Below are 135,117 nucleotides of genomic sequence, written 5' to 3' on the forward strand. Positions count from 1 at the left end.
ATCATTACTTTAAACTACACGCCAAATATCTCAGAGAAAAGAAATCCTCTAGATATTTATTTATTATATTAATTATCTTTAATTAAATAAACAATACACCTTCCAATTTTAATATTTGTTTATTTAACGATACATTTTAAAATTTTAAAACTTTCAACCTAAAATAGTTCAACTAATTAAAATTTTAAAGATTTCACTAAATGTCCGCCATTTAGCTAAAATTATTTTTAAACCTACCTTAGTTTTGTATTTTCTTTTTTAAATTACATTTTTTTTAATAAAAAAAACCCTGTATGGTTACCTAAAATGTTTCTAAAATAGCATTATAGGCATAAGTGGGCCCCATAAAGCTTTGTAGATCTAACATATAATTGAGATAAAGTATTGCAAAAATATAGCAACTTAATTAAAATAATTACAAATATATACAAAAATTTAGTAAACAAGTCAAATAATAATAATTATAATTATACTCAATCAATATGTAGGTAAGTGAAGGATTATTATTCTATGTAACAAATTAATATACATTTGCTACGTAAAATCAAAACTTATATAGCTCGAGCATAGTGAACAAAAGTCTAATGAGATAAAAACGATATATAACTTTTATCTTGAAGCTTCTTTCGCTAAATCTTAAATCAAGACCGATGAAATTTTAAAAATCCATTGCTCACTAATTTTTCGTCACTATAAACCTAGTAAAAACACAAAAATGTATAAAATAACAAACTGCTGTCATAAAATTCAAAAGTAGCGGTCCTTCTTCTTCCATTAAATCTCAAGTCAAATAATCTTATCACAGTGACGACTCAACTAACAAAATTTTCCCGACTATATATATATTCTTCTCCATCCCACCTTCAATCATTTTTTTTCCTCAAAAAAAAAAAAAATTATGCAATGGATAGAGGATTAGTCGGTGAGAGTAGTGTCAAAATTGGAACTTCCCCCAAACCCAATAATAGAGAGAGTATATAAATAAATATAAATAATTGTAAGAAATTATAAGTTTTTATGTACAAATTTTGCATTATTATTCATCACTCGATTTTGTTTCATTTGAGAGAAGAGACATGATAGTCCAACGTACGTGCACCTCCATGCCTGTGCCTGTTTTTTTTTTTCTTTTAAATATTATTATTATTTTTTAATTTTATTTTCTCTCTCTAGAAAAATGCATGAGAGAGAGAGATAAAGGTTGGTGTGGGAAATGGGAATGACTGAAAAAGTCTAAATCCAAATATGAAACAAACCCACATGGCCAATGCCCATGCAGTTTCTTTTTTGGTTCAACTTTTTTCCAACTAAATAAGCCACAACACTACACAACGATGTGGTCTTTTTTCACACTAGTTTTGTATTTGTAATGCAAAATTTGGTTGGCCTTACCAATCAATCAATGTGTGTGTGTTGCCTTGGGGCCGATCGATTTTCTGGTTTCATTTCTTTCAACTCTATCGGGCTCCACCCGATGATCATCGGGAGAGAAGAGAGAGATAGAAAGAAGAGAGAAGGGATGATAGATTAGTGATGGGCTATATGAGGTAGGTTGTTTCTTGGGTCAATAACTTTTTCTTCGGTTCGTTAGAGGCGAATTATTACCTGCCACGTGTCGACATCGGAGATCCTCAATCACCTTGATGATTAAAAACCCAAATGAATATTTTTATATGGACAAGTTCGAGCAGCTCAACGAGGGGGGTCGAGTCGAACCATATTTCGCATTTCGATCGACCTTTGTCAAGTACGAGCCAACCTTGAAGAGCACCTATAGGCTTAAAGGTAACGAACATGTTCTCTGACATATTGTTGTGTTTCCTGGACGGTCGGAGAGTCGTTGGAGTGCTGTCAAAAGCCTTATCGGGAGCTCTGCTCTATAAATAAAGATCTCCGCCTCTCACGTCGTAAGGTACGTGAAATAATATTCTCTCTCAATTGATCGGATTGTATACTGACTTGAATGTCAAAGTGCTAGCTCTATTTTGCACATCCTTGGTACGTTACTTTGAGCTTCGCGACCGAGCTTGATGATTATTTTCGTAATAAAACATAGTTAAATTACAATTTTAGTCTCTAACTTTTAGAATTGTGTCTATAAAGCCCTTCAAACTTAAAAAAAAAAAAAATTTTCTTACTAAAGACCCTTCCAATTTATTTGTTTACGGAGATATTAAACACAAAATTAAAAGTTGGCTTATAACACTTAACAATTATTAGATACAATAATAAAATATTAGAGATTTAAACGTGTGGTTAAATTTTTTTTCGGGGACCCACGAAGAGAGAGTTGAGTTTTTGTATTTAATTCCATTGCTTTTGCTGTAGCATTTATTGGGGCATTTACACAAATGTTTTGTCCAAATAAAAACTTTGCCCCCATCCATCACGGTTTTGGGTTGTCAAGATCATCCAACACTCACCCCTCTCGAAAGGGTTTCTATATTGACTATGTGTCCACCCACCCCGCCCACCCGTACTGTATTTGAGTTACGTTTAGATTGATTCGTGCTGGACTTCCAAAGGTTTTATATAGATAAAAGTTATTATTTTTTTTCTTTTCTTGGGTTTATGATTGGCGTTGACTCAACTTTTATTCTATAGAGTGAGGATTGAACTCACAACCTCTTAGTTTGAGATATATGTCAATTATCATTGAGTTATGTTTGTTTTGGCTTAAATATGTGTAGCGATTTTTACCTTTAAATTTTGAATAGAGGTCTAGGCATGAGTAATGGTGCAAATAGTGCCATGATTGAATTTTTGTTGACATTGGTGAGTTTTTGAGAGGTTTATTTGAGTCGAGGTCTTTATGCATTAATTTCTTGGAGATGATCTTGGGCATGAAAATTTAAGGCTATTTTTGCAACAAAGTGAGTTGTGTTCAACTCCATCAGGTCGGTGGTCGGCAAGATCTCGAAGATTGGGCAATGTCTTCTGTGAATCGCACGCGTACCAAAATACCTGCACAAAGAAGAGCAGACACTTCGACGCTTAAGTTAGTATTGGGTTCGACCTAGTATGAGAGGTCAAGCTAGAATACGATACCTCATCTGCTGGAGTGCAGTCCGTTATTTATAGGTTTGGGAATATTATTAACATTTCACAAGTAGTTGGGGAGTGGATGTATCGATCCGTACGTGGTTGGAGGTCAATACACCAAATTGTTGGTCGCTCGAACGCGGTCGAAGGGCTTCTAACCACAAGGTCCTTTCAGGTCATCTCTTTTTGGTCGTTCCTTTCCAACCTTCCGAGGCGGAACTGTGGATTCTGGTCACACCTCCACGTGGCACGGTTCCGATCGTCTCTTCCCAACCAAGTGCTAGTTTTTTTTTTTTTTTTTTTTTTTGGGTTAAAATTAGTGGGTTTCGAAAAAATTGGATGATTTTTTTTGTGTTGAAATAAGTGGGGTAAATGAAATGGAAGTAGAAGGTAAAATTTGTAAAGCTTACTTAAATAAAGAGTCCAGGTATGATGAAATTGAATGATTAGGGTAAAATGGGCTCATCTTGCGTAATTCAAGGTAAAAATTGAAGTTTAATTAAACTTAGGTAACTTATTCCAACATAAATTTGGAATTGGAAAAGACATTTTGTGTACAAAGGACAATATCTTATCGTTATTAGGCTTTCAAGATAGAATCTGATTAAGTGTAAAAATATAAATGGCCAATATTCATCGTAAAAATATGTGACGAATTATATACAAAATATAAGGTTAAATATATGTTTTAGTCCCTAATATTTTAAAATTTCAAGATCCTTCATGTATTGAACTTTTTTCAATTAAACCCTTACAATAACCATATGTTAGAAGAACACATTAATACATACATTTTAAAATGGTAACTTTTTATGAGTTTGTCATACCAACATTTTAAGTGGGTCGATTTCCTATAACAACGGTCAATTTCAGGTCCAATAAATTACTACGTACATACTAAATCATATAAAATGGGTAAGTTCTAAAGTTTTTGGACAAATAGTATGTTTATTTCATCCAATTAAACAATTTAGATTTAAATACTATTTTGGTTTTTGTACTTTTTGATTCATTTTGATTACTGTACTTTCAAAATGTCCATTTTTGTTTCTATACTTTCAAGTTTTGTATATTTTAGTCCTTGTATGGCCATTTTGGTCTCTTTGTTCTTATTTTCTTCATTTCTTTTCATAAAAATTTTAGCATGAGATGTAGTCACAAAGGGCTCGTTTGGTAACGTTCCTGTTTCTTGTTTCTGTTTATTTATTTTTAATGAAGAAAAATGTGTTGCATGGTTTCAAACTTAAATAATTCAAGTATGATAAAACAATGTTTTTATTTATGTTTTGGAACAAATTGAAAATGAGAACAAGAAAAGAGAAACTTGTTTTGATCGTTCCAAAAATTTCTATACAATTACGAGAATGTTCCAAAAAAGGAGAAATAAGAAACAAACTTAGATTTCTTAAGAAAATCCAAATCGGACCAAAGTTTTCCAAATAAGAATAAAAATGGTCCGTGAACTAAAATAAAAAAAAAAAATTAAACGTACACCAACCAAAATCAACAAATAAAAAACATAATGACCTAAACGAACCAAAATAAAAAAATTAATAACCAAAATAATATATAAACTTACGGTCAAAGAATCGTCCCTTGGAAATTAAATTGTGATTGACTTTGGGTGAGCTTTTTTTCTAGTCTCTTTCTTCTGCTCTGACTTTGTCCAATTGGTTTTTGGAGTTCGAAAATTTGGCCTATCACATTTTTTTTTTACACAAAAATCCACTTTTTAAGAAGTTGCGTCTGATTTTTTTTTTTCCTCACTACCATACAAAACTTTGTGACACACACTGTTTGTCAACTTGAAAAAGATTTTTCCAATTACTTCTTTGAAGTTCAAATGAGGTTTTTTTTTTTATAATTTTTATTCATTTTACTCTCTATAATTTCTAAACCTACATTTTTCGTTTATTTTTATTTTTAAAATGCAGTTATTTTGATTCTTATGTTTGCAAATTTTATATGCAGCACTGTGTTACGATGACATTGTGATTTCGAAAAAATTAAATGACCAAAAATGTTACTTTTTAGAAGTATAAATATTAAAATAACGTTTTGATAGTAAAATAAACAAAGCTTACTTGGATATCTTGAAAGTAATGTAAATCAAATTAAACAAAAATTGAAAATATAAAAACCCAAATAGGATTTAAAAATTTTAATTATTATTTTATATGATCTCTACCAAAAAAAAAAAAATCTAAATGTTGACGTGACATATTTACTGGACAATTGACGTGATATTATATTGTGAGCATGACTAGCTGATCAAGGCAAAATTATCTATTAGGTTATTAATTTGAATCCCAACAAATATGTTCGACGTGTCGAAATGAACGTAACTCAAACGATTTTAAGTAGTAAGTTTTTTTTTTTTTATATCTGATTATAAGTAGTGAGCTTGAATTTTTCTGTGGTTTAAGTAAAAGAAAAAGAACACTACTTAGGTGCTTTTGCATTTATGACCATACCTTCTCTTTTATTTTATTTTTCTTTTTTGTTAATGGGTTAAGAAAGGCAATAACTGTGATTTTTTTTTTTTTTGAGTACAACGAATAGAGATGGATGATTCGAACTTCAGACCTCTTATTCAAACACAAGTGTTAATTAGCGCTGGACTTATACTGACAATAAATGTGAATTTTTCATCGACTGTTGGCAGAAAGATAGACGATGACCGAAGATATAGTTTTTGAAAGAAAAAAGAGGTAATAAATGTGAAGAGAGTTACATGAGGAGGGCATGAAGTGGGGATGCATAGTTCATAAATGCAAAAGCATAGAGGAAACAGAAATAGAGGTAACGGTTGACATGAACTTCATTAATACAACAAAACACCTTTAGAATGTAAGTCGGCAGTCTTGTGTTGGATCACTCTCTCCTTCATTTATAACTCAAAATTTTCTCTCTTTTTTCACTTTATATTTTGTTGTATTTATACTTGATCTTCAATTCATTTTAATATTATGTGGAAATAATAGGGGAGAAAAAAAAACTTAGCTTTTAAACTTTTTCTTTGACCAATCTTTGAAATTTGGGATCTAAAAACTTTCAACTTTATTTATTTCCCTTCTGAACTTTCGGAATATTGATTTTTAGCTCTGAATTTTAAAAATATAATAATTTTGGTTGATGCTTAAATTTGATTTAGCAGGATTAGTACTATAATTAGCACGATCTTCTAAAATAATGATATTCGACCGAACTTACAAATAAAGATATATTATACATCGATGTGGTATTAGCTACACACTTCGATGGTTAAGTCATAATTGAATTTGTAGGAAGCGTATCAAGAGTTAGAGTTTTGAAGTGTAGCTTGGCTATGAGTGATCTTCTTCCCTTGTTTATTGAGGTGAAAACATAAGGTCACCAGGATATCTTTCCTTATTTTTGAACTCATTAGATCTTGGGATTTTGAATTTGAAAACTTTGGTTAATAGATGATCGAGGAAATTGTCGAACTCGGGACGTACTTGGGCCATCTAGCTAGCCAGACCTTAGTTTGGTCGGCTTAAAGTGGGGCTGGGTCGATTGTGGTCTTCGGTCCTTGGCTGGTCCCATTATAAGGGTGTATTCAATGAGGTTCGATCTATCAATCTGCGTCACTGGTCTTGATTTGTACAGCTTAATTTTCAATTTTGACCGTTACTTTTTTAAACCGTTAAAATTAGCTTACCTAATTTATGTAATTGCACGTACTTTTTCTATATATTAAAAAATTAATGACAAATAAAATAAATAAATGAAATAATTTTTTTTATAAATTTAAAACTAAAATAGATATTTTGAAAATTAAGGGACTAGAGAATATAATTTAAAAATTTAGAGACAAAAATAGACGTTTTCAAAATTTAAAAATTAAAAAAAACCGTGAAAATTTAGAGATTGCAATTAGATTTAAACATAAATTTTATTTTAGTCATACAACTTTTTAAGTTTTTTTTGCAAAGGGATAAACTTTTAAGTGTGGTGTTTTAGTCTCACAACTGTGCATAAAACACTGTTTTTGTCGAGATGCACGCAAGCTCGTCCAGACACACCGATATCAAAAGAAAAAATAAAACAATGTTTTTACCTATTGAATTTTAAGTTATTAAACAGAAATCTAATGTTGAACCCTTTTTGTTCATTTACTTTATGAATTATATGGACAAGTATTTGAAGGCAGTGACATGTGAGATTTCCAAACTATATAAAATTTATTTGTTTGAATAATAAAAGAGACTAAAATAGTTTTTTTTTTTTAATACGAAGTTTGGGGACTATATAATTGAATTTAATGCTCTGAGCTGAAAAATAAAAATAAAAACAAAGGTAAGATAATCAAAAATTGATTTTGTTTTTAAATTTAAGCGCTTTTAAATCAGCTCTCTTTATTCTTTTTGTATTTTGAGGTTAATATCTCAATATGATTGAAAGATTTTATAATTAATGTTTGGATTGTGGAGTATAATAAATTAGAGAATGTCAAATCTCAATCATAGTCCAAATAAATACAAATAAACTCAAAGACACGAGCATGATTATCAATTTACATAAACACACTTTAACATATAATTTATAGCGTCAAAGCGAGCATAACTCAGCGGTAATTGACATATAGCTCAAATAAAAAAAAAGTGTAGATTAAAAATATTTTGTAAATTAAATTTTTAGGATTGTGAGAGAAAATAAGAAAAAATCTTTCCAAACAAATAATGTATTATATATATATATATAATATTTACATTATAAATATGAGATAGAGATTTCGATCAAAAACTAGTAAAATAAATTACTAATATTTTAATTAATTGAGTTAGTAATGTAAATCTATATATATAATATTAACATTATAAATATGAGATAGAAATTTCGAAGACTCGTAAAAAAATTACTAATATTTTAATTGATTGAGCTAGTAATATAAATCTAAACCACATTAAAAGAGATTTTGTGACCATAAGATTCGACTGAAAACAATCAATATATATTAATAATGTATATATTTCCTTAATATTTTAGCACAATTTGATTGAGGCTTTATTTTTTGTGTTTTGTTTTTTAAAATTATATTTACTTCCTTCCAATCTTTTTGGATGTTTTTCACAACTTTCTAAGAACTACTTTATTTTTTAAAACTTGAATTAGATTTTGAAAATATTTTTCTAAAAATAGATAAGAAAAGAAAGTGTATATAAACTATATAAAATTTCAAAAATAGATAAACAAATAACAAAATGATTATCTACAAGTTCTATATTTTGTTTTTATTTATCATTTTTAAAAATAAGATTGTTTGATAATCAATCTTGTTGGTGAAAGACCTTTTTAATACTAAAAGTAAATTTCAAAAAAGAAAATGTAGTTTACAAATTTATATTTTTCAATCTTTTTTTCCTTCTAATACTATTTTTTTCTCTCGTATTCGATATATTTCTCGTTAGCAATTTTTTTTTTCATCTTTTCTTTTATTCTCCAAAACTTTTCTCTCAAACAATTATCCCTCCCTCCTTATAGTTTATCCTTTTTCATCTAATATATATTTTACTATTTTTATGATCGTAATTTCATTAGTCAAGACATTACTTATCTCTTTAAACTAGTATTTTTATAAATTTTTATTCCTTTTTTACTCTTTCCCTCAAAAATAAAATTAAAACACAAAAAAGGTTCAAAACCAAAATTTTTTAATTGAGAAAAAACCCTCGAACATTTAAAAAAAACTAAGATATATTAATAAAACGTAAAAAAAGGGAAAAAAGGGCGATGCAATGGTCCACATCAAATCAATGAAAAAATGAATATTATTATTAAAAAAAAAAAGGAATATGGGTCCCATAAAGTGTGTGATCAAAACAATCAATCAGAGCCGTTGATTGATGGGGATGGTAGGGGTGGGGCCCTCTAGGAGTAGACTTTAGTTTGCCTAGTAGACCCTAAAAAGGTAGGCCCCACCCTACGCTTCCAACACCGAGTTTGCTCATTTATAGCCGCGCCCAAATATTTTGTAGAACACGCGCACCCTCCTCTCAACTTACCCCACTTTATTAAATTTCTCAAAAAAAAAAAAAAAAATAATAATAATAATAATAATAAATAAATAAATAAATAAATTTGCACGAGATATTTTCATGTGTTTATAGGTTAAATCAAAGTGCCAATATAAAATTTTAATTAATATTTGTTGACCTGAATATAATTCAATTGATTAAAACGTGCATTATCACTAAACAATTGTAGGTTTAAATCCCTAACCAACCTATTGTGCTAAAAAAAGTTTAATCAATATTTTTATTATACCGTAAAATAGGTAGAAAATAATAGAGTTGTAATTTTTTTTAGGTGTAAAGTGCTTATTTATTTTGTTTTGCTTTAAATGTTTAAATATTATTTTTGTCCATGGACTTTTAGTTTTGTTTATTTTAGTCTCTATAATTATTCTTGTAATTTTAATTTTTTTTTCATTTTAGTCTATTTACTTTCAAAATTTCCATTCGGTTCCTATAATTTAAAAAAAATGATCTTTCTAGATTTTGTCTCAAAATTTCAACACTATGAAAATTATTTAGCACAAAGTTATTGTTATATTTTAAGAAATTGATTGAATATAGGATTAGTGTTGAAATTGTGACTTTAAAAAATGAAAATGAAAATTATTTAACACAAAATTATTGTTATATCTTAAGAAATTTATTGAATACAGGGTTTAGTGTTGAAATTGTGTGATTTTAAAAAATTAAAAAAAATATTGGGACCAAAATGGCATTAATTTTTTTTTAATATATTTTATAATTTTTTCAAAAGGTTTAATTTGATTTTTATGTTATTTGAAATAATTTATTACCAACCTTAACACAGTTAAACTGGTTTAAAAACCTGTCTCCAATCAAAAGATCATCAATTTAAATCACCGTCCCTACATGTTGTAATTTCTTTCTTTTTTTTTTTCCGTTTTTCTTTTGGATTTGTTAGTTTTTAGGTCAATAAATCTATATTTGATTTCTAATGAGAGAAAAAAACTCATATCAATAAAATATTACCATCATTATTTATATATTCTAAGATATTTCATATTTCTAATTGATGTGGGATTATGTTAGTCGTGCCTCAACAGTCTTTCTCTCGAACAAATGACCATCAGACTTCTTAATGAATAGTTATCAATTCATCCAAACTCAAGTGAAATGGTGAGTTTAATAATTCTCATCTATATCAGTAAAGTCTTTCTCGTAGAACTCAGAATAAATAGTTTTATAGAATAATCCAAATTAATCACTCTTTATTAGCCCTTCGAATTATAAAATCTCAATTACTTCCATTCCTTTTTGTTTGGAGGTGGGAATAAAACAAGAAAGATTTTTTTTTATAACCCTATGGCCTATCATATGATTTGATAGTGAAAATAAAATAAGACAATTATTGTGTGGATAAATATTAGGCATCAAAATCAATAATAAAGACCAAAACGAGGATCTATATATTAGAAGACATTAAAATAAATATATAATATATTTTTTTGAAGAAAGATTAAAATAAATCTTTTGAAAATTTACCTTTCTTTTTTTCCTTTTTAAATCTAGAAACTAAACCGAACATTTTAAAATTCATGTCCCAAAATGGAATAGTTGGAAAAATGAGATTTAAATCTAAATTTATATTAAATTATGATGATATATTTTAGATTCTTAATTTACATTCTCTATAAAAGATATCAGAAAAGCTAGGACATACTAAATGTTATTCAACATGCCCGCTATGATTATACTAAGCATCAGACTATATATATCGTTAAATTAAAATTTTAAATTTCTCTGATATATTCAACACTAGAAAATTGCTAACCACATTGTTCTAACCTTCGTCAGAGTAGAGCATGCACCATGGATCTAAAATCACGTTCAATGTCACTGCAACTTTTCAAAATACTTAAAAGAGAAGTTGCAAGGGATTTGACCGAATATCTTCTCCAGAAAAATTATAAATGAATTCAAATACTAGAAAATAGGAATTTTTACCGTCCGAAACAAAACTAAATTTTATGTCAGCTTGTTTTGATTGACTGAAAATTTTACCTTTATTTGAAGACTTTGTTTCTGAAAATTTAGTTTGTTTTGAAAGTTTTGAAAATTGTATTAAATATTTTAAACGACTTTAAAAGTTTTGATCTGTTCGTATTTTTGTTTACGAATGTTTTGAAAGGAAAATGAATTTTGAAATTCGATATGGAAATTGCTTATTGAGTATTTTTGTACTCATCTTTGTTTTCCTAAATGTTTTTCAGATGAAGGATTGAATGATCGTTCTGGTAGGAGGTGAAGTTTAGCATACTGACATGAGTTTGAAAGTCATCTTCAGACCCTAAACTTTAAAATTTAATATCAACAAGTTAGTGAAATACGAGAAATATCTAGTTGATCAGGAACTCAATAAACACAAAATTGAAAATTCAAACATTTTGTTATATACAAAATTGAAAGTAACTTTTAAAAGTTAGTTTGTTACCTATTCGATATAATAATCTTTAAAAAAGTACTAAACTTGTAATTAAAATGAACACAATTATGAGCAGCGTCCCTAGAGCGTTGTGTCTTGAGCTCCAACAGAAATCGGATAATATTCAATCTTCCTACATTTCAGTGCTTTGTTAAGCATTCAGAAAGCAGGCCCATCTCAACCAGCAGCAACAGCCCAATCCCTTATTTTAGAAAGAAGAGATTAGTATATAGATGGTCTATTTAGAAATCATAACTAAGATCGAAGAGTGTCATCTTAATTAGATGATATCTATAACACAAATTACTAGTATATCCTTAACATTCATCTCAATATTAAATAATTATTAAATATTAGAATTGATAAATTGGGAGGTCAAATGTCTCTGCTAATGATACTTTCCAAAATTAAAAAATCTCAAAACCCAAAATCCCATCCATTTTTGAAACTCACCCATTTCTTCTTCATCGTTTTTCCTCCCTTCGACCCTCCGTTCCTCTTCTCCAACCATCTGTTCCTCTTCTCCGACCGTCTGCCTTCCTCTCCGGCCGACTCCGCTTTTCTCTGTCGCAAGAGCATTTTATCTACGGCCACCTTCGAAAAGATATTTCCGTCGGTTCTTATTGGCGTTTCTGCCTACCTTCGTCTCTGACCGACGTTTGTCTGTCTTCATCTCCGGCCGCCTCCATTTTTCTCAGTCGCCAGAGCAGTTCATCTCCAGATTAAAAGGTTTGCATTCTAATGGATGTTTTCAATTTCTGATTTGGTGTGGAATATTGTATATGTGAGGATTTATAGTATAGTGATTTGATTATGATATATGTTATAACTCAACTTGTATATATGCGGATATATAAGCGAATATATTTTATAACTCAACTTGTATATAGACTTCAAAAGATGTTTTTGTAATTTTGAATTGTCTTTGAAGATTGAGCACCAATGGAGTGAATTAAGGGAAAATCAATCTTATTGAATGAGTAAATTAAGGTTTAGAAGAAGTAAATTAAGAGATTTGTATTGAAAATTGGTACGAGGCTCACAATAATGAAAGGATTATGATAATAATATGTGGAATTAAATCTTTTATATTTTAAAAAAACAAATAACTATAATAAATGTAAATGTAAGGTAATATCAGAATTAAAATAAAATCCTAACTGCAGAAATCTTAAAAGTGTAAAATTAAAAATTTTAGACATTTGTGTGAATAAGTTTCTGAAATATTATCTCTTTAAAAAATAGTAAAGTTTTCTAATTTTACAATTTTAGATTTCTGCAATTTTTTAATAATACCGATTTTACTATTTATATTTATTATTGTTATATTTTTTTTTCTAAATCTAAAAAATTTAAATCCTTATTTGATTTTATAAACATTTAATTATCGTGGGCCCAAACCAATTATTTGCATAATCCCTAATTCACTCATTCATATATTAATTACAAAAAGATTATCATGATTTCAAATTCGAAATTAATTAATGTGTAGATTTACCCATGATTTCAAATTAAAAATATATCTATAATTTTCTCCTAGTTTGATTACTCAAGATTTTCTTATTATGCTCATGTTTTTTCGTTATTTCATTTTTATGTTAATTTTGTATATAGGTTATAACATATGTGCTACTTGTACTTTTGAAATCAACTATTATTAGCCATGTAATTAACATTATATATACACGTCTCTAAAGTATGATATAATTTGCATATCATGTATTATTATAAAATATTAACAATTAATTATTCATATATATATTTTAGGATATAACATATACACCGTGAAGGCTTTTGAAATCAAATACTAATAGGAATATAATGAATATAATATATATATATCTATGTATCTTGTCTCTATTATTCGAACTTATAGAGAATAATTAGATTTAATTAGGTTTCAAAAATTCCCATATTTTGATTCTACGTATTAAATATGATATATTAAAATATTTTATATTTATTCTCACTTGATCTCATTTCATTTTTCTCCCCGATTTTCTCTATTCTCTATATCCATCTAATTATAACATTTTTTCTTTCTATTCTCTTTTTCCATCCTCGCCTTAATCCTAATTTCAAATTTCAAATTTCAAATTTATTCTTGCATAATTTTTTTGGTTCAATGTCTTATTTTTAATAGTATGATAAATATATACTCCTCCAAAATATTATTTCCATATTTTAATTATCTTTTTCTTCTCATTATCTTTTTTAGCGTTTTTTTCTAGGGCGTCATTTTTTTTTTTCAATGGTATGGTATACATATACTCCTCCAACCATTAGATTATATAATATATTCCAATGACCATTTTATAATATATTTATTCATTTTAATATTCTAAAGATATGCAAATGTAATCTTCCATCCTGCCAAGTTCTAAGTAAAACTTGGTAGATTGTATAGGACTTAGTATAAATAGGAGACACCATTGAATATATACAAGAATTCACACAACTATTTAAACAATATAAAATATATTCGACAATTGAGTTCCTATAATTAATTTGGTACTTAGTTCTAGATATATATTACATCATCATATATACAATAATTCACACTTAATTTTTGCATCACTCAAATCATATTTGAATCTTTAAAACTTTATTGTTAAACCGTACAAAAATAGAGGGTTAAACCGTACAAAAAAAAATAGAGGGAAACAAGAATCAGTACCAAAATAGAGAGAATATTGGTCAAGACAACACACAAAATCAGAAATCGAAAACACCCATTAAATATATATGGATATGGAAAATATATCATCGTGAAATCAACTAATACTTATGGGTACCATCATAAAGGGAGTTTCGAAGGGATTAAACAGTACAAAAAATCAAGGGTCTTTAACATTTTTCAAATCAGAAATAAAAAACTTGGAAGATATATTGGTATGCAAAATATATCATGGTGAGACAAAACAAACCTTCCGGCCGACGACTAAACAATGTTCGGGATAAACAGAGTGCTCGAACGGTCCACAGACGACCGGCGACGAAGAAGAAGTTCGAATGGTCTGCTCCGGAATGTTATTGCTAGCTACGTTCTGCTATGACCTTCCGATCGACGACTAAACAAACCTCATGAGTTTCGAGAAATACTCTAATATTTTAACTTTTGAAAACTAATAAATTAACTTATTAGTGAAAACTCTAGAAAAAATGGATAATAATATTTCTAAATAGTTTGTAATTAAGGAAATTGTATTGGGTAGCTAAACTTTTATCCATATTTACAAAAATGTCAATCTTTTTTGTATTTTGTAAATATGATAAAATATTTGAATTTTTATTTTCGAAATTTTTATTATTTCAGTTTTACCCTTATGATATCTGATATACACCCGATATATATCTGATATACGTTTGATGGATGTATATATGATATACGCTCGATAGATGTATATCTGATATACGTTCGATAGATCTCTGATATACTTTTGATCTACATCTGATCTACATACATCAGATGTACGTATTATACATCTAATATAAATCTGACGTATCTCTAATTTATGATATACTAAATATATTTGTAATGATATACCTATGTATATCTTATCTGATATATATCTGATGTATCTCTAATGTACATTTGATGTACATCTGATGTATATCAGTGTCATACTAAATATATTTGTAAGTGATAGCTGGTATATATCAATAGATATCAGTAGATCACAGATACATCAATATTAGATATCAGTAGATATCATGATTATATCAATGGTAAATTAGAGGCATATTAAGTATATATCACAGATGCATCAAAGTTATATTAATGGTAAATCATATAATCACATGAGAAGTTATATTAGTAGATATCATAGTTATATCAGTGGTAAATTAAAGACATATCAAGTATATATCACAGATATATAAATGTTATATCAGCATAGTAAATCAATGGTAAATTATATAATCATAAAATAACTTATATCAATAGAAATCATAGTTATATCATACGTATATTAGTGGTAAACTATATCAATAGTATATCAATGTTAGAAGAGTAAATTTGACATTTTATAATTTTTTTTATATTTACAAATCTAAAATGTAGATGCTAAATTTGGTATTTCCTTAAATTTTTTTACCAATTTGTAACTCCTTGTAATTATTCAAGGATTCAATTAAATAAATTATTAGTGATATACTTTTATATTGACGTATAAATCATTCTATCACATATGATATCTTTTATATTATCCAATGGGACCGACTCTATTTTTAGTGTTAATTTTTAAAAATAGATGGTTGCTGGTGTTTGCTCGATTAAGTCAAAGTAATTAACAATAGTTTTCTATATTTTTGTGTTAAAAAAGAAAAAAAAAAGAAAATCAAGAAGACACTGCAACTTTGCAGGACCTTTTGAGCATTCAATTCATTCATTAAGAAAAATTACGAGTACTGAAGTATGCTTCCAGCAACATAGAGCTAAGATCACGTTCAAGATCACTACAACTTTGCAAGACCTTTTGAAAAATTACATTTCTTCGATCTTTTCGAGCATATAGAACTTTATCGATCGCGTCGATTTTAGCCTGCACGGAAAGATTGTTGAAGATCAGTTCAAGAAGAAGGATGAAAATTTGGAAGGTGAGAGCTTCAAAAGCTAGACCTGGATTTGGTTATTGATTATCAAAGCTTTATGCTCTTTTTCCATAGCTTCAATGTCTGTGCCAAGAATATTTGCCAGTGTCTCTAAATGGACAGTCACAAATGGCTGAATACAGAGGATGAGAGCCTTTTGTCTGATTTGATCATATAAATTCTCAAACTTATCGTGGAAATGTATGTCTAGCAGCAACCATTCTCTGAGGTTATCAAGGTGCTTGAAACATGAAACATAATGGCTACCCAAAGGAAACAAAGTCTAGTTAGGTTCAACCATTAAAAAAAAATTATTAATGATGGACAATGATAAATGTTTGTCAATGATATAATCAATCGAACATCTATTATTGATATAGTCTTATCAAACACTTATCACTGATATGATCTATAAATGACAGTAATAGACGCTTATCACTATGTAAAGCCTCCAATTGTGAATGTATATATTAGGAGGGGTAGAAGAAGAAATATATGTGGGAGTTAGTTTATTTGGGATCCGTCTGTGGGTCCCAAGGGAGGGGCACATTATGTTTAGGGGTATAAAAGGGAGTGTTGCTTAGGGAGGAAGGCAGTTATCATTTTGGTTAATTAGAGGAAGTGGATGTAGGAGGAGAGTTCCCAACCCTCTCGAATAGGTTGGTTGACTGTTAAACTTCTTTACCATTTTAATACCAAGAATCGTAAGGAGTTTCCTTACAAATTGGTATCAGAGCCTTCATCCTGGGGCGAACGAGGAAGATGACACAGAAAAGGTTGGAAGAACGTTGCGAGGCAACGGAGAATGAGATCACGGGTATGAAGGAAATGATGATTGTCATCCGCGAAGATGGAGAACGAACTCGGAAGTTGCTCGAGCAATTCATGATAGAGATCATTGCAGGGCGGGGAGAGCAAACTGTATCTACCGTGGGCGAAGGATCATCCAAGCAATAGAAAACGACGGAAGGAGTAGTTAAAACGGATGATCAACTAGAGAATGGATCTGATCGAAGCAAATTCAAAAAAGTAGAAATGCCGATTTTCGCAGGAGTGGATCCAGATTCCTGGTTTTTTTTGAGCTGAGAGGTTTCTCGAAATTCACAAACTCACTGATTTGGAGAAAATGACTGTAGCAGTTATTAGCTTCGATGGTGTCGCGTTGGCGTGGTACTGGTATATGGAGAATCGAAATAGCTTTGTGGATTGGGACGATTTGAAGAATCGTCTGTTTAAGAGGTTTCAACCGTCTAAAGAGGGGAAGCAATGTGCGAAACTGCTTGCAATCAAACAGGAGACTACAGTTACGGAGTTTCGCGAAAGGTTTGAGGCACTTGCAGCACCTCTACTCAGATCGCTGATGAGGTTTTGGAGGGAGCGTTCTTGAACGAATTGGATCCGATCATTCGGGCCAAGGTTTTGGCTATGGAACCTAAAGGTTTGGATCAAATCATGCGAAAGGCCCAATTGATTGAGGATATCGGTCTGGCAGACCAAGAGGCCGGAGAATTGAACCCGAACCAGGTGACAAAAAAACCGGATACCACCATCGCGAAGACTATGAATAAAGCAGTGGATCCAGTACCCACGCGTACTGTTACGATCGCAAGTAAGGGGACCGACGCATTTCCGGCTACTCGAATAGCGCCAACACAACGACAATTGACGAAGGTGGAATATCAGAAACAGAAGGAGAAAGGATTATGTTTCCGGTGTGACGAGAAATACTCCATCGGCTATAAATGCAAGAATCGAGAGTTGCGAGTCTACGTTGTACACAACGATGAGGAAGTAGACGATTCAGAGGAGAGCGAAACCGTGGAAGTCGTTGAGGACATCAGCAACGACAAAGGGAAGGCGGTGGAATTTGTGGCGTTTAACTCGATAGTCGGATTGACAACGCCTGGGACCATGAAATTGAAGGGTTCGATCCAAGGGAAAGAGGTAATCATTCTAATTGACTGTGGAGCAACGCATAATTTCGTTTCTATGCGCGTGGTTGAAGAACTGAGTATTCCCCGTACGGATACATCCAATTATGGCGTGATCATGGGAACGGGTATCGCGGTGAAGGGGAACGGAATCTGTAGGGATGTAGTCCTCGATTTGCCTAATCTGACTGTGCGTGAGGATTTCTTGCCTCTGGAACTAGGGAGTTTAGATGTAGTCCTAGGTATGCAGTGGTTGAGGCGGATAGGGAAGATGAAGGTGGATTGGCCTGCACTCAGCATGAGTTTCAAACAGGATGGAAAGAAAATACAGCTGCAGGGGGATCCGACATTGACGCAAATAGAAGTGTTCTTCAAACGATTATCACGATCGTGGGATCATCGTGACCAAGGATTTTTAGTGGAGCTTCGTGCCTTATTGACTGCCACTGAGGAGGGTATGGAAGGGAATGGAGTTAATCCGGAACCTTTGCCTGGCCGGGTGACTGATTTGAATGCGGGGTATAGGGCTGTTTTTCAGGTTCCAACAGAATTACTTCCAGAGCGAGCTATTGATCACTGAATTCAGCTGAAGGAAGGTGTTGAACCTGTGAATGTCAGGCCCTATCGGTACGTCCATATACAGAAAACAGAGATTGAACGACTGGTTACTGAGATGTTAGCGGCGGGGGTCATTCGTCCGAGTGTCAGTCCGTATTCCAGCCCGGTCATCTTGGTGAAGAAAAAAGATGGAAGCTGGTGCTTTTGTGTGGATTATAAGGCACTGAATAATGCCACTGTCCCGGATAAGTTTCCTATCCCTGTGATAGAGGAACTTCTCGATGAACTCCATGGGTTGACAGTGTATTCCAAGATAGATTTGAGGTCCGAATACCACCAAATTCGGGTTGCAGCAGAGGATGTCTCAAAAACGAATTTTAGGACTCATGAGGGCCACTATGAGTTTGTGGTGATGCCATTTGGCTTGACCAATGCTCCTTTGACGTTTCAAGCTTTAATGAATCAGGTTTTTAAACCATTCTTACGCAAATTTATATTGGTTTTCTTTTATGACATCCTGATTTATAGTCCGGACATGGACTCTCATGTATCTCATCTTGCGGTAGTATTTGAAATCCTTCGTGAGCATCAACTATATGCCAGTTTAAAGAAGTGTCAATTTGCTCAAAGGAAGATAGAATATTTGGGACATTGGGTATCTGCAGACGGCGTAGAGGCTGACTCAAACAAGGTACACGCAATGTTACAATGGCCACGACCTACGAATCTGAAGGAATTACGTGGTTTCTTGGGGTTGACAGGATATTATCGTCAGTTTGTCCAACATTATGGAACTTTGGCTGCCCCTCTTACTCAGTTGCTCAAGAAAGATGCATTTGTGTGGACTGAACTTGCAACAGAGGCCTTTGAGAGATTGAAGCAAGCTATGGTGACACTCGCAGTTCTCACTTTACCGGTTTTTAATATCCCTTTCATTGTTGAAACTGATGCTTCTGGCACGGGGTTAGAGGCTGTGCTATCCCAGAATCAAAAACCAATTGCTTTTTTCAGCCATACTCTGTCAACTAGAGCTCAATCGAAGTCAGTGTATGAATGAGAACTTATGGCTGTAGTGCTGGCAGTGCAGAGGTAGCATCCTTATTTGCTAGGACAACGGTTTATCGTTAGGACAGATCAACAAGCCCTGAAGTACTTGTTAGATCAACGGGTGGTCCAACCCGAATATCAGAAATGGGTATCTAAATTTTTGGGGTATGATTTCGAAATCCAATACCGTCCTGGTTTGGAGAACAAGGCTGCTGATGCCCTATCTCGGATGCCTTCCAATGGCCAATTTGCTGCGTTGACAGCACCGACGTTGTTGGATGTTGAAGTCATTAAACGAGAGGTGGCAACTGATCCTTATCTAGCTATGATTATTAAAGAGCTTGAGGGAGGGGAGTCGGAGGGATCCAAGTTCAGTTACTCTCACGGGATCCTGAAATATAAAAACCGGTTGGTGTTATCCAAACAATCTTCTCTAATTCCGGCTATACTCCAATTGTATCATGATTCAGTCGTGGGAGGTCATTCAGGGTTCCTTCGGATCTATAAACGGACAGCAGGCGAGCTATATTGGTAAGGGATGAAAGGGGTTATCAAGACATATGTGGCTCAATGTCCAGTATGTCAGCGTAACAAATCCTTGGCCACGACACCTGCGGGGTTGTTACAGCTGTTGCCCATACCTGAGCGGATATGGGAGGATATAGCTATAGACTTCATTGAGGGGCTACTGAAGTCCAATGGGTCGGATACCATTCTAGTAGTTGTGGACCGGTTGAGTAAATATAGCCACTTCATAGCTATGAGTCACCCTTTTACTGCTAAGACTACAACAACGGTTTTCATGAGGGAGATTGTTCGGTTGCATGGTTTTCCTCGAACCATTGTGTCTGACAGAGATAAGATTTTCGTGAGTCGGTTTTGGTCTGAATTGTTCCGGGCCCAGGGGACACAACTGCGGCAGAGTACGGCTTATCATCCTCAAACGGATGGACAGTCTGAACGGGTGAACAAATGCTTGGAGACATATCTTCGGTGCTTTTGTAATGAAATCCCTCGCCTATGGGGACAATGGCTTGCGTGGGCAGAATTTTGGTATAATACACATATCATGCTTCTTTGGGTACCACTCCGTTCCGTCTGGTTTATGGTCGTTCACCGCCACCATTGTTGAGCTATGATAATCAGAAGACTTCGAATGCGACATTAGATGAACAGTTGACAGAACGGGACATTATGATTGACCGTCTACGTGACCATTTGCGTATTGCTCAAGACCGTATGAAGAAATATGCTGACCTTAAGCGACGGGAGGTGGAGTTCGCCGAAGGTGACATGGTCTATCTCAAGATAAGGCCCTACCGCCAAATTACGTTAGCCAAAAGGCGGAATGAAAAGTTGACTCCAAAGTATTTCGGTCCTTATGAAATACTCCAGCGTGTTGGGAAAGTGGCTTGTAAGCTTTGGTTGCCTGACGACACCTCCATCCACCCTGTGTTTCATGTCTCACAACTCAAAAAAGCATTGGGACCAGCCACCCCGTCTCACTCTTTGGTTCCGTGGATCTCTGAGGAACTAGAATGGATAGTGCAACCTGCGAAGGTCGTTGCAACGCAAGTGAATTTGGATACGGGCAAGGAAGAAGCTTTGGTTAGCTGGGTGAATTTACCTGAAGAAGAAGCGACTTGGGAAGTGATAGATGACCTGAAGCTGCAGTTTCCAGACTTTTATGCGACTTTTTTTCCTAATACTCACCTTGGGGACAAGGTGAATGTTGGGAGTTAGTTTGTTTGGGATCCGTCTGTGGGTCCCAAGGGAGGGGTACATGTTTAGGGGTATAAAAGGGAGTGTTGCTTAGGGAGGAAGGCAGCCTATCATTTTGGTTAATTAGAGGAAGTCGATGTAGGAGGAGAGTTCCCAACCCTCTCAAATAGGTTGGTTGACTGTTAAACTTCTTTACCATTTTAATACCAAGCTACTTTAATAATCTTTTTCACGAGTGGGTTCGAAAGCAAGCACCCCTACAAAAATGCATATTATTTGGTTTTGAAAATTATAAAATTATTTAAAAAATAGCCTAAAGTATTGTCGGATGAAGCAAATAATTAATACTTCTAAAAATATTTCGTAAATCCGAGGATAGCAAAGTAGATAAGACATCTATTACCATCTCAAATGTCAATGGTTCGCCGTTGAACTAAAAAAAGAAAAGTCTAAAAACAAAAACCTACCAAACCACTTTTTAAGCATTCAATTCATTCATTGAGTAAAGATGAATAAATAATGTTCACTGCCTTGAATAGAAATCACATATGAGCTCCCTGACTCCAATGGCTGAATCCAAATAGGACTGGAAATCATCACTTTCCATAACTAAACTCTGCCGATGTAAAAAACCTTTACTCAGAAATTTGTACAAGACTATAAATTATTTTTGGAGAATAAGGAAAAGTAGATAGAAAAGAATTGTTGCCTTCAACTCTGTTCGTTCCAAAGTTGCAAGTGCACATAGCCCGCCATAGACTGCAATATCATGAGCACTCATCACTCCAAAAAAAATGGTATGCAAACTCTCTACTTATTCCCAAGAACTGCATAATCCCAATGCGAAGGTGGTTAAAAACTTTAAGAGATAGATAATTACTACTCACTTTCTAAAGTTTACAAACCCAACTCTCCAAAACTCACTTCTCCTTTTATCTCGTTCTTATCAACACGTCACTTAAACATAAATTTAGCTTATTGTCCACATTGGTAGAAAATGTGTCACATAAGAAGTCTATAAACATCATATTAGAATGAATTTAAAATCAAACTCAAACCATAATAGTATGTTTAATAGAGAGACAAAATCATTTTTACCCGTGTATTTGAGCTCTAAATGGTTAGTATAATTAATAACTTCTTAAAATTAAATTAAAAAATTGCATACGAACCAACTAGTAAATTACACAAAATCCAACAACAATGTTAAGATCATATCACCTCAAATCAACACCAACCTAGCCACAAAATCAAGCAAGCAAGAAAATCGTTCAAAGTCAAGAATACCAAATGCCCAAAATTCCATTGAAGAAGAATGTCACAACCAAAGACATCACAGCTAGTTAAAATTAAGAAAATGAAAAGCTAACTAATTCAATGTATCATTATTGGAGTTTAGACTTAAATTAAAAAGAAGAATAGTCAATAAATCAACCTTGCAGGTACAAACTACAGAGTGAATTTTTCTCAATCTATTATCATAGCATAAAAAATCAGGGGTAAGATCATTCAAAGTCCATGAAAGCAATGAGCAAGAAATCAGATATGGCAAACAGACGAACCTGAAGAGCAGCATCTCTAAAGCGTTGGGTCTTCAAGAAAGCCAATCCCCGCAGTGCAGCGCACTTGTGCAATACCGACATTGTCAAGAGACTTACATATTTCTAAAGCCTTTTCAGCGAGTGCTATGACCAGAGATAAGTGGCCCGTCTCAAGCGAGGTGTGAATGATATGCAAAAATGTCTCAGCGTTCGTGTTTGGGCTGGTGCAGAAAAATTGGGATCTCCAATAATATTCAAGAGCTTTTGGAAATTCGCCGTGGGTGAAATAGAAATCTCCAATGGTGATGTATGAATTTCTTACTCTCTTTGTAGAACGCGTATGAATCGGGTGATCTTCCTAATTAGGAACATTTCGATTTCGATTTCGATCAAGAACAGAAAATACTTCGATTAACTGATTCACAAATTCATACCTCCTATTTCTTCGCAAAATTCTCCTTCTCCTCCACAAATTGATTCACCGAACGGCACCAATCTTCATCGATCTCGTAATTAGGGCCCAATCTCCCTGAAATCATCTCAACAATCTTGGTGAACAGCTCCACTTCACGTCCCAATTTAACCTCGTCGTAGGCCAACCGAAGCGCCTCCAGTTGCATCGTCCGCCGCCGTTCATCGTCGCCGCCGCCGCAGCGATCGGCGACAGATAGGAGGTGGCTGACCTTGAATCGGTCATACTAGTTGTTTGAATACGATTCGACGTCGAAATGCTTGCCTCTCAATAACGGATTCCAAGGGTCTTCTTCATCGCCGACGGTACCGTTCACCCATGTCTCTGTTAGGTTTTTGGTTCCGCCGCCTGAGAAATTGCCCCCGCCGCCTTCCATTCCGCCGGAGAGGAGATAGGTTCCGCTGGAGTCTGGAAGTGGAAGGAGAGATTCTTGCAGTAACGGAGTGGAAGTAATTGTTGTGATTTGCGCCGAGAAGATGAACACGCGGGAAAAAAAAAGTGGAAATTGATCCAAATGACCCAGCTGGTTTTCTTTTTGCTCAAATAACCCGTCACTCCAAAATTGTTTTTTCTAATCTATGGATTATTTTAATTAATTTAAAAATAACTAAAATTACATTTGTGCCCCTGAACGCAAAAAAAAATTCCCCCCGCGCTTCCCGCCTCTTTCTCTTCTTCTCTTTTTTGTTTTTCATCCCCATTTTCCACATTTCTCATTTATTTTCTTGAACACTGAAAGCGTTTAACTCTTCTTCTATGTGAAAGTCGCTTTGGCATTCAATTTTGGAAGTACAAAAAACCCTTTATTTTGTTTCTATTTCTATCTCTATTTTTTTTTTATTGCTTTCTTTCAAATTTCTTGAGCTTTTGTTATAACAATGATTCAATGTTAGAAAAAATAGAAACTGGTGTGCTGGTCTACAAACTCAAAAGAGAATTTACTATTTTTTGGGATCAAAACATAAATAAATCTCGGATTTCAATCCATATTGCATAAATTTGGCCTCCTTGATTTTATTCTTTTTAATTTGGGGGTGTTTAAATTAAATTACCATAAATATTAAACTTGAATCTCACCCGGAATTGCATAAATATCACCAAAAATTAATAAATCTCGCTCTAGATTTATGCAAACTCGTCCAAGATTCAAGTAAAACTCGAGTGAATTTGAAGAAAACTTGTCCGAGATTAATGGAAAACTCGGGCAAGTTCGAAGAAAACTCGCCTGAGTTGTAAAATTTGCCCGAAATAATTGATTCACGGGCAAGTTTCTATTTCTTGTAATTCAGATTAAGTCAACTTTTTTAATATATTAATATTCTACATGCTACAAGTAACAAAGATGCTACATTGCTTGATAGCTTCTTAAATGTCCCATTATCTTTAAGGCGATGTGGGTTCGAATCTATTTTGTATCACCAAGACATAGATAAATTTATGCACAATATGACAGTTAGTATGTATTAATAAAAAAATTGTCTATTAACCAACAATTTCAACCGAATTTCACAAAACTCGAGCGAGTTGACTTCAATCTTCGAGATTTAGTCCACTTTTTCTACTTCAAACTTAAGTTTTTCCATCATATTAAGGGCAAACATGTCAGAAAAAATATTTTGGATTAAGAAAACAATTTTAGAGGGGTGGATTATTTGAGTAGAGTAAAAACTTTGCTGGATCATTTGAGTCAATTTCCTAAAAAAAAATCATTTTAATTATTATTATTTAAAAGCCGAATTAAAAAAAAAACTCCTTTTAACTTTGCCATTAAAAAATATATATACACACGTCACTTCTAAAGTTTCAATACATTTTGATTTTTGATAAATATTTTTAAAATAACTTTTGAAAAAAAAACATTTACTAATATTTTGAACTTTAAACTTGTTTGGAACAATTAATTAACACTAAATCTTTGAAGTCACTAGACGAAATTACATGAAGTCGCGTGGTGCGTGGTAGGTTTATTAGGGTTCAGGGTTTAAAGTTGTTATATTTTGTGGGTGTTTTTTTACTGAAAATTGAAGATTTTTGGACTATATTATGAGCTTATGTGGGCTGAAAGTTAAGGGTTATTGGACTATATAAGTGTATGTTTTTTTTTCCCTGAAATTTAGGTATTATTGATAGCTTATGTTATGGTTAAAATTTGAGGATCCTTTTGCTGAAATTTAGAGTTTTTTGTACTATTATGAGTTTATGTTCGTGGAACATTGTGCCTATCAAAGTTTATGATTTTGAAATTTGTGGATATTTTAGATCTGGTAGTTTTAATTGATTGGAATCTACACTAATTATTTATACTTTAATATTATTTTATTTAAATAGGGAAATTTGAATATATGACCCATCCCATAATTGATTTTGGATTTATGACTCTTTTTTTTTTTTAAAACCTAACTTGTGACTCCTGACTTCTTCAAATTTTTATCTTTGGAAAAAGACTAATTTACCTTCCCGGGTTAATAAATATACATTTATGATACATTAAATTTTCACGTACCTGTCCACCAAATTCTAAATTCATATTTCATATGGTTTGAACTCTAAAACAAACAAATTCTTATTTTTTAAATCCTCTCAAACAAATATTGTTGTTCACGTGTTTGATCATATTATCTGGTATGTTACAAATTCAAAATTTTTACTTCAAATTTGTTGAAATTATTTGAAATATTTCTCCATCAATATATTTTGCTGGAATGAAGTTCTTGTAAAAAAAACGTGGTTCACATCGTTGTCTCGGATCAATACTCAATTCGGGATTGAACTATTGCACTGAGATTGAATAATTTTATCCTGCATTCAATCTTGGTGCAATTTGGTTCGGGACATGATCTGAGACACATCCCGGACTGATCTCGAACCAAGATTGGTCCGAGACACTTCCCGGACTAATCTCGAACCAAGATTGGTCCGAGACAGTCCGGGATGAAGCAAAATTTTTATTTTATTTTGTTTTTTTTTGTTAACTCTTTTCTTATCTCACGTAGTTTTATTCGATTTGTTGGATTGAGTCCGTGATTGAGTCTAGGATTGAATACGGGATTGAATCTAGGATTGAGTCCGGGATTGAATCCGGGATCGAATCTGGAAAACGATTATTCTATTTTCGATATCTGGAGCCCTACAATCTACCGTAAAACAAATTGGCTGCTTCAGATAGCGCTGAAAATTGAAACCTAACACTAAGTAACGAAAATTTTTGAAGATTCGAGCCAATAACTTCGCTTCCTCCGAGATCCAAGACAACGATGATGTTGGTTGGTGATGGTGGATGCAAAACGTTGGAACAGATTAAATAGAATGTTCACTGTGGATGGATGAGACGAAGAGTCCGAGAATAGGGAGGGAATGGAGGGAGACAAATGGTTCGAGTATATAGGTTTAAGGTTTTACTTTTGGGAATGTAGGGAGAGGAAGAGTCCGAGAATGAGGATGGGAAGATGTGGAATTTGAAATATGAGGGTAATAGAGTAATTTGACTTCTACAGATTTTGAAAGTGGTCATAAATAAGGGTGGCTGTGTTCACAAATTAAGTTTTTTCAAAAGGGGGTCATAACTCCAATTTCAATTATGGGTGGGGTCATATATTCAAATTTCCCGATTAAATACACATTTCATTAGTAAAATAAAATTTTAATTAAAAATAAATAGAGTTTCATAGTAAAGGAAAACAAAATTGTTAAATCCACTTTTTCTAAAATTTATAAACAAACTAGAAAATAAACTCTATTGAGAACCCTGACAGAGAATGAAAAGTTTTTGTATTGCTCTTTTTTTGCCACTCGTAAGTTTTAATTAAAATATTGAGATATTTAAATCAAAGCAAAAAAAAAATTTAGAATAATAAAAAAATAATATGATAATTTAAGACAAAATATAGTAATCGTTTCAACGGGTGTTCTTGTAGGGTGCTAATACTTTATCAATCACACTTCGTAGAATGGCCGGTAACTTCGATTCACGTCACGATGTCTGTCAATCACTGCATCCAACTACATGGTATTTGTTTCTCTCCTTTTTAATTTGTCCCCTTATCTTCTCTCATTCTCTATTATCTAGCCACTTAGCTCAATCGTTCTATTCATATTTTAGATCTTATTGTCGATTGTGTTGTAGTTTATGTTCTTGTGAATTTTTTACTTAAAATGAAAAAAATTTTGCAACCTTGTGACCCAACCCAACCAGCTCGAGAAATATAGGGTTGGGTTGGGCTGGACCTCTAGCTTCGATTCCGTTGAGTACATGAGCTATTTGGGTTGGTCCATAAAACCCGCTTAACCCTACCCAACCCAATCTGTGAACAGCTACATTTTGCTCAAGCTTCTAAATTATTCTAATAACTAAAGTTGAACACATTTATCTTTAATAATGGAGATTGAATTTAAAATTTTTAAATTATAGTGGCTTAATTAAAATTATATGAAATAAATATTAAAAAAATCTTGCACAATAAAACTTAGTTGAATTACCGATTAGCAAGGTCAATTTTTCGTTATTCAATTAACTGTCAAATTTGGTTAACTTTGCCCAAAAGCCATTTTGAACTATTTTTTAAAAGTTTTTTGGAATTTAGAGTGTATTTTACCAAAAACTTATAACATATCACAACACTTTTCCACCTAAAAAAAATATTAATACATCCACCACAAATATTAAAAAAAAGAGCTCTGAATCTCGAACTCAAGATATTTTGAGAGGCTTAGGCATTGAAAAAATGACATGACCACCGGACCATTAGCCAATTTCTTTATAAACTTCGAAATTTTTTTATCAGGAATGTTCAAATAAACCCAATCCAACCCATTTTGTTTGGGTTAGGTTTAAAATTAATTTGATTTAGTTTGAGTCTATTTTTGTTTAACCCGACTTACTCCGTTCAGTTAGGTTCAGAAGACAAATTTTCGGATTGAATCGAACCAACCCAATTTTCTGTACATAAACCATAAAATACTATTTTTTATTCCTTTTTCTTATCTCAGTTTTTTTTTTTCCAGTAATATAACTTAAACATACAAATTTGCCCTTTTACTCTTCCTCTTCTCTCTCTCAGCACACAGATTCCATCGTACTATTCTCAGAGCTAGTCGTGCTCTCTGTCTAATATTTCAATAATTTTTTTCTTTCACACTCCATATTCTTAATAGAATTGGAATCTAAAATTGGTATTTTTTTCTTTCTCATTTTAATTATGTGGTATTTTACTTTTGAGTTTGCATATGTTGTATTTATTTGCAATTTTGCTCTACTGAAATTTTTTTACAACGAGACCATCCATATTCCAACAATGGGCAAGACTCGCTCGATGTTTTGATCCTTCTTCTCATTCTCGCCGTCCCGACGTGTTTTATACATCCCTTTCCTCTAGCTATGTATTGTGAGATTTTATTTTTTATTTAATGAGAAAGATATAAAAAATGACTATACATATTATGTCGTTAAGTTCTCATTTATCCTTGGAAGATAGCTTTTGCTCGTAAACTTTTTTTGTGTTAGAGTAATAGCAAATATCTCCATAGGTCAAAGCCTATCTCAAAGAACCGATGGAACAAACCAACCAAACTCAATCCAACCAATTTTTTGGGTTGGGTTTGTGATTTAGCAAGGGTTAGTTTGGGTCACAAGAATCTACTACTCGAAGGATAAGGTTGGGCTCAAAATAGCCCTAAACCCAACCCAACCCACAAACACCATAATTTAATATATCTATATCTATACTATATTAAAAAGTAGGAGGTAGGAAAAACATTTTTGGACATTTTTGCCCTTTACTAAATTTACAAATTACAAATTATACCATTAATATATTATTACAAATATTAAATTAATTATTAATTCTTAATTATCCATACTATAAATGCATGGAATATAAAAGGTTAGAATGCAAAAAGTTTTCCAACAACATAAAACTAATTTTTTCTTTAATTAAAATTCATACTTGAATTTCAAGAGTTTTAGAATTTGAAAAGCTTTTGTAACATTTTATCCTCTACTACTCTAAAAATAGGTTTCTTCTACATGTTTTTCACAAGTTTTAATACTTTTTTATTCTTAGTTCTTTCAAACATCTCTCAAAGATGATTCAATCATGAAAACATCTCAAGATATTTGTGACATATTCATCAAGTTGCAACGGAGGCATATGTTGAATCTACATATCTCGAATACTAGGCTTGTGACATTACCATTCCACAATTTTACAAAGTTGAATAATAGTATATGTCAAGCAATCTTCCAGAATGAGCATATTTACTCTAAAAGATGAGTGTGTAGTAAGTATTTGGATTTTTTTTTGTTACTATTGTTATTTTTCTATTTAGTGTGTTTTTTATTTGGAATGTTTCTTTTTTTTAGCAATTTTATTTAGTTTAGGATTTGGATTTTTCTTTTTGTTACTAATGTTTTTTTATTGTTTAGTGTACTTTTTTTTATTTGGAATGTTTCTTTTTTGAACAATTTTATTTAGAATATTTGTTTAAAATATAGATAATTACAAGCTCAAGCTCATGTTCTTATTGTTGAAAAAAAAAACAATCAATACATAAAAAAAATGTTTGATTAATAAATTAATTATAAACAATAATTTGTATAGAATCTGAAAAGGTGGAATATAAAACTTTTGGTCATTTTATTTTCTAATAATATAATTTGAAGAATTTTTCTTTAATAATTTTAATTATAATATAAAATTAAATCAATAAAATAATTTATATTTAGTTAAAAAATTCAACATATATAACAAAATGTCAGCTCTAAATAAATATTTAATAAACAAACAAAATATTAAAAAAATAAAATAAAGGACCCATATTAGGTTGAAATAATTTTAAAATAAAAATATTGAAATATCTATTTACTTTTTTATTAATATATAATTTTTTCCTTTACTTTTAATTTATTTATTTACAAAATATATCATTAACAATTAATTATAAATAGTATATTTAAAGAATAATTATAAATAGTACATTTTATTATTAGTAATTAGCTGTCAATAATAATAAATATATATAAAAATTAATCTGAATTATTTTTAAAAATAATTATACTTAAAATATTTTACGTGAAATTATATAAAATTTAAGTTACCTTATAATTAAAAAAAAATTTACGTGCATTGCACGTGGTAATATACTAGTCCATTGGAAATGCTGATAAAATTTTAATAGAATGTCCTAAGAAGCCAAGACGTACCAAAAATGTTATTTCACGTATATGTATGTTACCATGATGTGGTTCACCCTCTAACCATTAGATGTATCGTCAAATTAAAATTTTAAGTTTCTCTCTGATACATTTGAGAGTATAAAATTTCTGACCCCATTATTCTAATATCCATCATCATGGTCACGAGTGTAGCATGCTATATGCCATACCATGGACCTAACATCACGTTCAACTTCACTCAAGCTTCTCAAAACTCTGAAAAGGTTGTATTTTGTACATATAGAACTTTACCGATTGAGTCAATTTTGGCCTAATTAGGTTAATGAAGATCGATAAATAAATGACAAAATTTTAAAGATTTATGTTAAGCTTCAAAACCCAACACCTAATTTTGATTGATGTTTATGAGATATTTCAAGACCTTCAATGCTTGTATTAGAAGCATCTGCCATGGTCTGCAAATAGACTAGAACCAATGGCAAAATATGAAGTACAAGAGATTTGTTTCTGATTTGATCAAACAGTTTCTCAAATTGATGGTGCATATGGAGTAGTCATTATTTGAAATTATCATGATGCTTCAAACATGAAGAAAAATTGCTGCCCAAAAAGCAAAATGATCTAATAATTATTTTCATGAGTTTAAAATAATGTATATATGCATATGAACTTTAAAATGTTTAACATGCAAATTTAGATATATAGATTAATTAGTGGCTTGTTATGTCAATATAATTGTTAATGAGTTCACAACAGGATTTCTTTAAATATAAAACTTTTTTGTGGAGGTTAGATAGGTAGGGATATTGACTGATTTGATCCAAAATGTTTACGTTTTTCTCCCATGACCTACCGATTCAAATTGTTTTTTCTAACCAAAATCAATTTTTTCTGATATGTCAGCGAAGGTGAAAGTACAAAATTGTCCTTAACTTGATAAAAAAAATTGAGATATGAACCAAGAAAATAGCGCAAAAAAACTCCGGTGAATTCAAAGATAACTTGTCCGAGTTTTATGAAATTTGCTTAAAACTATTAGTTCAGAGACGAGTTTTTATAACTTTGGGAGTTCTCGAATTTACACTTTGCACTATATATTTTAATTGCTAATTTATTCAGTAAACTAGTAATAGGTTTGGTCGTTCATGTATACTTGTGTTTTTCTCTCACACAGCAAGTTTTAAACACAGCCACAGAGCTTAAACGGTTACGCTTGAAGCCAACGAGCAAAGGAAAGCTTTTGGAAGAAGGAAACGAATAAAAAATATATATTAAACTTCAATCTCGGCCTGAAAACATCTCTACTCGTGGAAACTCGCCCGTACCTCTCGTTTCGGACGAATTTCATAATTCAGGCAAGTTATCTCCAAACTCGATCGAGTTTTGGTCTCAAATTTTAGCTGCTACTTTATTTTTATGACAAAATTGGCATAGGTTTTCATAAAAAAAAAAAAAAAATTCTTCATCTCCTTTGCAAATTGAAATCATTTATCTTCATTTTTTTTTCAAAAATTAACATTAAGAACTAAAGTTGTGACATTCATTTTCAAATCTTCAAATTTTGAAAACTTAGGTCATTTCAGTAAATGAAAACTTTATTAGGTTATTTGTGTTAATTTCTCATTTGAATTCAAAACTTCAAAAAAACCATCCCAGAAATTTGCAGCGGGAGAGATGCAGTCGTCTGCACAATCCAAGGCAGCTGCCCGCCGTCAGGCTTTCGAACGTCTACGAGCCATCCGCAGATGCGGTCGTCGATCAGAAGCCGGTGGTTTCCAACTTAAGCTAGAGAATCCTATATATGATACGATTCCTGAGGATGAATATTATGATCTCGTTGCAAAACGTCGCGAGGAAGCCCGAGGGTTTATTGTTGACGACGGCGACGGTCTTGGGTATGGAGACGAAGGCGAGGAAGAGGAATGGTCCGAACTTTTGGTCCATTCCTCCGACAGTGAACTTGAGAAACCTAAAAAGAGGAAAGTAGAGAAGAAGGAAGCGCAATCGAAGAAGCCCTCCTCTGGGAATCAAAAGCTTTCTTCGATGTTCTCCAGGAAAACGAGTGGAGACGTTAAGCCCAAAGGGTCGGCTTGTGACAGCATCGTAGATGATATAATTGCCGAATTTGCGCCAGTTGAGACTGACAGAGAGAGGCGTAGAAAGGGGCGAATCGGAGCTATGCCGATTTCGAGGACTTCTGTGCCTATTCCTGCTGGGAAGTGTGAGGGATTAACTGCCCCGAGTCTTAATTACTGAGAATGGGAACTTTGGAATGACCAGGGTTATTACAGATAGTGATGTTGGGCCCGTGCGAGCTGGTATAGAGGACCAGGGGAATGGTGGAAGTATGGAAATTGGGGAAAAGGAGGATTTAAATTTTCAGACCAGTTTGGATCCGATTGTGCAATCACATAGTTCTTGGATCAAGGAAGATGTAGTTGAAGATAATATGCCTATTATGGTTGAAACAAAGATGGAACCATTATTGAAGAATGAGCCGGTGTGTACTCTGAATGCTAGGATTAATGAAGAAAAATATCCAGCTTTGAGTGCTACTGCTGAGTGGGAAGCAGTGAGGAGCGGAGGGAGCAGAAACGTTGATTCTGCTGCAGCAATTTCTGAAGAGAAATTTGATTTTGATACTGACGCGGACGGCTCTCTGCATTTCTATGTAATTGATGCGCACGAGGAGCTCTTCGGTGCAAATATGGGCACTGTATATCTATTTGGCAAGGTATTACTAATTTATTCCCCCATCAATTGTGCTATAGTTAATTCAACACTTGCATTTCACACAATTTCATGTTGTATGGATCGATGAAAATTAACTGATCATTTTCTTTTTTAAAAAATGCTCTTGTTCTATTTTTCTAGGCTAGTACAACTGCTTAGCAAAGTTTGATCCTTTGGTGTATGCTAAACTTGTTTATACTCTCTGTATTATAATATCCCGATATGAAGGGAAGGTGGCGGAACTTCAATACTTTTAGATTGTCATTCTTAACTATTAAATTGTTACATTTTTGAACATCAAGAACTGAAAACGCCCCTGGTATCCCACATTTGGAAGTATGAGGTCCAAGGAAAGTTAAGGCCTTCTTATGGTCTCTACCACACAAAGCTTGAATACTGATAATAGATTACGAAGGAAGTGTCATAATTGGTCCTTGTCTCTGTCTGCTTGTTTGTTCTGTTTTAGAGAAGAAGTCTTTAGACCACATTTTCATTCACTGTCAGTTTTCTGGTAAGGGCTGACTTTTTTTGTTGCAAATTTTTGGGTTATCTGGTTGTTTGCCTTGGTGCATAGATGATTGGTTGGCTGATGTTTTGCAAGGGTGGCATCTAAGAGGCAAGGCTAATGTTTTAGGAATTTAGTGGCTAGAGTTTCTTTTTTGGAATCTCTAGATTGACAGTTTTTGAAGATAGCTCCTCTTTTTACTTCTTTTTAATAGTGTACAACTCAGTTCTGCTTGATGGTGCCGCAGACAGGAAATAATTACAGTCTCTCTATTGTTATTCGAGATTGGAGGATAACTATTCTTATGTAATGTAGGGAGGGTCCCCTCATCCCCTTCCCTTAGACTGTTTTGTTCCTTTTTTCTCTCTCTCTAAAGGTTTATTATCAAAAGAAAAAGAAAAATGTTGTGAAATACTATTAAAAAAGTTAACTAAAAATAATCCCAAAAAAGTAGGGGATTCGAATTATTAAAAAAAAAATTATTTTAAAAATAAATGATAAAAAATGGGTAATGATGGTTGTAATTACACCCCTCACCTTTCAATGGTAGAAATTAAACCATTAAACTTTTACGAGTGGAAAAATTTTACCCATAAACTTTCAATGGTAAAATCTAAACACTCAAACTTACTTTTGATAATGAAAAAGTTACCCACCTAAATTTTCAATTTTAAACATTGTATACCACTTCATGTTCTCCCTCTCTATATACCTCTGTACACCGGACACCGGAGAGAAGAAACCCAGATGCAAATTCCTGGTCTTGATCCCGAGTTCCACCAGAGATTTGGTTGCCTGGAGAAATGAACGGTGGCAGTAACTGAAATCCCAATAGAACTGGTTGGGTCTCGGTTTTTGTGGGCGTCGAATCCACAATTCCGAGTCCGATCCCGTTCGAATCCCATGGCCATTTGGACTCTGTTACTTGTGTTCTGGGTGAATTCGATTGCGCCGAAAATGAAATTCTCAAACCCAAAGACGGTTCGAGATCACCACCACAGTCTCTGTCCCCTTTGAAGAAAAATTTAGTAAACAATCTGGGAGAACCAAAGGAAGACGAATCCAATTTCCTATTATTGTTTGTCGGAGAAAGCAAACCACCACCGCCCACCTGCCATAGTTTCTCGCTTGCTATACTTCTAGATCTAAGTCCTCAGTATCAATTAGTAGCCGCCTAAAAGAACAAGAAGAAATCAGAAAATAAATTAATTCTACTACCATTATATTGTTAAATGAACTTGAGGGTTGGGACTCACCGAAAAAAGACTACTGGTGTGATCGGTAACCGCCGATGTACAGAGGTAGAGAGAGGGAGAACCATGAAAGAAAAATTACTATGAGAAACGCGGGTGTAATTTAACGATCAAAGGTTTAATTTTTTCCCTAGAAAGATTATGGGTATGAAAGATTATGGGTATAATTTCCACCGGGTATTTTCTCACCTGTGAAAGTTTAAAGATTTAAATTTTACAATTGAAAGTTTAAGGATGTAATTACAATCTCTTAAGAGTGATTTGTGCCATTTATCCTAAAAAATTGTCTAATGCCAAAGATTAGTCCCAATTGGTACATATCCCCGAATTGGTGGTGTATGTGCAAATTGAATGCAGCATCTCTTCTTTACCTGTCCTTATAGTGCTAGTAGCTGGGAGAAGCTTATCAACATTTTCAATCTTAGTTGGGTCTTTCCTAAGAGTGCGAGTGAAGTTTTAAGACATCTCATTTGGGGGGATTTAGTTCAACGGTCAAGCTCTCATCCTATGGTCAAATGCGGTGGTGGGAGATAGCATGAGAGGAATCAACGGGTTTTCCATGATAAAGAAATGAACTTGCATACGTTTTTGGGACCTTGTCGATATTTTTGTCTCTTTGTGGACCTTGTTATCTAAGCTTTTTTGTAATTATGGTGTGACACAAATCTTCGTCAATTGAAAGGTCTTTTTTGTAACTTCCGTTGGCTGGTGGGGATATCTCATCTCCCACTCTTTTTGTGATTCTGATAATGAGAGTTTTGTTTTTTGTTAAAAAAAAAGAAATATATATAATATATAGGAACACAGCTGTAGTTATGGGAAAATAAAAACTACCATGTGGCAGTTTGATGCTTTAATGTTTCTTGAAAATGAGGTCGCTTTATTACTTCTAGAAAATATGAAGGTTTTGTCTTCAAAATTTTTCTTCCCCGACTTTTCTTTTTCTCTTCCTTCGACTACTCTTCTTCTTCCTCCTACTTTTCTTATTCTCAGACGATTCTTCATCTTCTTCATGTTCTGACTTTTTTTCTTTCTTCTTCCTTGCCTCGTACTTTTCTCCTCCTATATTATTCTTCTGAATCTTCCTTCTTCTTTTATTTCTTTTCTTAGGTAAAATAAAATTGAAATTTATTAAATAAAAACCCCATTAATCTCACCTTCAACATGGCGCTCGCGTCGCATTTGGGCGATAGCACACCATGGCGAGCAAATGTGCACCATGGCAAGTGCCATGTTGAAGGTGCTCACGATGGATGACTTCAAGGTGCTAAGGCCAGATATCACCTCGCCTCTTGCCATAGGTGAGTGCCTGGGCACGCCTCGAAATCATTTCACCTAACAAATTACTACATCAGTTCCCCCCTCATAAGGAAACAACTCGTCCTCCAATTTAAACACTATGTTCATCACGAGGATAATACCTTTTTTTAACAAAGATACAACTTCTCATTGAGATAATACAAATGTTTAAAGATAAGTGTGACAAAAGTGTGACAAAAGAGTGAAAAAGACTCTTGAAAGTGTGACAAAAGAGTGAAAAAACATTGAAGGTGCTGGAAATGCCTTCTGAAAGCTCTATCTTATAAGCATCACAGCCGATACGTTTAAGGATCCTACAAGGGCCACTTTTCTTCTTTTGTTACTTCCTGTACGTTCCTTATGGAAATCTCTCATTCCAAAAGATGCACAAGAACCAAATCTCCCTCAGCACACTCTTTGTATCTTCTTTCTTGGTAGGAAGTTGGGAATACTTGGCATTGGATTCCTCGAGATGTTCCTTGACTTTTTTATGAATTTTTTTACCTGATCAGCCTTTAACTCAGCTTCCAAGCTTAAATCTACAGCACAACACTTGACAAACTTATTAAATCAATAGTTAAACAACGAGGGTTAGTATGTACTACCTCAAAAGTACTTTTATCGGTGGATCGATTCTTCATGTGGTTAAAAGCAAATTTTACTTGTGGTAAACAAAGATCTCATTTCTTTGGCTTATCCCCACTTAAACATATAATTAAGTTGACCAACGTTCTATTCATAACCTCAGTTTGACCATCCGTTTGTAGGTGGCAAGTTGTACTATACTTTAATTGAGTATCGAACTTCTGCCAAAGACATTTCCTAAAATTGCTTAAGAACTTTGTATCCGAACTTTCTCCTTTCCTTTATCTAATTTTGCTTTAAGCTTTCTATTCTCCCTCAATAATTCTCTTTAAGTCTCTTTTTATATCTTCGACAACTTCTTCAATCCTTGCCATTCGATTGGTTAAGTCATCCAAGGAAAGGATGCAGTGTTGAATATTGAACATAGTCACATGAAGCTCGTTGGAATAGGTTTCTCCCTTACCCACTTCCGAATTCTTGGTGTTGGTCATCTTTCTTGGCCAGAATTTTACCAAGCTATGATACCAAATATTGGGGGAATAGCATTAGGCTGGTTTATTTTATTAATGATAAAAAATGTATAAAAAAGGGAAGCCTAGCCTTTATATATAAACTTAACTTATGAGCCAATGATCTTTAATTTTATTCTTACTTTTTTGATACATGTGATTGTTTGAGCCTAGCTTGCATGCACATTGACTAATCTCACGAGGCAATCACCTGACCCTACTATATTTGGTTGCCAAAGGTAACTCTAGGATATTAAATTCTTAGTAGGTGGTTATCATGGTCTGAACTCATTCCCTTATAGCCCTTTAATATTTAAATGGACCCTTATTTACCACTAGATCAAACTATGATGGTTAGGCTAATGAGCTTTAATTTTTTATTTTTTCTAACGAGAAGAGAACTTTTCATTGATAAATGAAAAGGAACAAAAATTGTTCAAAGATACAGATCTCCAAAGAGGTGAAATGAAGGAGGAGGAAGAAGAATAAAAATAAAGATAAAATAAAGATACAGCCAAGACAAACTTAGTATAGATTATGCAAGGAAATCTAAACATTACACAAAAAAGCCTCCCAATTAGAACAAATTGTGCTAGGGGAGTAGTTTGCAAGCTTTGAACTTAGCTATATTGAAGCATTCGAAAGTTGAGCGACTTTTCCCTTCGGAAGCCTTTTGATTACGCTCAAACCGTAACTCGGAAATAAGCACTTTAAGACTGTTTACCCAAAGAAGACTTGCTTTAGGCGATAAGGAAGGGCCAAATAGCAGCTCAAAAGTTGACGGAGATATTGAATTGTCCTTTACCCAAGCAAAATTGAACATGTAAAAGAAGAGATCCCAACAAACTGATGCATAAGGACAGAAGAAGAATAAATACACCTGGTCTTCGCAATTGGCAGCACACAAAACACACATAGAAGGATGGAGGAGCATGTTAGACGGCTTCTTTTGGAGAGTTTCTGTGGTATTTACTTTCCCATTAAGGAGAATCCATGATAGAACATTCACCATTTTTAGACTGCACAAATTCCACAATCTTGAAACAAAATCCTTTGTCGAGATGAAGAACCAGCTCTAGGTTTGCAAAGGGAGTTAACTGAGAAGGATTCTGAAGAGTTTAAATTCCATTTCAACTCATCCACATCATCACAAAGCTGAATCGAACTTAAACATGACAACAAAGTTAAATAATCTTCTAGTTCTTCATCCTTCAGTATTCTTCTAACTTCAATTCTCCAAGAGGAAGAATGTGAGTCTGAAGCATCATGGACTGATATAAAAGGAAGAGAAGAGATCCGAAATAAAGTTGGAAATCTATCATTTAAGATAGAATCGAACTTAAACATGATAGCAAAGTTAAATAATCTTCTAGTTCTTCATCCTTCAACATTCTTCTAACTTCAATTCTCCAAGAGGAAGAATGTGAGTCCAAAGCATCATAGATTGATAAGAAGGAAGAGAAGAGATTCGAAATAAAGTTGGAAATCTATCATTTAAGATAGAATCCCCCAACCATAATGGTGCCAAGGACTTGTTTGCCATTCTTAACTCTGAAAAAAGTGAAATTTGCCACCAACGACCACTGTTTCAAAACCATGGGCTACAACGACTACCAATTTGTTTCCTAGAAACATTCCAATTAAAACCGTCAATACCATAAATGCTTGCCACTACTTGCCACCAAAGAGTGAAGTTTCTGTACTAAACTGCGAGCCCCACTTAGCTAGTAAAGCATGGTTTCTATGTAACAATCTCCCAAGACCCAAACGACCTTCTTCCTTGCAACGAGTGGCAATGTCCCACCTAACCAAGTGCTTTAGAGAACTCTTCTGACTCTCCCCAAAAAAATGTTCTCAAACTTTGCTCAATTTGTTTGCTAATAATAACTGGCATTTGGAATATTGATAAGAAGTACAACGGAATGCCAATGAGCTTTAATTACAATAATGGTTAACTAAAGTTAACCACAATAATTAACTAATGACCTAACTAATAACCTAACTAATCTAAAAAATAAAATACTGAAGGTAAATTACAAAGATAATCCTAACATTTAAACAACTAACAAATTACTACATCACTTTTTTCCACCCTCTATTCCAGCTTCCCGTTTTTGAACATCACTGAGATAGGCTTTTCCCCGAACCATTGACTGACCCCTTGATGCGAGAGAGGCATGAGTGCAGTTCGATCTTGTGGTGTATTCGCGCCACCTCCCCCAGATCAGGAGTACAAATTAGCTAAAGTAATCCAGATTAAAAGTGTTCTTTTTGTTTTTGGTTGACTTTGGTCACATATCTTATTGTAATTAGGTAAAAGCTGGAGATCCGTACCATAGTTGTTGTGTGGTGGTAAAGAACATGCAAAGATGCATATATGCTATTCCAAGTGCCTCCTTTCTTCATTCGGATGAGATGTTGAAGCTTCAGAGTGACGCGGAGCAATCTCAGCTTTCTCCCGCAGATATCCGTACAAAGTTGCATGTAAGTTTATCCACTCTTGTAACTGAGTGTGATATGCTTGTCATTCTTTGTTTTCTCTTAAAACATCATTTATCTTGCATGCTTCTATTAAGTATTTTCGTTTACTTTCTACTTTTAGGAAGTGACTGCAGGACTAAAAAACGAAATAGCCAAGCGGTTACTAGATCTCAATGTTTCAACATTTAGCATGACTCCGGTTAAGGTTTGCAAATTACCTTTTTTGTTTATTTTGTATTTGTTTTAATGCAATTGTACCATGTCAAAACATACCTACGGAAACTATTAGTTTTAATTCAGTTGTACACTTTTTAAATTATCATCACAGAAGAAATATGCATCTGAGCGTCATGACATACCTGCGGGGGAAAATTACGTGATTAAGATCAATTACCCATTCAAGGTATAATACTTGACACACGTATGATATTTGCAATTTGAATTAAGATTTTAACTTATAACTTTTAGTACAATGGAATCTTAAACACCAAAAATTTATGATTTTAGGAGGTCAAAGTTCTTAAAGTTGCCTTCCAAAGGCAAAAATCTCCTAGTTCTTGATGTTTAGTTTCTTACAAAAAAATCTTTATTTATATATTTATTATTACCTCCATTTGGAAATTATTGACTATGGTTGGTTAAACATGTGATAGCACCCCCCACTACCTGGTGATCTAAAAGGAGAATCAATCTGTGCCCTCTTAGGAATGCATCGCAGGTATAAATATCTTGGAATGCTCCTTTCGCCTTTCCCGGCATATCACACATCTTTCTTTACATTCTCCTTTTGGATATTTGGCCCAAAATTCAAATATAAAAAATATCAAGGCATTTAAACTGTATGCAAGATGAAAAAAATGCCAAAAAGGAAGATATTTTTGCTTATACATCTTCCCAATCAATGACTCTGGTCAATGATAGATCTCTTTCCATGCTTTCTTAATATTTAGATCTTTACACCTCTTTGACTTCAATGATGGGCTCTAACTTGTTTTTAATAAATAGAATAAAAACTGCCAACAGGAATATCAGCGGTAATTGGCATCTACTCCTCCCCTTGAGGTCGGAGGTTCAAACCCCCATACCCCCAATTTGTTGGACGAAAAAATAAATAGAATGAAAACTTGGAACTGCCAATGCAAAAAGCTAGAGCACTTTGTGTTTTTTGTTTTGGGAATTTTCCCGTTCTTATCCAAACATTTTTGGACATCATTGCATGACATATTCTAAAAGTTATTTTGAAGTTCTTTGGAAGAAGCGTAGGAGTAGGAGTTTAATAAATAAAGATATGAGGTTATTATCCTAATTTATTCCGTTATGTTGCAGTGTTTTTTTAGGTAATATATGTTTTCTATCAATTATATGACCATGTGCATTCCGATTACTTTTTTATTTTTTAATGGAGTGATGATTTAACATGTTAATACTTACAGTGCCTTAGAGCTTTTCCTCATTAAAAGGAAAATAATGGGCCCCTCCTGGCTATCAATTTCAGAATTTTCTTCATGTCCTGGTTCTCGACAAGTAAGATTGCTTAATCCTATAATAGTTTATTTGGTTCATAGAGTGATTTTATTTTCACTGTTATAAATGCTAATACTATGGTCATACTCTTACGAAGGTGAGCTGGTGCAAGTTTGAGGTGACAGTTGACTGTCCAAAAGATGTTCATGTTTCAACTACGTCAAAAACAACTTTGGAAATTCCTCCTGTGATTGTCAGTGCAATAAATGTAAAGACCATCATTAATGAAAAGTTGAATGTGAATGAAATTGTGTCTGCATCTGTTATATGTTGTCAAAGAGCAAAGGTTAGTTGTGAATTTTGTTCGTGTTATTGATTTCTTTTTGCATGTTTCTTTTCTTTTATTTTGATGTGACGATCCGTTTTTGTTTTATTTAAAAACGTGAGTTGGATTTATCAATCACCTTACAAGGATGTTGACCACTGATGGCTAGTTTGCTTGATACTAGTTATAATAACTATGTCTTAGAGGGTAAGGACTATGGCATGAATTTGATACATAGATGCACACAATTGAGTTTTGTAGGTGAAGTCAATTTAAGAATGAACGAGATGAGGTTTCTTTGTATGGTGGATGGATAAGAATCAAGAATCTGCCTCTTGAGAGATGGGATGATGACACTCTGAGCTTAATTGGAAATCAGTGCGGGTGTTACATTGAAACAGCAAAAAAGACCCTCTCACGGCTTGACCTTTTGGAGGCAACTATTTGATTTTGTGTTGAGAAAACTCTTGGGGTTTTATCCCAACAACTATTTCTCTTAGCTTAGATGATAAGGAAGCGATTAAAATTCATATCGACCCTTTCTTCGCCAGCGAATGCTACATTGGTTACTCGGCCTGAATTTATGGAGCTCTACTGTTGGCTAGCCTAGCTCATTGCCCAGAGAAGGAAGGAGAAACCTTCTCTGTCCGTACCCTCGAGACATCCCTCCTGACAACACCAACTGCCGTGTATCAGTGAATGATAAACCTCCAGCAGGCCTATTGTATACACGAGCGTTGACATGAGCTGGCTGAATTGGAGAAAGAGCCTTAAGCTCAGAAGGGAAAGACCCTATTGAGGGGAGTCACGTGGAAGAACCAAGCCCTATATGTTTAACCCTTCTATGTCTCCAACTTTAACCTCACTACAATCGATTTCTGTACCTGACACCTTTGCTTTATCCCTCCTCCAAGCAACCAACTCATTTTCCCCATGACTCCACCCTTGTCAGCTTCACCTAATCCCAAAAAGAGTCGTTGAGATAGAGACAAAAAAAGCCTTCTTTGTGTCTCGCACTAAATTTTCCACAACCCTCCCCCCTCAGAACCAGAAACTGAAAATCATTTTTCTAGTCCTTATGCATCCTCCCATGCATCTCTCTTGCCATCCTCCCTCCTCTCCCACCCATCCATCATCATTCATCTCCTCCAAGCCTCCCCAATAATGAGGACTTTCTGGCGCAAGTGATTAAGGATTTGCAAACGAACTTGCCTCCCCTGAAACCTATCATCTTTGATTCCTCTATCCATCATTCGGTTTACCTTCAACCGGTAATCCTTTGGCTAAAGACGTTGAAAAGTGTTGGCGATTCAAGCTGATCGGGAAAGAGAAATAGCTGAAATTCAAGCCAAATTTTCTCAATATCTCAGTTTCCTTTTTCGAGAAGTCAAAGACGTTGATGAATTTGCTAGCAAGCCCAAAGTTAAAGATTCTTAAAGTTCTGTTATTGTGTCCTTGCATCTTGATGGATCGTTTTGCTAATAGCTAGCCTGGTCTTTTTGGCTTTTATTGTCTCTTTATGATCTGTATTTCTCCTAGTTGGACCTCTTTTTGTTTTATTTCTTTTCACTTTTTCTCTCTCTCCTTCGGGAGTTTGTATCCTGAACTTTTTCTCCTTTTAATATATCAATGAAAAGTTGTTTCTTGTTAAAAAAAAAAAAAATAGTCCCTTGGATGAAGACTATGGATTTGGGCATCCTTTTCTGCTCGCAAAGTCTCCCAAACTAAACAAAAAACAGAGAAAGCATAACAAATATGTTAGAGAAGTATTAGACCTTTACTCGTCCATTAATTATGATGGACTTTCATCCGTTAATCCACCTGATGTTTCATGTCTCATAACTAAAATGGGCAATGGGAGATTTCGTGGGCACAAAATAACTTGGATACAGGGGAATGAGAGGTTCTACTTTGCTGGTAAAATATGGTAGAAAGTGAAGCTACATGCGAACCCGTCGAAACCTTTAAGAGACAGTTCCTTGACATCCATCTTGAGGACAAGGTGGCTTCGCCTGAGGGGGGTGTGAAGCCTCTGGTGGTAATTACTTACTCTAGGAAGGGTAGAATATAGAATGTCCCCACCGACGTCTAGGATCGTGGGGGATTCTCCGTACGACTGTTGGTGCTGTAGGGCTTAATATGTGCAGGGTAGTAGTCGCTAGGAAGGTTTGTGTTTATTTTGTGCAAGTGTGCTAGGAATAGGAAGGAGAGATTCCCAGTCCTCTCTAATTGATTGTCGCTTGTTGTATGGCCTGAGGGCCTTGTTTCTTTCATCGTAAATATCATAATAGTGAGAGATACCTTACAGTTTCCCCCTCAATGGCAAGCAACGGCCTCCTACGTTTTGGAACCCTATTCTGGAAAGAATGAGGAAAATGCTTAGTTCTTGGGAGAACTCCCCTTTTTCTAAGGGTGGTAGGCTCACTCTCATACATGCCACCTTATTCAACCTCTCTATTTATTATCTATCACTTTTTTCCATCCCATCTAAAGTGGCAAACGAGGTTAATGTATGCCATGTGATTCATGTCCATTTCTTATAATTTTTCACTTTGTAGAAAGAATCAGCAATGATGCACATTTTATTTCTACAGTTGCTAAAAAATCTAGTTCAGAGGAGAAGAATGGTAAAGAAATCAATGAAAAATGCATCTGGTATCAAGCTCCAGCAACTTGAAATTCAGCAGCAGGCACTAAAGCTCACTGCAAACAGGCATTTTTCTGCTTATGTCTATTTTTCAATATTTTGCTCCATATATCTCATAAATTAATTGTCAACATGAGCTAGCTAATTGGTATTGTCACCTATCTCCAACCATGAGGTTATGAGTTCGAATGCCCCCACCCCCACTTGTTGTACTAAAAAAAGAATGTCTCATAAACAGAACTAATCATCTTTTTTATTGTGCATTTACATGCTCTGGTGATGGTGATGCAGCATGTATGGATGTCTAGGGTTTTCTAAATCAAGGTTTTACGCAAAACCACTAGCAGAGCTGATTACTTTTCAAGTAAGGGAATTAGGTTGCTTATGTTGCAGTTTCATATGCCAATTATGTAAAAGACTCCCTACGATCTTTAGTCTTCCAACCGAAAGAAAAAAAAAAAGAAAAGAAAAAGAACTTGCATGTACGTCACTTATTTACTTATTTTGCAGGGAAGAGAAGTACTGCAGAGCACTGTTGATTTTGTCCGCAATAATTTAAACCTAGAGGTCTTAGCTGAACGCTGAAATTCATAAATTATATAGATTTCCCAACGTATGTGCATAATTTTAGTGCACTGACAAGTACTTGTCTCATGAATTGATTATTTTCCACACGACAGGTAATTTATGGCGATACTGATTCAATAATGATTCATAGTGGACTTGATGATATTGGCAAAGCGAAAGCAATTGCAGGGAAAGTGATACAGGAGGTGAGGTTGTGTGGTCTGATTGAATTTTCCAAAGTATTTATCGTAGCAATCACGTTAGAAACTCTCATGATTTAAAATCTAAGCCTTATAAACTTCTCTTATGTTTTAGTATCGAATTATAGCGTTATTGAAAATTGTGGAAGTTTCCGTTCTATTCCTTCTCTTTTACTCTTATTAACTGGCTATTGTATAAGAATGGATAGTAATAAAAAAGAAGGTTCAACACCTTGTGGGTCTTGAAAATTCCCTCGCAAAATACTAGAAAATAGATTTTAGGTCCATCTAATTTATTCGTAATATATTGGAATGCTTGTATGACACAACCCAACAAGTTCCCGTGGCGTAGATCAGACAACAGAAGAATTTTTATCCATGTAAAAAATCTAAATCTTTCCGCTCATGGTCTCTAAGTCTCAATGTGAGGTATTCTTTCATGTTTCTCTTTTTCTAGGTCAATAGAAAATACAAGTGTTTAGAAATTGATCTCGATGGTTTGTACAAGAGAATGCTGCTTCTGAAGAAAAAGAAATATGCAGCTGTAAAGTTGCAGTGCAAGGAAGGAATGCCGTATGAGGTAACTATCATATACTTTCATTTGCTCTGTTAGTTCTCGACTGAAATAAATTGGAGCTAGAGCAGTGTCAAAGTTTACTTCGTTTCATATGTACAGGTTATTGAGCGCAAGGGTCTTGATATGGTTCGCCGTGACTGGTGTTTATTATCAAAGGAATTAGGAGATTTCTGCTTGGGTCAAATATTGTCTGGAGGGTATGTAACGTTGCCACCTTGAGAGTTTTATTTACTATTCTACGGAATTTATTTATTTGGAAACTGCATTAATTTTACTCTAACCACCCCCCACCTTTCCCCATGCTTATAGGTCATGTGATGATGTCATTGAGTCAATACATGACTCTCTTAGGAAGGTAAAAGTTGTACCTTTTCATGACTACTTTGTTGATTGTTCTTTGATAATCAATAAAGATAGAGTTTAGGTTGGTGGTCAGAAAGTTCCTACAATTTAAATTGGGGTGTGTGATAAATTGGCAATGATCCTGAAACAACTCTGAAAAATGTGGACACGTAACAAGTGACACCCCCCTCGTGCGCACACTATGAAATTAAAGAAATAAAAGCACCAACACTACTCAGGAAAGGGCGAAATATAATAGAAAAATGAGCCTTTGGATGTCTGTAATTATTGGGAATTCTTTCGGATTAAATATGCAAACTTTACACAGATACAAGATGATATTAGGAGAGGGCAAGTAGCACTTGAGAAATATATCATCAGGAAGACATTGACTAAGCCACCTGAAGCCTATCCTGATGCCAGAAACCAACCACATGTTCAAGTAAGCAAATGCTTAAACCACTGCAAATTATTTTATCTACCATTACTTTTGTTTTGAAGATGACGTCTGTGTAATGTACAGGTTGCGCAAAGGTTAAAACAAATAGGTTATCTTACGGGCTGTTATGTTGGTGATACGATCCCGTATATAATTTGCTGTGAGCAGGTTTGTGCAAGTGGTTTAGTATTTATTTCCTAGATATGATGCTATAACCGTAGCTGTGTTTATAATATAACTATTTTATGGTGAAATCTAAAAGTTGGAAGAACATTGTTACTTTATTATTTTCCTTTCCATTTTTTTCTTTGCTTTGCTTTTTCGGCCAGGGATCTACTTCTGGTGGTTCTACAGGCATTGCTCAGCGGGCTAGACATCCTGAAGAACTTAAAAGAGAAGGTGGAAAGTGGATGATTGATACTGATTACTACTTGTCACAGCAGGTCTTTTTTCTTCATGTTTTTGCTTTTCCACGAATAATCATGATCTGTTGTTACTGTCATTCTATAATGATTTCATGTTGTTGACATATGAACGAATAGATACACCCTGTGGTCTCTCGTCTATGTGCCTCAATTCAGGGCACAAGCCCAGAATGCTTGGCTCACTGTCTGGGGCTTGATCCATCGAAGGTAAAACATGATCCTGCTTACTGGAGGAAAAAAGAAAAGAAAAGAAAAGAAAAAGTTGGGGTTTCCTCACTTTCTAAATATTACATGCACACTTCTGAGGTACTATACTTAATTATGTTCAGTTCAAGATCAAATCATGTGAAGTTTTCAGCAGCGATGTCTCCTCTTCCCTCGTGTCCTGCGTAACTGATGAGCAAAGGTCATGATTCGAATTGTTAAAACTTCACATAACTTCAAACTAATCCTTGAATTTCCCTTGGAAACTTGTTATAAGTTGCGTGGATTCTAAAATAATAACATTGCTTTTGTTTGACCACCTACAGGTACCTGGACTGTAAACCACTGGTATTGACTTGCCCTAGGTGTTATGGTACTTTCGAAGTTCCTACTATCTTCAGTTCTATATACAAATCAACATATGGAAAGCAAGAAAGACCAGTGGTTGATGAACCTACAAAAAAGTTTTGGAGTAATTTCAAATGTCCAAACTGCAAGGATTTGTTATGGGTCCCTGACGAAGCTAATGCTACGGGTAGGGGTAGAATGACGTGTGGAATGATTTCCAACCAGGTAGGTGCCTATGAGACTACTTTTTCCAAATAACAATTAATCATATTGCTCATTCCAGAGAACATAGTACCAAGAGTTGCTTTTGAATCAGCAAATAGTTTTAAACGCTACAAGATCAGGATAGTTTTAAATTCTGGATCAAATTTGGTATAACCCCATAGAGTGTGCTCTCAAAATTTGACTGACTTGTTATTGTTATGCGTCTCTTGAGAGGACATGTTTCAATTTGGCAATTTTGTAACAATATCCAAATGTAACATGTTACAGGTAAAAATGCAAACAGACAGGTTCATTGCAAAGTATTATCATGGCTTAATGATGGTAATTTACCTCTTAGAAATCCTTTTTTTGGGCTGATTATATAGTTATTGAAGTGGTGTAAATCTAAAAAATCTTTTGAATATTATAGTGCGACGAGGAAACATGCAAATACACCACATGTATTGTCAACCTTCAACGTGCGGGTGACTCCAAAAAAGAGATTCTCTGCCCAAAATATCCTCAGTGTGATGGGCGTCTCGTAAGAACGGTATTACATTATCTACTTCAAAAGGAATATGAATATAGTCCTTTTACATATTTTGATTCTTCCTAGAATTATGGCTCTAATTGTGAATGCCCCTGTATATCAGTATACTAAGGCGGACTTGTGGAAGCAGATTTGTTATTTTTGTCACGTGTTGGATACTGAACGCTGTATGGAAAAGGTTATTTGCTTCTCTATATTCACGTCATATTCTTGAGTTGAGACAATGCAATCGCTGTTAATATCTTGTTGGCTTTGTGCAACAGCTGGAGGTTCATAGAAGGGTAGCTTTAGAAAAAGAAATGGCAAAGATTCGAGCATTGGTAAAGTTGGCTGCATCGACGGTTAATAAGGTTCGATATCGCAGCGCATATGGTTCCATTAAGTTGAAGGATATTGCAGTGAGTTTGCATATGGCACCATGTTAGGCAGGCTAGATATCGAACTCATAACTTCTTGGTTGGAGATATATGTCAATTAACGTTAAGCTATACATACTTTGACAGGTTAGATATCTATTTATAATTACCATTCGTTGCATCGTATATGTTTGTCACGTGGATGAATACTGAAATAGGACATTGGGTGGAATTTTTATTCTTGCCTTCGTCTATTGTGAGTTGTTACATTATATGTAACTTTTGTTATTAATACAAGTATTTAATTTACCAATAATTTCAGCTAGATATGTTTCTACAAATTTGTGGGAAAATGATGTAACATTGGATGCATTTAAGGTACTTGTTACTATCTCAGTGTCGATGTTTCAATTCTTCACTCTTCATGCCAAAGGAAAAAAAATGTTTGTAACTAGTGTAGTCTAGTGTTTGAATGTTACCTTTCTGAGAGATGAAAATTTCAAAGTGTAACAAATAACTAATGGTTAAAATATCGTTCGACGCATCGACATGTCAATATGTCAAGGATCCGAAATATTGGACAAGGGGGAATTTTGTTTTCAAGTGCATCACTAGTGGCCATAGCCTCAAGTGCATCTACATCATAGATAAAACGGTAAGTTTCTGTAAAGGTCAGCATAATGTCATTTCCAAAAATTGCAGAGCAAAATTACTTCCTCCAACATCTTCGTTGACATTTGGGCCTTACACCACCCCATGAAGTCATCAAAATGTAAATACCCATTAGTATTAAATTTTGCATAAATGGCTAAATACCTTTGACCATATTTATTTTTTTTCTTTCTTATTTTCAACCGCCTAACAAATTTGATTTTAAATCAATTTTCTTTTCCCACGAAGGATGTTAAAAGTTAGTTTTCTAATCTTTTATTATATTATGAATACCTATTTAGTGACTTTAAAAATATTTAGTGACTTTTGAATAATTTTAAAAATATTTAGTGGAAGGTCAACTCAATTATCATAATTAGAAGGTCAATACATGTATATACAACTTGAAGGTTAAAATAGGAAATTTTCATTTTTTTTTGAGGGGGAGAGAATAAGAGAGTGAGGGAGGGAAAGTTGGAAAAATCCATAGAAATTGAGAAATTTTCATTTTTTTTCTTTCCCTATGTTTAATAGTAGATTTTGCTCTTAAATTTTTACATAATTTGTAAAAAGCTTAAAAAATGAAGAGAAAAAATCGAGGAAGGCTGCATAAATTTTCTATTCATTTTGTGAACGACGAAAGGGTTATAAAAGATGAAAAGCAAGGGTAAAAATATTCAAATTAACTAATGATAATAGGTTCTAAATGGAATAGTTAACATGGTAGTTTAACCTTCCCCGCAAGCTGACTGGATGATGAATAACAATGAGCTTGAGATGTAATTGTTGGTTGGATTTATGTTATAAATTCTTATACATGCAAGTATACACAAGCAAGTAATAAAAAGTTCGAATCACAGGGACTAAGTATCAAACACTCAATAATTACATAAGAAATGCATTAAACTAACTAATTTTCTTTTGCTACACATGCTAAAATAAGCATCAACCCAAGGGTTTTAAAGATATTCATAAACACACTTAATAATCGTCAAAACTATCAAATATGAACAACAAACGAATAACTTCTTCTAAAATGAGGGAGTAAGGGGGAGAGAATCGTGACTTTTTCTGGGCTATTCTAACGATGTTGCAACATTAATGAAGTGAAATAGTGGTCAAACAGACAAGACGCCTTTCCAGACATCCCAAATTTTCTACTATTAGGGTTCTTAGACAAACAATAACAACATATGCGAACAATTTATAACCAAGCTAGGTGGTTCTTATCCCTAAGTTCTCACTCTCTAACTCAAGTAGAATCTAGCTCGAAATGAAGTTTTTCGCTCCCTATTACATTTTTCCAAAAGTTAACAATAAGGTATTTCAACATGGTGATCAAGCCTATTGAAAATTGATTAATAAAACAACTTCAACTCAAAACACACTATCATTAATACAGAACAACAAAGTTACCGCCTTTGAAATGAGTTCACTACATCACCCCCTTACAAAAGGTGATTAGCTACACGAATCCATAAGGGAGTCAAGAAATATAGGAATGAAAACAATATAAAGAGTTTAAAAGATGAAGAGAGGGAGTTGAAGGTCAGCTCCCAACAAGTGTCTTGGTCTCTGTTCAGCAACGATTGTTTGAGTCTTCTTCTCCTCTTGACTTCCTCGAACGGTTGGAGAGGTTTTTTTGAAGTAAGGGTTGAGTGATTGTAAGAATGAATGGGGTTGTGTCTTGTGTGTGTAGAGACTCTTCTTCTTGTTGACATTTATACCTCCCTCCGTTTTTAGGGCAACAAAACAAGTCCTGTGGGGCCCAACTCTCACTTTCAGATGAAACCTCCAGTTACTGTGGTAACTTCCATTGAGAAGTCTTTTTACTGTCAGCTTGCTACTTTCTATCTCTTTTTGAACCTGATGTTGTAGCATCATCAAAACTGGAGCATCATCAAAGCTACAGCAAAATGGTCAAAATTAGATCATTTACATATGGTAGCATTATAAAGGAGAAATTTGATTTTTATGATACTTTAGGAACAACTCAGCGAATATGGGGACTAGATGAGGCTATCTTTAGCTATCTTATATGAATTTTAGACACAAATAACTCTCTTTTGAAGAGTTATCAATAATCCATGGAAATGAGAGATCAGTAAGCCTTTGGTCATGATATTGGCAAGTTGGTTCTCAGATGAAACATGACGAACAATAAGCTAATTAGAGAGAATATGGTCACGAGCAAAATGTTGATCAATCTCAATGTGTTTTGTTCTCTGATGCATGATAGGGTTGGAGGCGACATAGGTTGCACTAATATTATCACAAAGAAGAATGGGTGTAGAGCGTGGTGGAAAACCTCCACCAATTCTGAAAGCACAGAAACTACCCAAACTACTTCAGTTGCGGCACTTGCCAAACCTTGATATTCTGATTCAGCACTAGACCGAGACACGGTTTTATGCTTAGATGAAGACCAAGAGATAATGTTGTTTCCTAGAAACGTACAACAATCACTTGTGCTTTAGCGATCATCTGGACAACTAGCCCAATCCGCATCAGGGTAGCATGTGATAGTAAGGGGCGAAGAGGTAAGATAGAGACCATGACTAGGTGTTCCTTTGAGGTAGCACAATATACACTTTACAACATTCCAATGCACAGATGTTGGAATGTGAAGAAATCTACATGCCTTATTGACTGCAAATGATAAATCAGGTGAGTGATGGTACAGTACTATAAAGCTTTCACAATGCTCCTATATTCACTAAGATTGGGCAAAGGCTCACCATCATAGAGAGACAAAGTTGTTCCAAAAACCATCGGAGTAGTAATTGGCGTATTGTCGTACATCTCAGCTCGTTTCAATGTAAACCATCACGTAATAAGGGGATATAAATGCCAAGAAAGTATGATAAAGCACCAAGATCCTTAAGTAAGAAGCAAGTGTTCAAGCTAGAAATCAAGTAGTTAAGTAAGGAAGTGTCACTACCTGTTACAATGATGTCATCCACATAAACAAGAATGATCAAAACAATAGATGAGGTGCGCAAGAAAAACATGGAGATATCTGACTTAGCTGAAGTAAATCCTCAATCAGCAAGACATGAATTGAATTTTAAGAACCACGCCCTTGAACTTTCTTTTAAAACATAAAATGTCTTGTTGAGACGACAAACATAGTCCAGATGCTTAGAATTAATAGCCAGGATGACCAAACGGTGGAGGATGTAGAACATCTCTGCTGTGAACAATGAAAATCCTAAGTTGGAATGTTCGAGGATTGAAGAATATCTAAACATCAAGAGCACTATGACACCATGTTCAACACCCCAATGGAAACCATATGTAAGAACCATTTGGAGGAGAAAATCAAGAGAAAACTTAACTTGGGCTGCCGTATTTGTGTTTCGAGTAATGGAAATATAGGACTGGTGCTTCCATGAGAAAGTGAAACGAATGTAAGCCTTAGCTCTTTTTCACAAGGTCACATAGATGCAGTCATTACTGACAGGTCGGAGCTTTGGTATTTTACTGCGTTCTATGGGCAGCCAAACTAGCTAGAAGACAAGGAATGAGTCTATACTATTTTCTAGTCAACTATGATCTTCAGCCAAATTTTCCCCGACATCTTGATTTTCTGGCCTATCATCACATACCTATACTTGCAAGTTGCAAGTTGGAATGCAGCTCCTTTGGGTCGAGGATCTCTAGTTTTTTGAGGAAAGTTGGGAACTATCAGAGGACTACTGCAGGGAGATAATATCAAAAAGTTTGGGTAGGAAAGATTGCCTCTTGCCTAAGCTTGCAAAGTAAGATCATAATTCCAAGTTTAAAGGCGTAATTTTAAGAAAACTATACTTATAGCCTCTCAACTTTTACTTTATGTGACTATTTGGTTCTTGAGTTTACAAAAATTATGATCTAGCACTTGAATTACAAGAGAGTTCTTCACTATCATCGTTTGCTTCGGTAATGGTAGCTTAACTTTTCTATGTTGATGTAATAAAAACTAGGGAAAAAAAAACTCTTTTCGTCTCCGAAGTTTGGAGTAGAGGTCTACTTGGTCTCTGAACTTTCAAAATGAACAATTTTGATTAGATTTGGAATAGGTATCTATTTGGTCCCTAAAATTTCAATATAAGCATTTTTAGTTCTTGAAGTTTGATAAATTGTTCTAAAGGGTCCTTGAGCTCTTTGACCATAATGACATGGCACATTTTACTTGCTAATCTCTCTCTCTTCCCACCTTCTCTCCTTATTAGTTATTATCTCTTAGGGACCAAATAGACACTACTCAAACCTTGAGGACCAAAACTGTATTTTTTCCTAAAAACTATATGTTTTAGGTTTCTATTTTAGTCCATGAACTTCCTTTCTTCTATTTTGGTTTTTGAACTTTTCAAATATCTATTTTAATCCTTAAACTTTTATATGTTTATTGGTCCGTGAACTTTCACGATGTCTATTGTCTACTTTAGCCCTTAAACTTTCAAAAAATAACCATTTTGGTCCTCATTAGATTATTTTCCACCTAAACTTATCCAATACTTAAATTTCAACCCATGTGGTTTAAATACATATACCCACGATGGTACACATACTCAAAGTCATGTAATTTGTTAAATCCAAAATAAAAGTAAAGATAAAAAAAAATGTAGATTAAAATATTATACATGTTTTGAAAGCTTACGGACAAAAATAGAACAAATCTAGAAGTTAATTGCCACAATACACGTTTTGAAAGTTGAAAGACTTAAAATTCATCGGTGGTGTTGTTGACGTGTTAAATGTATGTAAAAATTTGAAAACTCAAGCTATTTGTGAAATATAATCTATAAACTAGTCGGAACACTTACGGATATTAAAGAAAAAAAAACATTCTTTTTTAAAAAAGTGATCAATTTGATACTTATTTGTAAAATGCTAACATAAATTTCATGCAAATAGAAACCTTTTAATAAAAGTTTATAATCAAAATCGAATGAGATCCAAACGAAAATGAAGAAAAAGGAGAGAAATTATGGATGAGTTGTTCCACTGCTTTAAAAATCTGGGAACCTTTACGTCGTTTATACGAATCTCCTTTGCCTCTCTCTCATCAAACTCAATACATGTGATTTTAAAATAGAAATTCAAAATCCATAAAATAAATTTGATGACAAAACAAAAATTAAAATAAAAGTTGAGTACCACAATAAATTATATGAAAGAATAAAGCTAAAAGTTACAATAAAATATAGTAAATTAAATCCGTTACTTTTTTTTTCTTTTCTTTTTTGATAACTATAATAATTTTAGTTAACTTGACATTTTCTTTATTAGTTTTAAAATATTTATTGTGCATGGCATAAAATTGTGTTCAATGATTACTGTGGAATATCGCGTAAAAATTGTTTTCAATAAGTTGATTCGATCTATGATTTGATTTATACTCTGGTTGACAACTCTTCAAGTTAGAGTACAATAATGGTTGAAGATTCAAGAGTTTACCCTTAATCATACGAATCTCTAAACTTTCATGATAAATCAATTTATACCCTATTTAAAAATCATAAACAAACAAGTCTAGTAGAGAAAAATGTCGGAATCAAATGGGTCGTAGCGAGTTTCATCGAGAGAAAAATAGAAGGAAAATAAATAGAAGATAAAAAACCGACCATGTTGATCTCGGACATCTAGATATGATGAGACTTTCCCTAAAAAGTCACTTTGTTTAAAGAGAGGGAGGGGGAATAACATCTAAACATATAGTTTTCAATAATCAGAATAGAAATTTAAGGAAGAATAAGAACTAGCCGCACAGACCCACGTGCTCAATGGCAAAAGTTGAAAATTCAAAAATCAAAATGAACCAAGACTGTCCAAATACATGAAACAGAATTGAAATATTTAATTTATTAACTCTAATAGTATCCTTTAAGTTGTGAACATAGCAATCATGTGCAAAAATTAATGAGATTTATTAAAAGAACATTTTAAAACAAATCAAGAAGACATATTCTCCTGCTACTATGAACAGAGGCATGATGACGAAATGCTTTGAACAACACCATGTATCTCTAACTAAGCTACGATCACCTTCAAATTTTGCAAAACCCTTCCAAAAGTTGCATTTCTCTAATCATCTTTTCGAGCATATAGAACTTTATCGGCCGAGTCGATTTTCGCCTGCACAGAAACATTTTTGAAGATCAGAAAAAGAATGACCAAAATTTTCGAGGCAGAGATGAGAGTTTCCCAGAGCCAAGACCTTAATTTGGTTGGTGTTTATAAAGGATATAAGCTTCTTCTCAAGAGCTTCAATGGTGGTGCTGAAGACATTTGCCATCATCTGCAAATCAACCGATGCAAAAGGCTGAACATAGAGTACCACAGCTCGGTTTCTTATTTGATCATATAGTGTCTCAAATTGGTCATACAAAAATCTGTCAAATGGCAGCCATTCTCTGAGATGATTGAGGTGCTCGAAGCATGAACGAAAACGCCTTGCCAAAAAGACAAAAGATCAAATTACAACCATGAACTTTAAAACGTTTCAATTACATCCGTGCGCGAGAAAGGGGAGTTAATGTTCTCTATACCCTGAGTAGAAGTCAGAGATGAGCTCTCTAACTTCAATGACTGAACCCAAATAGGACTGGAAATCATCATTCTCCAAAACTAAAGTCTGCCAGTGGGAAAAACTTTTAATCAGATAAATTTTGTGCAAAGTAAAGTAATTGGAGGATAAGAAAAAGATAGAAAAATTGTTGCCTTCAACTCTGTTCGTTCCATAGTTGCAAGTGCACATAGCCCGCCATAGGTTGCAATATCATGAGGAGCCAACACTACTGAAAACTGGCTTCCCAATTCTCTACTTATTTTCAGAAACTGCATAGATTTCAGTCACATTGATACTCTTTCTAATTTTCACAAACCCGACTCTCCAAACTCGGTTCTTCCTTTACTCGAAACTCTTTAAAAACATAAAGATGAAGTCAAAATACAACCAAATAATAAGAACTAAGAACTAAGACTATAATCTAACCTTTTATCTATGTACTTTGGTTTAGTAGGTCAACTTTAATCGTATGAAAATGAACTTTAAACTTGAATAGGTAGTACAATTAATATCTTCTTGAAATTAAAATGCTCATAAATAAGTTAATAAATTAAATAATGTTTTTCAATAAAAATTGTGTCCAAAAATAATGAGATCTAAATATAAGAATACTCAAATCTAGCCACAAAATTAAGCAACGAACAAAAATGTTCAATCATAACTACAAAATGCTGGAATCGATCCATTTAATGTTGAATTAATTAGCGCAGCTTTGATACCACTTGTTGAATAAATTAGTACAAAAGGAAAGAGATTGTGAGTTGAAAATATACTTTTATTAGGAAAGTAGAAATATGGACACTCTTGATGGAAGACTCTCTCACACTCTCTAATTTTCCTCTCTTTCTTCACTCACTTCACTTAATTCACTCTCTTCACTCTTTCATTTGATTCACATTGACATCTCTCTTATTTATAGGAGAAAGATCCTTTGAGCCCAAGCAAAAGAAACTTTTTAGACTCCTCTCAAATCTTACATATTCTAAATCTTTCTTTATCTATTCTTATCCAAAAGATTTCTAAAATCTTTTGGAACCTAAAGGAAAGTCTAAGATATTTCTAGATCATTTTCTTTAGATATTTATTTACAATCTTCAACAACAATCTAGAAAGACTAACTATTATTCATAGAGAAATGTGTAGAAACTTCCAAGAAGCTTCTAGATAGTTAGTGTTGTATTTCAACATTTAAGAAATAATATCCATACCCATAAAAATCAATACCCACAAGAACAGTCAAGACTCGCCACAAGAACACCATAGCTAGTTACTAATTACAAATCTTTAAGTATATCTATAGAAACAAACTTTAACTATTGGAGGGCATTAATGTTACCATATATGCAAGTTTATAGTTGGAATTGGAAAGAAATTAAGCTCATTAAGGCAATAAGGAATGTAAACTGAAGTTTTCCCTTTTGACTCCTATGGCACACAAATGAGTGATTCAAATTCGAAACTCCATGAAAGCAATGAACAAGAAATCAAACCTTATCAGCAGCATCTCTAAAGCGCTGTGTCTTCAACAAACCCAATCCGAAGGCACAGCGCAGTTTTCCAGCAGTAATCGGGTCACAATGTGTTAGTTCTTTTCCAGCAATAGAGGCGAACAGAGGAAATTTGCCCATCTCAATGAAGACGATAATCACACGCGATCCCAAATCATGGTACGATCTACTGGTCACGTTGTAAAATTGGGTTCTCTTATACCGTAAAATAGCCTCGAGAATCGCACCATGGGCGTAATAGAAATCTCCCGCATAATTATACGCAGTTCTTGCGCCCTCCGCAGAAAGGATGCCTTTCGTGAAATCTTTCTATCAGAAAACGATGAAGATCAAGAACAGAGAAATTCAATCTAGACGGAGAAATTAATTAATTAATTCACACCTCGCATTGATGCAACCGAATGTCTAACCCTTGTTCCATCAGCTGCTTCGTTCGATTCACCGAGCGGCACCAATCTTCATCCATCGCGTAGTTAGGGCCCAATCTCCCGTCAATCTTCTCGACTATTTTGGTGAAGAGCGAGACATCCTTGCCCTCCTTAGCCGCATCATAGGCTATTCGGAGCGCTCCAGTTGCATCGTCCGCCGCCGTTCGTCGCCACCGCAGTGGACGGCGATGGATAGGAGGCGTAGGATCTTGGTTCGACCTTGGTAGTTGCTCGCGTACGCTTCGATGTCGAAATGCTTGCCTATCAAGATCGGCCGTCGGCTCCGATGCTGTTCACCGTCGAAGGCGTTACTGAACTCCCATATCTCCTCGTGGCTGTTGGATTTGCCTGCCGAGAAATTGACCTCGCCGGCTTCCATGGCGCCGGAGATGAGGAAGGTTTCGCCGGAGATTCTTGCGGAAGCAGAGAGGGAAGTTTTTGAAGGCCGCGCGAATGTAGCTGTTCGGTACCGTTGCAAAGTAATCAACGGCCGAAAATAATTAAATAAATAAACAAGAATACATTGTTTGTATTAATATATTTAAAGTTACATTATTAAATTTTTGAAATTAAAAAGTAAAAATTAGGTTAAAAAATATTTTTTGAAACAGTGTTACTTTACTTTAATTGAAGTGAAAATTTAATATTCGAACCTTTTTTTTTAGATATGTGGGCTAACAAAAATTAAGTTTTTTTTATTATTATATAAAATTTTAATATTTGTAATTTATAAATACATTTAATCTCTCCTGAGTTGTTATGGATCTAAGGATTTTTTTTAATAATGTTTTTTTATTTTATTCTAAAATAATACAGATTTAAATAAAAATGTGCTTTTTTCAAATTTATTAAAAAATAATGTATGTGAAATTAGTTGTATCTTGAATAGACTTTTCCCATTTCTTCTCACGAGACAAAATCTCGTTAAAATCTCCACCGATCAACCAAGCCGCCACTATTTGTCGTTATGGAAAACACACCCATCTATATGAAATAAAGAGTAGGAAATGAGGCGAATCTCAAATTTGCGGACCAAAAGCATAGCTAACCCGCCACTCTTTCATTCACTATCAACAGAAAAACACAACTGCCGTTTTGCAAAATCGAAACGCTCTTTTTTGGCTCTAGTTTCAAAGACGAACACAAACTGGGGTTTATTCAACTGTACCACCACCGAAGATAGCTTGCAAAATGCCCTGAGCCTATTTGGTTACAATACGAAAACTTAATTTTTCTTTTTCTTTTTTTCATTTTGTTTTGTCTCTTTTTTTTTCTTTTTATACAATATTCTTTACGTTCTAACCATAAATGAAATAGTTGGATGATATTTGGGAACATTTACTACTCTTGATCGAGATTCCAAATTGACATTGATAACATGAGTCGTTTATTTAACAACCTCAAGATGAATTGTACTGTTATTTGAATTGTTAGGCTTACTCACAATTGGAATATCAATCTTCTACTTTTATATATATATATATATATTATATAAAGGAGATTTTTAGGCCAAACAAATATGCAACGAAACTCTAAAAAATTTCACTTTCTTTCTATTTTTCTCTTCTTAAATTGACAATAGTTGTCTAATTTATAATATTCTAAAAGGGGAAAAAAGAAAAGAAAAAGAAAAAAATATATATTCTCATGTTTGTAAACTTTTTCCATACATTTCAAATTTTAATTTTTTAATTTTAATTTAAGTTTATATAATATTTTAGTCCTTTTACATTTTTAACTTTTGTTCATTTTGATCCTTGTGTACTTTTGGACATTGATTTTGGTTTATGTATTTTCAATTTTGTTTTATTTTAGTTATTCTACTTCCAAAACATTTTTTCCGTTCTCTATACTTTTTTTTCTTAAATGATCAATTCGCCCCTATTTACAAAATGCTAACACAAATTTTATATAATTAAAAACTCTTTAATACAAATTTGTGGCTACATTTCAAGATATTTAGGTAATGAAATATTGTGTTAAAATTATGGTGAAAAAAAATGAGATCAAAATCAAAACGAAAGGACCAAAATTATATCTTTTTTTATTAATACAAAATGTGAGGTGGAAATTCAACTACTTTTCTTTTAATAAGAGTGTCTTAACCAATTGAATTATGAATTGAAAGCGCAGAACTAATTAAAATGAAACCAGTAAAAGTACAGGGAAATCAAAGTCAATACATTTGATTTTAAAATAGAAATTCAAAATCAATACCATATAAGAATAAAAGAAAAAGTTTAAAATAGAAGTTATCCACAATAAAATAATAAAGCTAAAAGTTAAAATAAAATATAGTAAATTACATTAAATAAAATATAGTAAATTACATTCTATTTTTTTAAGTGTTTACCTTTTGTCCATTTCAAAATTGTGATTTAACTTGTGAGTTTTGTAAAATAGTTAAATCCGTTACTCTTTTTTTTTTTATAACTATAATAATTTTAGTTAACTTGACATTTTCTTTATTAATTTTAAAATATTTATTGTGCATGGCATAAAAATTATTTTCAATAATTATTTTGATGCCACATAAAAAATTGTTTTCAACAACTTACCTCAATCTATGATTTGATTTATGAGAACAACAATAGAACTATGCTCATGTCTGCGACCCTTTGCAAGTTATAACAAGAGTTAAGAGTACGATAATCGTAGAAGATTCAAAAGTTTTAAATTATTACGTAAAAATATCTATACAAATCAATTAAGACCCTAAACTTTTATAGATAAATCAATTTATACCCTATTTAAAAATCATTAACAAACAATTCTAGAGAAAAATGTTGGAATCAAATGGGTCATGGAGACAAAAATAGAAAGAGAGAAAAAAAGGATAAAAAAACCGACCATGTCGATCTCGGACGTCCCGACATGATGAGAGACTTTCCCTAAAAGTCACTTTGTTTAAAGAGAGGGAGGGAGAAATAACATCTATGCATATAACTTAAGAATGGAAATTTAAGGAAGCATAAGAGCTAACAGCACATATTATTTTAAAGGAACCGTACAACGTAAGAGACATTTCAAGATCACCCTACCCATTCTAAGGGGACTGGAAACTGCTAAAAACCATATACCAAGACACAAATTCAAGTAGTTATTCTATTTTTTGCAAAGGAATTCAAGTAGTTATTCGTTCAAATGACCTTTCTTTTTCATCCTGTCCTGTGAGATTTGGCTTTACTTCTTCACGACACCTTCGGTTTTGATGCCGGGGGAAGCAACTGCACATAGATTGACAAGTGTTATGCAAAACCGACCCATGGATCTCGAGAGGGTTTATGCCCTTGCATTATCCCTCACCAAACAACTCCAAGATTCTACATATGATTTGTTTATCTTATCGTACATCTTTGTAGTCTAGAGAAAATAGTTCTCGAAAACTTGTTTACGAGCTTATCGATCTTTATCATTTATCAAACAAAACCTAAGAACAAAACAAACTATCAATTAAGCATTACCTGATAGCAAGAGATCAGAGAACTAACGAATCCGAAAGCGCCTGTGACACGTGGCGTAACTTTCTTTGGTGCCAACTGAAGTAGTCCAACAGCAACCACTAAATCCATGGATGCTTTAATCAGGGCCAGGGACCTTTCATTTGATTTTTTAAGATTTTCACGATATTTCTCGTCCTACGCACACAAAATGTATCGAAGTAAATACTACAGAATATAAATAAGGATCAGTGACGAAGTATTCTATTTATTTGAGAACTGGTTACACACTTGGGGGCTACAAACTTGACGTTTATCGCTGTCCCTAAGATCCTTCTCCAGCTTCTTCATTGTAGCGGATAGCCTTCCAATCTCTCCAAGCTGAGGTTACAAGAGTAGAAAAAACCAGAACATCAATATTACTTATTAACTAAAAGGTTCTGAATCACTTAAAAGGTTCTGAATCACTTGTAAGTCAAATCAACATACCTCCACCAACACTGTGCAGAATGAAGCGCCCAACCAACAGAACAAAGAAATCCTTCCAATACGTTCAGAACGTTCCTTATTCTATTTGCGACATAACATATAAGATATAAAGCTTAGTTACTTATCAATTGTTGTATTTCTTAAATATAGCAATGTGCTGAAAAGGGAAAAATGCAAGTTGTACCTTGTAGATTCCCGTTCTACCGAGCCAAACAATTTGATCGAGGAAAAGAAAAGTCGATAACAATGCATTTTTGGACTGCAAAAAAAACGAACAAGTAGAACTTAATAAAAGCTGCCACTGATGATTGACATGAAAACAGAAGATTATCACTCTGATACCTTTCCCAGCAGAATAAGAGGAAGGGGAGTTCCTTTAGGAGTTGGACTAATAAGTCCGTGCAGATCATTGACAAACTGTAAACCAATAGAGTGAAAGGAAAAAAAAAAAGATAAATGAATTATAAGATATTAGAACCAAAATGAGATTACAATGAAAATGTATCAACACTGATCGAGAAATAATATCCTAAAAAGTAAATTTCATAGAAAGGAAAAGAAAGGACAGTCTTGAAAATTAAATAATTAAAGGCAGACCTTGAAAAGACGGAAAACTTTTCGAGCTAAGCTGGTAGATTTGTCGACATTTTGTGCCGTACCAGGCTCCCCATTACTCAAGAATTTGGAGCCATATTGTATGGCTCTACATATTTTGTCTCTGGCTTCTGCTTTATTCAGATACAAAACAAGAAGACCAAGTTCCGTTCTGGTTGCATCCAGCGTACTCATAATTCAAAACAATGCACCTTCAAAGTCGAAATGCAGCTAAACTCCATGAACAGAACAATCACCAGCAAGTAAATGAAGCAGTACAGTTAAGAGGAGACGAAACAAGCAAAGTTGAGCAAGAAATCACATCAAAATTCTTTAATTATGCAGTAGTTACAGTACAGAGAATACTAAATTTAAAGAAAAAGGATCGTATCGTGCAGAAATGGCCAATGATTAATGAAAACGGTTGCCTATTCCTTTACATAGACCTTCTTAAGTTCTATAAAAAGGTTTTCCAATGCTTGTATAGTTCAATAAATGAAAAAACTCATGAGAAGACCTGAAACTTTGAACTTTCTGTAACCTATTAAGGCTCTTAATTTTCACATGTACCTGTTAATCTAACAAAACATTGAAAACAGGGGTAAGAGTCAGACCCCAAACCTATAATTTCTATAATCCAAAGCATTTAACTCAAGAAAATCAAGAGAACAAACAATTAAAAATGACCAAACCACCTGCAAATAAGCGCTCAGAAATTGTAAATTGTCAATCAAGACCCAAATTGGGAATTTTTAAGCTCATCCAGAAGACTAAGCAAACAGAACAGCAAGAGGGATCAATAACAATTACGCAACAAGAACAATTATGATTAATAATAACAACTCGGACTAAACATTAGCTCCTTAGCAAATATCTTCCGAATCCATCTGAATTGACTTCAGACTTCTCTTTAATTAAAACAACTGAAATCGTAACATCGGCAGCAAAAACCAGTAATCCCCAAGAGAGCAAGAAATCTCAAACACCCAAATCAAGAAAAACTCTAAAAAAATCGCCAATCGAACCTAATCCCAGAACAGAACATAAACATATCAGACCGAAGCGCAAATTGGGAGAATTAAATAAAACGGAAATGATCATAGTGATTGATTAATCGGATACCTTAAACACGAACCCAGAATGAAAATTTAAGCGGCAATTGCGAAGAGAGCCTCGGAGTTTGCAATTGCGAAGCAAAAAGAGAGAGAGAGAGGAGTGGGAAGAAGAGAGATAAATAGTTTTGTTTGTATAGACGATGGCGATGGATTCAACTTCCTTACTCGTGATCCTGACCGTTGATTATGACAGGAGAATTTGGTGGCACGCCTTCCAACGAGGACTTGCATGGATGGATTGCTCATGTCATATGATTCAAAATCCTTTAAATCTTCTTTAGTTTATCCAAATCCTTGCTTGTAATTTTGTCAATGGCTGCCTTATGTTTATCTAATCTTTGAATAGTTCTACAACTTTTTGGGAATTAATATATAGTTTATAGTTGTTATAACATGATCCAAATTCTAGACTTTTTGTTGACTTTAATATCCATTTGATGAAAAAGTTCGGGTCGAAAATGGTTGAACGACTTCAAAGTCGTTAGATTGTTAATGTTACAGCAAAATCTTTAGTTTCTTATGGTGATAAGGTAAGGGTTTTATAAACATGACATTTCTATATGGCCATAGAATTGACATCAATATAAAGAGTAAATCGTTACTTTATATATCGACGAATTTGAAAATATTAAAAAATATATATCAACAAAATATCACTAACGTGTACGTAGAATTAATATTAATAAGTCAAACAAACATAGTTCATTAATAATTAGTATGCATCTCCAATTAGGAGGATACATGTTTTGTACTTGAAAAAAAGTTAATATTAATAAATTTTATTGAAGGTGTGAAACGTTTATTCGTTATTTTAGATATTTGTTTAGAATTTTTATTTTATTTTATCCATTAGCAATTTAGCATCATATTTTCAATTTAATTTTTTTCCTTTTTCTTTCAAAGGAGAGAGAGATTTGATTTTATATATTTCTTTGTTATTTTCTAGCTTATAATTTAAGCTACAAATACAAGAGGTGGAGATTTGAACAATTGAGTTATATCCTATCCCCTGTAATATTTTATTATTGACTAAATATATATTTTAGTTTCTAAAGTTCAGGTGTCTTTTCAATAGGGTCCCTATTATTTAAAAAGTTTCAATTTAGTCCCTTATATTTTATCATTTTTTAATTTAGTCTTTTATCGTTGATAAATGTTAAATTTGACTGATAATATAAACTGGCATGGCATGGTATAAAAATTAGAAAATCGGTTAAAATTGGCTAGGAGAGTAAAAAAAATCATCTAAGAAAGGAAAATTAATTCCTCCATTTTAAAAAAATCGGTAGAAATTTCAAGTTTTCTTATCTTGATGATCTTTTTTCTTCTTTAAATTCCTGTCAATTCACTAAATACCACGAGGGACTATGAAAAATGTTAAAACTTAAGGGACTAGCTAGACTGAAACTTTTTAAACAATAAAGACTAAATTAAAAAAAAAACACAAACATTAGAGAACTAAAACATATATTTAGCCTTTATTTTTATTGTCTTGTTTATGTTTAAAGTACTCAAGCTAGTTCGAACTTTATTTATTCTCACTAATTGTACATTTTGATTAATCACAAAAAGAACGTAGAATCTAGAAATGAAAGGCTCGTTTGGTAACGTTCATATTTATTGTTTATGTTTCTTTATTTTTAATGAAGAAAAATGTATTATATGGTTTCAACCTCCAAGAATTCAAGTACGATAAAATAATATTTTTATTTATGTTTTGGAACAAATAGAAACTTGTTTTTATTGTTCCCAAAATTTCTATATAATTGTGGGAATGTTCCAAAAATAGGAGAAATAAGAAACAAAGTTAGTTGTAAAATACTTAGATTTTTTAAGAAAATTGAAAACGAGAAACAAGAAACGGGAACGTTACCAAACATGCTCGAAATGATTGAGTTTGTTAACCACGGTGGTTCCTCACATGTTAGTTTTAATGGTGATAATAGTGACATGATTGAAAAAAAATACCTATTTGAGTTTAATGATACCACAATCGAAAATTTTCAAAATAGGACGAAAAAAAATCTTGTGAATAGCAGAATTGTTGAGACACTACATAATACCTTGAAAGTGAAATTTACCAAACAAAATATTACAACATAGAAATTAAAATAGTATACTTGTAAATATAGAAAAAAAAATTAAAACGTTATGCACTGATATATTTTAGTACATTAATATTTTGAGTTTCTTTTTCCTTTGATCTCTATTGTTTTAAAATTTTCGATTTAATTTCACCGTATAGAAATTTAAAAGTTGGTTAATAAGGATCCGTTCGATAACGTTTCCATTTCTTGTTTCTTGTTTCTAATTTTTTTAAGAATTCTAAGCATTTTATAACTAATTTTGTTTCTTGTTTCTCCATTTTTTTTGAACCATGCAATACATTTTTTTCATTAAAAATAAAGAAATAGGAACGTTACCAAACGTGCCCTAATAAGTTTACTTAACATGATACTTGGTGAATTGACATAAATTTCAACAATAAATTAGGTCAGCCATGTCATAAAATTTTATGATTGTTCCTTTAAATTTTTGAGGAGTTCGGTAGAAATTTTGACTTTTTTTTTTACTAGGAAATTTTTTTTAGTATAATATGTGGGATAGAGATTTGAACTGATAAACTTGTTTTAACCAGTTGAGCTAGGTTTAAATTTGCTTTTAAGTTTAATTTTTTTACTAAATTTTCATAAATTCGTAAATATTATGTCAGGTAAGTTTATTATTATATAATTTTAATATTCACCGATAAAATGGTAGAATTAGAAAATGTTAAAATATTGAAAACTTCATTGAAACTTTTTAAATAATTAAGGTAGTCGCGAAAACACAAAAACACTTAGACTACACTTCATTCAATAAATGGATTAATTACATTTTTTGAGTTCAACAATATATAAGTTGCTCTGAACTTTTGGTCGAGACTAATACTCTTAACAAAATGAATTAATCATTAATTATTCTTTTTTTTTGCTAAATTAATTAATTATCACCGCTGGTAGCCTACTATTAGTAGTTTAATTGTTTAACAATATTTAAGTCAATTATTTCACATCCGAAAATCTATTTCGCTCGTTACATTCTTAGCATTGTATTAATTTTTTATTGACGTGTTGACATTTTCATTAATATTTCTATATGTCAATAGATTTTGTTGATGTTGTTTTTCAACCGAGCTCACACGCCCTTGATGAGCTGACATGGATGAATAGTCGATGTGCTGTGAACCTGTACAAGGAACAAACACTTCGACACCCAAGTCAATACGAGCTCAAAGTCTTAGGTCGTTCTCAGAGAGATTTGCATACCTGATGAATTGGGGGGGGGGGGGGGGTTACAACTGTCAGGCCCCCAGATCGGTGGTCGGTCCTGAGGTCAAAATTCTCAGGTCCGTGGAAAGCGTTTTGATCATCTCAGCTCGGTGTGGAGTAGTCTGTCGAGTTCCAATGGTTTATTTACTGTGATTGGGTTAACCCGAACTGAGGATGTGCTTACACGTGTCGAGTTGATTTTTGACCACCAACAGATTTGATATCGACACGAAGGGTAAATCGATATTTTATAATAAAAATTGACAAAATATAATAAAACATTAGTAATATCAATGATAGTAATATTAATAATTTGTAACTTATTTAAAAAATTTAAAATGTCTATTTGTTAATTTAATTTTTTGTTACGCGTTATTTATTTTAAAAGTTTATTAAAAATATTCATCGACACCAATTTTTTATCGATATTTCAATTATTGAAATATCAACATTGTCATCCACATAAATATTTAAAACTTCAATTTAGACTTTTCATTAACAAAAATATGGATAAAATGTATTAAAAAATATATTCAATAAGATTATTACCAATATAAATACAAATCAAAATTACAAGATCTGTAAGTTTCTTAACATAAATGGTAGGATATATCTAAAATTTAAGATCTCAACATTTTCTTTTTGTCAATATTTTAAATTCTTGGTAGAATTTTACCAATATAAATACAAATCAAAATTACAAGATTTGTAAGTTTCTTAACATAAATAGTAGGATATATCTATGAATTTAAGATCTCTAACACTTTTCTTTTTTTTTTTTGTCAATATTTTAAATTCTTGGTAGAATAGATACAAGAGAAAGATTAGATCTCAAACACCATAAACATCATACAGAGAGAATATATTCATAGATGATGATTTTTTTTCCAAACTACATTATTGTTTCATATGGTTTATGAAACACTAATAATAAAAACATCCAAAAAGGAGTCAGATCTCTTCCCTTTTCTCCCTATTTCCTACTGAACAGACTTCTCAACTTCCCTCTTTCCAGCTTCTCCAGCAGTTTCTTAGCACCCGATACGTCGATGTCCGATAGCTTCTTCAGATACCCGATCGCCCCGTATGAAATCATCAGCTTCTTGCATTTCCTGCTCGATGAGAGCAAGGCGAGGCACGCCACAGCGTACTTCTTCGCTGTGTTTTGGGGGCTGGGATCGAGCAGCTGGACGAGACTTGGGACACTCTTCTCATCCCTTTTGACTTCTCTGCAGTTCTGAGAAAGGGTCATTAGACTTGAGATTGCCTGTGCTGCAACTTCCCGAACGCTGTTCGATTTCGTCTCGAGGAGTTTGATGAGGAGTGGGATGCACTCGGGGGTTTCGCCTACTAGCTTCTTCATCTCTGGTGTGGTGCATACCCTGCAGATTGCTGATGCTGCAGCCTGCTGTGCCCCGAGCGATCCCGATTTGAGCACGTGCACTAGACGCGGGAGGAAGCCAAGAGACAACAGAAGTTCCATTGAAACCAAGCTGACTAAATTCCTCAATGCCCCAACTGCAGATTCTTGAGGGAGGGGGCCGTCGAGATATGCCAATATGCAGCGCAGACCGCCCTCGGAGATAACCGATCTCCTTAGCGCATCGTTGCTAGCGGTGAGATTTTGCAGGCATTCAGCTGCATACTCTTTTGATCCCAACAGAATTCCACAGTCCACGAGATTGATCATCACCCTTATGATCCCATCTTCGGCCAAAGCTTGTCGAACCTCGGGCACCGCCGAGATGTTCTTCAATGTGCAAGCAGCAGCAGCCTGTGATACAGAATCACCAGTCTTACACAGTTCGATAAGGGGTCGAACCCCGCCATGCCCAACTATCGCACGGGCGGTATCGCTTGACATTGACAACCTCTGCAGCGAAATCACAGCCTTCTCTTTAGCCACAGCACTGCCAGACTCAACAAGCCTTATTAGAGGTGGCAAAACGCCCTCTGAAACAAGCCAATTCTCGCAACTTCCCGATTCGGCTAGCAAGCAAATTATGGCGATCGTCTTTTCCCGGATGCACGGGGAGGTTGCAGTGAGGAGTTGGACTAACGCGGCAACATTATTACGACCAAAGACAGACAATACATTATCATCATCCTCTTTCAGGATCTCTACAAGGCTGTCGAGAGCTCGGTGTTTCGCTTCCATATGGCCAATCTGCAGCCTTGCAAGCAATTCCCTTATGTTGCTATACTCAGCAGGCTCTGATTGCGACGAAGAACCCGACACGTATAGAGCCGGAGTAGCCTCACCCAGCACCCCCGTCTTGATCAGCAGGCCACAATCTCGCAAATTCAAATCCAACTTCCCCGATAGCGAGTCGAGATCGCTCTGCATTCGCAGCTTGCCTTCAAATTTCTCCCTAACACAAAGCTCCGCCAATTCAATGGTCTCCTTCAAGCTCTTCAACACAGCCTGCAGTTGCTCCCTGCAGAGAGCATTCTTCGAAAAGCAAGGATGGCTCGACAAATCCGATAACCGCGAAGGAATCCGCTCGAGCTTCGAAACAATCGCCTTCCATCGCCCCGGGAACACCTTCACCTCCATAGCCTTCCCCAGAGCCACAGGAACAAGCTTCTGAGCTTGCAGCAGCCATTCTTCCGCCGATCCTTCCTCTTCCACCATGATTCTGATCTGAAAAAAAGGAAACAAAACACAACTGAAACTCAGATCAGAGCTGAATTCCTCCGAGAAACCAATTATAAACTTGGGGAAAGAAAATGATATGTGGGATTTGGGAATGGGAAGAATTCAGAAAAGGGGCAGTGGAGCAGTTGCAATCATAAGACAAAGTAAATTACAAATTACTTTTGGAATTACTTTAAAGTTAGGTATCAAATAGAAAAATACAAAAACAAAGGGGCAAAGCATAAAGAAGAGAAGAGCTTCGAGAATCAAAGAAAATCCCCACGAGTCATTTCCACAGAAAACAGCCGACAGAAGACAATATCGCACAAAAATGAACATAAAAATAAATTTAGAGAGTAGAAGTGATCTAAATCCAACGGTCCTGATTTAGCGACGAAAAGGGGAAGCAGCTTCCTTGGCCCCATTTAAGAGAGAGAGAGAGAGAGAGAGAAACTTTCCTTTGAAGAGAAGGTAGAGAAAGGGTCACAATCTACAGCTGGTACAAGGAATACTACTAATTTGTTCTTGGAAAATTCAGTAAAATCCAAACAAAAACGATCAGATTCAGTAGAAAACACTTGCAAACATTACCCACAAACTGATTTGACTTTCCACTAATCCATTCAAACTTCAAAGGCATTCAGAGAAATGAAACAGAGAAAACAGAGAGGAAAGCAACATCAAGAACCAACCTTGAAGACTCGGCGAAACTGTAATAATCTTTGCAGCACTTCTTTTTCTTTCTTTTCTTTTCTTTTCTTTTCCCAGAAAGCAACTCAGAAACAAATATCTTCACCTTCAATCAAACCTTTAGAATCTCTGCTTTACTCTGTTTTGAGAAAAGGGAGAAGAAGATATACGAGATTTGAAGAAGACCCAGAAGCCAGTTTTGATTTCCAGAAGAGAAAACGGTCAAAAGAGATTCAAAAATTTAAAAATGGGTAAAAGAGAGAGAGATCTCACAGCCGAAACAAACAAGAAAATAAAAGAGATTTGGATACAAACAACACATGTTCGAAAATCAAAACTTCCATAAATTTTCTCTCTCTAGCTGGGAAGAAGATGTTTGAGATTTTATGTCATCTTCTCAGGTTCTTTGTAGAGAGCGAGTTACAGATGATCTCGGGGAAAGGGAATACGATGTTCAAATGTCGAGCATGATTCGAGGATCGGACGGTGGAGAATGGCTGTTAGTGCAGAGAATCTAACCGTTGAGATGGGGTGAAATTTGAATATGCTTTGAGGAGCTTTTAAAACTGGAAAGTGATGACGTGGCACATTTTGAAACGGCTTCCGTAATTGCGTTTTAACTTTTACGTTTTTTTTCTTTTTCTTTTTTTCCTTATTTTAATCCTTTTTGGCGGTTGTCATCGAACCCACGTGTGAGGAGATAGGTTTCGGGAAAGAGTGAAGTGTTGGAGTGAAATTACGGCTGAATCCTTAAATGAATCTTAAAATTCCGAAACTGCCACTCTGTTTGGACTTTCAAACTGACTCTCCCAGGAGGATGAAGGGGCTGTTTTGGCAATAATGATCTATAATTTTAAGAACAGAAGAGAAGAAAATTGACCCCAAAAAAGGGAAAAATTCTACGTGAGTTGACGTTTTTTATTTTTATTTATTTGTTTTATTAGTTCCAACCTTCAATTGTTTGTTGAATGATAAATGGGATTTTTTTAATAATATTTTTTTAAACTCATTTCGAAAATAATGCAGCCCGAATTTCCCAGCATTATTTTTGGGATAATTTTGGGACACATTCTTTATTAAAATTTATTTTAAACCAGTATTATTTTACAAATAAGTTTAAAAAATCTTAATAAATGTCTTAATTATTTAAGTTTTCCTCCCTCATTCTAATTGTTGTATTAAAAGAAACTAAAAATAAATTATATTTAGATCTAAAATAAAATAAATAAATAAACAGATAGAGAATTATTAGCTCAAAATAATGTTATGAATTCATATATATGTATGGTTTTTTTTTTTTTTTTTTTGACAAGTATATATATGTATGTAACTATATGGGCCGAGAATCGAATTTTCGAGATAAGTGATGGGTGCTTTATTCACTCCGCTTTCCTCAAATTGAAAATTTTTAAGATTTTTGTATGAGTTAAAAAGAAATTTGACTCAATAGCATAAATTTAAAATACAACATTCCTTTTCTATTTAAATATAGTATACTTTCTAACATATTTTAAAATGTACATTTATTACATTAATGTCTTGTTGATAAATAGTACTAATTAATCATTATCAACATGATATTAATTGTTATGACCCACTAATCAAGATATTAGGTAGGTTGTAGATTTAAATTTCATTTTCAAATTTGAATTGTTTTTTTTTTCCATTTTTTAAAGAAACTTCAAATTTGAATTGTCAAACATAAGAATGATAGTAAGATTATTCTCTAATAAGTTAACAGTAATTTATGGCTTTTTTTTGGCATAATAACATTTTAATGACTTTTCATATTTATGAAAAAATATTTTTCCTGATAGATTATTTGTTTGTAAACTATTTCTCATTTCTTAAGAACATTTTTATAATCGAAATTAGAAAAAGAAAACAGTTAAAAAAACCTATCATTTACTTCTTTTTTTTAAAAAAAAATTAACTAAATATTTAAAGGGAAATATTTACATCTATCTTTCATAAATTAATGAATATTTCAAGACTCTTTTAACTTTTTTAGTACAATATGTGAGGTGAGAATTCAAACTTACAACCTATTTATTTTGACATATAAATATCAATTATATTTACCGCTAAGTTATATACGTCTGTTTGAATGAGTTTCGATTTTTTTTTTTTTATATTTACAAATTTAGAATGTTATTGCCTTGAATTGTTTTGCCGAACCCCCCTCCCAATTTTATACCTTTATTTTTTTCTCTATTTTTGGATGATTTTAATTTGCCCTTAAATATATATATCTATTAAAATAACCCCAAAATAAAATAATTGTAATTTTCGAAAAAGAAAATCCGTGAGTCGGTGCATATTATTAAGAAAATAATTGGGCATTTTTTTGGAAAAACATTCGGAAAATAAATAAATGGAGCTTGTCTTTAATAAAAAGCTGCTTGTGGGTGTGGATGGCAAAATGAGAGACTTTCGAAATACGCAGAGGGCGCGTGACTCTAGACGCGTGGGCGCACGGCCTCGGTCCACGAGCAACGGTGACGTGACGGCGTTGGAGTGTCGGGTCGTTATTTTATGTTTAAATGTACGAAAATAAAAATTAATTCTCTTTTTCTTAATGGTATTTTAGCTTTAAATTATCAAATTCTGTTTTGCAAAGGAAAAAGATAAATGAATTTAATTAAAAAACAAAATTATCAAATTTCATTCAATATAATTGTAAAAATCATATCCTATATAGTACTTTTCAATTTTCGTTACTATTTTCATTCAAATTTTCTTCTATACCGTATTTTTCATTATTTACGAGATATTTTAAACTAATCAATGATCATTATTAAGTAGGAAAGTAATATATATTCTAAAAGAAATTCAAAAAACATATTAGACTAATACTTTACTAATACATATTAGTTCTTATCCAAACGTAAAATACATAAAATATAAAAATATAAACTTTTTTCAATTATAATATAATTAGTTAGTTGATCAGTATCAACGGGTTCATGACCGTCAATCGACCGACTCGTTGGAAAGACCGACCGATTGACTTGTTTTCAATTGGTTTCGATCGGTTCGCTCGGTTTTTTGGGTCCTTATACTCACCCCTAAACAAAAGTACATCTCAACGGTAGCTTGGAATGCAATTAACATAAAATGTGTTGACACCAGATATGGAGCTGAAGTGGCAAGCTGATGTTTACCAAAGCTCCTCTATAAAAGGTAGAGTCTATTATTCTCTCAAAATGCGTAACTTTTATGCAACTTAACTAAATTTGTCTTGATACTAGTTCGAACTAAATACTAACTTAAACTTTAGAGTATGGAAACCACAAAATCAGTGCAAAATTCTGTTTGCAAGTCATTACCTCAATTGATTGGACGTCCATTTCGAATTAGAAGTCAACCCGTCACCTCATCTAGAATCATGCATCAACAACTAAACCTCTTTAAAATTAACATAAAAAGTATGTATGAATCAATCTACAAATTATACCAACTTCAATCAATAACAAATATTTAAAATCATGCCAAAAGATATTCAAACTTGAAGATAAAATTATAGGTTAAATTATCATTTTATTTTGTCTTATTGATACTTGTAATTTAAAAAAAAAATTAATTTAATCCTTATGATTTGATTAACATTAAATCACTCGTAACATTTGTAGCTGGACTAGATATTTTTGACAAACTTTTTTGGATAAATTACAAAAACCACCCCTGAAGTCTAAACTATAATAATGGTTACAATTACTCCTGCAAAATTTTAATGGCAAAAAATTCAAACCCTCTAATTTAAATAATTGTTAATTAGATCTTTCCCTTGGTTAGGTTAAAAGTGTAGTCAACTTCCCCTTTAAAAAACAAACTTCAGCTTTGAAAAATAGAAAACAAAAATAAAATAACACCCTCCAGGGTTGAAAATTATGCGTAACAAAGTTCTTCCAAGGAGAGGGAACTAAGACCAGAGGTCAAAATATCGAGAGACATGTCAACATGTCCAGTGTCGAGCATGTCGACACTGACATAGGGGGAAAAGTCGATTTTCCCCCATGTCATTTTTTTTCCTCTTCTTCTTTAAGGTTATTTTATTTTCATCTTCTTCTTACATCTCACTACAGTCTATAATTTCTCATAACCTCAATGATTGTAATCTTAGTCTGTTTAATGATTCGAATTTTAATACTGTATAAAGTATAACTAATAAGATTTGGAATTTGCTTTATTGATAATTTCTAATTCAATCTAATCCTTACCTACACAATTGAATAATATATGTGAAATATTGACATATATAAAGATTGAAATAATCTTAGAATTTTTAAAAAATAAAAATATTATTATATACAAATAGTGGTGAAACATGAAGTAGAATAGGTAATTTAATTAATACCAAAAAGATGATCTCGGAGGATCCAGTGCATTATCTTGATAACTTTGATATAAATTACAATAGTTCTCCCCGGTCATCCTAGACTGAAGGTAGTTGATCAAATGAGTAGAATATAAAGCACATATGGATGTCATTGGTAGGTAATTTGAAAAAATGACACAATCACGAGGTTGAGGTGTTTGAAAATTGTGTAAATTTGATTGGAAAGTTGGATTGATAATTGATTTGAAAATGTGTTTGAAAAATGGGTAAATTCAAATTTGAAAAGAGAAGTAGGTAAAAAGTAAACAGGTAAAAAGTAAATAGGTACGAGTTAATTAGAATTTAGAAATGTGTTTGGAAACTAAGTCGGTAATTATCTCATTTTCAAATGAATCCTATTATGATAAACATTAAAGAAGTAGTCAAAAGTTTACGATTAAAGTTTACTTTACATATTCAAATAATTTCCATCAATCTTCATTAAAGGGAAAAAAATATTTTTTCGATATTTCTATCGACATCGACATTTTATAAGTAAAATGGTCATATTATTACATTTAATGGTTAAATGTGATCAATTATAGGCTAATTAAACTACCATTCAAGTTTTATTTGCTAATTCAAAAAATTTCCATCAATGTCCACAATTTTCATTATTTTTCCAGAAATATCCATCGACATCGATATGTCCGTAAAATCGGGACTTCGACATTTTCATCGACATCGACATTTTGAACACTGACTAAGAGTTTTCAATATTTTCAGAAGAAGACAAAAGGAAGAAACGATTCTAGACAAGATCACTACTTGAATTCCAATTTCAATCTTAGTATGCTCAACTTGGGAATGTTGGGTGAGCCCTCTGTCGCTCAAACTAGTATAGGTGGAAATAAGTACAAAATATCTTTGTCAAGATGCAAACTTACCTCCTTTAGGTACTTACTATTCATTTTATAGGTAATTTAGGAGAGCGTGGGCACCAATCTTCCTATGATGCAAGTCGTGGATCAAGGGACATAAGGGAATCACGAATGGCTTTAAAATGAATTTACTTCCTTCCCTGGATCATGGCGTCATAGGAGGTCAATCGAATATCGAGAATACTTTATTTGTAAGTGTTGACCTCTTTGTCTGAGAGATCAGTCAGATTGGCTTAGTTTCATTTGCAACGACACGTGGCTGCCTAATTCGTAGAATCAATAAGTTTCTTTTTAAAAAAAAAAAATTTATACGAAAAATATCAATTTTTACTTTTTTTTAGTACAAGAGGTGAGAATTCAGCTCATGACCTTTCGGTAGGAGGTAGGTTCCTTAATTACTTAAGCTACGTTCCAAGTTGACATTAATTTTTACTCCTCAATTTAGCAAATTGTATTCATTTTCCGCCATAAAAATTTTCAATTTTTCAAATTGAACTTTAGACGTAGACCAGTACTGCAATTTTTTATCCTCTCTTCAATAATTCACTCACTAATTTTAACGATAAGCAAGGTAAAAGTATTAAAAAAAACTCACTAATTGCAATGAATTAAGCTTTGCACACAAAATTAAATTGGATAAGTGCACAAAATTGACAATAGAATAGCTATGCTCAAACTTACCATTTTCACAAAAGAATTAGCTCTATTATGGATGAGAAAATTCCAATTTTCTACAATTCAAATTTCCTTTATTTAAGGAATTCAAAAGAGAAGATATCTTGATGGCCTCAAATATCATATATTAAAAAGGTTGCCTCAAGATTTTCCATAGGTTCAGATAACCATATTTCCTAGATCTATCATGATTCGAATTCCACAATAATCATGATTCAACTATAGGAAGTAAGTCAAATCCTAAAGAACGAAGTTGAGTAGAAAAACTTATTAGATACCATTGTCTATGTGATATCTAATAAGTTATACCTACTATTGGATTTGAACCAATGACTCCCGCTGTATGAAAGCAATACTCTAACCACTAAGTTAAGTAGGTCATTCATCATTACAAAGAAAAACAAATGAGCCCTATCACATCGATAGATTATAAATCTAATACTGTTGATAAGCAATACCAATTAAACAAATCAATAAAATATATCATAGAACAATATTCATCTTGACAAGAAATTATCTACATGATAAGATACATATCATAAGCACAAGGGCTATAGCTCAATTAGTAGAGCAGCTCATTTACACACGTGCCAATGTTTTTCAGAGAAGTACATCATGTAATAAAAAAAATTGATCTTATTGAAAAATCGATGTCTTACTCTATTACTTTTAGGGAACAAAACAAGAGAACAGTAGCCTGACAAAAAATCGAGTGCCCCATTTAGGCACTCACACTACTTTACACTTTATACTCAACTACTCCGATTCTTACTTAAACATCGGAGTCTGTGTGGCAAGAGCCACACCGATTTATAATGCTATTCTATTTTGCAGGTCTCGTCAATCCCTTTTATTCTTGAAGATTGGTGCGAATTTGGCGGAATCTCACAAAACCAAATTTCTACATCAACAAGCTCTAATGTTTTTCTCTAAAACTTTTATCAATTTCATATGATAATATACAAACATCAACAACCACCACTCAATTTTTCCCCCTCATTTCCATGCATGACCATTTGACACAATATCTTTTTGGAGTTTTTTTTCCCTCTTTTTGAGAAACATATCTTCTTGAAGATTGAAAAGACCAAATTGCAACAAAAAATTCAGCCATAAAAGTACATGATCTTTTGGGCTCCACATGACAATTGAATTATATTTTTAATTTATCCTCTTTTAAGATTTAGACTTCAAAGAAAACAACATATCCTTAGTTTGAGCATAACATGGGTCATTCTTTTTTTTTTTTTTCCTTAGTTTTAGTTAAATTGTATTAACACAAATTAAATGGAGATTTTTGGGAGATTTTGGGAGAGTGAGGTTCTACTTTATATTTGATTTGAGTCCATTTTAAATCTTAAAGTTTGAATTTCATTAAACTCTATTTAAATTAACGAATTGTGAATGATGTCTCAAAATGATTGTGCTTGTGCATTTAAAAGTTGTTTTACAAGTAGTTAAGAATCAAACTTTGTGGTAGTCACCTATTTCATATATTAAAATTCTTTATGTGACTAAATATTGTAGTATTATACAATTGTTTCATAAGATTATTCAATGTATGCGTAAGAATTAAAGTTTGATGGTACGATACTCACTCTTTAGTCATGAGATCAAACTTTATTTTACATGAGTTGTCCTATTACAAGTTTCTTGTTCTAAGATTGAAATTTTGGTCTCCCACCTTCACATTTGTTGAAAACTTTTGAAAATAAGTTAAATTATAAATTTGATGCTTAAAGTCGTGTCTATATAGTTTTTATATTTTATAAAGTTTTAATATCAGCTCAACTTTTAAACTTTTGTTTACGTGTAGGGGGTGAGAAAAAACTTCGAAAAATCGATCCAACTAATCGAAACTACGTTGGTCGGTCGGTCTGATGAAGGATTCAATCGATTTATCAATCATTCGAAAAAGTGATTTCCGACCAAGTCACAGACCTTATATAGTTTATTTAAAAAAAACATTAAATTATGTGCAGACTGCATTTAATACAGAGTGCGAGTGCTTCAGTTTGCATAAATACAGACAACTGCCAAAGGTTTTGTGATCAACAAGGAAGGAAAAAATGGTCGATTTCCATTTTTTGAAAATCGACCGGGTCAGTTTCGGCATCAGTTCGAGCGTACAAGCTCTTAGTTTGAGATATATGCAATCAAACTACACTTGCAAAAGATAAGAAGAATAAAATGACTAAAAAAAGTGCTTTTAAAGCAACAAACACAACTTTAACGGTATAGAAATTTATCATTGTCAAAATTTATGGTCGGTACGTTGATCATATTTGGCAAATTAAAAATTGATTTTAGAAAAGCTTAAATTACTTTAAATTGATTTTTAAAATATTATTTTAACAATAAATTTGAAAAATCAATCCTACTTCATTTTTTTTTTAAATCACTAATAAACTACCAAAAGGTTCCACCCTTTAAAACTTCGTCTTTCCAACTTTCTTCCATCCTTAAAACCTCCATGGGGAGACCATCTGTGTCACCTCCAATGTCCTATCCCGCCCTCCACGCGCCGCCGCCACCACTCCACCGAAGCCTGCTCCCACTGCGCCACCTCCATCTCAGTCCGTCGTCCAGACTAATCTCTTCACCGCCGGCGCCGGAAACAGAGAGCAAACCCACGAGATTGCGCCGATGGGTTTCACGATAGTGATTTTCTTTCTAGTTAATTCCCTTTTTTTTGTTTAATAGAAAGTTTTTTTCCTCGTTAGATTTCATTTGGGAGAAGTTAGGATTGGGCTTTTCAAATAAAAAAAAAATGGTGATTATAGAATTTTTCGAATGCAAAAATATCTAAAATGGTTGTTAAAAAGAAAATAAAATAAACACAGGGACAACAAATGTGAGGAAGGAATGATTTTCACTTCTTTGAATTGAGAATACAGGACCTATTTATTTAGGCAAGTACATAACCAAATTAGACAAAAATAGCGCTCCACAACCAACTAAGTCATCAACTAGTTTTCTAAACACTAGGACAATATTGACTTAACATATGACATTAATTAGTAAAAAACTAAAAATAGTTATTATGCTAACAATGGTTCCTTTCCTTTTCTCCATAAAAATTGAGCTCGATAGGGAGATTAGACGGCAGTTAAAAGAGCCGCTCGAAAGCTTGACGAACAAGCGAAAAAGCTATAACTATTTATTTGAGTAAATGGCTTTTCCCTTACTAGTCAAGTGATAAGGTAGGACGTATTCTTTGAAGAAAACAGACTTTAGGAAAGTGGTTCAGGTAGCTCAGCTGGTTAGACAAATGACTAAAAATCCTTGTTTTGTGATTCGAATCCGTGAGACTAAGTGATGATAGCATGAGCAATAGTAGAGAATGAGTGATAATATATGGATGATAGAGAATGAGCGATTTTGATAGAGCGATGATAGAGAATGATGAACGATAACAATAAGATTCCACATAGCAGAAGAATCCCACTGCCTAAATTTTAGCAATTGAATCTACTGATTGTTACTTGAAATCTCTTGCTTGATCGTTGATTGAACACCAAATCCGCGTCTACTGTGGCTTATACCTACTTCCTTAGTTGAATTCTATGAGGTTTTGAAAGGAAAAGAAGAAAACATACGTCAAGATGCATATCTATCTCATCAATGTCTCCAAATTTAAGTATTCTTAGGAATACCTCTTTCTCTTCTCTTATTTTTGTCGTAATAAAAGAATATCATAATTTGTTCTTTAAAAAAAAATAGAACTTCCTACCATATTTATATAAAATATTTATTTTACGTTATTTATGTAAGTATCTCGTTTCTTAAATAGGCTAAATATATGTTTATTCCCTAATATATATTTGTGTGTCGATATGAACCTAGCTTACTTCATTTCTTGGTAAAGTTACATTATTGAGTTGATAGAATTGTAAATGAAAAAGGAGGCTAAATAGAGAAAAAGAAATTAAATTTCTAGTAATCTTAAAAAATTTGGAGGAAAAATTAGAAACCTAAATTTCTATTAGCTTAGTATCATGTTACGTAAATTTATCATCACTTAATTCTAACATTGACCAACGGGATATAATTGAAAAAATTAACACGTGAAGACTAAATTAGAGAAACACTAATATATTATGAACTAAAAACATATATTTAAACTTTTTAATAGTATAGATCAAAGGGAAACAAATTCAATTTTTATAAACTTTGGTAAAGTTAGTAACTTTTTTTTTTCCGTTAGGTTTTTTTTAGACACATTAGGTTTCATTTTTTTTTTTTTTTTGAATATAACATGTAGGAGTGGGAGTTCGAATCCACAACCTCATGGTTGGATGTATATACCAATTACCGTTGAATTATGCTCGTTTTGGCCGTTAGGTTTCCACTTGTAGAATGGTCCAAAGATATTTTCATTTTCACATATATACAATAGGTTATAATAAAAGTACAATTGATTCGTGAGTTTTAAGAGATCTACTTATGGTCATTACAGTTCAATATTAGAGTTTGTTCTTCTTTGTTGAAATTAGTGAGTTTGAAATCTCGTTCGAAGCATGAAAGTGTGGTCAGGTCACAACAAGTTGGAAGAGGGAGGAGTGGCCTTCTCGAACATTGGGGGTTGTTCAAAATCTGTCAAATACGAGCCTTTCTTTCTATATTCAATCTACGGCCTACCGGAAGAGAGAGGAGTGACCTTCTCGAAGGTTGGGGGTTGCTCGAAATCTGTCAAATACAAGCCCTTCTTTCTATATTCAATCTACGACCTACTTTTACATTTCTTTTTGTACAAATTAGTGAGGAAATGTAATAGAAGTATAAAGGTAAAGATTGCAACACTAAAACCCGTTGCGATGAAATTGAAAATTTAGGACATAAATTAGTATGCCCCGACACGTCGTAGTGAAACATATGGGTTACTTAGGCCCCATGTGGTCCACCAAAAGTGGAAAACCATCAATTTATACCTATTATGGTACTTAAAGCAGGTTCTTTTTTGAGACTAGTACTTGCAAAGTTGAGATAAATTTTGGATGCATTTCTTCCAAGAGGAAAAAGGCATAAGAATAAGGCCATGTAAAAAATTCATTTCTTTCCTTAACCAAAAAAAAATGTGTTCTTTGATAAGCATGCTTTTAAAGGTATAATTGCAAATTATATTCTATGATTTGTGGAAGGGATGTTTAAACTTCAACTAACCAAAAATCAAATTTGCTAAAATCTCTTCACCTAAAACTAAAATTATAGGTCAAAAATAAAAATATCATCACTTTGACAAAAATACCCTTCTCTTTCTCACTTTTCCTCATCTCATGATTGGAAATGACACCTCAACTTATGATCAAATTATTGTAAATTTGTTTATTTTTCCTTTTTTTATTTTCCCACCAATAAATTTTACTGTTTTTAGTCAAAATTTTATAAAGCACGTGCTCAATATGATAAACTAAACTATATTTTTTTGTTCCCAAAGTTTTGAGTTGAGTTTTCATTTGGTCTCGCTAAGTTCGAAATCTTACACTTTTATTGATGAGATTGTATAACTCATTGCAATTAGCAAACTGGAAAATGTTTTCTTTTAAAATAATTCTTCAAATAGAACATAAAAATTGCAACACCCATCCATCCAAGTCCTCAAGTCCAAGAAATCAACTCCCTTTACCTGGCTGTAAAAGTTAAAAATTTCCAAAAAAATACATAATTTTCATAATGCACTAATTTTTTTTATAAATAATCTAAAAAATTATCTCAAACCCATAGTATTAAATATTCGTCGACACATCAACATTTTCATGTATCCTAGAGTTCGACGTCGACATATGGGGTAAATCAACATTTCCATCATATTAAAAAAAACAACAAAATGTTTAGATAAGATTAATATTAATTATTTTTAACTGATTTAGAAAAAGAAAAATGTTTATTTACTTATTTCAATATTTTCTTATAATTTTTTTATTTGTCTAACTTCTGCATAAACATCTTCCATATTTCTATGTTGGTCGACATATATAAAACCTTGTTCAAAATTCAGTGTAAAACAAATAAATGAAAAAAGAAAAAAAAAAAGAGTGAAAGAGTGGACAAGAATCATATTTTGTTAAAATAAAATCTCAACGGCCTTATCCAAAAGAGAAGGTGGCCAAAACTTGAAAGCAATCGAGAGAGAGAGAGCGAGAGAGAGAAAGAGAAACCTTGAGATTCTGTTTGAGCTGCCATCGCACGTTAACTCTCTGGGAAGAAGAATCTCCTCAAAATCGCACTTTCTTTTTCACCGTTTCAGACTTTTTGCCGCCATTTCTGACAACACTTTCTTCAGCCCTTCGATGAGCAGAAAGAAAAATCCACTCCTCGATTTCCATCCACAGCCCAGCCCCCCCACGGACCCCACGACAACGATTCCAAAGAACAACACAACCAACTGTCTACTTCCTTCCATTGAGTCACTTCCAAGCCATCTCGATTCTTCTTCTTCTTCTTCTTCTTCTTCTTCTTCTTCTTCTTCCTCTTCCTCTCTGGGTGGGAGAGATTTGGGGATTTGGAGATGACGGGTTCGGGTATGAACTTGGTTACCACTGTGATCGGGTTCGGAATGAGTGCCACATTCATAGTGTTCGTCTGCACAAGAATCATATGCGGCAGGCTTCGTTCATCTGATTCCACCACACCCAATTACGAGATTGAGTCCAGACTTGATCTTGAGCGCCAGGTATTTTGTTTTCATCTTCCCTGGATCTGCAGTGCACACCATGTTTCTTCCCCATATCCTGTAATTTGCTGCTGTGATTCTGAATCTGATACACTTGTAGATCATGAATCCCATTGGTTTGATCCATTTTTGGTGTGCCTGTGCCTCATTGGATCTATATAGTGAAGTAGTTAGGAGATCGTGAACCCTTACTGGTTCTTTTGATTGCAGCCAGAGTCTCGGCGTAGCGGTCTCGAACCGGTTCTCATAGCGGCCATACCTACGATGAAGTTCAATCGGGAGGCTTTCAGTTCTGTAGAAGATGCCCAGTAAGTAGAACTGCTTCATTCACATTGCACCTGAGAAAAAGTTTTAAGTGTTTCTTGTAGAACTGATATACAAGTAGATGATAAACTAACTCATTGAACTATGGATCATTTTACTCCACTTCTAGGTGCTCAATCTGTCTGGGTGACTATGAAGAGAAGGAAGTACTGAGAATAATGCCCAAATGTGGTCACAGTTTCCATCTTTCCTGCATTGATGAATGGCTGAGAAAGCAATCTACCTGTCCAGTTTGCAGGCTGCCATTGCAAGAATCTTTTGTTACAAAACCTGTAAGACCAGTAACTGTGAGCAGAGATCAATCTTTTGATGCTTCTGAGATTTCTACTGACCATCATTCTCGACACTGGCTTATATCCGACCCCAGCCGTTCGGAGGGCAACACAAGCAGCCAAGCATGGGGGCTTGAACCTGTACCTGTACCTGTAAACTCGTCGGTTCAAAGAGAGATGGAAATGAGACAATGAGTAAATTATATTTTCTTCTTGGCCCCAATGCTGGGTAGGTAGGCGCTTGATTATACAATTGGATATCCCATACTTCTGTACAAAGCATTGTTTTCATATTCTTTTGCATTGTGTAGTATAGATTCAGGCCTTCTCAAACAATGCAATGAATTCTCATAATGTTGTGGATATTTCCATAAGTTTCTTCCTCAATCAAACATATTTCAAATGGAAGTTTGGCAGAAACTTGCAGCAATGAAGATTTTTTTGAGTTCTACTTGCAGATCTTTCTACAGCCACAATTCTGGACATTGCATACTTGCAGAAACATTGAAATGTAGATATTTGAAGTAGCTGAACTTTATAAGTTTGAATTGTCAAGATATTTAGGTATGCACAACAATGTGAAATGTCTTAATAAAATATCACATCCAATGAATGAAATTGTCAATAAAATAAATTTTCAAGGAAAATTTTGGCAACTTGCAGCTCTTTCGAAAGACTAAAATAAACGACATCCACAAGATATAAGGGTGCAGGTGGCCTTGCAATTTCATCAAAACATTAGTGTATTTGATATTTATCATCAATATCTATTTATTTTCAACTGTCACGAGAGGAAATTATGCAACATAGGGTCTAAATCAAGAAAAATATGCATTGTACTATTCAAAGCACGCAATGGAGACTATACAGAGGAAGAAAACACAGAACCGAAACCTAGGTAAATTAAAATCCTTATTGTCTTCTGGAAGGCATAGCATCTTCGGGGATTAGTAGGGTAGGCCATGAGCATAATGCAATGAGTGAGACCTCAATACCTGGCCATAGAAGAAAAATGCAATACAATTATGTACAGGATTTCAGTACAGAGAAGTCAACCTCAGCCTTGTGTAGCAGTTGGTCGTGCTCCAACACTCTACTTCTTTCTGTGCACAAAAGAAATCAGCTGTGTTGTTGTCTCTTCAACAAGTAGTCCTTCCATTCCATTCCCATACAGCATTAACATATTGACACTCATTGAAGGCACAGTGGTGTCCTGTTAGCATCGATATGGCTTGGACCTCTGGGAAAATAGCTCGGTTGGTAATCTAATTCCCAAAGAAACTGGCAAGAAACCTTGAACACATTGACCCTCGTTACATTATTCTTCAACCTTGATATTGGTACTGAGATCCATGCACCTTCTTATGGAAATTGAGTTCCCTCTAGCATATAGCCTAGTCGGGACTCTTAATTCATCTCCATCACTATATAGGAATGAGATTATTAGATTATATCACATAATAAAAGATAAAGCAAAATGAAAAGTGAATACCGCCACAGAATTCAAATCCTTTTTTAAGCAACTTTCTATAAAATTTTCTTCATGCTTTCATCCAGATGATTGAGGTTATCTTGGAAACTTATGTAAGCCAGAGTTAAAACATTTCTTAAAATAAACCAAATTGACAAAACTTTCCAACAAAAAAGGGGCAGTTTGGGAGCTATATAGTTGTTTGCTTTTTTTTTTTTCCAAAAATTGCTTATAAATGCTATTTCAGGTTTCTGTAAAAGCTAATGAAATTGTGCCTTTGAAATCACTATGTGCAGGCCTGTAATTTTGAGAATAAGAACAACTTCACTTATTTTAAAGCATAGCCCATCGGTGAAACAAGCTAAAAAGAAACAAGAGAATGTAAATTACCTTGAAAACCTTTGTGCACTAATAAATCTGAGTTTAAGCCAGTCTTAAATGAACCAAGTTGATACGATTTTACAACAAAAACTGAAAGGGCATCAGCAAGATATTTTAATAAATAGCTTTGACCAGTAAACATTAATGTTATTGTATCCTTGAAAGTTGAAAACACTATTTACGGACCCATAATCTGTAAAAGAACTTCAGTTGTTCTAAAACATGTCATCTTCAGAAAACATGAGAACAGAACTTTTAAATATCAGTTATTCAATAGATGTTTGCACTAAACCCTTTTTTTTCTAAAAGAAGAAAAAACATAACTTCTCAATGATCACCCACTGATACTCACATAAGCCAGCAAATGTGGAGTGGATAATTATACAAATAGAAAAGGCCACACAGATTGTCAGATTAATTATGTGGGTTCAAGTATCATACAAATGTCTTCTGAAATTCCAGTGATCCAAAAATGAATAATAGATAAGACATAACATTCTAAGTACAAGAATGAAGCTTATTGTATCATAGAATATACAATAAGAATAACCTTTCAAGGCCAGTGGAAGTGTAGAACTTCTACAATCAGCACATAATTTACAAACTCAGGGCATATGTAATGCTTTGCATTTTCATAAAATTTGTAAGGGTATCATCAGAAAATCATTCTCAGGAGTTTCAAATTTGATAAACATACAGAAAACTTCAGAAACGGATCATCACAAACAAATAAGAACCAAAATGATTGAACCAAAAGGGCTCCAATTGCCTCAATTTCGAGTTTCATTCCGTAATGCTAATTGAAGAATGAAAAAATAAAATCAACGGCGATAACACAAATTGTAATGTTTAGAACCTCACCGGAATGCGATTTAACTCTTCTATCTCAATCTTCCAAACTCGGGAACGTAGTCCGTCACTCACGCATGAAACTGGGAAATAAGGTCCAACGCTCGCAATCTCTCAACACGAGGATCGAAACCTTTCGATGTGGCACCGAACCGATCATCGCGATGTAACCGCCTTTCCTCCGCCATAGCCGCCGTCGACGGCGAGAGTTGACGCTTAACCCGCTTATTCTTGATGAAGCAATCCTTCATCTTCTCCTCCACCATTTCAATGCTGCCCTTGGAGTTCTGCTCGTCATCGCCGACCTGCATCGGCTCGTTCCCGTCGTCGTTGAAGGCGGCGCTGGTGGCAGAGGAGAGGGAATTTTCGTTCAGGGAAGGTCGAGGGAGAGGGAGAGATTGGGGAAACTGGGTTCCGGAGAGGAAAATGGAGAGGTTGTGGTTTGCTTGGTGTAGAGAATTGTAGATTTGAAGGAGATGGGATGGGTTAGAGGTGGAAGGAAGCTGCTTAGCCATGAACGATGCTTGCTCCAGCGACAGTACAAGGTCGGGCAATGATGGTGAAGCTCCCTCTGCCATGGCTTCCATATTCACTTCTTCTCTAAAACTTTGCCTTTAGGTTTCAAAATTTAATCCAATATGTTAAAATTTGTTTGTCTCCCTATTTCATCAATTAATTTTCTCGGAAAAAAAAAGTGATATTTTAAATAAATAAAAAAAAAACCACTCTTATTATTATGAATTTTTTTAACACAAAAGAATAAAAAAAATTAAGTTAGGAGGTCTTTTGTTTCTGCGAGATCTAGAGATTCTTTCATAATTATTAATTTAGAGTGCATTTGGTATAGTTTTATAAATGTTTCGGTTCTTTCTAACGATTTGAAAATATTTTATAGAGATGAATGTCTTAAATGGCTTGAAAAGGTACGGGCTTTAGTGGTTGACTACGTCTAATCACCTTTTAAGCTTCTCCAATTATATTAAAATATTTGTCTCCGATTCTATATAGAATTTTTGAGCAACTGATTCATGTCTTATTTATCTAAATACAGCACATTTAGATTGGCAAATTAATTAATTGACTAAGCCAAAAAGTTTAAAATCCTTGCTAGTAGTTATCAGCATATGCAAAGTTTTCAAAGCCCTCAGGCTTAAGTATACATGGGGCACAAAGAAATAACCCAAGTTACGAAGCTCTCAAAGTTAAAACATCCCTCATTTCTAATATAATGCGTGAATCACTCGTCCAAATAAACTAAAGTAAATTCTAAAGAATTTAGAGGGAATGAATTCAAGCTATATCGGCCACCTACCTAGAATTTAATATCTTATGAGTTATAAATTATTTAGCGTACCTATACTAATTTGGACACTCACTAGTAGGCCATAAATTAAATGTAAACCATAGTAAAGTTTTTTTTTTAATACCACTTTATTGTCAAATGTCATGCAAATTTATAGTATAGTCTTTGACCATATCAAATATTCCATCAAGTTGCCCTGCATCAACCTTAAACATACAATGTCGATCTTCCATTTGTGGCGGTTGATGTATTGTCGACATTATCATTTCTTCTCTTTTACATTCAAATAAATTCTGACATTTCATTTGATCTAATGATCGTTGTTGTATAAAATCATTCGAAATTGCTTTGGCGTAACAAGAACGGTTCATATTACCATTGTTAAGACTTTCAAAACTGACCTCATCATGGCTTCCAAAAAGATTGGAGTTGATAGAACTTGAAGGTAGATTGTTGCTTAGTTGAGGCTGAGATTCTTGACCAAATGAAGGCTTAGCCATGAAAACACCAATATTACTGGGTACTTGCCTTCCATATTGTTGGTTTGAAAGTTGAACTGACTCCTCTCCGAGAATAGAAGTTTTAGAAATTCCCCGATCTCGTTTTAATGAGAGACGAAACTTCTAAAAAAGAAAGGTTAAATTATAAATTTAGTCTCTCGAATTTGAATTTGTGAATGCTCAGTTTCAAAAACTTTAAAAGTTTTCGATTAGTTATTTGAACTTTGAATTGTAATTCTACGTAGTTCCTGCCATTAACATCACTGACTACATGATAATAAGACATATCCATTTGAGTAAACGTGTGTGATGATTTGACCCAAGACGGAAAACAGTTAGACACGATGTGACAAATATGTGTAGCATCACCCACTTTTTGAAGTAACATAGCAAATTCTTTTTCAAGACCGTTTCACTTTATCTATCTTGTGTGTCATTTATCTGTCACGTTATGTCAAATCAATTAGAATCTGTCTAATAGACATGTCATGTCATCATTATTAGTTAATAATGTTAATAACAAAGACTACAACATATACAACTTAAAATTCAATGACTAAATTACTAAATTGAAACTTTTTAAGGTATAAGGTATAAAATTCTAAGTATGCTACTATCAAATTTATAGTTATCCAAAATAGGAAAAATGAGCATATTTTTTTAAGTTTAAATATTATTTTGGTCCCTGTAGGTTCATTTTAGTCTATGTCCTTTCAAAACGTTCATTTTGGTCTCATCTATTTTTAACTTTTATTTATTTTGATCCCTACATTCTCTAAATGTCCATTTTAGTCCTTGTACTTTTAAAAAACGGTCATTTTGGTTCTTTCATTTCATATCTCATTTCTTTCCACCACAATTTCAACATGACATTTTAATCCCTAAATTTCTTGAAAGATAGTCGTAAATTTGCATTAAAGAGTTTTCATTGTAGATAAAATTTGTGTTGAAATTTTACAAATAGGGATCAAAAAATACAGAGACCAAAATAGACGTTTTATAAAGTAGAGAGACTACCCATAGAACTAAAAAAAGGCAAAATTATAGGACCAAAATTGTATTCAAACATTTTCTTTTTTTTTTTTTGGTAAAGAAAAACTACCTGTAGATGGCTTGAAATATTTTCTTTTCTTAGTCCAGGGACATTCATGTGATGAAGTATCTCCTTTGGATGAGCTTCTAATTGAAGAAACAAAGTTAAATCTTTAATTGTAATGAGAGAAATAAAAAAGAAAAGAAAAGGGAGAAGAATGAATAATAAACAAGCACTTACTGTCAATTCCCAATGCTTTAATGGCCTGCAAGAATCTATTATGCAATTCTTCACTCCAAATTAGCTTTGGCTTTTTCACCACTGTTGAATCAATCTCATCTTCTTCTGCCTCTCTACTACTGATCTTTTGGAATTTCTTCTTCTCATTTCTCTTGGAATCATTCTCCGATTCATTCTCATCGATCGATTCTTCTCGAACTCGATTCGGTACTTCAACGAGGATGGTTCTTTCTCTTCCTTTGATGAATGAAAATTGCCAGAGAGTTCTTACATTCTTTATGGTGAGTGGCTTGACAAGATAAAGCAGAGCTCCCTTGAAAAGACAGCCTAACTTCGTGATACCATCATCATCCGTAGACATAACTGGAAAATTATCATTTAGCAAGATTAAGAGAGAGTTCAAGATTGACTTTTGAAACAAAAATGTCGTTCTCAAGAGAAAGCACTCATTTTATAAGCACTTTTTAGACATACTAATTACAAGTGCTTATTCTTTTTAGTGTTTTTACCAAACACCGTTGGAATGCTCGGGAAGGCTAAAATTACTTTTCAAAATAATCTTATTTGGTAAACTCTTGTTAGGTACCATAGTTTTTCAACCTGAGATTCTTAAGATGCTCTCTTTTTAGTTTACCAATCTTGGTCGGATTCATTTTTAAATTTGATACTCGTTTGAGTGTGGCTCTGATACTATGTCAATATTTATGATTCCATCTCAAAATCAATTGACAATGACAGATGTAACTCGCTTTTATTATAAACACTGGTTAGGTCCCTTATTTTTTCAATATGAATCATTGACAGTTTTCGTCGGGAGCGATTTCATCGAGGCAAAATAACTATAGTCTTATTTGTGCAGTGAGATAGGGAAACTTACTAACAATTGGCAATTTGGATGTTTGGTTCATCTTCTCTAGGAGCTCATATCTGCCCATATCAGGCAAATGGAGTTCTGTTAAAATTAGATGAAGATCTTCTTCTCTCTCCTGTGCTATGTTCAATGCACCAATGGCACAATTAGCAGTAACAACTGCCACGCAGAAAAAAAAATTATATATATATAAAAATATTATTAATAATAATCGGTAAGCAATACTTTCACTTATATATTTCTTCGTTTTTTTAACCACATTTCTAAAAAGGTTTTCAAAATCTAAGTAAAATTTTGAAAACTAAAATAGTAGTTTTTTTTTAATTGTTTTTATTTAAAAATTTGGCTAAGAATAAATGCAAATGTGTTTTTAACGATAACAAGGAAATTGTGAACAAACAAGCGTGACTTTTTAACTATGGAAAACTAAGAATAAAATGGTTATTGCCAAATTCTATTGTTTCCAGAATTTGTATTTTGTATACAATTTCAAGAACATTTCTTTTAAGTTAAAGAAAGTTATAGTTACCAAAAGACTTATATTTCTTTAAAAAAACAAAATCAACAACTAGAAACAACAAAATCACAACAAATTCGAAAATTTAGAGCTCGATTGGTAACGTTTCTGTTTATTGTTTCTTTGTCGTCCACAAATGTCAAGTATGATAAAATAATATTTTTATATATGTTTTGGAACGAGTTAAAAATGGGAACAAGAACGAAGAAACTTGTTTTTGTTTGTTTCTAAAATTTAAAATTTTGAGGGTGCAATAAATAGTTAGTGGCAACATGCCTAGCTGGTTTCTTAAGAAAAATGGAAATAAGAAACGATAACGTTATCAAACAAACTCTTGAAAACCAATATAATTTAAAATTCTAGTTAATTTTATGCACCAAAATACCAAATCTTACCTTGATATCCACATACACCCAGCATTTTGGAAACAACTTTTAGAGTTACAGAATCATGATCCACCACCAAAACTCTGATTACTTCATTTAGCATCCATTTTTTTGTCAATTCCATCCCTCCAACAAGAGACAGAAATTATCTTGTTCTTGCAATAAAAATATGAATATGAAACTTAGAGCATAAATGATGGATGCTTGTTATAAAAAAGTACCATTTTGGCATCACATTTAATCTAAAAGAAGACTACCATATATGATTTTTGTTATGGAGGGGAATGAAAAATATATCAGTCTCTACCATAACAAATTTCCATCTTTAGAAAATTGTTACCATTTTTTTCAAGTGGTTTTTTAAGGTAAGTTGTTTGATCCTTCATTCCAACCCAATATTTGTAACTTGAACATTTTCATTAACTATTCAAATGGCCAAAGTTATGGTATTTTTAGAATCATTGCTTAGCAAAAGTAAGACAAAATTAATCACAGACATGTCGTCGAAGAAATTCTTCTCATTTACGTATGATTGTCCCTTCTAAACAAGAAATTATGTACCGTTTATGGATTGTATATGAACACATTATATTGCGATAAATTTCATGCTCTATTGTTGGTTTGTGGCTATATAATTTAGTAGAGCATATGTGTCAACATGGGAATAGCGCGTAGGAAGAAAGTGCTCCAGAGATGGAAGGAGAAATTATACTTATTGGGAGGAAGAGAAGTTTTAATTAAAGCAGTGGCTCTAGTAATCCCCACTTAGTCATAGGGTGGATTATCCACAACTGGCGAGATCCTTAGTCATAGTTGTCAATTTATACATTGGAAATGGCCTATCAAAGTCATCGAAGCAATGGCAATTTCAGAGGGCTTGAAAGTTATTAGTTCGAACCACCAATTCAAAGTAATCGTAGAGTTAGATCACCTTGAAGTAATATTCATGCACAAGGGAGAAGAATCAAATCTGACACAGGTGGGTTTGTTCACCGATGAAGCTTTACGAATGATGAACTCCTCTACTACAACCATATCTCAAATAAATCAGAACACTTGCGCCCATGGACCGCGAGATTCATATGTTCATCGGGGAGTTTGAGTAGCTAGGAAAGTTGTTTCACTAACTAACTTGTATTTCTACTTTTTATCTTATTTTTCTATCTCTTAGTTTATTGTTTTGTATCCCTAAAAAAATATAGTCATAGTTCAACAGTTAAACACACTATTCTTTCCTTTCGGGTTACATTCAATGTTGTATTAAAAATAGAAAAACTCAGCATACGTCATCATTGTGATTAAAATGTAAAAAAAATAGTTTTGATATGTCAAATCCTCCCAAGGGTTTCAAAAATCCACTGTTTCAAAGAAAAAAAAATAAATTAATTAAGGAATTACAAAAATAGCTTCAAATAAATATATAAAAATTAAGTTTAAGATTTTTAAAAATTTTCTGAAGCTAGCCACAAATTAGGGTATGTTTATGTTTGATAACAATTTTGTTTGAGCTTTCTACTTCTAAAAATAAGTTAAATAATTTATTAGTTCCTTTAGTTGGAAAACCATTTTTAAATTCTTGTCTTTAAAAATTTGAAAAGTAATTTGTGAAATAAAATTATTGTTGCAGTTTCATTTATGCTTACATTTCCTGTCTACAATTAATGCATCAGTAACTTTTCCTTTAAAGCATTAGTAATTTTTCTTATGAACTGAAGGTTTGAATTTCACCCCACATTTTTATTGCTATATTCCATAAAATAAATAAATAAAATTGACACAGCAATATCAACTTTAAGAGAGAGAAAAAAAATTACTATTTAGTAAAGTACGATTTGTGATTTGTTTTTTATTTCAATTTTGTTTTAGTCCCTATAGTCTTAAAAGTGTCAAATTAATCCTCATAATTTGGTTAAATCTCTTAAACGTTTCTAACCATTAAAAGATATTAATAATTTTCTTATCGGACGTGTTTTAAACACCGACATCTATATCATATCATACCTCTCTTTGCCACATTCAAAGAAGCCATGAAAACTATGACAGTAATGACGTTTTGAAAAATTTAACCAAATTAAAGGGACTAGATTGAAACTTTGAAAATTATAGGGACTAAATTGAAATCGAACACACGCGAGTTAGACTAACACACTCTTCTCCTCTTGTAAACATAATCTATTCTAGTTGCAACAATGAGCACCAGTCAATGCTTAATAACAAAAGAATGCTCAAACTATCTAGATTAGCTGAAAAAAGGAACTTTATACACATTTTAAACTGCAGCATTTGCATTTCATAAATCAGACAGGGGACACCAACAGCTAAAAGAGTGGTACTAGTCAAACAAAAGGCGACGCCTTACCGACTTTGAAAGAGTGGTACTTGATTCCTTCCTCTTTCCCGTGCTCGTCTCCTCACCCTCATTTGTCGAATCTACTCTCTCTGCTGCTTGTTGTGCTTTGGTTGAACGGTAGAACTCGGTAATACTCAACTGGACACCTTTCACTTTCGATGAATCTGATTTTTCGCTCGTCCCACAAGGCGTTGAGGTTGATTTCTTCTGCTTTTTCAATTCCTTTAGTTCCAATAAAGTTTCAAATATGAGAATAATCCATTGCAGCTTTAGAAATCCATCAGATAAAATCACAAACACACAATACAAGCCATCAACTGAAAGTTCAAACAGCCCTCCAAGGGAAGCTAAAAAACATTACCACAAAGATCAAGATGGAAGAAATGATGATACCTTTTCATGCAAAAATTTGGCAGCTTGCTCGGGATAAGCAGCACGAACGAGGTCCATATTTTCATCTGTCAGTAGAAAGGAGCAACCGTCTTGAATATGAATCTTCGGGGAGTCAGATTCATCTGTCAAATCCACGGGTTCGTCGACATCAATGCCATCTTCTGGCCCAGTACCGGATCCCTCAGAAGAGCCTTCGTATATAACATTGCTGAGTGCAGGGACAGCCTTTTTCCATTTGACGACATAAAACTGATGTCCATATCTTATTTTCTCTCGAAGTATGGAATCGAACTCATACTGCCCGTATAACAAAGTTCCAATTGGATTATTCGCCATTTCTCTGAGAAAAATGGTGGATAGCATGGGAAGCATCCTCTGACGAATGTAAGATGGCTCCCACCGTAGATGAAAAACTAAAAAATCAACCAGCATTTCGGTTCTCGGGCTCCCCCAGGATAAGATAAGGTCGTCATCTGCAGTAGAAAGAGATCAAATAAGATAAAAGTTTAAAACATCTGATCATAGACACTGATAACAGCTCTCAGAGTTTTTTTTTTTTCCTTTTTTTAAAGAGGGAGATGATGGAGGTGTTTTCGAACAGCCGTCTGCTGCCAGAGCGAAACGATTTTAATTCCTCGGTCATCAACATGTATCAAATCAAGACACCATTAACAATATTTATCACTTAAAATGCAAACGTAACCACTCATACCACTGAAATGACTATGATTGTCACACAGATACATTTTAATAAGTTCGCTACTGGGAAATTTTGGCTCCACAGCAATCTTGTTGCAAACTCTTAATCGCCAATTTTCTTGCTTCTTTTTCTCCTTTTCTTCTCGATCCTGCCAATCAAGAATCGAAAAATAGCTTATTAAACAATATTGGGAAAATCCAAAACAAATGTTGCTTATGTAAAAGAAGCAAATAAAGCGGAAAATTTTACGAAATAATGGATTCTGGTAGCACAATGAGTAAAAATTGTGATCTAAGCAGACCAAATTGCAGAGAAAAATCAGAGGGACATGATCATGAGGTACCGTATCACATGAGGAACAATTGCATTTAAATCCTTCTGGCTTCTTTACGCAACCATCACCTTGACTTGCATCACAGTATTCGCACGGAGACTTAACGTGAGCTCTTTTGCTGCCTGGATGACCACAGTATGAACAGTGAGAACACTTGATCTTTCTCAAGTTCACGTCCGAAGATTGTCCACAGTCGTTTGCCAATTGAAGACCACCCTGAAGCACCCTGTTGTCCTTGTTTCCTATTTCATGCAATCTGCAAAACACTCAGCAGTTCAAACTCAATTAAAATGCCGAATAATAATCGGAAAATCTACTTATTGGTATTTAAAAAGAACATGTAAGCTAATTATTACTTATTCAAAATCTCATCATCTGTATAGTCTTGGACAAAACGAACAGCGGTATCAAGCCCAACTCCTTGCACCCCACTTAAGTCATGGTCATTTCCAACCAGGAGAGAGATTGCTATCAAATGCTTCCTATTCAACCCAAGTGCAGCTTCAATATCTGACATGAAGTAGCATTCCAATGGTTCCTGCATGTGAAGATGTTCTTATACTCAACAACTTAGTATATTATACTCGATAGGAAAGACAAAGAAAGAAGTCTCAAATAAAGAAGACTGGTATAGATAGGATTACTTGCTTTGGAATTGGGATGGAAGGATTTAATTACACATTTGGCCCCAAACAGAAAAGCATCACTGTCAGCTGTGATGCAGGCATCCACAAAGCCTTTACTATTCAACTCGGCGCATAGTGCTTCGGCTTCTCCTTTTGCTTCTAAAACAGGCATCCCAAATAGCTCAAGCAGTTCCTATGAAGCAACTATTAGTAAGACACATGATGAGCATTGGAAGTCAAACAAAAGCACCAAAGATGCAGCAGTGAGTAACACAAATGGAAAAGGATTGCACAAATTAACCCAAAAGTTGGTGCACATTCAGAGACAAAGCTCATCAACATTGCAAGGACTTTGGAATTCAATATCTAGAATAAAATTGTAGACACTAGACAAAACAAAACCCCAAGATGCACAAAAGCATTTCCTTTCTATAACCACTGTATCAGGTGACTCCACACCTTGCATTATGCTCATGATCCACCTCACTACCTCTGGAGACGACTTCACCCGACCCAAAGTCAACTCCGAGAGAAAACAAGACTATTAAATTTTTTTAGCTTTTCACTTAGCGGCTTGAATCGGGACGTTGGAGGGAATTTCCAAACATCCCAAAACCTTCGTAGTTGACGCACAAAACATATTATTCTCGATCGAAAACAAATTAAATCAAATGTAGTCTAAATTGGTGAGCATAGGTGATAAAAATAGTCATTAGTGAGTGAAGCACATCCTACCACACATTCTTTAACACATTTGGCAAATTTGCGGTTTCTGTCAACTGAAATCCGATCTTCAACCTTTGGGAGATCAGAAGCATCCATACCAGATAACCGAAAGAATCTCATAATCCTTGCCTTAGATTTTAAGGGCGAAGGAGTTCCATCTAATACGAACACTGGAAACGCACCAAACTGTAAAATACACAACAGCATCACCATCAGTTTGTGAATCAAAGCCTAACATAAATCAATAACTCACTGATAGGATACTCATCAACAAAGAAAACAAAAATAAAAGAAAACGAGAAAATAGCGATTCCCAATTTCTTCTCAAATTCATTCATGTTACTCACTAGGCAACAAACAGAATCGCAAAAGCACATCACAAACCCCGAAAATTCTCTAAAATTTTTGCCGGCAAGGAATTTCCATGCCGAATTCTTGCAGGCAAAGAAACAAAAACACGAGCAACAAGACCTTGGCAAAGAGAGTGACGGTGCGGAAGAAGGAGAGCCTCAAATGGGGGCTTCGAGCGTTGGTTTTAATGGCGGTCTCGTGCTGGACGATCCAGAAGGAGAGGTCGACGGCGACCCGCTTGTTCCTGAGGAAATCGAAGCCCTCAGTTCGGGCGTAAGGCTTCAGCAAATCCCAGAAGTGGCCGCCGACTCCCATTGCTTCCACTGATTCAGCAATGGATTCATGAAATCGCGAGGAAGATGAAGCGTTTTCTTGAAGAGATTGATCGAAACTTTGAGGAAGAGAGGTTCATCTTCATTCGCCTGTTCAGCAGAAACTTCAATTTTCAGAATGTTGATGGTTTGTTACCGTTACAACGTTTAGAAAAGGGCCCCTTTTATTTATTTATTTTATTTTCCCCCGAAATTTCCTTAAATAAGATTTGTTTATGTAATTATCTGATTTTCAAGATAAATTTTGAAACGGTAACTTTTATTTTCTAAAAATTTATTTTAAATTTTTTTAGTTTATGTATTTTTTTTCGACAGAAGTATGTTTTTAGTACAATTACCATAAATATTTTTTTTACTATAATTGTAGTAAATAATTTATGGCAATTTTTTTTTAATCATATTTATAGCAATCACGATATAATTCTCCTTTTTTATATTTATAAATATTTTTAGGAGTGATACAGTTTATTGTAAAGTATATTTTAAATTTGATGAACTTTTACAGTTGGGTTTTAGAGATTATAAATTTTAAAAAGTGTCTAACAAATCAAGAGATTCATGGAAAATCTTTTAAATTTTATAGATTAGACAAAAAAAAAAAAGGTCAAGAGTTTACTTGACAATTTTAGAGTTTATTTTTTTTAAGTCTTTCTGCGACATTTTAATTTAGAAACATTATTATTTGTGTTTCTTTACTTTTTGTTACCTAAAGAAAACGTTTCCTAAAAAATAAAGTAATTTTAGATTTTTATTTTTGTTTTCTAAATTCTCCTAAAAATTTAAATATGTTGAAAGAATAATAAAAAAAACACCCACAGTAAAATTAAAAATAAAATCGTTACGACGTTTAGTTTTTATTTTGTCTAAACTAAAAAAAAAAATACTGAATTTTGTTATTTGTTTCAAAAATACTTGCATCCCTTCAAAATAACTTCCATGCAACTTTTAAAGTTAAAAAAATACTTTGCTCGCTCATTAATTAATATTTTGAACCATGAAAATTGATGTCAAGGCTAATTAGAAACATTTAACTATCACTCTAACAAATTTAACCTTTAAATAGTCAATTTATAGGTCTTCGTGATTTTTTTTACTAGTATTCTTTAGATTAAACTAATATTTTGGTCATTGTATTTTCGTTCATTTTAATCTCTATACTTTTAAAAATTCTAGTGTCTCATTGTAAAGTTTTAACATAAATTTTACACATAATGGAAACTCTTAAGAAATATATTGATTTTAATGTCGTGTTGAAATTGTGATAGAAAAAAATAAGATTAAAAATAAAATTAAGAGATCAAAATAATCAGGAATATTTTGAAAGTACAATAACTAAAATAAATTAAAATTAAAAGTACAGCGATGAAAACAAACCTTTTAAAACTATAAAGACCAAAATAATGAACCTCAAACTATAAAGACCAAAATAATGAACCAAAATGAAAATTAGGGAACCAAACTATTATTTTAACCTATGATTATTTAATTCTTCCAAATAAGCTCCCACTTTAATTATCAACTTTCCATTCAAAAGATTGTATTCAAATTTCCGAGTTTTCTCTTCTTTATTTTATTTTATTTTATTTTTTTTGTGATTTAGCCATTAACAAAATATAATAATAAATAACAAAACCCATACGTTTTGCCATACGTCAAGTTTGTTGTCATGCACCGTTCCACGTAAGCCCCACCACATACACCCTCCTTCCCTTTTTTAAATCCCTTATTTACCCTGGGCCGGACCTCCCTCACCGGAAAACTTCCAAGAATTCCAACAAAAATGGCGTCATCCGCCGCCGCCGCCGCCGCCGAGGTGCTAATCTCGCCGGAAAATAAGGGAAACGAAAGGCCAAAGGAACCGTGGAACGGAGAGCTGGCAAAAAGCATCGTTTATGGCGGTCTGGACGCCATTGTTACTTGTTTCTCTCTCATTGCTTCAATCTCCGCTAGCCGCCACTCCGCTGGTCAGCCCACTCTCTCTAGACAAATAAAATTAAAAAATTCAGTTTAATTTAATTTGCTGTTTTCTCTGCAAAATTTAGACTGAAATTGTTGGCTGTATTGGGAGAGTAGAAACTATAAACTTTAATAAATTAAGGACAGAATTAAAAAAAAAATTAAAAGAAATAATTGTTTAAGTATAGAAAATAAAAAAAATAAGAAATTTGATTATTGTTGTTTATTGGTGTGACGGCGCAGTGGATGTGCTGGTGCTTGGATTTGCGAACTTAATAGCGGATGGAATATCGATGGGGTTTGGGGATTTCGTGTCCACCGCCACCGGCAGGGACGTCGCCGCCGAGCGGAGGGCGGCGGCGGAGTGGGACGTCGACAACCGCCGTGCCCAGCAGCAGCAGCTCCTCCTCCGCCACTATCAGACCCTCGGCATGGACTTTAACGATGCCTCTACAGTAACGTCCTCCTCTCTCTCTCTCTCTCTCTCTCTCTCTCTTCCCCTTTTCATTTACTCGCAATTTTCCACAAGATTTTCAATTTCTAATTTCTAATTTCCCTCTCTTTATACATATTCTAATTTCTAATTCATTCTCAGTTCATGACTTCACTTCTTAATCAGAGACATCTATACTAATTTTTTTGATTTGTGGACAACCTTAAACACTACATCTTTTATATATATTATACATCTTTTAGTTGGGTTTTTATGTTAGAATTCGTGACATTTTAATACTAAGGGACGCACCGAAGCCAATCCTCCATCCATCCAACTCAAGGATCTTTTGAATATTATAAACCATTTTTTCTGGCTTTGAATTGACTGACACGAATAGGTTTTTCGGTAGAATTTGATATATTCGAGTAAAAATTTTGGTAGATATTTTAGTAGATAGGGATCCCATAAAAAATTCTTTTGAAGAATGGGACATTCAGGAACATTTCTCCATAACAATATAGTATATAGTGGGTGAACTAGGGGAAAGGGAGTCCTTGAAACTTGAGAGTGTCATTGATTGGTCTACGGACAAAGATGTCGGATTTGTAAAGGAGTAGAAATAAAGTACTAGGGAGGAGGAGGATTTGTAAAGGAGTAGAAATAAAGTGCTCGGATGACCATGGATATATAAAATAGGAACAATTATCTCTATTATCTCTATTCGCATAAGTTTGGGTAGAATAAAAAACAAAGTCGTAAAAAAAAAAAACTATGTCCGAAGGTGATTGCAAATAAAATTTCACCTTGGTTAATTAGGAAATGGAATGATCATGGGAATAAAACTATGTCCAAAGATTTATAAAACTATGTCAGGTGATTGCAAACAAAATTCCAACGGATGATCATGGGAATATAAAACATTTCCATATAAAACTATGTCAGGTGATTGCAAACAAAATTCCAACGGTATGATCATGGCAATATAAGACATTTCCATTGAAACGAAGCTTTCCATTTTTGTCCAAAATGGATAATATTATACACATTATGAAGTTGACGTTTAACTTCTCAGGTGGTGAACATAATAGCGAAGTACAAACACATCCTGGTGGAGGAGAAGATGGCGGCGGAGAATGGCATGGCGGCGCCACCGGAGGAGAGCAAAGAGCGGCCGTGGAAGAACGGCATTGTGACATTCGGATCCTTCCTTGCGTTCGGCTGCGTCCCGCTACTCTCCTTCATCGTCCTCATCCCGTTCACCGATAACGAGTCCATCAAGTTCGGCGGAGCTTGCCTCCTGGCTGCGCTTGCTCTCGTGCTTCTCGGGATTGCAAGAGCGAAGATTGCAGCCGGGAACTATGGCTTCTCCGTAGCCGTAACGGTGCTGAACGGCGCCGTTGCCGCGGGGGCGGCATATGCTCTCGGCTGGGTTTTGAGGAATGTGGCCGGTGTTGAAGACGAGACGTAGGCTGTGCCATAGGTTTTGTACGTATGGATATATATATATAACTTCACAATGCATGTGGGGAAATATTTTGGCTCTTTGAGTTTCCTTTTTGCAGATATAAAAAATGGCTTAAAACTTGTTAAATATTTGATTTATTAGTAGTTCTAATGGTTGGATAATGTAGTGTCAAGTATTTATGTGTAGTGTTAAATATCTCTTTCTTATTTATTCATTTTTTAGGTTTTTTTTTATCGATGAATACTTAAATATAAAAAATACGGTATTATTTGGTGAACACATCTAAATATAAAGTATCATATTGTTTCTAAAATATAATATTTACAATGACTATTGATAGTCTAATATTGGACTATGTTAGGTAAGCAAGATGATAGTGGATGGTGAAGAACTCTATATTTTCAGACCCATTCGTTTCTTGTTTCTCGTTTTTTATTTTCTTAATAAATCTAAACATTATACAACTAATTTTATTCATTCTTTATATAGAAATTTTGGAAACAATCAAAATAAGTTTCTCATTTTTTTTTTCATTTCCAATTTGTTTCAAAATATAAATAAAAAGATTGTTTTATCATGCACATTTTTCTTGATTCTCTTTTTTTTTTCTCATTTCCAATTTGTTTCAAAATATAAATAAAAAGATTGTTTTATCATGCACATTTTTCTTCAATAAAAATAAAGAAATAAAAACAAGAAACAGGGACGTTATCAAATAAGCCCTTCGTTTCTCGTTTCTTGTTTCTAACAATCTATCAAGTCATTCGTTTCTCGATTCTTGTTTCTAACAATCCATCAATGATCAAAAACTTTAAGAATCCATCAATGGTCAAGAACTTTAAGAATCCTTAATAATATTTTCGTTTTCTCTTTCAGACAACTATTTATGTTTGTTGTTTAGAAACATAATTTTTCATTTTTTAGAAATATTCTTAAATTTGTATAGAAATTTTGAAAACAACGTAAATAAGTTAGTTATTTCTTATTTTCGTTTTACATTTATTCCAAAACATAAACAAAAGTATTGTTTTATTAATCTTTAATTTAAGGGTGTTGGGGCACGTAATTTTTTTTAATTAAAAATGTGGAAATAGAAACATGAAACAAGAAGAACATTATCAAATGGATTCTAAATGACTCTCAAATGAGTAAATAAAAAGAGAAGAAGTCTCATAATATGTTAAGCAATTTTAATTATCTCGTCAACCCTACGTACTTTAGTATTGATATGTGTTGAATAAGTCTTGTGCATGTACTACTATTTTTGGATGAATATATTCGTCCAATAGTTGTCAAAACTCTACCTCAACAAAAATAAAGACTTTGATTTTGAAAATTTTAAAAGATCAAAATAAAATAAAAGTTTTGAAATTTGAAATTAGAAAAAATCAAAATAATTATTTTTTAAAATGTTAAAAAGAGAAGAAAATATGATTTAAACTATGTCTACATATTTCAAGAATATATGGGTTTTCATTTGGGCTTGTTTCCAAGGTTTAACATTTTTCAACTATTCGATCCCAAAAAAAAAATACTTTATGGATAAATAAATAACACTTATTTAAAAATTTAGAATATGTGATGCAAAGTTGACGTAAAACTTGTGACTAAGGACTAAATATTTATTTACGAAAAATAAATTAAAAATGACTAAAGATTTGTTGACTTGAGAAGCCGCCGTCTCTTCAATATAAAACTTGAAATTATTTTAACTAACTTTGGTAATTTGTCAAATTCAGCTTCTAGGCAGCCCAAGTTGACGGGAATATATGAATAAAAAATTTTATAACATGTCCCTTTTTCCTTAGATAAATGGTTGAATATCGAGATTTTGAAGATGAGATTCAAACTCGGTTTCTTAATTGAACTATGCTTAGGTTGACTTGAATTATTTAAATTAAAATTTATGAAAAAACAATATCCATATCGAAACATAATAATGATATTTTTGATATAATATTAATGAAATATAAATATTGTGAAATTTACCTATTTAACCAACAAATTTTAGTACTTCAACTTTTAAAAGTTTTAGTTCATGCTCTTATGATATTTTCCATACAAAATTCAGAGGAGGGAAAGTCAAAACCAAATTTAAGACTAACTTTGAATGACTTCTCCAGCCAAAACAAAAAGAACAAAAGAAATTAGAGGCTAAATATATGTTTAATTCCTAATGTTTTGACATCTGATATAAACTTACCTGATATAATATTAAGTGAATCGACGAAAGTTTAGAGGAAGAAAAAAGTTATCTAGGAGAAGAAAATTTCAATTCATTCCTATAAATTTTTTAAGAAATTGATACAAGTCTCAAGTATTATTCTCTTTATGACAATTTCTCTCTTCTATTCCAATTCACTAAGTATTACACTATATAAGTTTATCATGGATCAACTTGGACTCGTTTGATAACAATTCATATTTCTTTTTACTCGTTTCTCGTTTCCACTTCTTAACAAACATAAGTGTTTAATAACAATTCATGTTTATTGTTTCTTATTTTTAATAAATATTTTCAAAATTATTTAGAAACTTTGAAAAACAACCAAATCAAATCTCGTCTTGTTTTTTTCAAAATATAATTAAATTATTTATAATTATTGACTCATAAAATACATCATAAATATTAAAATTAAACCAAACTTACAAAATTAGAATATTTAATTAAAAAAATTAATTTTCATTTAAAATTTTAGAAAATAAAAAAAAATTACTATTAAACACAATGGATAAGAAATAAGAAATAGTTACAAAATGCTCACCGACACGAGTTTGTCTCAGCAGTTATTAGTATTGTTCTTATGATCAATGGGTCTTGAGTTCAAATTTTCTATTTCGCTTGTTGTAATAATTAATTAATAAATAGATAGATAAATAAATAAAAGAAAAGCGAATGTTAGAAAAGTTGCGTTACGAAGCATCCCCTAGCGGCCATCAAAATTGCTCTGCTTCTTCAAACCGCCATAACTGACCAGACCTTCTTTAATTCTGCCGCCATTTCCTTTATATTTCCCATGATCTCTCGAATTTCTCAAATTCTCATGGCTTACGCAATTTCAATTTCATCCACTTCTTCAAGCTGCTACTGCGCAATCGTCGTCTTCGCGGCGCTGATGATGTTCGTCGCCTCCGCCGAACCCGGCGGCGGCCGCCCTTGCGACGAGATCTACGTCGTCGGAGAAGGCGAGACGCTGCACAGCATCAGCGCCAAGTGCGGCGATCCGTTCATTGTAGAGCAGAATCCGCAGATTCAAGACTCCGATGATGTTTTCCCTGGACTCGTCATTCAAATTACGCCCCCGAGGAAGTTGTTGTTCTTCAGGTGAAAGTTCTAGCTCTGTTTTCTTTTCCGCCGGAATCCGGTTGTTCTTCCTTGTAAATTGATTGTTCAGAGATCATGTTTAATTAATTGTGTAAATTATTGTATATTTGTTATGAATTATGTGATAGTCGCGTTGGCTCGGATTTTCCTTGCAATTTTCTTGCCAGCCAAACAGAAAATAAGTAATAAATTTTTGAAGCACCAATAATTAAAGCTTTGGTGGTGAGTTCAATCCCGATCCAACTTAGTGTATTAAAAAAGTTCAAATTTGTTTAAATATTATTTTAATCTATGTCATTTTTGTCCCGAACATAACTCAAATGATTAAGGCATCTATCTCTAACCAATAGATCATGAATAAAAAAAATCTACTGAAACAGTCTGACACTTTCAACTCCCTAACAAATTCGACCCGAAAGAATTTATATGAGTGGAACTTAAAATAATAGGATATCGAGTAGAAAAGTTAAAAAAAATAACATCACTCAAAAAAAAATTCCTTTTCAAAACAAATTAATAATTTAGTCATTGTAAATGGACTTAAATGATAATTTATTAAAAAATAAATGGATGAAGCTGAAAATAAAATACCAAAATAACATTTAAATTTTAAACCCACTTATTTTGATTAGTTTTTATTTCATTGACCAGGAGACTATTGCAGCCTAACTCTCTGACGATTTCCTTGGCAAAATGTAATAAAAATAAAAATAAATAAATAAACGCCAAAGTAAAACACTAGAAACTTCGTGAGTCAAAAGTATGACTTCCCTCCTATGGACGGCATAGTAGGCAAATACTACCTTCTAATTATATTAGTTCAGAGGTCTCAAGTTTGAATATTTTGATAAATCTAATGCCAAAAAATTTTAGTATCTCCCGAGTCCGAACCTTAGGACGGGTGTGGGTACCCTTGCATATAGTGGAATAAAGCTCCGATTCTCGATTATAAAAAAATAATAATAATAAGAAAATAAGTATAATTTTAATACGTTAGCACTCAATATATCTTTATAGGGATTAGTACACTAATAGGCTATTTAGAGACTATAATTACATAAAACGATTGAACCTATAAAATTTATATTTTTGCCATGAAACAACCCTATTTAAGATGGTACTCATCACCAAAATTACTAGCATATCGTTTTGTATCCATGTCTCAATATTAATTAACTTTTAAAATCCAAAATTCGTTACTTGCGAGGTTTTACAATTCAAAATCCCCAAAATACTAATCAAATTGAGAACTTTTTAAAACCTCGTTCCTCCGACTTTTTCTTCTTCCTCTATCGTTCCGTTTCCGTCCAATCCTTCGTATTCGGCTGCCGTTTGCGTTCCTTCTTCTCCGACCGCCGTCTTTGTTCTTCTTCATCGCCAGAGCAGTCCGTCAACTATTATTTTTCCTCTGTCGTTCGGTTTCCGTCCGCTACTTCGTCTCTAGCCGCCGTCTATGTTCCTTCGTCTCCGATCTCCGTCTTCGTTCTTCTCCGTCGCTGGAGCAATCTATCTAGCTTCTCCTTCGTCTCCATTTATCCCGATCATTGTCTAGTCAACAACCGGAAGGTTTGTTTTGTCTCACCATATAATATTCGATATATTTTGCATTCAAATATATCCTCCTAGTTTTCAATTTCAAATTTCAAATTTGAACAATGTTGAAAACCTTTTTTTTGGTACTGTTAAACCCCTTCCATACCCATATTATCTTCAATAGTTGTTTTTGGGTATGAACTATTGTATATATGAGGATATATCGTTTGATTCCTTATACTGAGTAGAATTGGGTAAATTGGATAAAAACAAGAAATAGTAAGAAACATTTAGTTGTAAGTATTAACTAGTTTGAATTAGAGTATTAACTAAAGGAGATAGTTGTAAGTAATTTGAAGATAATTGTAAAATATCCAAGTTTATATAAGATTTAGATTATATCCGCATATATTTTATAACTCAAAAAGTTTAGTCAGATATATTTTATAATGTTTAAATAGTTGTGAAAACTCTTGTCTATACTCATCTAAGATATTTTTGTAATTAATAATATTGCTTAATCATGAGAATAAATCTTTTTGAATGAGTGAATTAATCTAGTCCACAGTAATTAAAGGAATATACAATTGAGAGATTTAAATCTTTTAGTTTTTAAAAAATAAATATAATAAATGTAAATGTGTAAAAAAATTCTACTTTCAATAGTTAAATCGGAAAACTTTTACGCGCATCATTTAAATTTGAAGAGTAAAAAACAGTTATTGACGCACGTCTCTTGTCTCTAATTGAAATGTCACAATTTCAAATTTCTCCACTTCTCCACCAGGTAAAAGAAAAAAATAAAACCTAACGAAGCATTAAAAAAATTATATTTGCAAGTTCTCTATAATAAATTATATCCAATATCTCTTAAAAAAAATCTCTCTCTTCAAGTGCACAACAAGGAATTAAAAAACCTCTCAAAGTGAGTTTTGATCGTTACATATTTTCCTTCATAATTGACAAAGAATATTGCAAAAAAAAAAAAAAAAAAAAAAAAACCTCAGGCTTCATTAATTAGATGCAATCCCAAAAATCATCAATTAGAAGCTTTAATATACACCACACACTACTCCCAGTCAAAGGTTACAAATACAGAGAACCCATGAAAAATCTCTTGATGAACCATCAGAATGATGAGTCCAACTCCAAATCTTCGACCTTCATTTCACGAATGGTACTCCGGAGGATACCCGATTCGCATACTCCACGTACTCGTGGCCGAAAAACCGTCTCAAGTAGTACTCTTCATATGGAATTCGTTCAGCAAAGAAGTGCCAAACCACGACTGCAAATGCAACGGTCGAGACAGGATTACACAGCATGATTTGGGTGCCAACTGCCCACACGAGGAAACCACTGTACCCGGGATGACGAACAAATCTATAGACTCCATAAGTAACTAGCTTGTGGTGGTCCTCATGATAGATCTTAATCAGATGTGTAAATGACCTACCCGCAGTTATAATCGCCAGTTTACGTACGATTTCTCCAATTACGACCATGGCAAGGCCTGTCTGACTAACCCACCAGTATTCCTTAAGACCAGGACACAACATAATTTCAAGAAAGTACTCTAAGAAAGACAAGACCATTGCCAAGATATAGTTTTTGCTTATCAGAAGGGAATTTAGAGTAACATTTGACCTTCCATGAATTCCAACTGCCAAGATATATTCAGAAATGTGAAAGAAGATGATTGCAAATATCATCTGAGATAATTGTCTGCATGCTGTGTAACTGAATATTTCTGTCATTTTTTGTCAACTCAAAGTATCAGCCACGTGTCTTTCACGCACTGAAAAAGAATTTAAAATGTATTCGGCTACTGCACTAAAGTTTGCAGGTAATCTAAGTTTTAGTTCAGACCTGGAAATGACGCAGAGCTATATAACACCAATACAGAGAAATTCTTATGAACAAAATCCTGGAGATCCTTCAAGCACAACATCTGCAAAGAAAAAATACGAACAATCAAACCATGTTTGTTAAATAGAACTATCAGGGATAAATGTGCTGTGATAAATCAGTGGAAATTCAGCTTATCCAAAGAGGATTTAGTATACCCTATCCAAACAATTTTACTAATGGAAGGTTTGCGGAAAAAAAAAAGGGTATCACAGCTTCGGGAAGATTGGTAGTTTCATAATTAACACAACAATGACACAAAAATGTAGATGCCAACAAATGGAATCAGCATAATTGGAGTATATCTTTCAGCTACAAGGTATCTATAATACATCATAGGAATCTAAAGAGTCAACAACAATTCCAAAGAATGATATATCTATGAAATAAACAAACAGTTCATGAAATTTATAAAACTGCTGATGGAATAAACATTGTGAAAAGGTTGAGTAGAGAAAATCTGTCAAAAGCAAATTCAAGTATGCTTTAGTTACAACAAAACCCTTACCCATACTGAAACCTTATACTCCATGTGTAAGATCAAAATTCTAAAACATCTCATGAAGCTTAATAAAAACTGATCAATTTAGATTAATTGAAGAAGATGTGCAATAATGGATTTCCTTTTTCTACAGAGCACCAATTTGCCACATTAAACCTCTACCACCCCCTCCCAATCTCTCAGCTTTTCAGCAGAAAAAAGAAAAAAAAAAATCCAATTTCTTTCCTAGCTATAACTCCCAAGAAAACCTCCTCTGTCAAACTAAACTATAAAATCTTCCATTTTCTGTTGTAACCATGCCCCAAAAAGATGGTAATCAATTTCTGTTATGTTAATCACTTGATTCAAGATTTAGCCTTTCTCATCATTGGAGTTATGGTGTTCGTGTTTTTCTTGGTGCAACTTTGCAGTTTGGAGGAAGGATTTCTTAAATGTTTTATTTTTAGCCCCTTGTAATAGGGGCAGATTTGTTTTCTTTTCACTCCCTCCATTCAGAGTTTGTACCTGAACACTTTCTATCTTTTCACCCAACAATGAAAACAAAGTTTGTTTCTAGTTCAAAAAAGATCATTCCAGTATCTTCTACTAAATTGGCAGGAACAGCAAATGCTGTTGATTGTCCCTTTTCTTTGCAGACCACACACCAATTTGGAAATAAAATCCAATTTGGTCACCTTTATTGTCATCCTATCAAGAGAACTTATAATCTCCTTAGGAATTTCACTTCTCCGTACCACTTTTATCAAATCCTTCTCAAGAGTTGATGCACCTCAAGTAATTTCCTTAACAGTGGTTTTGTTGAGAAAACCACTGACGGATACAATAACCATATTTAGAACAAATAACCTCTCTGGAAAAGAAGCAATTCTGAAATTTATTCTTCTCGCAAACTTCTCCTCAAGATAATCTTGACTGTCGAAATAAATGCATCTCATTCCCGACCATCAACAACTCAAACGCTTCTCATTCCTAAGCTTTCCATTCTAGTTCAAATTTTACTAGGGGTGTAAATAGGTCATTTCAGATCGATTTTCCAAACAAACTGAACCAACCTTAGAAAAATGTAAAAATAACAAACTGAACTGGGCATTGGTGATGAGCAATTGGAAGTGTTACTACAGTCACACATCGGTTCGCAGTTATGCAGACCCAAGTAATGCAGAAAACTGTCTTTTTCTTTCATGCCAAATAATTTTCGCAGTGCTAAATCACTGCCATTTGCTCAATCCATAAACAAAGAAGTTGTATTCAAGCAACATGTTAAGGGGGCAAGAAAATTTATCAATTTTTCCCATCAATGAAGAACCCCCCCAATTTCAATAGCAGTACGAAATTCCCCGAACGGCTTTCATTCTGCATCCTTCTAAGTAGTACGTTCAATGTACAACCTAAAGCCATACACTAATGAATCGCAAATTGCAAAGAAAATAAAGTGAAACAGTAGGAACCACAATTGAACATAAACCATAACCATGAAGAAAAAATCAAACAAAAAATCAAATTTCTAACCCAAAAAAATACAATGCTAAACCAATGATACTTTAAAACACATTGAATATAAAATGCTACTTACAAACAAAAACAAAAATTCTCAACCACTGACCTCGAATGGAATTGCCGTTCGGAATCACCCCAACTCAGTTCAAACAAACCCCACAAAACCAAACTTGGAATCGCCGTCTGCACTGTATCCTGAAGCCCCGAATCGATTCGTACTGTTTGATGAAGCCCAAAACGTCCACTCGATTTGCGCCGTCTGAATACAAGTACCGAACGCAAAATCGAAAGCTCCAAGTGATTGGAATTCCAGAAGAAGTATGAACAGTCGATTGAAGGAAGCCTTGCGAGCGAACGTGCACATGGAGATTGACCCGACCCGTATATATTTAACCTAAAACGTGGGGATTCGACCCGTATTATTTGGCCGTAAGCCCGACTTGTTTGGCAGGTGGAGGACACGTAGATGCTTATTCCTCTTTATCCGCAATTATCAAAATGAACCACGATATTTAAGTTCTCAAAAAAAAAAAAAAACCACGATATTTATTTGAACCAACCAACCATCTCAATAATTTTAGGGAGTGAGAGATAAATATTTTAGATAGCAAAATAAACTTATGATAAGGATTAAAATTTTAGAGAGAAATTACAAAAGTTTTAGAGAGAACAAAACAAATTTAAAATAAATAAAGTTAGGAAAAAAAATAAAATTTCTTATAATTTAAGATGAAGTAAAAACACAAATTTAAAATTTAAAATAATAGGGATTTTAAAAACTTATTTTTAATTAATTATTTTGAAAAAAAAATCACTTGAAGAACCATCTCCTAAATGTAAAGTGATTTCAAAATTATTTATTATTGGTCTAAAAGGGTTAGAGTTAATTGAGATGAAATGTGTTCAAGTCTCCGGATGGCCACCTACCTTAAGAATTAGTAATTTCTATGTGTTTCGTATAGATGTTATTTTTTTTAGTACAATATGTAAGGGTGGGTGATTAGACGTCTTAACCGGCTGAAGTACCCTAATGTTAGGGAAATTTGAGGTTTTTGACCCCACCAATAATTGAAATTGGATATCTGCCCCCTTTTTTAAAAAATCTTATATCTGACCCCACCTTCCCTTAATTTTAACCTTTCCCCAAGCGAGATTACCATAGTACTCTCATGTTTAAAAAATGAACTCCCTCCAAGTAAAACCGGTGAAATTCATTTTTATTAACCCTAATTTCCACCCCATCTCTGATGTTTCTTGGCTCCCAACGAAAATTTCCACCCCATCTCGGTTCCTAAAACCCTAAACCCCATCCCAGATTGAACGTTATCTCGGACGTCGGACGAAGTCATCCATAACATCATACAATCGCTTCCAAGTCTTTCTCTTCCATTATTTCGCACCTCGAAGTCATCGATCGCAAGGTTAGTTTGCTCGGCTCAAATATAACGAAAATTTTACTTATTTGTTGTTCTGAGTATCATTATCGGTGCTATCTGAAGCATCCATGTAGATTTATGGTCAATTTCATGTTGTGCAAGTACAGGACTGAGAAATCGAACGAAGAATTCAATCCCGAATTCTATCTCGGACTCAATCCCGGACGACAACGGTTTGGGATAGAATCCGGGTTTGAAGCCTTCGTTCCAGGATCGAGATGACGTTCTGCCTTCCATCTCGGATGTTTGTCTCGGTCCGAAAAGGTCTGGGATGGAAGATAGAACGACGCCTTCGATATGATCTCGGATGAGGCTATTCTGCCTTCCATCACAGACCTTTTCGGGTTCGTTTCGTTCCGGGGATGAAATGCAGAAAGCAGTCTCACCCTTACAAATATTTTTTTAAAGTTATTTTTAACCTTGTTGCAGTCTTTATCTAATTTTTTTAATTTTAACTTTGTATAGGAAACATGATGGATTTAAGACTTATTCTGGTTCGAAATGACTGGTTTCCGGCCTCATTAACAAACTTGCCTATGTAGATAAAACCACATCTACCCTTAAGGCTAGGTTAACCCCAACCCAGTTAGACATGTTTAGGCAAACATGTTTTAGTCCTATTTTGGACATGGACATTGTATTTAACGGCCCATTGATCCATCACCTGTTGTTGAAGGAGGTTGAGGAGCCTAGGGAGGATGTCATTAGCTTTGATCTACTTAGGAAAAGGGTGTCTTGCGGTAAGCGAGAGTTTGATCTAATCACTGAGCTTAGGCATAAAATGCATAGAGTAGATAACGATATTCCCAGCCGAAGACTTAGAGCACGTTATTTTAAGGACAGTGTGAGGGTTAAGTGTAACGAGCTGGAGAAGATTTTTATGGAGCAAGGTTTTGACAACGACAAGGATGTTGTCAAGGTTGCCATAGTCTACTTCATAGAACTTGCCATGACGGGTAAGGAGAGAAAGCAGTACATGGATACGAACCTGTTAGGTATTGTGGATCAGTGGGAGTTGTTTTGCAACTATGACTGAAGTAAGATGATTTTCAAAAGGACAATTTGGAGCGTGAAGAACGCTCTAAAGGATAAACTACCGATGTACCAACAAAAGACGATAGACGACCCCACACACGTTGAGACTTACAGTCTCTATGGGTTCCCGTACGCGATTCAGGTTAGCAAGGTTTAAGTTAACTGGATAATTATATTAATTATTTAACTACATCATGTATTTGACTTCATGTGATTCCAGGTGTGGGCATATAAGACTACCTCGACGTTGAGTGCGAGTAGCAACGAGGTTGAGTGACAACGACATTCATCAACTTCTTAGATGGTCGTGCACATATTCTCGCGAGTTTCGTGTATTGGCGAGTGATGTATTCGATAACACGCGGGTAAGTAATTATCAAAGAATCGTATGCTTAATATTTGTTCTTTCATTTGGATCATAACACGCGATTCCATGCAGTCTAAGATTAAGGAAACTTGGAGTCCACGGATGCTGAGCGACAGCACATGGACTGTATCATGCTTCCACCGGTAGCTCGCATTGTATCTCCTCCAAGAGATGATATTGACGTACAACCGGATCCGCCTGTTGTTGAGGTACCTCCCACCGTGAAAAAGGGAAAGCATGCAGAAAGAGAAGAAGATTGTAGAGGATCCGGTAGAAAGAAAAAGTTCAGTAAGAAGCCCGCCCAGCGAATGATTTCGTGGTCGATGAAGGACATAATGGGCATGCAACAGGCAAGAAGACAAAAAAGAAGAAATATAAGAAGAGGATCAGTAGACGGTTGCAGAGGCTCGATGATCGAGTTAATGTTATTGAGGCCACCTTGGGTGGCATTGAAGTTGCTCTCAAAGGTATCCAGAGGTACCTTAATAAAATGTCAAAGGTACATGTTTTATACGTATATAACATTAATTCTACTTAATTATTATTTATTACAATAACGCTTATGGGTCGGTCTTTTCGTACAGGGTAAATTCCCTTATCCGAGCAAATATTTTGGAGGTGGGGGTGGGTCCGATGATGATGATCCATCGAATCTAAGGCATGGTGAGACCCCTAAGCCAAATGGAGGTCCGAAGAGTATGAACGAGGATCTGATGATTGAAGAGGACCCCAAGACTAACGAGAGATTGACTATGGAGCATGGTCTGAAGAATATGGACGAGGATCCAAAGAATATGGATGAGGACCAACGTACGACAACAGATGGGGACGATGCATCAGATGCTTACCTTGATCATCCTGTCGGTTTAATTCAGGTAACTCCTACTTATTTTCCTATTTTCCTTTTTGTATCATTTAGGACCTTGTGTTACATCATGTTATTTAATCTCAGGACCTTACGATCGGGAGACGGTCGGATGGCTTCGCAGTGGGTGATGCAGATGACCATGTATCTCGGGTGGGGGTAATTTAAGTAACCACTTTCTATAACGCTAGTATACACATGTGCTTCCATATTGTAATACGACTAATATTTTTTGTATATTAGGATCTCACTGTTGGTAGGCAAGAGTCGGATGTTCCATCAGATACGCAACCCGCCAAGCGACGCGTTAGACATCCCTATAAGGACTGGGCACCGGACACGATCGTTAAGGTAAACTTAATGTCATACATTTTGACAGTTGTCATTACGCGAACTTACGTATTTATTGTGTTTTAGGTTGAACCTTACCTTGACCAGGACCAATCTGACCTTCAGCAAGTCCCAATTGGGCATGGGCTACGCAAGCGCCCTTACTCGTGGAAGCTGAAGGATATATACATACCAACCGACCAGCGTGAGATCACCGTGGATAACTACAACCCAGTATGTCTCATTCCTCCGTAGTTAGACGATCAGTTCAAGAGATGGATGGATGACCCGAAGACCGACGGGAGATTGCGGTCCACTGCAATTGGTATGCAAAAGAAGGAATGGTATCGCGATCTATTGGAGCTTACTGTCGAATTGAAGGACGAAGTAAGTACATCTTACTCACTTCCTAGTACTATATTTCTCAATAGTTTGATTACATCAATGTGGATTGGTTAAATGTAATAGGTACTTGATGCTTTCGTCCTATTTACAGCGAAAAAGTTGGAGAAGTGTCTCCATCTTTGTCGCAAGAAGTTTGTGATAGGTGACGTACTTCTTTCGGTAAGTACTTTTTACCGCTCTTGGTTCAAATTAATAAAATACTTTTTGAATATTTGTGTAACTAATAAAATCCTTTTTCAATTCCTGTACAAACTCTGCTAAACCGAGCAGACGGTCCACATGCGGCCATGAAGCCGAGTAACCTGTCCACGAGAATCAAATACCCCTGGAACGAGGAGAAGACCATCTTCCGATGTCTACGATAGGAAGTCGAACCACAACGTGGCCTTGAGTGATGCAAACTTGGTGTACACCCTGATCAACGTAGCTGGAAACCACTAGGTGATGCTCGACATTGATCTTGTAAAAGGCGACATAACCGTATGGGATTCACTCCAAACAACCACTCCACTAGATGCACTTAAGAAGGAGCTGAAGCCCTTGTGTACGATCCTACCTACGGTGCTGCACCATGGCAGGATGTTTTCAGTTCGACCCGACTTGCCAGTGGTGCCGTGGAGGGTGCGTCGAGTTCGCGTACCCCAACAGAGTAGTGCGACTGATTGCAGGATTTTCTGTGTCCGATTTTTGGAGTACGATGTCACCGGGTCAAATATGGACATTTTGACCTAAGATAATATTATATATTTTAGGCATCAGTACATTGTACAGATGTGGGCGTGTCGTCCCATTTTTTGAATATTATATGTATTTTAGTATTGTTTTTTCTATGTCATGATTCATTCTCGTAGCATAATACATGAAACATATAAAAATACAATCTCCACATTAATAATAATAATAATAGAACACGTAGGGTTACCAATACATGCATGCATGATTGGTTGCTTGAGGTACAAGTTACCTTACAAATTTCTTTAAAATCAACAACAACATTATACATCCACACCGTGTTAAGGGGTTCACGGCATGTTTTAAGATTTTGTCCCGACGTACCACACCGACGACACTTATCTGTTTGATGCATCTCGTCCGTGGAAGGAATCCTAACTATCCGCCTTCTGCCAACTCTAAGAACTGTATTTAGTGGTTCCACCGGTGCGTCGACAAAATCTGGCGAACTGTTTCATGTTGAGACGTGTCCGACTAGAAATATTGGTTCTGCATAAGCCATTACTCAAGAGTTCGTCGTGTATGCCTTGTCACACAGAGTGTATGGATTTATGTTTTGCATCATCGCCCCGACAATAGCATGAGAGCATGAAATTTTAAAATAATCAAACTCCCGACAACTACATGTCCTAGGATTGAAATCAACAATCCCGTCAAGGTTGCCATCACGTACCTGGATATGAAACTGGTAGACGTTGACTACAACGTGCCTCCTGACACTGTCCGAGTATTCAGCAAACTTATTTTCTGCGTAGTCGGACAATGTGGTTGATCTGGAAGAGGCAAGCATCCGTCGATCGTAGAACCAAGTTTGTAATAGACCTCTAATATGGTCCAGTAAAGCAGTTACCGGCAACCTAGTCGCGTGCCTAAAGAGGGCATTTACGGACTCTGCGTTATTAGTGGTTATCTTGTGTACCTCAATTCTGTTTGGAAACAACGAGTCCAACGCTTCTTCCCAATGTCATCTAGGTATTCTCTCACACCAGGGTACACACCAAGTTGAGCCCATATTGAGTTGAAATAAGACTCTCGATATGCCTTCACAGCTTTTAGAAATAGTTCCTCGAGTGTCTTCGCATCGACTTTAAATTTTGCTAACAAGTTCATCTTAATATGTTGTATACAAAAGCAATGAAATGCAGTGGGAAATACCTTGTCAATTGCCTTACAAATGGTTTGATGTTTATCGGAAACGAAAACCAAATTGTTCACTACGTCGAGCGCATCTTTTATTTAAGTCATAAACCATACCCATGATGATACGGTCTCACAGTCGACAATAGCAAATGCTACCGGGTAAATATGGTTATTCGCATCCGCACCAGAAGCTGTTAACAATACCCCTTTGAACTTCCCCTTTAGGTGGGCCCCGTCAACAACCAACACTGGTCGAATATAATCCAGAAACCTTCTAATCGATTGACCTAAAGCCATAAAGACATATTTGAAATATTTGCCATCTTTCAATTCCAATTTGAAAATAGTACCTGAGTTCATGATTTTTAATGTTTCACCATAAGCTGGTAGTAGACCATATGACGATGTTGGATTCCCTCTAATAAGTCGAAGTACTTCTTCGCTAGACCGCCAAGCTTTTTCATAACTTAAATTGACACCATAATCCTTACTCATGTCTTGTATAATGTCCTTCGGTCTATACGTGCGGGAGATGTCTGTAAACTTCGCTTGGATAAGATGTCCGACCACCCAACTCTTGGTTTGCCTATGATCCTGTTTCAAAACTCCACCATTGCATGTATGGATGGTACACTATTTTTTAATCTTGATGAACAGATTGCAGTCTCTGAGCTTTGTAGCTCGAAGTCTCCAAGTGTAACTAGTATCAATGGAGCCCAGTGTATATAGTTTCGGTGTTCACTTTTTTACTTTAAACTGAAAATTCATTCGCATTGCAACTAAATGCATTTTCAAAATCAACTCCTCCTTTGTATCAAATATTTCGCCCTCCTTAACATCATTTGTTCCATAAGACTGTACTATGAGTTGCAACTTCTCATCATTAAGCTGTCTAGTGAGACCATCATACCCTCTTTGCTGGATCGCTGCTTCATCCCTGAGAATCTCAGTGTGTACCTGTTCCACAACGGGTTCAGACTCTTCATCAAGTGCATCGTCATAGTCTCCTTCTTCTGACTCTCCCAACGGGTCATATGATTCATGACTTTCATCTTCATTATTATTCCACAATTCTGACACATCCCAATCACATACCCTGTCATCTCCTAGGTTACATGGAACAACATCTGATTCAAATAGTGTTAAACCCGCTATATCATGACCTATATGCCCGTAGTAGGGGTGTGGCTGTTGGGAAGAAGAGGGGTTCGATGATGAGGAAGGAAATGATGGTATAAGATATTGGGTCTCTGAAATGGAGGAATACAAACTGTAGGCATAGGAATTGAGGATATGTTTTGGCCTCAATGATATGAGAAAGAAATGTACATTTCATTCTCATGTAGTTGCTTTGGCTCAGTAGATATATATATTGGCAATTCAGATACATCCTCACCAGTTAAAAAAAATTCAGGTCATTGTCATCAGTTATCTCCATTACACAAACATTAGTTTTAAAATGATACATGCGTCTAATTATAATATCAAACTGTAGGGGGTTTGTATTACTCAATCTATACACGTGACCTAGAAATTCTCCGTACGTGATTGTACTATCCACTGTCAATCCTCTCGTGCGACCACCGACGTAATCTTTTTCACTATCGTTCCATTCTCCACCAAATGTTATGAAAATACGAGTCATCCTGCAAATAGATAAAACCAAGTGAGATAAGAAAATTTATCATCGAAAAAAAAGTAATAAAAAATGAAAAAAAAAACAAATGTCATCCCGTACCGTCTCGGACCAGTCTTGGTTCGAGACATATCCCAGACAGTTGTGGTTCAGGATTGGTTCGGGATGTGTCCTGGTTCATGTCCCGAACCAAAATGAACCGAGATTAACTCGGATTAGTCCAGGATTGAATATTCAATCCCGGATCTATACTTGGTCCGAGATAACGATATGGATTTTTTTTCTTTTTTCAAAGATCCAATCCAGCAAATGTGAAAATGAATGGATGAGAAATATTTCAAATCATTTCAGAAATTTTAAAGTACAGTGTAACGTACCTAACTCTTCAAATGTGAAAATGTAGGGACAACGATTTTGGATAGTGTGGGGACAATGATCAAACACGTGACAATGTTTCTTTAGAGGATTTTAAAAAACGTGATCTGTGAGGATTTTGGATAGTGTGAGGATTTTGGATTGTTTCAAATTCAAAATATATGTAAAATATGAGTTTAAAGTTTGGTGAAATGGTTGAGTTGAAAGTTATTGTATCATAAATGCTATTTATTAATCATAAGAGTAAATTCGTCTTTTCACTAGAGGTAGGGTCACTGGTTAGATTTTTTCAAAAGGGTTCATTTATCTAATTTTAACTATTTGTGGGGTCACTAATTCCAATTTCCCCTCATGTTAAATGTAGATGTTATTTACTTAATTTTTGCATATTATAAATTTCTAAACTTCTAAAATTTTAAATTTTATGCTCATGAATATGTGACATGTACTTTAAAGGCATATATTAGTCGCGTTAGAGATTAAAATAAATATTTTAAAAAATTTTAATCACTATTATTTTTTTAGTTTAAGTCAGCTTTCAAAGACAAAATAAGTAAAGTTGAAATTGAAAGCCACGTCAAGATGAGATTTAAACTTCTTTTTTTCTTAACAAAAATATCATACTACAACATATACAAAGGTGGAGTTGGAATATATAAATACAATAGTACGATGAAGATATATATGTATATATATATGTTTATATCCATAAATGTTCCGCCAGCTTGTACTAATACATAGAACAACTCATCTCATTCTGCTATCTTACTTTTTAAATAAGATAAAAACAAGAAACTAAATAGAATTAAAGTCACAACAAACGAGGTAGGACAAGGGTTGTACCAAATACTCCATAGAAAAATTAATCCTTTCTATCGCTTGTTTCGATCGGCAACAATCTAAATCCAATCAAAATAATTCGTAGCTTTCCAATTTGTCATGTTAACATAAGAAGAATGAATATTAAAATCTAGAAAAATTAGCCATAAGTTTTTAACAAACCTGCATGTACAAACTATGTTTTGTTGTCGAGAAAATACATAGGAAATTAATTACTAAATATGTGACCATTATAAACTAAACTATCTTTAAATTAATACCAGTTATTTTAAATTTTGTTATTTGAATGATTTTCTAAAATAAAACTGGAAATTGAATTTTTATTAGTAGTCTCTCATTTACATGGCTACAAAAGAGGTCTCAACTCTCAAGACAACATTATTATTGTTGACATTTCTATTATGAATAGTGCAGCCCAAAAAAACGAATAAAATTCAAACTAAAAAACAATCCAACGAACAACAACAATAAATTCCTAATAATTTCCGAACAGATTCTGACTTCTATGAACACTTTAAAAAATCTGGAAACATTAATACCAAAATCATCTACTAGAAGTAGAAGTTTAAGCTAGAAAAAATTCTAACGCCGTCGCAACGTCTTGGTTTCCCGCCAGATGAAACGGCATCATCAGAGGCGGAGGCAAGCATTGGCAGTTTGCGGCCAGATTAAACGGCGCCGTCAGAGGAAGACGTCCGCGACCTCCCGCGAGACGAAACGGCGTCGTTGGAGGAGGCGGCGGAAATTGGTGGTTTCCAGCGAGATGAAACGACGTCGCAGGCGGCGGAGGAAGCGGCGGCGACAGAGGTAGAAATTGCGACGACTTTGTAGGCGGCGGAAATTGGTGGTTTCCAGCGAGATGAAACGGCGTCGCAGGCGGCGGCGACAGAGGACCGCCGATTCTCACCGCTGTCAGTTTCTCCACTCTCTCCTCCACTTTCGCTCTCAAATCCTGTAACGCCGATCGAAACTCCTTCAATTCCTCAAGTCTCATCCCTTCCATCGGCTCCTCCCACCAGAATCCGCCGCTACTCCTCGATTCCTCCGCCGCTCGTCTCTTCTGCACCTCCAATTCCCTCTCCGCATCGGCAAACTCGCGATTCAACTCCTCCACAGGGACATATCTCTCCACCGGCTGCGGCGGCGCCAAATTTCCTGTCAGAAATCGATCAAAAAGCACATCAACATTCGGATGACCGAAGGAAAAAACCTTACCGTTCGGAGAAAACACGACGATCGCGATATCCACTCCGCATAGAACAGAGAGCTCCGCGGCCTTCTTGAAAAGTCCGGTCCGGCGCTTAGAAAACGTCACTTGCTTGCTACTCTTCTTCTCTAGCTTCTTAATTTCGATCTTCTGACGGCCTAGGGTTTTCTTCATCGCAATCAGATGGAAGCAAGCTTGGAGCGTTGGCTTTAATGGCTGCCGGCGATCCAGAAGGAGAGGCAGAAATCGAAGCCCTCAGAAGTGGCTTCGATTGATTCAGCAATCGTTTCGTGAAATCGCGATGAAGATGGAGCGTTTTCTTAGAGAAATCGATCGATACTTTGAGGAAAACGGGTTCTGTTCATCGGCAAACTTCAAGTTTCAGAACTTTGGTGGTTTGTTACCGTTACAATGTTCAGAAAGCGCGCCTTTGTAGTTATTTTTTCCCCCCTAAAAAATCCTTAAAAACAGGTTCCTGATTTTAAAATAATGTTTTAAATTGGACAAAGTTTTTAAAATAAATTACAAAATAATCTTAGTTTAAAAAAAACTACAAAATAAATGTAATTTAAATAAATAAATAAATTCAAAAGTAAGTTAGGTTTTCAAAACAATTGACAAAAATAGGTTAGGTTAAAATCAAACTCGCGTACAATGTCTGCCGTTTCCGTATAAACGTGGCATGTGATTGGGTGAAAATCGCGTACATTGTACGCGACTTTCACCTTTTTATTTATTTTTTTTGGAAGTTGTACGCGACTTCCACCTTTTTATTTTTTTTTTGGTTTTATTTTATTTATATATTGTTATTTTATTAATATTGCGAAATTTAATTAAGATATGATTAAATTTTTTGTTTTTTGTTTTTTTTTATTTTAAATTTTGATTAAAATTCACTTAAAGTCTAAAAGTTTAAACTTATATTAAAATCAATTCGATGATTACAATGTCATTTAGCTTCTTGTGTTTCATCTTCGTATGTTCTATAAAATAACATTTAAATTTAATATAAACTAAATTGATAAAAAATTATTAAATTAATAAAACCATAAAAGTAAAGGTATAAATTACATGAAACTCACATGTTTTGTCATTTACATCGCGAAATACATGCCTTTAAAACAAAAACTAAATTTTGGGATATGTATAATTAGGGTTTTATTTGTTTTACAATTATTTTGTTTTAAATTATTACATTATAGGAATATGTCCATCATGTGGTAGGTAATTAAGAACTACTTTCCAAATATGGAGAAAATTAACATGATAGTATTTTTCTTATGGTTTTTTAAAAGAAAATATTAAAAAAAAACCAAAGGGATATTGGTGGGAAGTTGCAGGGCTACAACTTTTAAATTCAAAATATAAAAATAAAAAATAAAAATAAAAGAGGGAGTGGGGGAGTGGTCATGGCTGCCCCTCCCAAATTTAACCAAAAAAAAACAAAGGAAGTCGACTTCCAAATTCAAAATAAAAAAATAATAAAAAAGAACAAATAGCCCGTCAGCAAATACGTGGCTTTATTTGCGCCACATCAGGCAGAAGTCGCAGCCACGTAAATAAGCATCAGCCAACATGCTGACATATTCCTAAGAAGTCGCAGTCGTAGCAAATACGTGGCTTTATAATTATTGGCTTTATTTACGTTTTTTTCTTTAGTGCTCCGATTGTATTAAATATCTGTCAACATGCTGACATTTGCATGTATCCATACATTCAACATCGACATGAGAGATAAATCAACATTTTCATAATATTGACAATATAAAAAATATCAACAAAATCTCACTAATATAAATATAATATTAATACTAATTATTTTTAACTTATTTAGAAATTAAAATGTTTATTTGTTAATTTAAATAGTTTTTACACATTTTTATTTTTATAACGTTTACATAAATATCGACATTGATATTTAAAATCTTGATTACTCCAATTTACTATTTCTTATTTCTTCATCCTTTATCATTTTTAACCTAAACATATTCTATAATTTTAAATTGAAAAAAAGGTTTATATGAAAAGTAAAATTTTAAATTAAATATTCAATTTTTTAGGTTTGGTTTATTTTTTTAATATTTATTATGTATTTTCTAAGTCAATAATTATAAAGTAATGCTTATTTATGTTTTGAAAAAAAACAAAAAACGAGTGTGCAGGTCGTTCTTAGGCTGGACCCCGGACGCCCTTCTTAGAGGTCCCACCTCGACCACGGGTGGCCTTGGACGTCCTCGGGTGTGCAGGCGGTAGGGCAGGCGCGGTGATTCGTGCCGACCTGCGGAGGGGTTCCGCTGCTAGGCCGTCGTGACCTTGCCCCTCTACCGCCGCTGCTCCGACCTCCCTTTGGTGGGCATCGCTGGCAGCTAGAGTCCTTCGATCCGTCATATTGGTCGAATTCGCTGGTTGAACCATGTTCGCTCGCGTGTTGGTTTAAAGGAATTGGGATGACTTAGATTGTCAGTCGTTCCCCACAGACGGCGCCAAATGTTTATGCAAAGATGTGCACAACAGTGTGTTCCTGGTTGTAGCTCGAACCCGACCTCCGGACCGACCTGACCACTTGGGCGGACCTGCACAAAAAGGTGAGCACTCCGACGATCAAGTCTAGTTCGAAGCCAGAAATCATCGTACCTGATCGGGGAGTGAGGTCCCCTACTTATGGGTGGTGGTCCCGCTAATCTAGCGACTGTTACATTCGGTAATCTCGGGACCGTCGGTTACATCCGGTAATCTCGGGACCGTCGGTTACATCCGGTAATCTCGGGACCGACGGTTACGCCCGATAATCACGCCGCAGACAGTTGCGCATCTCGGCCCATACCGAGCTCCTCGGTGGGTCGGACCTGGGCCAGGCTCACCTCGGCCCTCACACTTGGCATTTGTCGGCGTTGGTGGCGGCCATCTCGGCCTTCCGAGCTGGGCATGATTCATGAGTCATCTTGGAGCACCAATAGGGGTCTTCCACGTGTCTAGAGTATTCCCTTCCCCAAACATTGGCCCCCTCTCTGTCTGGTCCGATCTCGACCTGGCAGAGAAGTTCATTCGACTTGCTTTGGACACGTGGCGACTTCCTATTCGTCGGAAAATATAACCGTCGCGGAAGATTTATCGTCAGAATATTCAAATATTCCGACGCTTCGGATCTCAGAGAGGATCCCAGCCGCTCGTTGATTACACGTGTACGGTGGGGAAATTCTTCCGACGGGCTATAAATGCCCCCAATCCTTCAGATCATACCTTACGTTCCTTGAATTCTTGGAGTTCGATCTGAAGGCAGCTCGAACCCTTGGTAGGTCGGTCTCTTCCCTCTCTCTTTCGAACATAATTGCCATGTCGTCCTCTATTAGCAGCAACCTAGGATCCGATTTAGCTCGTAGGTTAGAGTCCGAGCTCGAGGAGATAGAAAACTTTAGAATCTCCGATGACGGGGAGGATAGCGACGCCTCCACTTCAGGTCAGGGTTTGGAATACCCTTCTAGGATACCTGAGCACTACCTCGGATCCCTTCGTAGGGGGTTCGCTATCCCTGAGAACATCCTCCTCAGGCTTCCGGAGGAGGGGGAGAGAGCTGACCATCCTCCAGAGGGATTGGTCACTCTCTACTTCAAAATGTTTGAGTACGGCCTCAGACTTCCCCTTCACCCTTTTGTCCAAGAATTTCTCTTCCGGACTGGGCTAACTCCGGCTCAAGTGGCCCCCAATGGGTGGGGTGTCATTTTCGCTATGGCCATCCTTTTTTGGCTTCGAGCTCGGGATAGTGAGGAGGCCGAGCTGTTGGACGTAGACCAGCTCCTCGCGTGCTTCGAGGCGAAAAGGATAGCTAAGAAGCCTGGTCGGTTCTATATGTGCGCAAGGAAAGGCGCAGGCGGTATAGTTAAGGGGCCGACCTCCATCAAGGGATGGGTGAGGAAGTGGTTCTACGCTTCGGGGGAATGGCTCGCAAAGGACGAGTCAGGTCGTTCCTTCTTTGACGTCCCCACTAGGTTTGGGAACCTAGGTACGGAGTAGTTCTTACTTTTCGTAATTTTCTTCTGTCATTCAGGTCTAACTCGGATTTTGTCTTCGTGCAGTTTCAATCCGACCAGTCCCCGAGCTTACGCAAGCCTCCTTCGATACTCTGAAATACTACAAGGAGCGCTTTTCGAGGGGTAGGAAGGTCGGAACCCTGGTGACTGACGAACTGCTGCTTGAGTCCGGGCTGCTAGATTACAACCCTGCAGTTCGTCCCATCGAATCCTCAAGGCCGAACTCTGAACTTGGTATGCCGAACTTGCCTTCCCCTTTTTCCTCTAACCTTGTGTTGACCCTTGTTTTTATCTTGTAGCCATGGTTTGCGGATTTGCAAGCGGCGTGAAGCGCAAGTCTAAGGGCCGAGCCCATGCTCTTGAGGCTGCCCAGAGTTCGAAACCTCCCACCCCTGTCGTGGTAGGGCCTGCCTCGGAAGATCCAGCCCCGGTGATCGAGCTGGAGTCTTCTGGGGGTCCCTCGAGGGAGAAGCGCCCCAGGGATCAGATCGAGGCGGCGGACGTCCCGCCTTTGGGCGAGGGGGCGAGGGAGGAAGCCCCTCTAAAGCGAAGAAGGAAGAAAAAGAAGGCGATCTCTCCCTCGGAGGTCGGAGCTTGCAGGGTCTTGCCTGCAGGTTGGCTGATCGGGTGGACGATCCTGCGGCCAGGATGGGCGGGACGTCCGATGTGACGGCGCGGTTCAGAATTGAGCCGTCAAGTCTCGGGGTGAGGGAGCAGGTGACCCGCATCTCAGCTGCCTAAGGAGGGCGTCCAAATTTGTGAGCGCCCCTGGGTCCGTTCTGCAGAGGACCATTGACTACGCCGCCGAGGTAAGACTAGTGCCCCATTTTTTGCTTGATTTCGCCCAACAGGTAGTTCGATCTAACTTTTTCCTTGTACCATTTCTCAGGCGTTTGTTGCTTCCATTCAATCGGCTCTGGTTATAAAGGCCGAGCTGGATGGGAGGGAAGCTTTGGCAGCGAGGGAGAAAGAGGAGTTCTCCGCTGCCTTGGAGGCTGCTTCCTCCACCATGAAGGATGAGTTGCTGAAGGCTCACTCCGAGGTGGAGACTTTGAAGGCCGAGGTGGAGTCTCAGGCCGAGCTGCTGAAGAAGGAGGAGGACATGCGCAAGGCTCAACTCCGAGTTGCCCACGCCATCACCAGGGGCTTGGAGAGGGAGAAGTTCCAGCTCCTGAAGGAGAAGGACGACATGCTCCAGGCGCTCGAAGCGAAGGATAAGGAGTTGGAGCATGCGACTGCCGAGCTGGAGACGGCGAAGGAGCGCCTCAGCAATGGAGTCCTGCTGGAGGAATCGTTTAGGCAACATCCTGACTTCGATGGATTTGCCAAAGACTTTTCTGACGCGGGCTTCAAGTTCCTCATGAAGGGCATTGCTTCCGACATGCCCGACCTTCAGATCGATTTCAGTGGTCTGAAAAGGAGGTATGCCGAGAAGTGGGCGTCTGGGCCTAGCGGCACCCCTGGCCCCCAAGCGTTGTTGGATCAGTATGTCAGGGATCTGGACTCTGACTACTCCGATCCCGAAGAGAACCAGGTCGACTCCACTCAGGAGGGCGCTCCCCCAGCAGGCTCTTAGGCGACCACCCTTCACGAGGCTTTTCGCTGTTCTCCCTCCCTTTTCTTTTTGTTTGTAAGTGTCAGGGCAGAGCTGCAAGGTCTATAAGCCTTGGCTCTGCTCTTCATTCAATAAAGAGACTCCCATTCGCTTCTACTTTGTTAGTGACCTCTTTTCTTTGCTTTTCCTTTGAACTGCAGCTAATGTCACCTCGCACCTCTTTACTTTTGAGGTCGCGCCTTTAATTAAAATAATTTGAAAGTTTGAGTTTGAATCTCTTAATGTTCAACACATTGCACCAACTCTGGATTTTTAACATTTCACCCTTAACTTAAAAAGGTAAAAAGTCTAAAATCCGTAGCTATTCTTCATATCGTTCCTCGTATCCTTAGGCTTCGAAGGATTGAATTTGAACCAACTGCTGGAATGCGATCGCGTGGGAGTCTGTGGCCCCCATTTAATTTCTAGTCGAACTCGGAAGCATGAAATTAAATCATCACATTTATTCCGATCATAATGCTTTTGGAACAGTCATTACAAATTCATTGAAAACCCTTTTGGCATTTCAAGGATAATAACGCTTCAGGTGTTCCGCGTTCCACGGGTGCGCGAGGACATCTCCCTTCAGATCGGCCAATACATCGTCCCAGGTCGGACTATGCCCTTGATCTCAAATGGGCCTTCCCAGGCCGGATCAAGGGCACCCACATGCGTTTGGACCCTCCTTAAGACCAGATGTCCGACCTGAAAGGCCCGAGGTCGAACGCGGACATTGTAATGTCTGGCCATCCTGCCCAGATATTCCGCCAGGCGTAGCTGGGCCATTACTCTTCCTTCTTCCAACAAGTCGAGGTTGAGGAGCAGCTCTTCCTCATTTGTCGAAGGCTCGTAATGCTCTACTCTGTCAGATGGCATGCCGATCTCAACCGGGACTACAGCTTCGGAGCCGAAGGCCAGGGAGAACGGGGTCTCACCCGTCGACCCCCGTTGGGTGGTCCGGTACGACCATAGAACTTCTGGTAGCTCCTCGGCCCACCTGCCTTTCTTGGAGTCCAGTCTAAGTTTGATGCCTCGCTTGATGATCTTGTTGACCGCCTCCGCCTGCCCATTTGCTTGCGGATGTGCGGGGGACGAGCTGAGATGACTTATGCCAAGTTTGCTGCAAAAGTCTTTGAACTTGGCGTTGTCAAACTGCTTCCCATTGTCTGTCACTATGGCCTGCGGTATACCAAAGCGACATATGATATTCGTCCATACGAAGGACGTGACCCTGGATTCCGTTATGTGGGAGAGCGCTTCGGCCTCGGCCCACTTGGTGAAGTAATCCACAGCAACCACAGCGAACTTGGTCTGACCCTTGCCCAAAGGGAAAGGACCAATGATATCTACCCCCCACTGCGCGAATGGCCACGGGGCCGAGATGGGGGTGAGCAGCTCGGGAGGTTGGTGGATTATGGTTCCGTAGCGTTGGCAATTGTCGCAAGTTCTAACGAACTTCTTGGCGTCCTGGCTGAGGGTCGGCCAATAGTATCCTTGTCGTATCACTTTGGCTGATAGCGACCGGGCGCCTGAGTGATTGCCGCACACTCCTTCGTGGATCTCTTTGAGGACGTACAGGCCCTCTTCAGGGGTTAGGCATCTCAACAGAGGCAGGGAAAAGCCACGTCGGTACAATGCCCCATCTCGGACCACGAACCGAGCTGCCCGTCTTGCCAACTTTCTGCGCTCCTTGGGGTCTTGTGGTGAGTTGCCCCTAATGAAGTCCGCGATCGGGTCCATCCATGAGGGTTCTGGAGTGCCGATCTCCATCAGATCTGGCTCTAAGATCGAGGGATTATCTAGGATCTCGACGGAGACCGACCTGGCCCAGGTCAGTCTCGTACGCCGATGTTAACTTGGCCAAGGCGTCAGCATTAGAATTTTCTGCCCGCGGAATCCGGCTTACTTCGTAAGTTTGAAACTGGGCGAGGTATGATCTGACCTTGCATAAATACTTCTCCATTCGAGTGTCTTTGGCTTGGTATTCGTCCTTGATCTGGCTCACAACCAGCTGGGAGTCACTGAAGACCTTAACACAAGAGGCCCCCAATGCTTGAGCGACTCGCAGGCCGGCAATAAATGCTTCATACTCAGCCTCGTTGTTAGAAGTCCGGAAGCTGAACCGCAAGGCATACTCAAATCGTTCACCCCCTGGTCCGAGCAAGAGGACCCCGGCTCCGCACCCCTTCTCATTGGAGGATCCGTCGACATAGACTGTCCAAGGCAGGTCAAACCCGCTCAGCTCGGAAGGTGGTGTGAGCTCGGCTATGAAATCTGCCGCTGCTTGCCTTTTCAACGCAGTTCTGGGTTCGAACTGGATGTCGTATTCACTTAGCTCTATTGCCCACTTCATTAGGCGTCCGGAAGCTTCCGGCTTGTGGAAGATACTCTTAAGGGGCAAGTTAGTGAGCATCACCACCGTATGGGCTTGGAAGTATGGTCTAAGTCGTCGGGCCGAGGTGACAAAAGCGAGAGCCAACTTCTCCATCTGAGGGTATCTAGTCTCGGCTTCGGTCATAGCCTTGCTTGTGTAGTAGACCGGGTTTTGCCGCGCTTCCTCTTGCCTGATTAGGGCCGAGCTGACGGCACTGTCAGACACTGCTAGGTACAATTGGAGCTTGTCCCCCGGCATAGGCTTGGCAAGCAAGGGTGCCGAACAGAGGTAGTTCTTCAATTGCTGAAACGCTTGCTCGCACTCCGCCGTCCATTCAAACGGCCCTTTCTTTCGTATGACCTTGAAGAAAGGGAGGCACTTGTCCGTTGACCTTGAAACGAACCGGTTCAAAGCCGCAATCCTGCCATTGAGGCACTGAAGCTGTTTCAGCGTTTTAGGTGCCTCCATCTCGATCACGGCTTTAATCTTTTCGGGGTTGGCCTCGATTCCCCGGTTGTTTACCATGAAGCCAAGGAATTTTCCCGAGGAGACTCCAAAGGCACACTTAGCAGGGTTGAGCTTCATTTGATATGCCCTCAGAACCTCGAAGGCTTCGGCCAGGTCGGAGAGATGCGACTTAGACTGCTTTCTCTTGACAAGCATGTCGTCCACATACACTTCCATATTCCGACCGATCTGCTTGGCGAACATTTTGTTCACCATTCTCTGGTAGGTCGCTCCTGCGTTCTTTAACCCGAAGGGCATGACCTTGTAGCAGTACAGACCTTGGTCTGTTATGAAAGCGGTATGACCTTCATCTGGGACATGCATCTTGATTTGGTTGTACCCAGAGTAGGCGTCCATGAAAGTGAGCAGTTCGTGCCCGGCTGTGGCGTCCACGAGCTGATCGATCCTCGGCAGTGGGAAGCAATCTTTCGGGCATGCCTTATTTAAGTTCGTAAAATCTACGCACATTCTCCACTTGCCGTTAGATTTTTTAACTAATACAACATTGGAGAGCCACTCGGGATACGAAATTTCTCTTATGTATTCAGCTTTCAAAAGCTTGTTAACTTCCTCAACAATTACATCACTCCTCTCCTTGTTTATAGGTCTTCTCTTTTGTTTCACAGGTCGGAATGATGGATCTATGCTGAGGCGATGAGTCATAATTCGCGGGTCAATGCCAGGCATGTCCTCATGGGACCACGCAAAGACGTCCGAGTTGGATCTGAGGAAGTGGATTAGCTCCTCTCTATCGGTGGCCCCCAGCTTGGTTCCTATGCTTACTTGCTTCTCGGGACTAAGCAGAGGAACAAGCTCGAGCTCCTCAGTGGGCGCGGCAAACTCCTTCCTCGGCAGGTCGGCCTCGAACTCGAGCGTCCCATCCCTGAGAGTTTCGAGGGCACAGACTGATGGGCCTTTGAGTGCAGCGGCATAGCACTCCCTCGAAGCGGTCTGTTCCCCTCGGACTGTGCCCACGCCATTGGGGGTGGGATACTTCAAAATTTGATGAAGTGTTGAGGGAACGGCCCGAAATGAGTGGATGATGGGTCTCCCAAAGATGGCATTATAGGCCGATCTACCGTCAACTACCACGAACTCGGCCATTTGAGTGACCAGAGTTTGGTCCTGCCCCAGCGCGACCGGCAAGTCGATGCAACCCTCTGGGATGACCGATTCTCCAGAGAACCCAACCAGCGGCGTCGGGCTTCTCTTCAATTGCGACCTCGTCCAGCCCAAAGCGAGGTAGGTCGGTAAGGACAGGATGTTAGCGGATGCGCCCCCGTCTACCAGCACTCTCCTGACCACCACATGATCAATCAAGGGAGCAATCACAAGGGCATCATTGTGGGGCAGGTGGACCTCCTCCAAGTCTGCTCCGTCGAAGGTGATTGGGCAGGTCGGCCCCTGCACCCCGACGATGCACACCTCGCGCCTGGCTGCACGGGCTAACTCCTTTCTTTTATGTCCAGATTGACCCCCGCTTGGCCCTCCAAAAATGGTATTGATGACCGCAGGTCGGTCGGTGCGCCGGGGTGGCGTCCTTGAACGCTTTCGCTCTTCCTTTTTCTCTGCTGAGCTGGTCCCGGGCTTTCCCACAAACTTCTTGAAGTAGCCGTCTTGAATTAGATCCTCAATTTGGCGCTTCAATTCCCAGCAGTCCGACGTGTTGTGGCCGTGCTCCCGATGGAAGCGGCAATACTTGTCCTTGCTGCGCCTCTCCGGGGCTCCCCGAAGTTTCTCCGGACGCTTGAGTAGTTTTTCCATCCCAGAATCCTCGATGTTCGTTAGGATCTCGGAAATTGGAATCGTGGTTGGGGTGAAGCGCTCGTAAGGTCGGCTCCTGGTAGGTCCGTTCTCCGCCCTTCGATACTCAGCTCGGCCGCTGGAAAAGGATCCCTTGTCTTTGGACTTGGGATCTGTCCTTTCATCTTTTCCACTTCTGCCCCGGCCGATCTTTCGTTCAGGTCGGCCGGTTTTGGTTCGGAGGAGCTCCTGTCCATCGATGACTTTCTTTGCCTTCTGGAGCACCTCGGCGAAGGTGGCCGGGGCCTCCTCTCCAAGTTTCACTGTGAGGGCTTCGTCGGCTAGACCGGTGAGGAAATAACACATGGCCGAGTCATCGGAGCAGTGTGCAACCTTCAACTGCTCCTCCTGGAATCTGGTGACATACTCCCGCAGCGTCTCACCCTCCTTCTGCCTGATGGTGGCGAGATGGGTCGCTGTCTTTTTGTCATAGTGCCGAGAAGAGAACTGGGCGAGGAACTCCCTTCTCAGCTGAGAGTAGGTCGAGATCGACCTGGCTGGCAGTCTCCGGTACCACAATCGCGCGCTGCCAGTGAGCGCGATCTGAAAGGCGCGGCATTTGATGGCGTCTAATGCCGCTTGGAAGTCCATGAGGCCTTCAAAGACCTCAACATAGTCCTTGGGGTCCTTCGTCCCGTCATAAGGCTTCACGGTAGGAGCTTTGAACTTCGGAGGGATTGGTGCTTCCAAGACGTCCGAGGTGAAAGGCGATTCTCTCAAGTCGCCATCGTTCAGTGAATCGTCTTTCTGCTCACATTTGGCCTTTAAGGCCTCCACCTAAGCATCGAGCTTCCCCCTTAGCTGGTCGAACTCCTCCCTTGTGATTAGTCCTGCGGGATTGTGAGAGGATTCAGCCTGCTGGTTGGAGCTCCTGTGGGAGCAGGATGGTGACTGCCCTTTTCGGAGAGATGAGCCTCTCTTTCTGTTGAGATGCTCGCGGAGGTCTCCCTCTGGCGAGTGTACCCCTCACTCTCGTTGTCTTCGGGACGTTCCTCCTCGGCTGGGCCGAGGTGGGAACCCCTTTGCTCGCGTACGTCCATGCGCGTCGCCCGATTTTCAGATCGGGACCCTGCGCCTGCAGCTAGCACCATTTCGTTATACATTGCCTCCATGGAGCGCATTTGTGTGCGCATTGCCTCCATCTCTCTCTGGAGCGCATCAAAATTCTCGCTTGTTGGAGCCGGGGCTGGACCCCGGGCGCCCTTCTTAGAGGTCCCACCTCGACCACGGGTGGCCTTGGACGTCCTCAGGTGTGCAGGCGGTAGGGCAGGCGCGGTGATTCGTGCCGACCTGCGGAGGGGTTCCGCTGCTAGGCCGTCGTGACCTTGCCCCTCTACCGCCGCTGCTCCGACCTCCCTCTAGTGGGCATCGCTGGCAGCTAGAGTCCTTCGATCCGTCGTATTGGTCGAATTCGCTGGTTGAACCATGTTCGCTCGCATGTTGGTTTAAAGGAATTGGGATGACTTAGATTGTCAGTCGCTCCCCACAGACGGCGCCAAATGTTTATGCAAAGATGTGCACAACAGTGTGTTCCTGGTTGTAGCTCGAACCCGGCCTCCGGACCGACCTGACCACTTGGGCGGACCTGCACAAAAAGGTGAGCACTCCGACGATCAAGTCAGTATAGGTCGGATTCCAAGTCTAGTTCGAAGCCAGAAATCATCGTACCTGATCGGGGAGTGAGGTCCCCTACTTATGGGTGGTGGTCCCGCTAATCTAGCGACTGTTACATTCGGTAATCTCGGGACCGTCGGTTACATCCGGTAATCTCGGGACCGACGGTTACGCCCGATAATCATGCCGCAGACAGTTGCGCATCTCGGCCCATACCGAGCTCCCCGGTGGGTCGGACCTGGGCCAGGCTCACCTCGGCCCTCACACTTGGCATTTGTCGGCGTTGGTGGCGGCCATCTCGGCCTTCCGAGCTGGGCATGATTCATGAGTCATCTTGGAGCACCAATAGGGGTCTTCCACGTGTCCAGAGTATTCCCTTCCCCAAACAATCGACATTGATATTTAAAATCTTGATTACTCCAATTTACTATTTCTTATTTCTTCATCCTTTATCATTTTTAACCTAAACATATTCTATAATTTTAAATTGAAAAAAAGATTTATATGAAAAGTAAAATTTTAAATTAAATATTCAATTTTTTAGGTTTGGTTTATTTTTTTAATATTTATTATGTATTTTCTAAGTCAATAATTATAAAGTAATGCTTATTTATGTTTTGAAAAAAACAAAAAACGAGAACAAAAAATAACCAAACTTGATTGATGTTTGGAAAGGTTAACATTACTAATTATTAAATATAATTATTCGCAAACTATTTTTAAAAGTTTTGGTGTTTCTCTTGAAAAAACCATCTTGTTCCATTCACCAAATACGAACTTTTATGTGTCAAAAATTCTCTTTTCTTCTGAAATAAAATAATTACTATTAAAAAATTATAATTTATGTTTTTTTTTGTTAAAATAAATAATAATATTGTATTGCCTAACAAATTAAAAACTATATATCTACAATATGAAAACACTAGAGCTCGAATATCAAAATGATTATGTTATTTAAATATTATTAAAGTCGTCTCTTGAATAGGTAAAATAGGATTTTTGTAAAATAAAAATATAATAATAGAAGACATGTTGCACTACGTATAGAGGTCGTCAAATACCTTTTGATGCATTAGATAGGGTCGTCTCTTCTAAAGACACTTATGGATAAAACGATTAAAACAACAATATTCTGTTTACAGAAAGTCGAAATAGAGGCAGATCAGTTTCGAGGTAAGCAAAAACCAAACATCAATAAAGACCAAAGCTGTCTAGGTACCTTTTATTTTTATCTGACATGTGACCTGAAAAAAAATAGTCACGAGGTTTTTAGAAGAGAGTTTTTGTTTTTTTTTTATCAATTTCTAACTTCGAATTTTCTTTATTTCTATTTAGAGGGCTTTCGCTCTTTTTCCAACCAATCGCAATTTTAAAAGGAGTGTTGCAAATTATTACATTTTTATAATATTATATTTTTTAAAAAAAGGTCATAGGCTTAAGGGGATAACTATCACATAAAGTTTGTGGCAATAGCAGCCCCCTCAAATAAAAATAGCATTTCCAACCCCTCAAATTTTGCCCCTCTTTTGTTTCTTTTCTCTTCAAAATTTATCCCCATTCTACCCCCCACATTTCATGTTCATAATAATTTATAATTGGAGAACTCCCCATTTTTCTATTTCATCTCACTTCTTTTATATTTTTTCAAATAAAAATAAGATTAAATTACTAGCTGATATTTTAGAGTTAGTATCTACATTTTCGAACTTTACAGAATGTCCGTTTAGTTCTTTAAATTTCTGTGTCCACTATGTTTTTGAATTTTGAAAATGTTTAATAGATCAGTGACCAAAAGGTCGTGAATTCAAATATCCACTCTCACATGTTGTTATGTTAGAAGGTAAAAAAAGATTTCTTATAAACTATGTGAAAGTAGAGATCGAACATTAAACCTCAAGAAAAATAATAAGTATCTTAATTTATCTAGCAATTTTAATTTCAATTTAGTATGTATATTTCATTAAACTATGCTCGTTTTGGTTTATAATCTCTATCATTTAACTATAACTTAAATCTAATTTAATAAGTAACCTATAGTTGCACTCCGAAATAGTTGTATAGAAATATATAATCACGTGCACTATATATTTGGTTACACTTTAAAATAGGATTATTTTATTATTATTATTATTATTTAAACTACTTTAAAATAGCATTATCAGTCCTTACTTTCTCCTTTATGCTTTTCATATTAGAATAATGTTTTGAAAATCAATATAAAGTTGAGGCCTTTCCATAATTGGTCACATTTTCATATTATTAAAGTAAAATATCACGTCAAACATAATTCATCCCACCGCATTATCGAAAAGTGGAGTAGGCAAAAAGAAATAAATATATATTTAAAAATTGGATTATTCCAAATTTATCTGTAGGCTTAAGTGGGTGTAACTGTACTATCACGAAAATATCTTAGATATTCTTTCTATTTATCTTATATTAAAATGATAAAATTACTAATTTTTTTTTAGTAAAACATGACAGGGAGAAGATTTGAACTCACAACCTAATATATATCTGCGAGCTATATTCATGAATAAAATATGACACTAGTACTATATATACATATATTTTTTTAAGAAATACCCGACTTTACCTACTGGTAACTTATTGTGTTTAAGGTATTAAAAAAAAGCCTTAATTGTGTTTAATTGTTACTAATTTACTACGTCGTTTGTAATATTTTATATTTTATCTCTTTCGATCTCTTGAGTTTAAAATACTCAAATATTATTTTCATGATAAATGTTTTTTTTTGTTGTGTTTTATATTGTATGACTAATTGTTTTGATTGTATTTGAACTTTTGGGACCTAACATTACAGAATAAAAGGTCAAGATCTTGTAACCTAATGCTCGTTATTGTCAATTGTCGTACGAGAGATTTTAAGAATTTATTTGTTATATTTGTTCAAATGGCTATGTAGTGTAAACTTTTAATGTTTTCGTTGAATTAGGATTTTTACGTTGGTTTGAATGACTATGGATGATCAACTTTTAAGAACGGAAGCTATTGATGATAAACTTTTAAGATTTGAATGATCAGTGATTTGGTAATTTTTTTCAGTCAAATTTTCTTTAAAAAAATGCAACTTGATAATCAAATCCAACCCAACTCGAAAATTTTGAGTTGAGTTGATCATTAAATTTGATTCTTTCAATTTCCTGATATGGCGATCAATCCGAAAATTCGAATTAGTTCAAAAAATACTTCTAAACCCAATTCAATTCAACCCGTAAACACTCGAGTAGTTCGAATAGTAAACCATATAATCATTACAACCTACCATTTCCAACCCAAATTTGCCGACTTTTGTTTCTTCCCTCTTGAAAATTTACCGCCAATCTACCCCACATTGAAATGCATGTTCATTATATAATTTATAATTGGAGAAGCTTGTCAACTTTCTATTTGATCTTGAAAAGCTATTCAAACCAATAAAAATAAAATAAAACTAATTGTTCCTCAACTCATAAAGTTGTATCAAATAGTAAGAGATATTTTATGAATTTGTGTTAGATAGAACTATGTTTTAATTAAATGGTTCCAAAAAGCCAATCGAAAATTCTAAACAATTAACTCAATCTATAGAAATTGGGTTTGAGTTTAAAATTAATTTTAGTTAGAAATATAAATGAGTTAAAAGAGAATTT

At 35.2% G+C, this 135,117-nt stretch overlaps 12 protein-coding genes across 25 annotated transcripts; 4 read left to right on the forward strand and 8 right to left on the reverse strand.

Moving 5' to 3' along the window:
* The first annotated feature begins 32,204 nt into the window (after window positions 1-32,204).
* LOC111023083 (DNA polymerase alpha catalytic subunit-like) lies at window positions 32,205-48,903 on the forward strand. The gene is given in 26 exon segments (XM_022300427.2): window positions 32,205-32,807; window positions 32,809-33,292; window positions 39,756-39,926; window positions 40,045-40,128; window positions 40,252-40,326; window positions 40,577-40,641; window positions 41,357-41,447; window positions 41,545-41,733; window positions 44,010-44,222; window positions 44,307-44,425; window positions 44,651-44,723; window positions 44,870-44,926; window positions 45,040-45,132; window positions 45,584-45,706; window positions 45,803-45,900; window positions 46,013-46,058; window positions 46,374-46,487; window positions 46,569-46,652; window positions 46,814-46,927; window positions 47,027-47,116; window positions 47,239-47,315; window positions 47,440-47,686; window positions 47,954-48,007; window positions 48,096-48,215; window positions 48,319-48,393; window positions 48,479-48,903. Coding segments are annotated over 26 exon segments (3,693 nt in total). The 5' UTR covers window positions 32,205-32,232; the 3' UTR covers window positions 48,641-48,903.
* A 6,139-nt stretch (window positions 48,904-55,042) lies between these two features.
* On the reverse strand, window positions 55,043-58,193 carry LOC111023093 (COP9 signalosome complex subunit 1). Of its 5 annotated transcripts, XR_015792156.1 has the most exons (7): window positions 57,666-58,193; window positions 57,266-57,592; window positions 55,928-56,044; window positions 55,756-55,841; window positions 55,594-55,659; window positions 55,425-55,505; window positions 55,284-55,342 (listed from the first exon to the last, which is right to left on the reverse strand). XR_015792156.1 is itself a non-coding variant. In XM_088126373.1 (6 exons), the coding sequence occupies exons 1-6, from the start codon at window positions 57,670-57,672 to the stop codon at window positions 55,292-55,294; spliced, it is 807 nt and encodes a 268-aa protein (XP_087982499.1). In that variant the 5' UTR covers window positions 57,673-58,193; the 3' UTR covers window positions 55,043-55,291. The 5 variants fall into 5 exon arrangements, 4 of the variants coding, with proteins under 4 accessions (XP_087982499.1, XP_087982498.1, XP_087982497.1 ...); XM_088126373.1 differs by having other exon boundaries at window positions 55,043-55,342; window positions 55,425-55,659; window positions 57,266-57,576; XM_088126372.1 differs by having other exon boundaries at window positions 55,043-55,342; window positions 55,425-55,659; window positions 57,266-57,588.
* A 2,492-nt stretch (window positions 58,194-60,685) lies between these two features.
* On the reverse strand, window positions 60,686-63,517 carry LOC111023091 (peroxisomal membrane protein 11C). 4 transcript variants are annotated; one of them, XM_022300438.2, is made up of 8 exons: window positions 63,357-63,517; window positions 62,238-62,446; window positions 61,983-62,057; window positions 61,825-61,899; window positions 61,641-61,721; window positions 61,443-61,532; window positions 61,176-61,349; window positions 60,686-60,938 (listed from the first exon to the last, which is right to left on the reverse strand). In XM_022300438.2, the coding sequence occupies exons 2-8, from the start codon at window positions 62,427-62,429 to the stop codon at window positions 60,903-60,905; spliced, it is 723 nt and encodes a 240-aa protein (XP_022156130.1). In that variant the 5' UTR covers window positions 62,430-62,446; window positions 63,357-63,517; the 3' UTR covers window positions 60,686-60,902. The 4 variants fall into 4 exon arrangements, with proteins under 4 accessions (XP_022156130.1, XP_022156131.1, XP_022156132.1 ...); XM_022300439.2 differs by having other exon boundaries at window positions 62,238-62,465; window positions 63,357-63,513; XM_022300440.2 differs by having other exon boundaries at window positions 62,238-62,470; window positions 63,357-63,505.
* Window positions 63,518-67,507: 3,990 nt separating this feature from the next.
* LOC111023076 (uncharacterized) lies at window positions 67,508-70,417 on the reverse strand. Of its 4 annotated transcripts, none has more exons than XM_088126822.1 (2): window positions 69,991-70,417; window positions 67,508-69,304 (listed from the first exon to the last, which is right to left on the reverse strand). In XM_088126822.1, the coding sequence occupies exon 2, from the start codon at window positions 69,293-69,295 to the stop codon at window positions 67,634-67,636; it is 1,662 nt and encodes a 553-aa protein (XP_087982948.1). In that variant the 5' UTR covers window positions 69,296-69,304; window positions 69,991-70,417; the 3' UTR covers window positions 67,508-67,633. The 4 variants fall into 4 exon arrangements, with proteins under 4 accessions (XP_087982948.1, XP_087982949.1, XP_022156111.2 ...); XM_088126823.1 differs by lacking the exon at window positions 69,991-70,417 and adding an exon at window positions 69,582-69,681; XM_022300419.2 differs by lacking the exon at window positions 69,991-70,417 and adding an exon at window positions 69,521-69,628.
* An 11,551-nt stretch (window positions 70,418-81,968) lies between these two features.
* Window positions 81,969-86,524, reverse strand: LOC111023095 (AP2-like ethylene-responsive transcription factor SNZ). 2 transcript variants are annotated; one of them, XM_088126679.1, is made up of 4 exons: window positions 85,905-86,524; window positions 84,248-84,615; window positions 83,252-83,342; window positions 81,969-83,158 (listed from the first exon to the last, which is right to left on the reverse strand). In XM_088126679.1, the coding sequence occupies exon 1, from the start codon at window positions 86,477-86,479 to the stop codon at window positions 85,964-85,966; it is 516 nt and encodes a 171-aa protein (XP_087982805.1). In that variant the 5' UTR covers window positions 86,480-86,524; the 3' UTR covers window positions 81,969-83,158; window positions 83,252-83,342; window positions 84,248-84,615; window positions 85,905-85,963. The 2 variants fall into 2 exon arrangements, with proteins under 2 accessions (XP_087982805.1, XP_022156140.1); XM_022300448.2 differs by having other exon boundaries at window positions 81,969-83,342.
* Window positions 82,431-83,642, forward strand: LOC111023094 (putative RING-H2 finger protein ATL61). Its single transcript, XM_022300446.2, has 3 exons — window positions 82,431-82,595; window positions 82,806-82,903; window positions 83,029-83,642. The coding sequence occupies exons 1-3, from the start codon at window positions 82,431-82,433 to the stop codon at window positions 83,384-83,386; spliced, it is 621 nt and encodes a 206-aa protein (XP_022156138.1). The 3' UTR covers window positions 83,387-83,642.
* An 805-nt stretch (window positions 86,525-87,329) lies between the features above and the next one.
* LOC111023082 (two-component response regulator ORR26-like) lies at window positions 87,330-90,866 on the reverse strand. Its single transcript, XM_022300426.2, has 5 exons — window positions 90,752-90,866; window positions 89,846-89,998; window positions 88,969-89,331; window positions 88,798-88,874; window positions 87,330-87,818 (listed from the first exon to the last, which is right to left on the reverse strand). The coding sequence occupies exons 1-5, from the start codon at window positions 90,864-90,866 to the stop codon at window positions 87,330-87,332; spliced, it is 1,197 nt and encodes a 398-aa protein (XP_022156118.1).
* A 1,937-nt stretch (window positions 90,867-92,803) lies between these two features.
* LOC111023108 (5'-3' exonuclease family protein) lies at window positions 92,804-96,703 on the reverse strand. Of its 2 annotated transcripts, none has more exons than XM_022300461.2 (8): window positions 96,343-96,703; window positions 95,881-96,057; window positions 95,164-95,338; window positions 94,876-95,074; window positions 94,529-94,775; window positions 94,198-94,333; window positions 93,486-93,958; window positions 92,804-93,314 (listed from the first exon to the last, which is right to left on the reverse strand). In XM_022300461.2, exons 1-8 carry the CDS (start codon window positions 96,535-96,537, stop codon window positions 93,075-93,077), a joined length of 1,842 nt encoding a protein of 613 aa, XP_022156153.1. In that variant the 5' UTR covers window positions 96,538-96,703; the 3' UTR covers window positions 92,804-93,074. The 2 variants fall into 2 exon arrangements, with proteins under 2 accessions (XP_022156153.1, XP_022156154.1); XM_022300462.2 differs by having other exon boundaries at window positions 94,876-95,057; window positions 95,168-95,338; window positions 96,343-96,702.
* Window positions 96,704-98,282: 1,579 nt separating this feature from the next.
* Window positions 98,283-100,625, forward strand: LOC111023075 (uncharacterized). Its single transcript, XM_022300418.2, has 3 exons — window positions 98,283-98,518; window positions 98,754-98,965; window positions 100,019-100,625. Exons 1-3 carry the CDS (start codon window positions 98,335-98,337, stop codon window positions 100,412-100,414), a joined length of 792 nt encoding a protein of 263 aa, XP_022156110.1. The 5' UTR covers window positions 98,283-98,334; the 3' UTR covers window positions 100,415-100,625.
* Window positions 100,626-106,262: 5,637 nt separating this feature from the next.
* LOC111023074 (protein-S-isoprenylcysteine O-methyltransferase A) lies at window positions 106,263-109,548 on the reverse strand. Of its 2 annotated transcripts, none has more exons than XM_022300416.2 (3): window positions 109,283-109,548; window positions 107,139-107,220; window positions 106,263-107,019 (listed from the first exon to the last, which is right to left on the reverse strand). In XM_022300416.2, the coding sequence occupies exons 2-3, from the start codon at window positions 107,218-107,220 to the stop codon at window positions 106,433-106,435; spliced, it is 669 nt and encodes a 222-aa protein (XP_022156108.1). In that variant the 5' UTR covers window positions 109,283-109,548; the 3' UTR covers window positions 106,263-106,432. The 2 variants fall into 2 exon arrangements, with proteins under 2 accessions (XP_022156108.1, XP_022156109.1); XM_022300417.2 differs by having other exon boundaries at window positions 106,263-107,067; window positions 109,283-109,547.
* A 1,692-nt stretch (window positions 109,549-111,240) lies between these two features.
* LOC111023081 (uncharacterized) lies at window positions 111,241-111,924 on the forward strand. Its single transcript, XM_022300425.1, has 3 exons — window positions 111,241-111,584; window positions 111,669-111,789; window positions 111,868-111,924. Exons 1-3 carry the CDS (start codon window positions 111,241-111,243, stop codon window positions 111,922-111,924), a joined length of 522 nt encoding a protein of 173 aa, XP_022156117.1.
* A 6,773-nt stretch (window positions 111,925-118,697) lies between these two features.
* On the reverse strand, window positions 118,698-119,963 carry LOC111023101 (agamous-like MADS-box protein AGL29). The gene has a single exon (XM_022300452.2). The coding sequence runs from the start codon at window positions 119,716-119,718 to the stop codon at window positions 118,903-118,905; it is 816 nt and encodes a 271-aa protein (XP_022156144.1). The 5' UTR covers window positions 119,719-119,963; the 3' UTR covers window positions 118,698-118,902.
* Between the last annotated feature and the right edge of the window lie 15,154 nt (window positions 119,964-135,117).

Source organism: Momordica charantia (genome assembly GCF_013281855.1).
Source record: "Momordica charantia cultivar OHB3-1 chromosome 7 unlocalized genomic scaffold, Mcharantia_2.0 BLBB01000007.1, whole genome shotgun sequence".
In the NCBI taxonomy this organism is placed as follows: Eukaryota; Viridiplantae; Streptophyta; class Magnoliopsida; order Cucurbitales; family Cucurbitaceae; genus Momordica; species Momordica charantia.

What these genes read in the sequence shown, in the direction of transcription:
- LOC111023082 (XM_022300426.2), bottom strand. Translation starts at nt 90,866, where the DNA reads ATGGAATTGACAAAAAAATGGATGCTAAATGAAGTAATCAGAGTTTTG. An exon ending in ATCCAAATTGCCAATTGTTA is followed by an intron (nt 89,332 to 89,845) that starts GTAAGTTTCCCT and finishes ATAATTTTCCAG; the next exon opens with TTATGTCTACGGATGATGAT. An exon ending in ATATTTCAAGCCATCTACAG is followed by an intron (nt 87,819 to 88,797) that starts GTAGTTTTTCTT and finishes TTTCTTTTTTAG; the next exon opens with AAGTTTCGTCTCTCATTAAA.
- LOC111023108 (XM_022300461.2), bottom strand. Translation starts at nt 96,537, where the DNA reads ATGGGAGTCGGCGGCCACTTCTGGGATTTGCTGAAGCCTTACGCCCGA. An exon ending in CCATCCCAATTCCAAAGCAA is followed by an intron (nt 95,075 to 95,163) that starts GTAATCCTATCT and finishes GTTGAGTATAAG; the next exon opens with AACATCTTCACATGCAGGAA. An exon ending in CAATCATAGTCATTTCAGTG is followed by an intron (nt 93,959 to 94,197) that starts GTATGAGTGGTT and finishes TTTCTACTGCAG; the next exon opens with ATGACGACCTTATCTTATCC.
- LOC111023095 (XM_088126679.1), bottom strand. Translation starts at nt 86,479, where the DNA reads ATGGAAGCCATGGCAGAGGGAGCTTCACCATCATTGCCCGACCTTGTA.
- LOC111023093 (XM_088126371.1), bottom strand. Translation starts at nt 57,749, where the DNA reads ATGGATGAAGATTGGTGCCGCTCGGTGAATCGAACGAAGCAGCTGATG. An exon ending in TTAGAGATGCTGCTGATAAG is followed by an intron (nt 56,045 to 57,265) that starts GTTTGATTTCTT and finishes AAATCTATGCAG; the next exon opens with TTTCTGAAAATAAGTAGAGA. An exon ending in ATCTCTGACTTCTACTCAGG is followed by an intron (nt 55,660 to 55,755) that starts GTATAGAGAACA and finishes CTTTTTGGCAAG; the next exon opens with GCGTTTTCGTTCATGCTTCG.
- LOC111023101 (XM_022300452.2), bottom strand. Translation starts at nt 119,718, where the DNA reads ATGAAGAAAACCCTAGGCCGTCAGAAGATCGAAATTAAGAAGCTAGAG.
- LOC111023091 (XM_022300438.2), bottom strand. Translation starts at nt 62,429, where the DNA reads ATGAGTACGCTGGATGCAACCAGAACGGAACTTGGTCTTCTTGTTTTG. An exon ending in GTAGAACGGGAATCTACAAG is followed by an intron (nt 61,722 to 61,824) that starts GTACAACTTGCA and finishes TGTCGCAAATAG; the next exon opens with AATAAGGAACGTTCTGAACG. An exon ending in CTCTGATCTCTTGCTATCAG is followed by an intron (nt 60,939 to 61,175) that starts GTAATGCTTAAT and finishes ATCTATGTGCAG; the next exon opens with TTGCTTCCCCCGGCATCAAA.
- LOC111023075 (XM_022300418.2), top strand. Translation starts at nt 98,335, where the DNA reads ATGGCGTCATCCGCCGCCGCCGCCGCCGCCGAGGTGCTAATCTCGCCG. An exon ending in CGCTAGCCGCCACTCCGCTG is followed by an intron (nt 98,519 to 98,753) that starts GTCAGCCCACTC and finishes GTGACGGCGCAG; the next exon opens with TGGATGTGCTGGTGCTTGGA. An exon ending in ACTTTAACGATGCCTCTACA is followed by an intron (nt 98,966 to 100,018) that starts GTAACGTCCTCC and finishes TTAACTTCTCAG; the next exon opens with GTGGTGAACATAATAGCGAA.
- LOC111023094 (XM_022300446.2), top strand. Translation starts at nt 82,431, where the DNA reads ATGACGGGTTCGGGTATGAACTTGGTTACCACTGTGATCGGGTTCGGA. An exon ending in GACTTGATCTTGAGCGCCAG is followed by an intron (nt 82,596 to 82,805) that starts GTATTTTGTTTT and finishes TTTTGATTGCAG; the next exon opens with CCAGAGTCTCGGCGTAGCGG. An exon ending in AGTTCTGTAGAAGATGCCCA is followed by an intron (nt 82,904 to 83,028) that starts GTAAGTAGAACT and finishes CTCCACTTCTAG; the next exon opens with GTGCTCAATCTGTCTGGGTG.
- LOC111023074 (XM_022300416.2), bottom strand. Translation starts at nt 107,220, where the DNA reads ATGTTGTGCTTGAAGGATCTCCAGGATTTTGTTCATAAGAATTTCTCT. An exon ending in TAGCTCTGCGTCATTTCCAG is followed by an intron (nt 107,020 to 107,138) that starts GTCTGAACTAAA and finishes AAAAAATGACAG; the next exon opens with AAATATTCAGTTACACAGCA.
- LOC111023076 (XM_088126821.1), bottom strand. Translation starts at nt 69,541, where the DNA reads ATGCTTTGCCCCTTTGTTTTTGTATTTTTCTATTTGATACCTAACTTT. An exon ending in ATTTGATACCTAACTTTAAA is followed by an intron (nt 69,305 to 69,490) that starts GTAATTCCAAAA and finishes CCTTTTTTTCAG; the next exon opens with ATCAGAATCATGGTGGAAGA.
- LOC111023081 (XM_022300425.1), top strand. Translation starts at nt 111,241, where the DNA reads ATGGACATTGTATTTAACGGCCCATTGATCCATCACCTGTTGTTGAAG. An exon ending in ACGGGTAAGGAGAGAAAGCA is followed by an intron (nt 111,585 to 111,668) that starts GTACATGGATAC and finishes GATTTTCAAAAG; the next exon opens with GACAATTTGGAGCGTGAAGA. An exon ending in GGTTCCCGTACGCGATTCAG is followed by an intron (nt 111,790 to 111,867) that starts GTTAGCAAGGTT and finishes ATGTGATTCCAG; the next exon opens with GTGTGGGCATATAAGACTAC.